A 144,179-nucleotide genomic window follows, 5' to 3' on the forward strand; every position below is an offset into this window, starting at 1 on the left:
TATTTTTAAAGTAAAGAACCTCAAGATATATGCTTGCATAAATTGGAAAACAAAAATTTCCCTTTCATTTTTACTAATTAAACATATTCAGAAACTGGACCAAGACACTGCCATTTAAAGTAAATTTAAAAAGAAACTACTTTCCCATTCTCCTTGTGCTAACCTTATGGACAGTCCCATTCATTCTTTAAAATATGTCTCTAAAGTTTGACCTTGGCCAAAAAGTTAAGGAACATAATCACAATCTGTTCCCTTTGAATAGGGTGGTTCTGCTGGACAACTCTCTTTTTGGCATTCACTGTCTCAAAATAGTCATGTCATTAATTAATAACCATTTTATTTCTTTTCTTGAAAAGCATAATAAAAAATAATATCCCAACATTTAAATGTCTATCCATATAATTACCTGCAGATGAGAATAATATCTGCCTGGCTTGATTTCATGGTATAGGAATATCTAGGTCTAGATAATTGAGAGTATTTGAAAGCTTAACTAAACTTTTATGTTTTCTTTCAAATTGTTTCTATTTTCTCTGGGCTTTAGCATTAGATAAGTCTAACTAGAGATAATTTGATAACCAACAATTTTAACACTGAGCAAACATATAGGGAACACTCACACTACTGAGTGTCCCATTTACCAATTTTATTTTCTAGAAGCCAAAGGAAATTTTTATAGCATTGGCTGCATGAACATTGAAAAATCAAGCTAATTCTTGAGGTTACTGTAAGTGTTTCTTTGTGTATTAACTCATTTAATCTTCATGATGCCACCATAAAGAAGATATTTTTGGGGAGGAAAAGGAGTCATCCCCAATTATAAATAGGGATTTTGACCCAGAGAAGTTCCCAAAGCCAGTAAATGGTAGAACTGGGATTTGAAGTCAGGCTGTTTAGCTTGCCTGGTCCTTATCCACTATGTTGCTCTTCCTTTCTAAATTAGATTTAGGAAGAAGCTATTTGTAAAGCTTTAATGGCCTTGAGATCAGACACAACAGAACCAACACATTCAAAATCACTTGGTGTGAGTTATGAGATAGATTTCAAACTTTCATGTCTATGAATTTTATTTATGCTGAACTCAATAGCTTAGACCATGTAGGAATACCTACCTAGTAGTAACCATTTTTGGTGATGGACACTCCTCTTCATTCATCACTTTCTATGTACAAATCTGATTATAATTTAGACAGAAATGTATATAGATATGTTATATATATATATTTAATATATAAAATACATATAATACATATATATTATGGGAAATATACTTATTTTTAGGCTTTTAAATCTAATTTTCCTTTAAAGTTTACCTTGTGCTGAGGAGTTTCTAGAAAGAAAAAATCAGCAAAGTTGATTTTGGAATTTGCCTTTTCTAAATTAATGTTCTACCCTCAGTTACATCATGAAAATACTCCAGAAAGTGAGAAGGGGTGTCCTTAAAAGGCATCTCATGTATTTTGATGTTCAACAACAAGAATTATAAAGTGGATAAAATATTACTAACAAAAGCAAAATTTTGTCAGTTTGTTCACAAAGGTTCATCAAGGAACAGGTATGAAGGACACATGAGCAATGCCAAAGGGGGTGGGTTTGAGGGTGGGAGGTGGGGATGGGTGAGGTGGGGGGCCATGGTGGGGTGAAATGGAGGCTACTGTACTTGAACAACAATAATTTAAAAAAAGCAAAATTCTGATGTCAAAACAATATTTACTTTACTTATATTTAAAACTACTCAGTATTTAAGTGAATTTTGACCTAACAGATATAACGAACACGTAATAGTAGATCCGCAGCTTAATTCACTTTAGGAAATTTCCAAGATGGTTTTAAAAATTACTTAAATGTGTAAGAAAAGTTTTACATTGGCAGTCATTGACCATGAAAATATTTCTTAAATACAGTAAGATAAAAATATAAAGACAAAATTTTTCAAAATGCCTATTTCGTATAACTTGTTAAACAGAATCTTTCTTGTGGATTAAAAACTTAACACATCAGCAATATATGTTTGTTAACTGCTAGTGTGTGTTAAATGACTAACATATTTTACTTAATTTGCCATTACACAGAGTGATTTTTCTTCTCTAGCTTTTCCAGAGATTCAATTTGAAAAACATTATAACTAGATATTTTAAAAGATTAGATGCTAGGTGTGGATGTAAAAGAGCAAGGATTTTAGAGGCATTATCTTGGCAGAACTTGCTTTGTGAGAACATTAAAAGTTTCCTGAGACTGGGACCATATGTTTTTCATCTTGAGTCTAGCATGATTTCTGACACATAGTAGGCAGTTAAAAAATATTTGTTGAGTGGAAAAATGAATGAATAGCTGAATGTGCTTAACTGTTCCTGTTTGGCATTTAGAGGTTATTTTTAAAACTGTTAAAGTAACAAATATATTCATTGAAAACAGAAGAAATATTTTCCTTTCACAAATCTCCAAGGATTTTTGATAGGTATGTTAGTTCCCCAGTGTGCCAAAAGATTAGTCACTATTTTTAATGCAAGCACCATGGAAGTCTTTGATTAAATTTTAAAGAATTTAAGTTTGCACTACCAGTTGTTCTTTTGGTGGAAGTGTTAATGTAAATGTTGAGTTTTCTATTTTTTAAATATCATTCATGATTTTCATGTGAAGCCTTATACTCATAAGCAGTGTTTCTTAAAACATCCCTATTAAGGACCATTTGACAATTATTTTACACAAACTTCACAACAACCTTAAGATATAAATAGTAGAACTATTGGTCTTATTAAACCAGGCCTAGATATGTTAAAGATCCTCCTCCAGTTTATTTGACTAAATACAGACTAAATCGTTGCCACTAGACTATAGTCTTTGGCAAAGTTTTTTGTTGTTGTTGTTGGCATTGTAGCATGTGTACCACATTCATTCATTTAATGTATTTTAATAATTCATGCTTAAGTTATATATAATCAATTTAGAGTTCTTTAGAAAATTAATTCCTTTAAGTCTAGAAGCAAAAGTACATGGATTTAAAATATCAATTTTTCAAAGTATTTTACACAAAAATATAATTTATTTTTAATGTTTTTTAAACTTATAGTATTTTCTTTTACTATATTCTTGAGAACATCTGTGCAGAGACACAGGAGTCTGAAAGATAAAGACAAGCTAATTTATTTTTAAGCACCAGATTTTTTTTCATATGGTAAATTCTTTGATTTGTTTTGTTTTCCTGCTTCCCCAAATGCTTACAGAGCCATGCCCAGATATGAGTCTAGTTGTTTATGCTATTCTAATCTTTTTCAGGCAAAGACAAGTTTCTTTTATTTTTATACTTTTTGTTTGGTTCATGTAAGCCATTATACCACTAATAATTCTATAAGAAAGACTGAATTAAGGAACAAATCTGAAACCATTATTGTCCAGAAAAGAGTAGAAAACACATGTATTTAAAGTACCAAAGGAAAAAAAGGAGCTCCTATTACTTCTTCAATCAGTACGATTCAAATATGACTGCTAATGGAACAGGCTCTCTGAGAGCGGTAATTGTATCCCTATTATGCCATTTGGATGCTCTTAGCTGCTTGTATATCAGTGAGCCACATTATAGCCAGAAAGCAGATTGTTTGTTGCTGAAAACAAGAATAGTTCTCCATAAAAAGAGAGGCAAAAGACTGCCATGTTCATATATTTTTTGTATTTTCATCATTTTTGTGATTGGTTTCTATTTCAAAAGTTGAACATTCATCAGGATGATTATTATAATCAAGGCAACAGAAATAACTATATAACTCAAAAGTTATTTTTGTAATTATGGAAATGTAACAACTGATTTAGAGAGTTAATATAAAACCCCAATTCTATTCTCATACTCTTAGTATCCATATTTTTACTTTGAACTGTGCAGATGAGCAAATAAACTGAGGACTTTAATCAATATGTAACTTATTTATAAGTTACATTATTTTATAAGTCAATAAAAGCCATAAATTTGGAAGAAAGGATTTCTCTAACTGTGTATAGAGACAATCAATCTGTATCTCCATCATTTACATATGTGTTGAATAAATTAGGGAATTAATGAATGAACTAAGACCACCTTAGCTGCTCATGAGGAAAGCCAAGCCACCAAGGCCGGCCATAGTGGGAGATCGAGGACGCCTGTTCGGACACTATGGACACAAAAGGAGAGACACCACTTCCCTAATTTTACTTATTGATGCTTGTTAAGTGTATAACTTAAAGACTGCTGATTTAAGAGTCAGAAGCCTGGATGCTTGTTGGTTCTTCCAGGTCATGTTGTGTGGCCTGTTGCCATTCATTTAACCACACAGAGTCACACTTTCCTTGTGGAGACTGTCACAACATTTCTTGACTTACAACTTTGTAGTGACTATCAAAAACTAGAAGATATTGTGCAAAACACAAATGAATGAACAAAACATTGGAAACTGTAAAGAACCTTACTAATAGATTTTTCTGATTAATAGAAAGGTAAATTGTCTTGAGTTTGACTTATTTATATGGAATCCTTGCCCCCAGTGACTTATTCCTTTTTAAATATTAGGATTTTTCCATGTTGAACCCAAGAATAGCAAATAGAATATTTCCTTGTTGAGTTTATGGTTTATAGAAACAAATAAGAAAAGTATGCATCAGTCACTAAATCAAATGATACACCAAAACCATCATTCTAGATTGCCTTATGGTCTCATGTAACCAAATCAACATCAAAGGTCTTATACATAGAAGTATGTGTGTATGTGTGTACACTCCCATGTGTTTGTATGTATATTTGTCTGTTTGTGTATTTATGATAGATATTTATTATCCCTTTAACAAATTATACAAATATCCAACTCCTAGATAATCCATTGCACCTCTGAACTAATCTAAGTCAATATTCTATGTCTTAGAGGAAATCCCTCATGCAAAGAAAATATATTTGTTATCCACAGGACAGCTGAGCAGGAGTGCATTATACAGGAGAAATAACCTGTGTCCAAATGTACAAGTCTTAAAAATATACATGTAATGTTATCTTATGGAAATTATGAATGGCACCCTTTGTAAATAGGATCAGAAGGTCGTAAGAGGACACATATCTGATAGCTACAATATTGGGACTTATTGGGACCAATTAAGCAAAAAGGGGCAGCGGCACTTAGTGAACAGCATATACTGTTGTTACCACATGAAGTACTACAGGGGACTTGAGGCTTACACAGAAAGAATGGAGGAATGTCGTACACCTTGACTTTGTCCCTTGTTGGCATTTCAGTTGCAGAGACCCCATAAACCTGTTTTCATAGTAGAGTATACAATAAAATCTAAATCTCACTAATGAAATTTGACATTCAAGAAAGAAAATGTGGTATTAAATAAATAACTTTATTTTCCAGTAATTAAATAAAAGAATAGATACTATTTCCCTTTTTGCAAAAGTTGAGTCAGTTTTTAAACAGAATAAATAAAACAGTGAAACAGATGGCAAGAAACTAATTATAGTTACCAGGTATATAGGTATTCTATTTTCTATGAAGAAACTGAGGAATGGCAATGTTTAAATAGTACTGGGCTTCAGTTGCTATAATGTGTTGCTGTTACTATAATCAACTATCTATTTATGTTGGAATGGTGTAAATTTTGTCTGCCTGTTTAAAAGCCATTGGTCAATATACCCAAAATTAACACATTAGAGTTTTGAAAGTGAAAGCAAGGTAATTGAAAATTCCTCAGAAAAAAATTTTTGTAAACTGATTCTAGTATTAATCTAATGTTCAGTATCAACTGAGCATTAGACAGGAAGTAGTATCAACTACTTACTTTCCTGTTCAAGAGTTTTGACTAAAGATAAGTTAATAATCCTTTCTTCTATCAGTAAAATATTACAGTGTCTAGTTTTAAAATAGACCACATGAAATGAATAAATATGATAACTGAGCATAGAACCTATTTCTAAAACCTCTAATATATAGTATTCTCTGATGCTAGAAAATAAAATAAAACTTAAATATAAGAAATATAACAAAAATTATGTAATAGCATTTTATTTTATAAACTTGTCAAGTAATGACATTTTCTATGACACCAACAAAAGCATTTGTTATGATCCCCATCATATAACTATTTTTTTCATTATGCCTTCAATTTTCTCTAACTTACACATGCTATTTGGAAAAAAGAAACATAGTCTTAGTGACACATGGCCTTGCTTTTGCCTTTGGACTAGTTGACAGCAGGATGGCAAAGTTGAGGATGAGGGTGCGGGGGGAGCTGCCTTTAGGCTAGTGACATTGGAAGAAGTTTTGGGGGAGAGGTCACTAAGGTAAATACATACATATTGATTTTTCAGTGCCACTCTGCTAGGCCGTAGGCTGTTAAAGACTTAGTTCCCTTAGAAATTTAAAATTTCAGAGGGCCTTGAAGAACAAAGGAAAAATTATCCAATGCTAAACTATTTAGAAGTATTAACTGATTTTTTTTTCTATGCAGCTCAAGTGATTTTATTCCTATCCCACTGTTGTTGTTTATATAATGTGGAGCTAAAATACACAAGAACTTTCATTGGTATAAGTAACAGATGCAGGAAAACTCAGATATGCCCCTGCTGCTGCTGCTGATGATGATAATATATCTAGCATATATGTAGTACTTATCATGTGCCAAGAATTATTCTAATATATGTGGAATGGTAGATGGATATATATATAGATAGACGGATAAATGAATGGATAGATAGATATGATACATGTAAATATATCAGTATACATACATATAGATATCTATGCACATAGATATAAGACGCATGTTGTCTGAGGGTAGAGAAGATGTACAGTGAACACTGAACCATACAGTTGTTTTAAGAGGGAAAAATGAAGCAGGCAAGGCCACTGGATATTAAATAATTTATTGTAGGGTAATTTATTTATAGGAAGGGAGATTGTGTCAGAGCAGAAAAAGATAACCCAGCAGTCTGTGTAGATTATCCTCCACTACTAGACAGTGGTTACAGTATATGTTTTATAACATAGCTGAACTACTAATGATTAACAAGACAAAGGAACAAAGAATACAGTATGAGCCAAGAACCATACCTCCTGGTGATCTTGTGATGGATAATTGCCTAAACTTCATGTCAACACCTAGTGTGATATTTGTTATGTTATTCTGGCTTTTTATTGACAGAGATTTTTATGGCTACATTGTGTAAACTTACAGGACATAGCTAATCATGTAACTATGAGGCTTTGGTGTCAGCTTAGACTAGTTAGGTTAGAGACTTCAGCATGGAAACCAGAAAGAAATTAGGGGCCAAATAGGAGGAGAGACAGAAGTAGGGAGTGAGGGAGAGATAGAAACACAGAGATGGAGACAGTGTGAGGTAAATACTATTATTATGTCAAGTTCACAAACAAGATACTGTCACCAAGAATCTAATTCACTTTTCCAAGACCAAACAGGAAATAAGTTGTGGAGGAGGGATGCCAAATAAAAAGCAGGGAGACCTTAGAGTCTACATGCTGAACCTCTACACCAAGGGGGCTTTCAATGCTCATTAAAACCCAAATATTTGATAAAGAAGGAAAAGGTTGAGTTGTGTTCTTAATCTGCCTGCAAACAAAAGATTTTGGTAAAGTTGTCATTTATGGCCCCCCATTTCAAAATGGTTCAAACACTCGACAGATTTCAAAATCCCTTGTACTTGAGTTTGAATTCTGACCAACACATCGCTTACTGGATATGTGATTTGGGATTAATCATTTACAATTTCTAATTGATCCTCAGTTTCCTCCTTCCTAAACAGAAAAGAGTAATAATTTTCTATTATTATTATATATAAAATGAAGCAGACATTAATCCTATTCTTTGGGAAAATAAAAAAGATAATAAATGGCATTATTATTAATAATGTCATCATCATAATCTTTAGTATAATATGTACTTTTCAGAGACAAGTGAACAATTTTTAATAAAAAAACAAATATATATAGAATAATGAATAGATTGTCATGCTATCTTGCAACATTTAAAGAATATCGACTCTATTTTATCAACACTCATTGTTTTAGAGAATATTATGCCTATACATTAAATTGAGAAAATATGCTTTTGACCTGACTTCTAAGCAGTAGAATTTTATGGCACTTGCAGAGGTAGCCTAGAAATCACTAGTAAGTAATTTCTTGAGATGCTTCATTTAAATTAATATATCCATTCTCATTGCACCCCACCAATTGGTGTTCCTTCACTGAGGCCAAAGCTGTATTTATGATATCTTTTTGGTTTCTATTTAATACCTGGTAAAATTTTGTGGTTCAGCCTACACCTCAGTTTGAACTTTTGGATCCATCTTGAGAGACCTGATAACTTCAGTAACTAACTGTGCTTAAATCTGTTTAAAGAAAAGTGACATCCAGCACAAGAAACACCTTATCTTTGAGGAGAGAAGGTAAGTCTTCGGAGATTTCAACTCTTCATTTAGATAGTCTCCACAATCTTGAACCCCTATAAAAAATATAATGTTTTATATACAAAAAAACCCATTCACCATGTCTGGTGATTTTATTTTAAAGAAATTAATATTAAGATTTCTTTATAAATGTGGTAACAAAGACTCATGTTTTCTCTTATAAGAGAAAAAGTTTCTCCACAGATTCCTTATGATTTTCTTCTTCTTCTTTCCCCATTTTTATTAGTAATAACAAGGATACTTAGAGCTATATACTTTATATGCAAATATAAAGGTCTTAAAATTTCATTAAGTTGAACATTTACATAGTTCCTACTATTAATATTATTAGCTATCACTCATCTGTTTCACTTTTATTATACATTTTGATTTTGGAAAAATCTCATAAGGTAGATATTATCTCTATTAAAAATAAAAGAAAACTAAGACCAAAGAGAAGTATACTACAAAGGGTACTGCGTTTGCAGTCAGTAAACCTTATACCCTACTAATCTGAGACAAACATGGACACAAATAACCTAATACAGGCATGCCATGAACTAGCTCTATAAACCCCCTATATAAGCAAAATACTTTGAATGTTCAGAGTGAAGAGCACATAATATTGATTGGAGAAAGTTAGAAGTAATTGGGCTTTGATAAAACTTTAAAAAATAAATGAACATCTTCAAATGAGGAAATGGACAATTGAGGTAGAAGAAACAATTTAGGCAAAAGTACAAAGCTATGAATGTGTAAAGCATGATTGGGAATGAGTGAGTCATCATGTATAGTTTTAGTATAGAATATTTGAGATCTGTTCTTAAACTTTAGCACACATCATAATCATTGAGTAAGGGACCCAAGAATTTTCATTTCTACTGAGTTATGTTAATGCTTCTGACTCAGGGATTACACTTTGAGAATCTCTAGTTTAGGGACATATAAGTTGTTCATTTTACTGCTGAGTTACAATTAATCTCAGAGTATAAAAAGTTTATAGTTATTAAAGCAAGATGACCAATGTTGGCATAGAAAGTTAAAATCCTATGAGTGAAAAGGTAATTGATAAGCCTGAAGAGACTACAGAGAAAGGATTTATCAAAATGGAGTCTGCAGTTCATAGTGGATGCCTGCCTGAGTTCTAAGGATGAAAGCACTGTTGATGTTGACATAAGAACCAGCCGCATCTAAAAGCAGTAATTAAAGCAACAATCAGTGCCCTACTTGTAGTAACATATCAACAACATACCCCAACAGAGACTAGAGCAGTAAAGCAACACCATGTGACATATGCGAAAGGAGAACCACATAAGAAGAGACCAAAGAAAGGTTTGAAGTTTCTCTATTAAGAGCTGCTGCAAATGGTTATAAATTGATACACCGTCCAAGGGTTTCCAGCTGAAGTGGACAAGTAGATTTAAAGTCCACCTCCAATCCTTGAACCCTGATACCTGACATTGAAGTGAGATTGTAGTTTTTTGGAATTAAATAATCATTTTTCCAGGTTGTGCATCCTTTTCTAACTCATATTTCTACTTCAGTCATTTATCTTTTCATTCAAGCCCAGTATGCCAAAGAATTTGCTAGTTCCTAAAATATGGAAAGATATTTGCACAACCACAACCATAGTGCTGGTAGGGTAGTAGTTGGTTAAGTGAGCTTAATTAAGTGGTCTAATTCCTTGCTACAACTCCCTAAAGCATAATAATCTCAAACACTCTTTCATCTCTGAAGTCTCATAATCTTGTGTTTTAGAATCAAGGAAGAAAGTACATGAGTAGAAAATAATCATAAGCATTGACACTGGGCAGAACTGGGTTAAAATCCACATCCAGTATTCTCCTTTGCCAAATGGTTTTGAATGAACTATTTAATCTCTCTGAGATTCAGCTGACTCATTTGCAAATAGGGACAATAATTCTTATATCATAAGAACAAGTGAAACTGAAAAACAATGAGTTCTAGTGTAAATATTTTCTTCAAGTCATTGAAGCAAAAATTATTTGCCATTATTTTTCTGTCCCTGATAAGATAAAGAATCATAACCACTTCCATATCAAATCTTCTCTCTCCCAGCCTTACAAATTAAAACCCATAGCTAAATTTCTTGTTCATGGGATTGCCAACTGGTACAACCGCTATGGAAAAGAGTATGGAATTTTCTCAGAAAACTAAGAATGGATCTTCCTTTTGACCCAGCAATTCCACTGCTAGGATTATATCCTAAGATCCCAGAAACACCAACCCAAAAGAGCCTATGCACCCCAATGTTCATAGCAGCACAATTTACAATAGCCAAGTGTTGGAAGCAACCTAGGTGCCCATCAGTAAATGAATGGATCAAAAAACTATGGCACATTTACACAATGGAATTCTATGCAGCAGAAAGAAAGAAGGAGCTCCTACCCTTTGCAACAGCATGGATGGAACTTTATGCTAAGCATTATGCTAAGTGAAATAAGCCAAGCGGTGGAAGATAAATACCATATGGTCTCACCTTTAACAGGAACCTAATCAACAAAACAAAGAAACAAACAAAATATAACCAAAGACACTGAAATGGAGAACAGGCTGACAGTGACCAGAGGGGAGAGGAGAGGGAATTTCAGGGGAAAAGGGGAAAAGGGGAAGAGTTTGCAGGAACAAGTATAAAGGGCACATGGACAAAAACAAGGGGGAGGGGGACAGGAGGGAGGTGAGGAGGGCTGGGGGCATGGCCTGAGATGGGGATAAAAGGCAGAAAACTGTACTTGAACAACAATTAAAATAAAATTTTAAAAAACTTAAAAAACTTAAAAAAAATAGGAAAGGAAGAAAGAAGAGATGGGGAGAGATAAAAGAAAGAAAGGAGGCAGGGATATAGGTAAGGAAGATGTCTTAACTTTAGCAAAAATTTGTTTCTTTTTAATCTAATATGACAATCAAATCTTAGCAGTACATGAATCTATAGAACATATTGAAAATTACTATAAAAATTAAATTGTCAACAGCTATATATAAAAAAGTATTACCACAAAATGAACAAACATAAGTACAAAACTACTTAAAAGGTATCTGTATAAAGATTACTCATTAAAATGTCAAATTCTCAAGAATATCCTTAAAGGATTAAAAAGTGTATAGTTTTTATCTAGGAATATTGGAAAAATTACAGGCATAGAGGCTCAAATTAAATTCTATATGATTCTTGAGTCCCACAATTGGACTCCAGTTATGTGACTTTGGACCTGTTATTTATACTCAGCCTAAATATCCCCATCAATCCAATGTAGATAATACTACCTACTTCTCTAATGAGTTTGTGGCTTACTAACTGGGCAACCACATAATAAAATCAATTTAAATATTCCCAGCTCAGTTTTTGAGCTCTCTCTAAGTATTGTCTCTTTTGAGGATTAAGACAATGTAATTAAATTACCTGCACACAGTAATCATTCAATAAATATAAAAGTTGTCAATATTAAAAGATTAGCATAAAAGTGCTCAGGTTACATGCAGTTAAGACATTTATGGGTAAATAACATTTCAAGTATTTTAACACACCAGGATTTTTAAGTCTGTCAATTTCTCTAATATATTTGTTTTATTCAAAAACAGGTGCTAAGTTAAATGAAGATAAAAATTAATTTTCTACAGATTTTGTAACTTTTGATGTGACAGAGGAGAAACATGGCTACCTCAAGACTCACTACCACTTCTAAATGTTGGTCAATTTATTAAAACAAGTGAACAAAATAACACAAGCAGTTACCACATAAAACACAATAAAAGTCAGCCATCTAAGTGTGGGCCCTGAACATTGTTTTTCAGAAATCCCCAAAAGATGGCAACGTCCAATAAATATCCCTTTATCTTCTCAGTACTTGAAATTCAAAATTTTAGTGTTTCTTTAAGTTAACAGCCATGACCCTTCCTACCATATACAAGTACTCCTGAAATACATACTTATTAGTAGAATCATTGGTTCTCTATACTTGTTCTCATTTACGATTATGATTTTGACCAACTGCCTCTCCTAACACAGCCAGCCCCATGATCCAGGTGATTTTTTGCTCCTTGTTGCCTGTGTACTTACAATCCAAATGTAAATAATTTGAAATTATTAAGAGAAGTAACACTTCTCAGACAACAAAATAAACATTTTATTATCATATTTTATAAGGAATTAGGTAAGTACATTGTACAGATTTTGAAAAATATAGTAAGTCAAAAAAGAAAACCAGCCTCACCTTCCTCTCAGATATCCTATATGACTAGCAACAGAGAATTCAGGCTCTGCTATTTTCATAAATAAGTATTTTCACTGGTGATAAAATATTTTTATAACTGTACTAATGAGTGTGCAATATGCATTTACACATCTGTACTATAATTCATTTCAATAACTCCTATCGTTGATGTCAATTTTTAGTATTGTAAATGGCATGGCAATAAATATATCTGTAAACAAATAGGTGAGAATTATGTATTACTTGAAAACAGCATCATGCGAGGAGAATTTTTGGTTCAAAGTTAGTGAAGCTTCTATTTTTGGTAAGTACTTTATTTTGCTTTCAAAGAAGATTGTACCAGTTAACATTAAATAAGATTGCTGTTTAAACTATTTCCAGTAACATTTACTTTTAGTTTAATGAAAATATAACTATAATAATTTCTATTCATTGCAAAAAATTTAGAAAATACAAGAGAAAACTTAATAATTCTATTGAAAAATTTTACCATCCACAATGAATAGTTGTTCCATCTTTTTACCAGAGATTTTGTGTGTATATTTATATAGGATAATTCAAAATATGAAGTTTTAAACTCTACATCCTTTTTTCTCTTCACATTGTGTCATGAACATTTGCTAATGTTTTATTTTCTTTTTTTCCCTATTTTATTTCTAGCACATTTATTTTAATTTACTATACATATTTAAATTTTAGAAAGTTATTAAGTTGATGCACTTTCTTCTGTAGTTTTAGTGTGATCTTCAGTTACCATTTTCTGAGATCTTTCCCATAGCTTAGATATTGTAACATGTGCTCTAAAGTGAACAGGTAAAGAAAACCCCAGAAATCTTTGGATAAGACTTAGCTGACTGTCTTGAGCATTGTGAATGGCTGACACTTCATACTGGAGACAAATACTTGTTCTTGGTATAAAAAAAGGGCCCTCACTCACATCACTGAAGTCACCACATCTGTGTAATTTGAATATTCTTTCAGGGTCTTCAGATACCTTCTTTTTCATGAAATGTATTTTATTTGTTGTGTTGAAATATTCCTAATGCCATTTTTACATCAACTTCCAGAGTTTCAAGTGGAAGATTTTTATAAATTAAAGAAAGAGCATCTTTTGTGAAAGAATGTAGGTTCTCTTTTGTTGGCATACACTTATCAAGTTTGTTACCCAAACCTACATCACAGCAGAAGGCTCCAGTGATTACAGGAACTTCTGGAACACTGACCAAACTGACCATATTCACCTTCAAATGCCCTCTGGCAGCCTGCCATCATGGCATGAGAACACCCATCCTTATTAACTTCCCCTGGATCACAATCTCTGAAAGTAAGAAATGTAGTTTCACAGGATTTGGTCAAAGGCTTATACATATCCCACAACTGTCTGTTTTCAAGAGCCAGAATGGACTTCCTGTAATACCCCTCACTTAAATGCATGGAAAAACTATAAGGAAATGAAATGTTTTTACTCATTGCAAACTTGGTGCCAAGGTCAGTTTCCCCAATGTGTTAGCAATCCTCTTAGTTTGGGCAGAATGCATTAACTACCTGTTTTTCTCCATTGTACATTTCCATCAGTTTGGTGGGTGGCAGTTGAGAAACTGGTCATGTGGTTATATATCCCAGCAAGCCTCTCCACTGGAGCAGCCTGCCAGAGCCCCAGTCCCCAGACCCTCAGAGTCATCGCCTCTATTGTGGCCATAGAAACCTGTGTTCACAGGTCCTCTACCATCTCCCCACCCACCAAACCTTCCATACTGCAATAGTCAGAACCATCTACCCTATTGTCCTAATCAAAAATATAGATGATTCACTCCAGACAAAACTTTCTCTCTGTTGTTCAACACCAACAGTTTACCCAGCTCTCAAATGTCCACTGTCAGAATAACTCACGAACTACAGCTCCTCTCCAGCCATATCCCCACCATGTTTCTCACTTGTGTTATTTCAGGTACCTCCTACCAGTGTTTTCTATGTCCAATCCAACCACCTTATATCTCATACTCCATGATGCTATAGTGTATTCTTTTTTAGCACTGAAATAAAACTCTGTCATTCCAACGATCACAGTAATTTAAGATAAAATTCTTTTTTTAAAAAATGTGACATTGTTCTGATTTACTTCTTTAGCTTCAACTTGCCCTTAGGCAATGCCAAACAAAGTGTTGTTCTGTGACTGTATGTTGCTCTTTCATGAGTATTTAAATTTGTTGGAAGCCTCCTGTAGGGACTAAGAACAGGGGCCCTGGAGGTACACTTCCTGGATTTAAATTCTGTCTGTGCCTGCTGTTGACCTTGGGCAATTCACTAAACTTTTTTGTGCTTTACTTGTAAAATCAGGATGGTCACAGTGCTTACTCATGGGATAGTTATAAGGATAGAAAAGGAATACTCGTAAGATGCCTGGAACAGTGACTGACACAAGTGCTTTGTAAGTGTCTGGTAAATAAAGGTTTTTCATTTTGGCTATTACATTGCTTAACTTGCACAACCTGCCTGACTTTAAGATCCCTCAGTCTGAACTAGACTGAGATGCCTGCCTCTACCCCTTTACCTTTGTCCTATTGCTTTTCACATTGTTGAATTGTCTACATTTGTGACTCCCCAAACAGTGTCTGAGAAGAGAGGTTGACTTTCCTTTCCCCATCATCAGCGTGTAGCACAAACTCTAAGCAATGCCCTACTACCTGTGGTCTGCCATTATCTGTTTTGCAGATGAACAACATTTTATGCCTAGAAGTTTTGATTAAAGTCTTTTTCACAATTCATTCTTCTTAAGTACACTATGTTTTCAAGATCCTAATTAAATTTAAAAAAATACTTGAAAGGCCAAACCTCACAGTAAATAAATTACAAAGATGTTAAAAAGATACTGAGTCAAAATCCACTTTTATCTGACACTTTACCTTGTTGTTTTCATGTAGAAAATAAGTAGTACATACCACATAATAAAGTAAAAATTTACAACCAAGCAGCCATATATACTGAGATCATTAAGTTGTAGGAATCAGAACTAAGCACAATGAAAAAACATAAAAGAAAAAAAGAACGATATAGACACTACTTTAAAAGATGGGTGGGGCTCTTTGGGTTGCAAAGCATGCATCCACAAGATTATTTCAGAGTACCTAAAGATCTGTAACAGGTTGTAATTCAGAAAATAAGCAAATTATTTTATTTATTTGTTATTTATTTATTTATTTAGTATATTTTATTGATTATGCTATTACAGAAAATAAGCAAATTAAAATGATGCAGTGTCCAGAGTCAATAAATGGAATCACTAGGAAAGAACATTTGAGTTCAACAATTAAATATTTTAGGAAAATATAAGTTTTAATGCATTTAATGAATACAAAGGCAATTATAAAGAGATTTGAATAGAGAAGGATAAAATAGCTAAGGGAGATGAATAGCACACTCAAAATCATGAAAGGGAAAATAGGACAAATGAATTGAAGAAGAAAAGTCTTATGAAGGATGTAAAGCAATTGGAAAAATAAGAAAAAGAAATAAGTGAATATACTACAAAATCTTTTACCATACAAGTATTTAAGTAAAGATAACTGAGGTAAAGTCATTTTGTAAATAAAGATGTTATAAAAATATAGGTATTTTATAATGATAGTAATGTTACTATAATGCATATAACAATAATAATAAATAATAATATAATAATGGTACTAAATAATAATATAGTAATGGTTGATGATAATGATGAAGATGTTGAAGACTACTATTATGTTAGTAGGCTAAGGAAGCAAGATATAAAGACAAATATAGATGTTATCTAGATAGTGTTATTTATATACTTGAAAAACTGAACACCTAGATATTTAACATTAACTATAACAATAAATATGCTATTTGCTTCCTGATAAAAAGAGCTTCAAAGGCAAATAAATAATTTCCCAAGCCTTTTATTCTCCAAATCACTCTTACACAAGAGAAATTTGATGAGTTAATTGTAAATGCATAAGACACATGTGGATTATATTTTCTTTTAAAATGCACAAGAGTTTAAAAATTAAGGAGAAAAAATGTTTGACACAATGCATTTTTGTGAAGGCAAAACAAAAAACAATAGAGACAGTTTCGGATTGTATTACAACCTTCAACATTGTTGTGTTTGTCTATTAAATTAACCTAAAAGTAAAAACTGCTTTTAGCTAGGAGAACTGAAGCAATAAAACCTGCACCAAAGTATGGATTTGTGTGAGTAATTTCCTAAAGGTTGTATTGAGTTTCTTTTTTAAAAAAGAATCTCCTGTTCAGGGATGTTCAAACACCCACTGTGTGTGCCATACTCTGTGCCTATTCCATTGTTTCTTTACAATATTATCTTCTCTACTACTATCTTCTCTTTACAAACATATTATCTTCTCCACTACTGGTTCATGTAGTAGAGAAGATAATATCTGAGTACGTGTAAGAAAAATGTCCATCCTTCCTTACTGGTAGGATTGACTTAATCAGAGCTTGTATTCTCTAATTAATTCAAAAGTGTTCCTGAGTCATTTTTTAACACTTTTGGCCCATAGTTTACTATAATCTCTGATTTACTATTATCTGCTGATATATTTGCTGGAAAGACACTTTCTAAGATGCCATTGTGTTCCTGCAAATAGACCTGAATTGTTATAAGACCTTCATAGCTGGGTTTTTTTGAGATCTCCTGGCTGTTAAGTCAAGCCGATGGAACTCACGCTATGACAGATGTCCATCCTGACATCTTGCAACAGCAAGTAAAAAGAATAAAGGAATGAGAACGTAAAAATGGGTGTTTTATTTTTGTTGTTTGCTTCTGGCTAACTTGGTGCCTCTGGTCAAGCAGGCCAGCTCAGTGATTTGGGGTTATTGCTTTGTTCTTCTTGAACCGAAACAATTGCAATGAGCATTTTGCTGTTCCTCAAAAGTTCCCAGTTACTGTGCATTACCATCCTCTTCTTTCCTTTTAGATCAACCAGGAAGTCCTATCAGTTATTTCTGTACCTCTTCTCAAAATCATCCTTTCTTTTCTCTTCCCAGTGCCAATTTTTAAAACAAGCCCTTATCTCTTGGCCCCTAAACTGCAGTTTTAAAAAGGAAAAAATCAGTCTCTTTTACTTCAAATCTGCCTCCATGGACTGGTGACAGCAGCTTAACATTTCTAAAGTGGATATTCTTTCTACCATTGTTTTACTTAATATTTTTACAGTGACAAGTGACACCCTATTCCCTATTGCTCAAAGGCTAAAATCTTAAACCAGAATACTAAAAAGCAGTATTTACTCAATAAATATTTGTTCAATGAATGAATTTATTTCTCTCATTTATAGCCCACTAAAACCTACCTCCCCCCAAACTACCTCCTCTATTTTTTGAAGCACACAAACTCTCTTTGGCAGGAAAAATGACTCTCCAAATATGTCTATCCTCTAATTGTTGAGAATTATTAGTATATTATACTGCATGGCAAGACTTTGCAGATGTAGTTAAGGTTACAGATTTTTACAAAGGGAGAGTAACCTCAATGAGTTTGGAAGTAGATTCTCTGCAAGGTGTCCTGATGAGAACCCAGCTAGCTAACATCTTTCACCAAATCAACAGCAATATATCTGTGCTGTTTTAAGCTAAGATTTTGGTAATTTGTCATAGCAGCAATAGAAAACTAATACAATCTCTAGTGTACTGTTGGTGGGAATTCAGAATGACACAACCACTCTAGAAAATGGTATGGAGTTTCCTTACAAAATTAAAAATGGAACTGCCTTTTGACCCACTTCTGGAAATATATACAAAGAATCCCCAAACACCAATTCCAAAAAATATATGCACCACTGTGTTTATAGCCGTGTTATGTACAATAGCCAAGATTTGGAAATAGCTTACGTTCTCATCAGTAGATGAGTGGATAAAAAAGCTGTGATGCATTTATATAATGGAATATTATGCAGTGGTAAAAAAAGAAGAAATTCTTACCTTTTGCGACAGCATAGATGAAACTGGAGACTATTAGATTAATTGAAATAAGCCAATCCATGAAAGACAAATACCACATGATCTCATTTATAACTATAACTAAAGAACAAAATAAACTAACAGGCAAAGTAGAACCAGAGGCATAGAAACAGGAACAGACTGACAGCTGTAAGATGGGAAGGAGGAGGGTGGAACTGGTTGAAAGAAGGTGAAGGGGTTAGACAAAGAACATGTATACATCACCCATGGACATGAACAACAGTGCAGGGATTGACTGTGGGAAGGGGGTTTGGGGGGAGGGCACAAAGGGAGGAAACTTGCAACAATTGTAATGACATAAACAATAAAAAATAAAAGAAAAACTAATACACTCTCTCATATGTTGTCCCTGAGCTGTGCCCAAGTGTGTCATTTCCTCTTTGTCTCTCACTGCCCACTGTTTAACTGTGACAGTAATACACTTTCTATATCACTTCCCCACCCAACTCTGATTCTCAGAAACATCTTTTGAAACATTGTAATGCATCACTAACAGCAAAATATTTCAATTAATTAACATTTGAAAAAGAACAAACTTAGGATAATCTCTTTGGTTTCACTGAAAAGAGTAATACACCTTTTAGATCACTTCCTATAATGTGTAAGATATTCTTGTTTGACTTATGACTACAGGCATTTATTTTAAAAATACAACATTTTAAACCAGTGCTTAGCAAACCTAAATATGCATGAATAGCACTTGGGAATTATGTTGAAATATAGATTCTGATTCAGTAGGTCTAAGGTGGGGACTGCAAATTCTACACTTTTAGTGAGCTTTCATTGCATTTTTTTCATTTACTTTCTGGGTGACTTTGGATAAATCATTTCAGGACATAAACCTAGATTTTTTAATCTATAAAATGGATATTGAGAGTATAAATAAGATCATGGGTAGAAGGGAAATGCTTCTTTTTGTATCCTATGCCACATCTCCTCGGCCTATTCTAATCCAAACTTCATTTGTCGTTAACACAGTTTCTCACACTCATCACATTCCACATGAAACACCAGCTATATTCCTCTGCTTTCCTGTTATAGCAACTTAAGTAGTACCAGCAAAGCAGCCTATAAATACAGAGTTAATGTCCACAGACCAGTCCATCATTTAGTGGAGCTCAGGACTTGTTAATGAAGGTCCTAGGTTCTGGATCTCCATTCAGAGGTGCACTCAACGCAGTTCTTTAGAGAGAGTGAGGCCTGCAGCTGGATTGAGTTCTGGTTGTTTTCAGTGGGAATAAGCATTTTCCCCATTCCCTGTTATCACTTTACCCTTCTCTTCACTTCTGTTTCCAGGGATAAATTTCCAAAGAAACTACTTTTTCATAAGTCCTGTCCAAAGCTCTGTTTTTGACATCACAGCCACTTATAATTTTGCCTGTTAGAATGGAGAGGGAAAACAATGGCTTATGGAGGAACACTTGAACTGGGTGGGGACAATGGCTATCTTAAAGATCATGCAATTACCTAACTTTTCATTTGCATTGGAAATCTTAGAGAAAAAGAATGACAGGCTGAAGTCAGCTCCCTATCAACACGGGGAATACTAGGAAAGTCAGAGGCTTCCATGGACATTTTTAAGGACCTTTATTTTCTGCAGTTTGGGGTAGATTTTGCTGAAATTCGAGCCCAGGATTTAAAAGGAATGGAAGCAAAATGAAAAAGGAGATGGAATGTTTGGCTTCATTGGATCTTCTATGTTAAAAATGTGGCAAAAATATAAAATAAGTAGGAGCCTGAGATCTGGGCTGGCAGTCCTTAGTACACCAAGAAGACATGCATTGATGAGGAGAAACTAGCATCTTTGAGAAGCTCAGTGTGTCTTTCCTCTCAGTAGCACAGAATTAACAGGAGGAGGTGATGCCATGAAAGAGAGGCTCCTGGTGTTAATAAAAATGATGTTGTCCTAGAATAGTAAAAACTGGGTGGTGGCACCTAGCCATCTGAAACAAAGTAAATATAACTACTATGAAGCACAGCAATACAAGCGTGGCACAAAAGGAGTCCTTCACCTACAACAGGGCTGTCAAACTCATTTTCACCAGGGGCCATATCAGCCTCACAGTTGCCTTCAAAGAGCCAAATGTAATTTTAGGACTGTGTAAATGTAACTACTCCTTAATTAGGGGCAAGGGGCTCTACATTTGGCCCTTTGAAGGCAATCACGAAGCTGATGTAGCCCCTGGTAAAAATGAGTTTGACACCTGACCTACAGGGTTCTGTGATAATGACCAGGAGGCTGTAGTATATCTAGAAGTAAAATAAATGAGTAGCCAACAAGAGTGTTGTTTGATATGTATAACCACAAAAAAATCCAGAGCTAGTAGGCTGAGGCTAAGGCCTTCATAAACCTCTGCACTGAAAATCACTATTCCTCAGTTTCCAGATCTGGGTTAGCTTCAGGCACAAGGGCCTATTGGCTGAAAGGGAGCTAGTTCTCTCAAGTAAAGACCTGCTGAGCCACTAGAAGTGTATACTAAATGTTATACCAATCTCTTTTTGAAAGGACCCTGTACCAGAATTATTGCATATTGAGGAACAGGAATACCCAAGATCTTACAAGAGATGTTGAAAACTGAGTCTTACTTGATAATAAATGAAAGTGGTCCTTATCTCTGCTATATTATTGCAATGCAATAAATAAATTTCTGCCCTAAAGATGTCTTGTAGTAAATCTAATCTCTCCATGGACTCATCTTGGTCGTTTTCCAAGACCCTTAGTTTTTATTCAGATCATAAATATTTAGCTGGTAGAAACCTTACATTCGATTTCTGAATAAGAGTTTTAAGGTGAAACATTAAGAGCAAACTTGAGGTTACCCCACCCTTACCCATTAGTGGGTATAAGTCAGAAATAATGCTACCTCCAAGGTGAATGTGTGCAATCACAAGATCAGAGATAATCAGAGTATCTAAAAATGGCTTCTTTAAGGCTTAGCCAAGGAGCTAGTATGGGAATGGCACCTTGTCTGGTTAGGGCATTACCTTCTACAATGCACTATTCATTTTTAATCAACAGCTGTTGTATAATATCTCATAACCAGTACTATATATAATATCCGGGTGTGGGAATCAAATATTGAAAGGATGGTTGACCACTCTCACTATCCTTCCCAATGACACATTAGGAAGTTTGTGCTGCTCACTCCTTCAAGATTCGAGGTCTTGAACCCCAGAAAGAAAATGTTTCTTCTAGGCAACATATTAAGGGTTTCTCCAAACCCAACACTTCAACTTTTTAGTTTCATCATGATTGTCCTGAGTTTCTATGGTCACTGTCATGTAATGGATGCATGGAGACATATATTGCCCACTAAAGGGGACCACAGAGGCATCTCCTGCTGTTTATATGCTCAGTAATAACAAGGAAAGTCCTTTGCAGCAATAAGTGCCTGATAAGGGCCAATTCAATCAAAGATTCAGACACCTAACGGACAAAGGTCTATGTTTCTCTTTCGAGCAAGCAGCTTATACATCATCTATCAAGTCAGCCAAGTGTGAGGGAACTCTAGAATGGATGTGAGAAAAAGGAGATGAATATCATTTATTGCCTTTGGAGCAGGAACTGCAGTGTGCTCTACCAAACCTGTTTTAAATTCTTGTTTTTTCAAGAGGTTGTGGCTAACCTCAACTTTGAAGAGTTGTGAAAAAGTTGAACTTAATGTGGGACAGTAACTTTTTTGAGCTTGAAAGGGAGACTGCAGTAGATGATATAGGACTCTGCATTAAGGTCCCTAACTGACCTACAATTCCAGCTGCACTTGTGGAGAGCTCCCTTGTGCTTTGACAGCATCCCATCTCAAGTACCTGCTTCTCTGTTTTTCTGCTTTAGAGCCTTTGTGGAAGTTACAGGAAGCTCACTCACTGCACACAAGGACAGCAGCTTGGAAGGGCGGGATATTTAATATCCTTAGGGTACAACCCTCAACAAGAAAGGACAAGAATTATAGTAAGTGCCTTGGCTTCAGAGAAATAATTCTGAGTGTCCCTAGCAGGACTGAGCCCCAGTTGCCCATAGTGGTAATCCACATCTCATTGACACCTCTTCCTTCCATTGAATGCCAGCTCACTCAGCTTACTCTACCACATACTCTGTCTACTCTCATCACATACAATAGTTGTATTAACAAACATGAAGTGTCCCTAGGTCTCCTCTTCTCAGGGATTCAGGAAGCTGGTTAAAACCTTAAGAGAAATGCCTGCCCCTTGCTATACAAGACCACCTTACCAGGAGCACACACCTGAATTTAGTGTGTTTTTAAATGTATAAATCTAGCATAGCCAGACATGGAGCAAAACTTTTGTGTGAGATTAAGGCAGTTAGAGTTTAAACTTTGAAAATTATAAAATTCCAGGTTTAAGGTGACTCCTAATAGATTCCATTAAAAATATAACCACTTATCACAGGAAAATGAACCTGAATAAAATTATAAGTAGGTGAGAGTATGAGTAGGCATGCTATGGTTAATTAATATGAAAGAGTTATTTTATCAGATAAGATATGCCTCGTGAATAAATATGAACAGTTAGAAATTTTGATGAAATTTCTGAAGAAATTATTTCTTTATGTATTATTTCTGCATATATTGGATTCAAAGACACCAAGAGAAATCCTGGATTCTTCACTCATTCCTTCTTCAATGTTCTTTCTTTCCCTATATAGATATGAATTCCTGACTTGTATTATTTTCCTTTTCTCAGTGGAAGTGTCTGTTTTTACTGCTTAACATTTCTTATTGAAGCAGGTCTCCTGGCAACAAATTTCATCAATTTTTGACTATGTGAGAAAGTATTTGTTTCTTTTCCACTTTTGAAAGCTAAATTCACAGGACATATAGTTGTAGCTTAGTGGAGGTTTTTTGTACTCTCTCAACATTTTAAATATTTCATTCCACTTCTTGCTTGCACTGAATACTTGCTCTGATACTTGCTGTCTCTTCAAATTCTGGTATTCCGCCCCCCCCTCCTTTTTTTTTTTTTTGTCTTTGGTATACCTTGTAATTTATCTTGAGAGTTGAGCATGACATACTGAAGTAAAAGAAATTGCTGTCAATAGGCCTTCAGTTTTGTGGCCATGAGAGAGGGAGGGGAAATCTTCTATACTCCTATGATTAGATCTCAGCGTTTTAGTAAACGTGTGCCTCTGGACTGTAAATTTCACAAGTGTTTCCCAGTACTTTTTTCTCCCCTTTGGTGGGACAGAATGGCTAGCTGTGCTGAAGTTGGTATTCCCTTTCCTTCTGTCACTTAGGCTCCATTAAAACCTCAGCACATTAGGTTCTTGTTAACTAGTTTCCTCTGAGGCTGGCCATGGGGTATTCCAAAATAGTTCCATTTCTCATCCCCCCATGGAAATGCTAAGGGAATTTTTCCAGATATTGACTGTGGGACTCTGGTCAAGCCCTCGGGGTAAATCTCACAATATTTGCCCCTCCTACCCCATGACAGTTCCCCTGGGGTTTTTACTCTCAGATTTGTCCTCACTGAGTCTCCAGAAACTTTTCAATTACAGTTCAGGTTTTCCTATCACAGTGTGGTTCCATTAGAGGTTTCCACTTGTGAGTTTCTGCTCATGTAAATCAAGACTCCCTACATTTGCCTGTTTCTCCAATCTTGGGGTGGGGGACAGCTTGCCCTGTGGTCTTCCCTTTTTTATAGATGCAAGAGGAGTGGCTGATTTTTCAGTCTGTTTGGCTTTTACTTGTTAGGATGAAAGAGGCAACATCTCGCCTCCTTACGTGCAAAACCAGAAACAGGAAAGAGTGGTAATTTCTGATTTCCAGATGTGCAGAGCCAGAAACCAAAATTCCATCCATGCTCTTTTTCACTGTGTGATCAGGACTTGGAGAGGGGTCACTATATTTGTGTATGCATGGTTGTGGATAAAAGGGGGGAAGTCACAACAGCAAAGCATTATTAAGGCTCTTAAGAATTAGGAAGTAATTTGAAAATATTTTTGAATGTAAGAGGGGGCCCTCTTGCTGGGAATTGTCAGGGAGGAACAGGAGAGGACACTCCCTCCCCTGCTGCAGTAGATGTCTGGCCATCCATCAGTGAGAAGAGGAAGGAACCCAGGGCATGACCCCCAAAGATCAGCAGTTGAGTTGATGCTGCCCTCACCACCTATTCCAAAGCTTTCGCAGGCTCAGTGCTAGATCGAAGTGCTGACTGTACAGGGAAAAAAAAACAACTGTGTTTTTCTGGGGAGAAATGTCTATTTGAAGTACATATAGCTCATAAATTCTAATATAAATAAAAAATTTCTTTAATATGGTTATAACTCAAAGGTATGTCATGTTAGATACACCTTCTATGGAAGAACCATCTTACAAAATCTACATTGGGCACTTCAGATGGAGAATGCGGCAAAAGAATGTGTTTATTTCTTAAGGGGTCAGATAATGGGAGGCTACAGATGGCTAAACAAGAGTAGGCTGCGGTTAGTGTAAATTCAGATTTCTTCCTTTTGTTCTGAAAAATATTTCCAGAAACTGCAAATAATGATGAAACTTCCAAAAGTCTCCACTGAGCCAAAAGTTCATAATAATGGCTGGACCATTTCAACTGCTACAGGTTTTGCAACTATGCTGTCAGGCGTCCTGGGATGTTCTTTCAAACTCCCAGGGCGGTAAGTGGTAGGAGTGGGTGTAAAAAGGAACAAGCTGTGAAAGAATTTAGGATTTTCCTTCCTGTTTCCTAAGCAAGCATTCAGTTAACTGCAAAAGGAAAAAATAATTTATTTGAAAATGTGAGGAATCTTCTCATCAGTGCCGGTTTTTAAAATTGAGACTTTGGCTATTAAGCAGAATCTTGCAAAAGGAGCTACTTCTCAAGACACTTTACAAAGAATCTTAACCCTGAACTGAAGTGAGTATGACCTTGTAAACTGTGAGACCCCAAGATCTTATTGAGGATAGTGAATAGTAAAAAGAGCTCAAATTGATACCTCCAAGGTTACGATAGGAAGACAAAAAGCACATAATAAATGTGTACATTATGATAGGGGCTTTTACATGATACCTCACTGAAAGTAATAATTCTTTAAGCTATGTGTAGGAACTGGAACCTATAATCCAGCTTAGAGAGCATAAAAAGAAAGCTCAGTAAGCACAGTACCAGATTCAATATTCACTAAAAATCAGAGCCTGGATTCAAACCCACTTCTGCCTTGCAGAAGAAAATCAGAATGAAACTCCATTTTCCAACTAATCTATGCTTCCTGATAAAACCAAACCTGTATTTTTTATGAACTCTTCAAATATATAAGAGGAGAAAAGATCAAATAACAAAGAAATATTAAAGACCAGTATAATTTTGAGGGGGTAGTATACTTTTTACAATATCTCTTGTTTTATTTTTTATTTACTTAGTATTTAGAGATAGGGGAAGGGAGAGAGAAAGAGGGAGAGAAACATCAAGGTGTGGTTGCCTCTTGTGTGCTCCCCACCAAGGACCTGGCCTGCAACCCAGGCATGTGCCCTGACTGGGAATCGAACTGGCGACCCTTTGGTTCACAGGCTGGCAGTCAGTCCACTGAGCCACACCAAGCAGGGCAAGATCTTTCATTTCAATATGCATTTATCTTATACCCAAGACCATTCAGATTTTTAGTATATTATTGGCCTCATGTTGTTCATTTCTTGAAAAAGTTTTTCTCAAAACTCATTGACTTCTTATTTTAATTTGACTTGTTTGGTTTCTACACTAATATTTATCTGTCACCCAGAAATTTCTATTCTTTAGTTTCCTGAATGTGATTCATGGATTCCTTATTTTTTTTTTCTCAGATTCATGCTTTATTTGTCAGAGTACACTTTTATGTACTTCTTCAAAGAAGGATTTACAGGGAGTAAACTACCTGAGTTCTTACATTTCAAAACTGTCTTTATTCCTCACCTTGATTAATAGTTTGCCTAAGATTTTAAAACCATTATCCTAGACAGGCATGTTCCATCACTTTCTAATATCCAATGATGGTTATGAGAAAAATGATGCACATCTTAAAATGGATCCTTTGTCAGTAGCTGTTCAGTTTAGCTTCAACTTTGGTTTTGAATCCTCCTCCTAACAACTTTTAAACTCTCTTTCTAAACTGTGATGTTTCTAGTTGTGTTGTTTTTTTCATTAAATATTGTTTTGTACTTAAGGAATTCATTTAATCTTAAAAGCACTGTTTTTGTTTTTCTTTTTTCTTTTCTTTTCTTTCTTTCCTTTTCCTTTAGGAAATTTTCCTCTATTTCCCCTTTGATTATTTCATTCTCTTTTTATTAATTTTCCCACTAATGCTATAACAAATTAACACTTACATAGTGGCTTAAACCAATGCAAAGTTACTATCTTATTATTTCTGGAAATTAGAAGTCTTAAAATCAAGGTGTACACAATGAAGTATTTGTTCTGTGTGTCATAAAGAAGAATCCATTTCCTTGTCGTTCCCAACTTCTGGAGGCTGCATGCCTTCTGAGGCTCATGACTCCTTCTTTGAATCTGTCAGACTTCGGCTTCTGTCATCACAGTCTCAGCCTCCGATATACCTTCCTCTATGAAGATCATTGTTGACTACATTGGGCCCATGTAGATAATTCATGGTAATGCCCCATCTTTAAAATCCTTAATTTAATTACATTTGTAAATTCTTTTTAACCATATAAAATTAAATATTCACAAATTCTGAAAATTAAGGCATAGACATCTGTGAGAGTCCCTGTTCTGTCTATCACACATTCCAGTTTTTTACATTCTGCCTTCCTGGAATCTCTGTTTCACAGATGTTGACCTTCCCAGAATGATCATCCATATCTCTAACACTATTTTCTTACACTTCTGTCTCTTTCTCTTTTTGTGTATGTTCTAATAATTTTCTAGAGTTTTTCTTCAAATCCTTTTTTAACATTTTATATTGGTCATTGAGTGTTTTAATACATAGCAGCTCATATTTATTTTATGATGTTTTCTTCTGTATTGGCTCTAAACTTGGGTAGCATTCATCTGATTTATCTTTTGAATAATTTTACCTGAATTTTATTATTCAGAAGTTAACTAAATATTTGTCCTGATGATAGCCTCCCTTCACGCAACACTTTCATTGTCATTTATATTTCTCTATTGACATCTCACTGAAGCTTTAGGAAGGAAGTGAAATAAATATATGTACTCTGTGTCATAGCTTGATTAACTGGAAGTTCTATAAGCCTAAATTTTATTTTAACATTGATTTACAAACAGTAAAAGATCTTCTGTGATGGATGAAGGAAATTATAAAAAAGCCTAAAGAAAAGCACCTTTAAGGAGAAAAATAGAGGCAATTAAATAGGCAGATGAGTATGCACAACAAAATTAAAAACTGTGAGTCATTCTAGGTGTAAGTGGACAAAAATCTGGAATATTTGAGAAAAATTGCATTTGAGATGAAAGCTAACCTAATCCAGGACATTAAGGAATAGAGACACTCTTAATCTAACTGCCAAGTGAGGAAATAAATTTAGAGCATGAGTGTAAATGGGAACTGTGATGGTCAATATTTAGGCTTTTACTTTTTTGAAGTGCTGAAAAATATTTAAGGATATAAATTTTAATCCAAAGAAATTGGTTTAAGTTATGTAATAGTTAACAATCTGTATTAAGCATTCAACAAATTACCAAGACGTGATGCATGAATATAATGACATTTTTGTCATTTAATAAGTATATGTAGTGTGGTGTTTCTACATTGTAGGCATAGAATTTGTTAGGCTGGGGGTGTGACTCGACCTTCACTCAGTGCTCTTTTCCACTCTGTAAGAGTCAGTCACTGGAGATAAAATCTAGGGCATCTTTATTGACAGCATGTGGAACTCCAGCTTGAAGAGGGAATCACTATAGAACAGGACCTCCTGTCAGCCATCAGAATAACAACTGTGCTAAAAACCAAAGGTGTGGAGGAACCTGTGACTTCCTGAATTGTTTTTGGGCAAGTGTGACTGCCAGCACCCAGCACACTGATGACCAAGAACATAACATAGTTCCAAGCAAAGGCTCCAGGGATGTATCAAAATTATTCTACACACAAGTGCCCTCATTCAGGACCAGAGAGTAAGCATTGGGTAATAAATGTACTGATTTCCTGTATTTTTCAACTGCTCTCAAAGTCCAGTCATTCCATTCAGGTTACCAACTATAAATTTAGAATCTGTCTCATCTTTTCCCAGTCCTTGCCACATAACTACATATTTGGAATATCTAATGGTGTGAGGTGGTTCAGCATGGTGGTTATGGGTGTGCCCCTTGGATCCAGACTGTCTGCCCTTGAGTTCCATTTCCTCCATTTACTAGCCCTGTGTGAGATTGTGTTGCTTAACCTCACTATGCCTCTGTTCTCCTGAACAACCAGGATAATAACAGCATATATCTCTTATGGGTATTTTGAGAATTAAGAGGGCTAATCCATGTTAAACCCTCAGAAAACTGGCAAGATAAGCCCCTATTAAAAGAATGTAAATATTGTTACCTGCAGTTTCTTGTCTCCTTTCTAGGAATAACAAAAGAACCAACAAATAATGTGTCCAATTTTTAATACAAATAGCTATACATTAATAATTACTTTGCTTTTTGTTTTAATATCATAAAGATGATTGACACGAAGTACTTCTATGATGTTCTTGGACAGCCAACATTGCCAACTCATTCCCAACTCCGGTGATCCAATGAAAAAAGTCAGGCCCTGTTCATCCCATTCTGCTATAGCTTCTTTAGTGTAGAAATAGATCTGGACCCCATACCCCAAAAGCATATATGAAGCCAACCACATGTTTTACTTACAATCTCTCTTTTATGTTCAGGTTTTCACCTTCTTTCTGCCTACACTTTCAGTGATGACCTTTGTTCTTACTCTCAACATTGTTAAGGGTTAAACCACTTTCTCATTCTTGCTCTGAGAAATGCATTGCATTCCATTCTCTTCTTGGAAAGGGGCTCTGCCCTTAACTGAGAGGTGAACATGAATACTATTGAGTCATGATAAATGTTGAAACTTAAGCCCACAGGATTTTATCTTTGAACATATTTTCACCCTAACATCTTGAAAATATTATATGATGCAATAATCTCCACAAGTATTTTTTTAAAACTGTTTTTCCATCCAAATGAGACTTTCAATTATTACCATCATCATCATCCTAGAAACTCTTACTCTGTGTAAAGTGCTTTAAAGATATTTTAAATACTGAGAAGTGGATCACAGGATCTTGCTCACAAAGGTGAAGAGTCTACTTGGGATACAGAAAGATTGTGTTCCCAGGCAAGATTAACCATGTGATTTATAATTGTAGCTGGTAATAAATGCTACATAAAGAGTAGAAAATGGCTTTAAAGGGCCTTACAAAATGAATAAGATTGAGACAAGGGACTTGAGTATGACAGAGAGTCCTCAATAGGTTTATAGTAAGCAAATATTATAGTCTGGAAGGCATGTGACATGTCTCAGATATAATATGAGAGGGGACCAAACCCCCCCCCCACCCCAGAATTATCATCTGGAGGGCAGGCTCCTTGCAGCACAAGTTTCCCACACTAGGTGAGTTTTCTAGGAACCCATCTGTATCAGTGTATCAGCGGATGTTATTGTGAGAAGCTGCCTTCAGCTTCAGTGAATATATATATTTTTGAAGACTCTTTCAACCCATTTGCCTATTTCATGATGGGTGATTTATGAGCACACCTGGCCAAACAGCACTGAGTATTCAGCAATTTTTTACCAAAAATGGGAAAAATTGACCCCCATCCTCCCTATTCACCTTATCTCAACTGAAGTGACTTTTTTTTTGTTACCCCAGATGACAAAAGTCCTCAAAAAGAAACATTTCGCTGGGGTGGAAGAGGTGAAACAAAAAACAGTAGAAGTACTAAAAGGCATCAAAATCAATGAGTTCAAAAACTGTTTTGAGCTGTGGGGAAAAAAAGTCTTGATAGGTATATTGCATCAAATGGAGAATGTTTTGCAGATGACTGAAGTTTAAACATGTAAACATGTCCCTAATTAGCTTACATGAAACAAAGACATGGAAAAAAAATCTAGAATGATTATCGCCTGAAGAGCCTCCAAACTGAAAAGAACCTGGTAATGTACCGAACATGAAATGGGTGCCAGTGTTTCCAGAAGTGCTTCTACTGGACAACTAGTTTTGTTGTATTTCATGAAACGGTCATGCCCGTGGTATACTGGACTCTGTTCTTTTTCTTCTTCTCTTCAATGGTTAAAACAAAGCAGGAAAAATTGAGTGATAATCAGAGACAATCAGGAAGATGTGTCAGTATTGGTACCTGCAGCCTTAGTTGGTTCTCCTTTGAATGACTGGAAGTTACAATATGGCCTGATGACCGAACAGGACACCAGAGATTTTGAATGGAATTCACAGCCCGGGCCCAGGGGAGCAGTGTTGGGCCACACCAGTCATCACTTACTTACGTTTGCCAAAACATCCGGCCGTGAGAAGCAGGCCCCTCTCTCCCAGGTCCTGTTTCTTTGTCCCAGGATGTAGTATTGCCTACTGCTAATGAACCGTTTGGACTTCCTCAAATGTACCCTGACAGCTGCAGAAGATTTGGGTAACAGCCCTCATTTCACTTTCCCTCCATCTGTCTGCAGATGGTTTAAATTTGACTCCTCAACAACAACAAAAAGTATCCTACCAAGAAGCAATTACTATGGTTCCCATTAAAAGAATGACAGGATTGTGATTTGCAGAAGTCTTGTAATTGTGGATTATGTTGGGAGTTTGACACTCATTTTGGATGTGGAGGTTTTGACATTATTTTGGGTTGGATTGCTAATATTTCATTTAGATTTATTCCAACTGTCAATCATAATGACATAGAAAATAGTCAGAAATGTCAGCCATAATGCTGATAATGCTGAAGGAACTTGGTTCTTTCAAAGCTATTAGTACTGCTTTTATTTTTCTTTTTCAAAATATCTTTCAACTACAACAGGATGATACAACACCAGAATGTTTCTGTTTATTATGTGCCATCTGGATTCCCTCTATTAATTATATAATTCTTCTTTCTACAAGGTTTTTCTTCTGAGAATTGCAAAATAATTTAAAGGTATTATTTCAATATTCATTACACTATTTTTAATTCCTTAAACAGCACCATTTATTATATGACAGTTTCTGAGTGTCAGAAATTGGGCTGCAGCTTAACTAATAGAGCATTAAATGGAGTTAAATGTTCATTATATTTAAAGAAGATTATCTCAGTATGAATAACATGGCCAAGATAATTTAGGAGAAATAAAAATGTAAACAGAGTCTTAGAGTATTTCAAAGAATTACAGAATCTTGGAAACTTTACAGCCTTAGTCTCTCCCTTTCTAGGTGGTAAGCTCAGGTGCCAGGAGGGACATGTCCTAAGTCATGCCTTTTCTTTGCCACTGAGCTAAAAGGAGATGCCAGTTCTCCTGATGCTGAATTCCGTACTCCTTCCACATAACTTTTCCTAAGATGTCATTTTGACACCTAGATCACACAGAAATCATTCTTAAGTCATTTTTTGTAAGGATTTTATTACTCTCTAGATAAAAATATGTGAAACAGAAAGGATTTCATTTTTAACACATCAAAGCAATATTTTTGAGCACTTACTCTGTGCACAGTGTCATAGAGCCTGCCAGTAAAAGACACAGTCCATTATGCTAAGAAGTATATCATTCTCTAGGGAAATTATTTTGGGGAATCAAGGCCTATGCACTATGTGAAAATATAAGTAAGAGTATAAGGAAGTATATATAATGAAAATTGAATGATGCAATAGATGTAAGAGAATACAAAGCTTTTTGTCATCTTTCTTCAGGTATCCAGGAATGCTTGTGAGGTGCATTGAACTGTTATCACCAGGAGAGCAGCTCCTCTCTGGAAAGAGGAGGGGAGTAAATTAATGTCACCTGCTCATCTTCAGTAAGAGTTCTGTTGACTTGAGCTTAATTGTGGATATTTCAGAAACCTATTTAAATGTAAAGTGACTCCAGAAACACATTTGGTGTCAGTGTATTTATTCTAATAAACTTTACATTAGAAGTACAAATTTTGATATGTGAGAAAAATAATTTTCTAAGTATTTTAAGAAAGATTATATTTACTATTTTTAGGCAGGAGAAGGGAGGGAGAAAGAGAGGGAGAGAAATATCAAAGTGCCTCTTGCACACCCCCTACTGGGGACCTGGCTCACAACCCAAGCATGTGCCCTGACTGGGAATCATACCTGTGACCCTTTGGTTCACAGGCCAGCACTCAATCCACTGAGCTACACCAGCTGGGCTATTTTTTTTCTAAGTATTTTTACCAGAACTTTCTGATCTGTGATTGTGAACTTTATGCATCTACTTAGCTAGACTACAGTATCCAGAATGTGGTCAAACCCTAGTCTAGATGTTGCTGTGAAAAAATTTCTTAGATGAGATTAACATTCAAATCAGTAGACTATAAACAAAGTAGATTACCTTCATGATGTGGGTAGGCCTCATACAATCAGTTGAAATAAATGTTTTTTGCATTCAGTTTCTGAGACTATCATCTCAGCCTAACTCTTCTATCCTATCTTAAAAAGGTCTTAAGAGAAAAAAGGCTTTCATTCCTCTAGAAAAAGGAAGTTCTACCTGCAGACTACCATCAAACCTGAGCTACAACATCAGCTCTTTCCTGGACCTCTACTTGCCAGTCTACACTACTGTTTTTGGACTTGAATGAATACATACATACATACACACATACATACATGAAACATATGCATGAATCCCATTGTCTCTGTTTCCCTGGTGAACACTAATACTCCATCAACCTACAAATCTAATAAAGTACCATAAACATGGGCTGCCAAAAAAACAGATCCATCTCAGTGCTTTGACAGGAAGCACATGAGTGACATGAAGGTCAACAGAGAATTATCACTGTGAGCATTTGACTGCTGCCTGCAACTGTGATGATTGGAATATTCTCTTGGAGGCAGAGAAGTGCTAACTACTATTGTAAGAGGCAGGGTAGTCTGTGCTCTAGACTCAGATAAATTTCAACTTTTCTCTATATTTATTGACTGTATGTTTGGAGTAAGGCACAGGCTCATCATGATTAAATTGTAAGTAATTTTAAAATTATAAATTATGTATACATATGATAATAATATTAAATAATACTAAAGTAATGTAATTACTCTATTGAACATATTCTCTTTCTTTTTTTTCATGAGGGTACACTCTTGCTTGCCAGAACTTGTTTGTTGATTTATTCATGATAGGCAGTTTGGCAGGTGTAAGGTGAGAGTTTACTATGGTTTTAACTTGCATCTCTCTGATGACTAGTGGTGCTGGCCATCTTTTCTTTTCTTTTTCTTTCAAATGTGAATAGATATTTGGTTTTGGAATTCTCTGAAAAAGTTATTATATCATTTCAATTGGATGACTATTATTGAAGAAATAAGTTTGTGGTTAGCTATAGGCCTTCGGGGGCAAAGAAGAGTTTATATCTTACTCTCTGTTAGCTTTTTGCTCAGTGATTTACATATGTAAAGGCACTCCATAAATATTTGTTATTGTGGGTTGCTAAGGCAGAGAAAATGTTTACCAAACATTTATTTTCCACTTTTCTTTATGTTCTTGCAGCTGGGTAGGACATGTGAATAGTTTGAACCAATTAAATATAAACAGAAGAAACACATTTGTCAAATTGAATGTGTAAAAAAAAGTAGAAAGTAAAAATACTAATTGTTCTACATGCTGTAACTTCAAGATGCAAAGCCTTCCTTGTTCTGAGCTGTAGAGTGGCTAAGAAGAGTAGATGGCCCAGTCAACCTCTGTAGTATGAGTGTGAAAAAAATGGGTCTTGTTTTAAGCCCCTGATGTTCAATTATTATAATCTCAACCTAACATTACATTTTATCTAAAACAGTGATACAATGTGATCATCAGTTATTTTTTTAAAGATTTTATTTAGGTTGGAAGATGGTGGCAGAGTAGGTGGGAGCTGAACCCACTTGCCAGTACACCCATCTGGAGCACCTAACCTATCTTCTGAAGAATAGAGTGAACAGCCAACATAATCCCAGCTTGTATGAAGTTTGGTAGCCAAAACTGTAGAGGACATTGAAAAACAGACAGTAAGGAGATTGAGTTGGGAGAGTAAGGTCCCAGGGACTGGCAGGGGGACCAAGGTTGCTATGGTCCCTGGACAGGCACCTGATGCCAGGGTCAGCTGCTGCCACAGGACTTTGGAGGAGAGCTGGATCAGCTGTTGTGACTACACAGTTCACTCCAGATCAGGGAAGGCAGCTTTCCCTGGTCTTTCCAGGTCTTTAAAGTCACTGGGGGGAATAAAGACTCAGGAGATGCACAGAGACAGTGTCCCCCTCCTGGGACTGAGGTTGCTCACTAGGACACTATCAGGAAAATTGGGGAGCCGGGTGACACCTGGTGAAGGGAGAAGATTTGGGCCATGACAGACCCTGACCCGGATAGTCTCCAAACTGTTCAGAGAGCTGGGTTGTGGGAAAAACCAAGACACTTATAAAGAATGGCAGGCACGAACAAGAGGAATTTACTCACACACACACACACACACACACACACACACACACACAAAGGCTCACAGGGCCAGCGAAGAGGGAGGAGGAGGGTAGCTATTTGCTCCAAATCAGGGTGACTCACAGACTGACTAAAGTGAGGCAGCAGGGGTTCAGAGGGGTAGCAGTCCCCAGAGAAACTTAATTTAATATGGGAACGAAACTACCCTGAAGGGACTTTGAGAGTGTGCAGCACCCAGCCAGCAAAGAGAGAAGAGGTGGGGTGAAAGATGCTCCTAATCAGGGCACCTGACCAGTGGCATAACATGGTGGATTAAAGGTGCTGGACTGGCACAGATGGACAGTGGGGGCCCAGCAGCACTCTGAAAGCCTGGCCTGGAGGCTGGACACGTGTGGTTATTGTAGCCCAGACCTGGCCCCCATCCTGGAAGATCCACAGGAAAGAAAAAATGTGAAGCCCAGCCCCCCTGTGCCTGCAGCATCCAGGAAGACCAGCAGAACTCGCTTATCACTTATCAAGTTTAAAGTCAGCAGGAGGCTTTTTTTTTATTTTCCCAAGTGTGAGACAATAAGACCTGGAGCTGTGAAAGAACCAAAGACAGATCCAGAGAGGGAACACAAGGTTAACAGCAACAACTGAGAAACTGAGATAAATTTCACTTTGCTATCCTATAGAACTTGCATTTTATTGTTTATTTTTATTATTTTTTTTCAATATTTTTAGGTCTTTTATTTTATTATAATTTTTGTTTCACCTCTGTTTAGTGTCCGTTGTTTGTTTAATTGCATTGTTTGACTGGTTTTCCTTGTTCTCTCTTTCATATTGCATTTTTAATTTTTCTTCTTTCACTTTGCTCATGTTCCAATAACACACTACTCTTGGTCTTTTACCTTCCATTCTTTTTATTCTGATCATACATTTTTTGTCGTAGTATTGTTGTAAATAATTGTTGTTCAATATTATTGTAAATACTACACAGCACCCCTCCCTGGTCTTGGCCCATTTCACTATCTTCCCAAGCATATTACTGTTGTGGTTAACTCTATTCTCTCACACACTATGCCTAGATTCTATCCTTTATTCCAACTATATCTCATGATCTAACCTCACACAAATGTTCTGTTTTCTGGATTCAGCTCACATTCCTTCTCCCCTTGAATAAAAGTCTTATCTCTTTCTCACCTTTATAAAAAGTGGCTAGTTGAGTGAAATATCATAGTTATCACTGTGCTTCTCCTATCTTTTCTCTACTTGTTAGTACTTTAAATCTCATAGAATACCTACTCTCTTAATCCATTTTGCCTTTGCCCTGCCACTGATCACATAGAAGATCAGGTGGGAGTTGTGAACACCAGTAAACCCACTGGAGGAAAGAACCCACCAGCAATGGAACCACCAACAGGTAAAATCCAAGTACAACAAGAGAACCCACACAAACAGAAGAAAGAATAACCCTAGAACATCCAGATAAGGAGATCAAAGAGACCACACCACTGAATTTCATAGAATTCCTATCATAGAAGTTCACCCTACAAAGACATCTAGAAAAGCAGAGCATCAGGAAGCTCAGAAACAAACAAAAAGAATCACCTAAAATGGAGAGACAAAGAAAAAACCCTCAATCAAAAGGAATGGAAGACTCCCTATTTAAAAAGCTAAATGAAATGGAGGCAAGCAAACTATCAGATATAGAATTCAAAAGAATGATAATAAGGATACACAAGGAACTCAGTGACAACTACAAGGAACTGAGTGGGAATTACAACAATATGAAAAAGGAAACAGAAACTATATACAAGAACCAGGAAGAAATGAAGAATACAATATCTGAAATAAAAACACACTAGAAGGAATTATAAACAGACTGGATAAAGCAGAGGACCAAACTAGTGAGCTGGAAGACAAGGTAGAAAGAAATACCCATGTAGAGGAGCAGCACTAAAAAAGACCAAAAAAATATGAAGATAGCTTAAGAGAACTGCAGGAAAACATGAAATGCAACAACCTTCAAGTCATAAGAATAAGAGAAAGAGAAGAAAAGAAGAAAGGGATAGAAAACCTGTTTTAAAAAATAATGACAGAAAACTTCCCTAACCTGGAAAAAGGAAAAGGCATGCAAGTTCAGGAAGCACAGAGAGTCAAGATGAACCTAAAGAGGCCTACTCCAAGACACATCACAGTTAAAATGACAAATTTTAAAGACAGCAAGGGAGAAACAGGAAGTAACATAAAAGGGAGCTCCAATAAGACTAGCAGCTGATTTTTTCAACAGAAACACTACAGGCCAGAAGGAATGGCAAGAAATATTCCAAGTAATGAAAACCAGAGGCCTGTAGGCAAGACTACTCTATTCAGCAAGACTCTCAATTAAAATGGAAAGTGAAATAAGGAGTTTCCCAGACAAAAGGAGGCTCAAAGAATACATCTCCACCAAACAAGAATTGCAAGAGATGCTAAAGGGACTGCTTTGAGAAGATGAAAAAAAGAGTGACAGAGAGAAGAACATAGGTATAAAGGTAAAAAATGAATAAGTACCTATTAATAATAACCTTAAATATAAATATATTAAATGCTCCAATCAGAAGACATAGGTTTGTGGAATGGATGGATAAGAAAATATTACCTGTACACATGCTACCTACAAGATACCTACCTCAGAACAAGAAAGTGAAGGTTTGGAAAAAAATATTCCAAGCAAATGGATAGGATAAAAAAGCTGGGGTAGCAATACCTCATATGAGACAAAATAGACTTCAAAACAAAGGCCATGAAAAGAGATACAGAAGGATACTTCATAATATTCAAGGGAAGAGTCCATCAAGAAGACATAAACATTGTAAACATATATGCACCCAATATAGAAGCACCTATCAGACCTTCCTAATTCTTATAAGAAAAATTTTGGAGAAATTCAAGGAAGATATAGACAGCAACACACTTATACTAGGGGGTTTTAACACTCCACTGTCAAAAATGGGTAGATCTTCCAAACAAAATATCAGCAAGGATATTGTGGCACTGAACAATGCTGTAGATCAAAATGACTTAACTGATATATAAAGAGTCTTTCATAACAAAGAAACAAAATACACACTCTTTGCAAATGCACATGAAACACTTTCAAAGATAGGTCACATGATAGGACACAAAACAAGCCTCAACAAATACAAGAAAATTAAAATTATATAAAGCATTTTCTCTGACTACAAGGGACTGAAACTAGAAACCAATCTCAAGGAAAAAAAAAAACCAAAACATTCAAACTCATGGAAACTAAATATCATGCTATTAAACAATAAATAGATCAATAATGAGATCAAGGAAGAAATCAGAAAGTTTCTGGAAGCAAATGAAAATGAACATACAACAGTCTGAAACCTCTGAGACACACAGAAGGCAGTCCTTAGAGGAAAGTTCAAAGCAATACAGGCCTACATAAAAAATATAAAAACATTTTGAGTAAACAACCTAACACTACATTTACAAGAACTAGAGGAACAACAACAAAGTCCAGAGTGAGTAGAAGAAAGGAAATAGCCAAGATCAGAGCAGAATTAAATGACATAGAGACTAAAAGAACAATTCAAAAGACCAGTAAATCTAGGAGCTGCTTTTTTTAAAGGTAAATAAAAATCAACAAGCCTTTCACCAGACTCAAGAAAAAAAAGAGAGGACCCAAATAAATAAAATCAGAAATGAAAGAGGAGAGATTACAACTGACATCACAGAAATACAAAGGATTGTAAGAAATTACTATGAACAACTATATGCCAAGAAATTTGAAAACCTGGGTGAAATGGAAACATTTCTAGAAAAATACAATCTTCCAAAACTGAATGAAGAAGAAGCAGAAAGCCTCAACAGACCCATAACAGCAGGTGAAACTGAAGCAGTAATCACAAAACTCCCAGCACACAAATGCTCTGGACAAGATGATTTCACAGGATAATTTTATAAAACATTTAAGGAAGAGCTAACCACTATCTTTCTCAGATTATTCAAAAAAATACAAGAAGAGGGGGGACTCCCAGACTCTTTTTATTAATCCAGCATCACCCTATTACCAAAACCAGATAAGGATACAACAAAGAAAGAAAACTGGAGGCCAATATTACTGATGAATAGAGACACTAAAATCCTCAACAAAATATTGGCAAACTGCATTCAGCAACACGTTAAAAAGATCAACAAAGTGGGATTCATCCCAGGGATGCAAAGATGGTACAATATTCACAAATCAATAAACATAATACATCACATAACAAAAGGAAAGACAAAAATCACATGATCACATCAATAGATGCAATAAAAGCATTTGATAAAGTACAGCACCTATTTATGACACAAACTCTCAGGAAAGTAGGAGGGAGCATGCCTCAACATAATAAAGGCCATATGTGAGAAACTTATTGCCAACATCATACTTAATAGGCAAAAACTAAAAGTTTTCCCTCTATGATCAGGAACAATACAAGTATGTCTGCTTTCACCACTTCCATCCAACATAGTATTGGAAGTCCTAGCCACAGTGATCAGACAAGAAGAAGAAATAAAAGGCATCCAAATTGGAAAGGAGGAACTAAAACTGTCATTGTTTGCAGAAGACATAATAGTGTTCATAGAAAACCCTATAAACTCCATTAAAAAACTACTCAACCTAATAAGTGAATTTGGCAAAGTATCAGGATACAAAGTCAATATTCAGAAATTGAAAGCATTTTTGTACACCAACAATGAAATATCAGAAACAGAAATCAAGGAAAAAATCTCATTTGCTATAGCAACAAGAAAAATATAGTACCTAGAAATAAACCTAACCAAGGAGGTAAAAGATTTTAATCAGAAAACTACACAACACTGAAGAAAGAAATTAAGGAAGACACAAACAAATGGAAGCATACACCATGTTCATAGATTGGAAGCATTAACATCATCAAAATATCCATATTACCCAAAGCAATTTATAGATTTAATGCAATCCCTATTGAAATACCAATGACATATTTCACAGATATAGAACAAACATTTCAAAAATTTATATGGAACCATAAATGACCCCAAATAGCCACAGCAATTTTGAGAAAGAACAAAGTAGGAGGGATCACAATACCTGATATCAAACTGTATTACAAGGCCACTGTAATCAAAACAGTCTGGTACTGGCATAAGAACAGACACATAGACCAATGGAACAGAATGGAGAGTCCTAAATTAAACCTGTGTCTCTATAGTCAATTAATATTCAACTAAGTGGGCAGGAGCATAAAATGGAGTAAAAATAGCTTTTTCAACAAATGATGTTGGGAGATCAGGACAACTACATGCACAAAAATGAAACTAGATCACCAACTTACACCATATACAAAAATAAACTTAAATATAAGTCACAACACCATAAAAGTCCTAGAGGAAAACATAGGCAGGAAAATCTCAGATATTCCATGCAGCAATAATTTTATCAATATGTCCTCTAGAGCAAGAGACAAAAAGGAAAAAATTAATAAGTGGGACTTAATCTAATTAAAAAGCTTCTGTATGGCTAAAGAAAACCTCAGCAAAAAGAACAAAAAAAAAATTAGTGAAAAGAGAACCAACCATATAGGAAAATATATTTTGCCAATGATATCTCAGACAAGAGTTTAATCTCCAAAACATATAAAGAACTCATATCACTCCACACCAGGAAGACAGACAATCCAATTAAAAAATTGGCAAAGGACCTGAACAGAGAGTACTCCAAGGAGGACATACAGAGGGCCCAGAGACATATGAAAGGATATTCAGCATCACTAGCCATCAGAGGGATGCAAATTAAAACCATAATGAGATAAAACCTCATAGTGGTCAGAGTGGCAATCATAAATGAATCAAACATTAAGTGCTGGTGAAGCTGTAGAGAAAGGGGAACTCAAGTACACTGCTGGTGGGAATGCAGACTGGTGCATCCACTGTGGAAAACATTATGGAATTTCCTCAAAAATGTAAAAATGGAACTGCTTTTTGACCTGGCAATTCCACTGCTGGGATTATGTGCTAAGAATCCTGAAACATCAATACAAAAGAACCTATGCACTCCAATGTTCATAGCAGTGCAATTTACAATAGCCATGTGCTGGAAGCAGCCTAGGTGCCCATTAGTAAATGAGTGGATCAAAAATCTGTGGTACATTTACACAATTGGATACTATGCAGCAGAAAGGAAGAAGGAGCTCCTACCAGTCAGGACAGCAAGGATGGAACTGGAGAGCATTATGCTAAGTAAAATTAACCAGGTGGTGAAAGACAAATACCATATGATCTCACCTATAAGTGGAACCTAATCAACAAAACAAATGAGCAGGCAAAATATAACCAGAGACATGGACATAAAGAACAAACTGACAGTAACCAAAGAGGAGGAGAGAGGGGGAATAATTGGGCATAGAAGGGGAAGGGTCATCAAGGAACATGTATAAGGAAACATGGACGAAAAAAAAAAACAGGGAGAGCAGAGGATTGAATGTGGAAGGTGGATGTGGGTAGGACAGGGCTGAGTAATGTGGGAGGAGGGTGGGGAAATGGGGACAACTGTAATTGAACAACAATTAAAATAAATAAATAATTAAATTCAAAAAAGAAAAATACATGAATTTTTTATGTTTTCTAGAAATTATAATTCTGATATATAGTTTTAATAATAGCCATTCTTGATACATTTTAAAAAGCATATACAATATAATGTATTAACTTTGGTTTGCAATAATTCAGCTGGTCACAGCCAGTTATTTTCAACAAAACATACCTATATTAATAATAAACTGGGAATGAGACTCTAAAACAAGATTTGTAATCAAGACATGTTCAATTAAATGCTGAAATGTTCCTTTCATAAAATGTTTTATACAAATACATTCTTAACAAATGTAATGGAGTTTCCAAACTAAATAGCAAATACAAGTGTGAAAAAATATCCTTTGAGACAAAGCAATATCAAAATTGTTTCCAATTAATACCTATAAAAAGATTTAATGAATAAAATATCTGTGACTCTAAGTTAGGTCCTATAAATTAGGAAAGAACAAGCAAAAGTCAGATTTCAAAGACAAAAATCAAAAAACAGTATGATTTGTGTAGGCAATGGATGTGGTTAGTTATAGGTAAAGTGCCCTCATTATTATTTGGGTGGCAATTTGAAGATTCTACCTGAAGAAATAATAACAGTTTACATTTGCATAGAACTTTAGAATCTCCAACATGAATTAACTGGGAGAAATATATTGAGCATGCACTACCAATAAGTCATGTAGGCATAGTGTTCAATGCAAAAAGAATTTTAAAAATTAATTAAATCTATGCTCTCCTTTAAAAAACTAACAGTAAAATGTTAAGATGAAAATATGAAAATGACAAAATTTATTTTAAAAGGGTACTTATATACTAAACAGCTATGATCTTATAATTTTTGATCCCAAATGGATGCTGCATTAAAATGTTAAATTATTTGAGGAAATAAAATGAGAATTTCATTTATGTTCTAGTCCTGCCCATGAAACAAGTGTTGATAAGGAGTCTTGTCCAGAGAGGAATGGATGTTTTGCTAAATGAGGAGGACAAATCTTAGTGTAACAGAACAAAACAAAACATCAAGTTAGTGTTGGGGAAAGTTTATGTGTGCTAAGTCAAAATCATAACATGAAGTCAGAATAAAAGCCTACATTATGATTAGTTTGGTGTTTAGAAAATCAAGAACAAAAGTATGCTTTTCATGAGGGGTCATTCATTTAGGATGGTCTTAATAAAAGTAGTGAGATCTTGAGGCCTCTTACATAGTACAGAGTAAAACAGGGATTATGCTGATTAAACCACACTGACCTTACAACAGAAAATTAGATATACTTTCCTATGTTATGGAGCCCCTGTGAAATAAACCCATGTCTGAATTATTTTCCTTTTCTGAGAACTGACTTTAAGATCGAGCAAACAGCAGGAGTAGCTGAAACTCCACACACTCAACATATAATATGTGTTGATGGTACCATGTCTTAGGTACTCAAGAGCTATGTTAATTATCCCTTATAAACTATGTTAGTCTTGCCCTCAGCATATAGCTCAGACGGTCAGGTTCATTACCTACTGGGTGATTAAACCTTCATTTTGGAAAAGTCTAAATTCCAAGGCCTTGACTTTATAGGTTTTATATTAGTTTCCATTTATCTTTACTATGAAATATGGAAGTAATAAGATGCCCACTAAGAATCCCTTAAATTCCACACATACTTCTTTTTGTCACATATTATTAGCAATCTATTTCCCCTTGATTTTGTAATCTCCCTCCATCCTTGATGGTTCAGGGACAGGAGGAGCTCAAAATAGCCAGGCATTAAATCTTACTCCTTTAATAAAATAATTGCATTCCCTGGTTAAACCATTTCTTCATTAGGAAGTAAAATCTCTCTCTAGAAAAAACAACAACAAAGCAATAATCAAATTTGCAGGAAGGTAAAGCAAAAACTTGCAAAGGGTTGTTTGTTGGAAGTGAGTCCCAAACACGCACCACGAGCAACACATGCTTATGAGGTATGTAGAGGGTCAGTTAAAGAAACATACACATGTAGCATTTATTGGTGAATACCTCACAATAGAGAAGTAGTACAGCACACACTGTCTCCTGAACTCTCATTATTCCACAGCTTAGGCAGGTTAGAGATGGTCTGAATGCACTCTGGCCACTGTTCCACCAAAACAACCATGCCAGGACTGAACACACGGAAGAGTGACTGAGGGCACGCCGAGACCCTGAATAAACCCAAGCCCACACTGCATTACAGATTTATTATTTAGCCTGAGAATGGATAGGAAACACCTACTTTTAGTAAAAGTTTAGAAATATATCAAGGTGTCTCTGAGCCCAGGTACCATTACAGAGGATGCATAGAACAGTCACCCAGGTCTGCGCATCCTTGGAATGTCTTCATGCCAGGAATGCAGACATTGAAGGCCTTTTTGTCTTTCCATAAGACCTTAGTACAACTGAGTCATCTGTCTGCTAAGACACCAAAAGAGGAGGAAAAAAAATTAATCTCCAGACTTGTCGTTACTAGGTTTGTAGATACAATAATGAGAAGGTTCGCTCCCACTTCCCTGACTTTGTTCCCAGAGTAGTGCATTCTGATGAGGAAAAAGAGCACCATACATTTGTCACTGTTTCAAAGCAAGTTGAGCAAAATTTGTAAACTGCAAAGCCAACTTTGGAGAGTGTTTTCTCCCAGGTGGCCTCAAAACTGAATTTTCACTCATTCCACTATTCCTCCAGCTCAGCTGTGCATGAGTTAAGTAAAGTTGATGGATTCGTTGCCCTCTTCTCTCGCCGTGAAATGAGTTTCTCAGCTAGATGGAATGAGATGTGGGATACCATAATGATGAGTAAGGCACACTATCATTGCAAGGGTGGTGATGCTAGAGAAAGAAACAAGGTGAACAGGTAAGGCAAATCCAATTCTGAAATGTGTATCAATTTCTATAAAGATAAATTTGGTTCTCCAAGAGTTGTTTCTCCTTCTGAGAGACAAGTTGCAGCAACTTAGCCTTCATACTAGAGAGACTATTCCAACATACCCTTAGAAATCTCACTGACAGAGCAGATGCTGGGAATTTTATTTGTTTTATCTCCTACTCCTAACACACAAATAACTTCCTAGGCATTTAGGACATTCTTGCTACCCCCTCCCCACAAGATTCAATCAGCATCAATGTCATGGACCAGTGGGATGTTCTTAGGAATATCTTGATCAAAGTTCTGTAGATTCTATTATGACAGAAAACAGGAAAGCTGAAATAGCCCTAAAATATGGCAGTGTTCATAATTTGTACAATATGCATACAATATACCAATGTCCCTGACAAGTGAAAATGACTGTTTTGTTTTTTATTCTCTCAAATTTACATAAAGTAAAAAAAAAAGCAATTTGACAGCAAGATCATTAACTGTGTGCTAAGTTCCAAAGGCTGCTTTGATTTCTTATACTCGGAATACATATGGAAGAGTAGTTACAATGGGAGTCATTACCTGATTAAATTTAAAATGGTCTAGTCATTCTCTAAGAGCCTTCCTGATTTTCACAGGTGAATTAAACGTGGAGGACCTAGAGAGAACTATTTGCATCCTTAAACCTTTTCAGGTAAGCTGCAATTATATTCAGTTCCTCCAGAGTTGAGGTTTTGCTTTTGGTTTACTATTTACCAATAGCTAACATAGGGCTCTTTTTTTATCATAATAGCCAATACTATTGGGGATTCTGTCAATTTCTTACCCCAACTATATAATCAGGAACTGGGAAAATAATATTTTATGAATGTTTATTTTGTTCCTAGGACCCTGTAACCAATTAGCCATGCCCCAGAGCCCTAGAGGCTAAAACACTCTGAATAGCAGTTCATCCTTACAGCCAGTTATGGTAAATGAGCCTCCTTACCACTGATGGTTAAGTGCTGACATCTGGCCTCTGTCTCTCTGGAATCCCACATGTTTCCATTACAATCATGTATACTGTCAGGGGTGGCAGCTCACACCATCATCCCCATTCTGTGATCACAGCCAACACCAAATTTTAAAGCATTCTGCTATTGCCCTCATGACGCATTTCCCAAGGCCCCAGGGATGGGAGAATTTTCTGAGACTTTCAGGCAACATTGTCATAGGAAGGGAAAACAAGTTGCACATAATAATTTTAGTCTAACATTACCAAATTAGTAGGTCTGTTGATTCCTTCCTCTAAACAATTACAGGAAAGTTCTGGCATCTTGACCTTATTAAACATGGACCTTTGTAGAATCCATGCTGTAGTCAGTCAACCAAGCACTGTTAGAGCCATTTCTAGCTGATTGACATAGCCCGTTAAACCCTATATCCAGCATACACCCAACCAAAATTATTTCATCTCCTTAGTCTAACATGTACATGCTTCTCAAGTTCCAAGTGATAAAGATGAGCAAGGTCTTGCAGCCTATGTAATGTGTAGGTTCTCTTCTCCCAAAATAACTAGTGATTCTCACATGAGTCTTAGTGGAATCTGACACTAGTTTTGTGTCTAGAGGCAATGAGATGTTAAATGGGTAGATCATGAAAGAAGACCAGTTTTCTCAGAAAGAAGAAGGGAGGTGTTTCAAATGAATTTTGGGATTTATTTAATTATGGGGATTCAGATTTTCCAGCATAATCAAAGAACACCCATATGTTTCTGCCCATGTCTAAGGAACCATTCCTTCTTCACTAAGAAACCTGGCAAAGTTTTCTGACTAATCTGCTTCATAATTCTCCAAACTGTACTATAAGATTTTAGTACTGATTTTCAACTGTATCAACTGTCTATAATGAATTTTTTCATTTAAATGTTTCATGAAGTTCTCTTTTTATGTACCTGTACTTTGAGCTAAGAATTCAAAACTTTGAGTTGAGTGTTTTTGTTTGTTTTGTTTTGTTTTGTTTTTGGTAAACCCTTCAGTGCTATCTCAAATACTTCCTAGCCTCTACAATACTTGTAACCATTGTCACTGCCATAGTGGCCAAGTTCAGCAAATTACCTAGTTCCTTAGAGCCCTGATACTTCAGGTGGCTGTTGATGCCACTGCATACCACAGATTACTAAAATTCTCCTTTTTGCCTGCAAGGGGGTCATTCCAATCCTCAAGCTCTAACATGTGAAGAACTCTATGCCACAATCCATTCTTGAGGATTTGTTTCCTTATAGGCAAAAAAAGCATATGTGCCACATTCCAATCAGGTAAAGGGAAACCACTCTGAATACCTATGATGGCAAGTTCTGCAACTGAAATTGGTTACACAGTGGTGGAAGAGCCAAGGAGATGGCAAAACAAACCTGAGATTAGCAACATCAGGGAGTCACTTCCATTCATAGAAGCAAAAGTGAGGAACTATATTAAGTGGACCAGAGGCTAAGAGTGCCTGGAAGAATCTGGGAGTGTGGCAGGAGCTGAGGCCACAGAGGGACCATGGTCATTGCTATTACCAGAAATGTTGTCCAAAATAGAGAGTAGGAGAAATATCTTGCTACCTCCTGGTCTTACATACCAATCTCCTGCCAGTGGCAGGGGTCACTCTTCCTATGACACAGACTTTAACATTGGAAGGTTCAGGAAGAGATCTGATAGCCAATAGTCCCCAGAGTTGCCAAGAAACAAATGTGGTTAGCCTTTTCAGTACAGGTAGGTTTACTCAGGAGGAGAAACTATTCCTCCCTCCACCTTGGGGTAGACTGCTCTAGTTTCATTAAGCAACTTCCACTGGCCAGTGAGAAAGGCATCAGACTCCATGTGGCAATTGACCTATAATAAAGCTATTAGGAGAGTGAAAACTGACAAAGAATACATTAGGATATTTACTAGGAGGAAGAAATTGAGGTAAAACAGATAATGATTTATGAGAAATGAAGGAAATCAGATTAATTTGGCAAAAATTTTGACAGAAGACAACATGACAGAAGTCCAAACATATGATACTGCCAGACCAAGGAGGTTGAGGATGCTTTTTAGAGCATAGAGACTCTATTTAACTAATTTTATTTATCATGTGAGATGGCATTATGAATAGGTGGCAAATATTCTCAGATTACCATGATAAATTGTTATTCCCAATGAAAGTGTGAAGGACTATAGGTAATTACATGAAATTTAGCCACACAGAAATTAAATATCAACAACTGTTCACTGATGTTGAAATTTATTCAGTTTTCCAGTAGAAGCCATAGAAGCCAACATGGATTGTTAAAGTTAAAAAAGATACCCCTGGCTGGGGTGGCTCAGTGGATTGGGTACTGGCCTGTGAACCAAAGGGCCACTGGTTCGATTCCCAGTCAGGGCACATGCCTGGGTTGCAGGCCAGGTCTCCAGTTAGGGATGCGTGAGAGCCAACCACACGTTGATGTTTCTCTCCTCCTCAGTCTCCCTCTCTTCTGCTTTCTCTAAAAATAAATAAAATATTTATTAATAAGAAAAATCACAAGGATTTTGATTTTAAAACCATGTACAGTCAAGTGAGTAGGGTACAAGGCTGTTATGTCTTTAATGATACATGTCTGTTACTTTGTCTACAGTGTTGGACATAATTAGTAATAGGAATGCTGTGTATTTTTTTTCTACATTTCTATTTTCTACCAGTGAGTAATTCAAACCAGCACATGGAAAACATGGGATGAGCAAAAAGTCTAAATTATATACAGGTTTGAATATTGGCTCTTTGAGGGATAAACTGTGTTAAAAATACAATTCCAGGGATTCAAATTCCTAAGGGAATCGTGTGACTCTTTTTTCCCCCCTTAAGATTACATAAATGCCATGGCATTTGTTGCAAAGAGATTATTTGTAATTTTTCTTTGTTCCACTCTGCACATTACATTACATTACCAAATTTTTATAGCTAGGACTTCTATTGACATCAGAAGATATCAAATAATCCTTACCAATTCTGTTAGTCTTTCCGAAGTATTTTAACTCCAGGAAAATATTAATTTTGATATCTAAATAACTTACAGTATTATATTTAAAGAGAATATATGTAGAATCACAAAACATTTAAAACTCTAAGGAGACTTCTGGTCAAGATGGCAGCATAAGCAGACATGGCATACCTCTTCACACAACCACGTCAAAATTACAACTAAAATATAGAACCACCATCACTCATAATGGTCAGAAATCAGGTTGAATGGAAATCTGACAAGTATGGAATTAGAGAAACCACATCCATCCAGACTGGTAGGAGGGCCACAGATGCAGAACAGGCTGCTACCTCACTCATGTTTGGTGGATAAAAATTTGGGAGGGATATCCTGTAAACGAGGAGTCCAAGCCCTACACCAGGCCCCACAACATAGGATTCCAGTGCCACAAAGATAATTCCCCACAACTTCTGGTTGAAAAACCCAGCTGGGACTGAGACAGTGGAAGAAACTTCTGGAATCCTAAACAGTTCCTCTTACAGACCCACACATGGACTCACTTATTCCGATTCACTCCCACTGAGCTCCAGCTGCAAGGTAGCAGCTTGAAAAGCACCAGTGGTATACAAGGAGAAACTGAAGTGTCTGGCATCAAGGTGAGCAGAGGCCATTGTCTCTTTTTGAAAGCCTCCCCCAACAAATCTGGCAGGCTGGTGCTATATCTGAGACTCCATCAACCTGGCTAACACTTTTCGTCTCACCTTGAAGATCCCCAGAGACTCCACCCCACCCAATTTATGGGCCCACCTAAGATGCTTTTCCATACAAATGGTTGGTCTTGGCTCATGCTTCACTACTTCCAAAATCCCTCAAAGAAGCAAGAGCTTGCCTCAGTGAGCCCCAGGCTCAGTACTAACAGTAGCTAGCCTAGATTCACAGCTTGGCTTCACCTGGGAATCTCCAAACATAAGTAGCAGCCATCTCAGATTGATTTATAGCTCAGGCAGGGTGGCCCTGGGTAAAACACAGCTGGGGGCTGACCTTGGCCTGCACCACCCAGGAAACCCCACCTCCAGCACACTCAATGGACAGCTACAGACCATGCTGGAGCACCATCGCCCTGCCCCTGCACAGTTAATCCTCCACGGAGGGCAGGAGTTGGTGGTCAGTGGTCACAGCCAGTACTTGAAGCTGTTTGGCCTGGGTAAATCTCTCCCACTGATCTGCAAACAGCAAACAAGGCTCAACTACAAGAAGAGGGTGTATTCAGCCCACACAAAGGGTGTACCTCAAGTACCCAGTTTGGGTGATGGGGGAAGCTATCTGTTCCACTGGACCCTACAGGACACCTACTATATTAGGCTACACTAGCAAGATGGGGAGTCATAGCAGCTCTACCTAGTACATAGAAACAAACACAGGGAGGCTGCCAAAATGAGGAGACAAAGAGACATGGCCCAAATGAAAGAACAGATCAAAACTCCAGAAAAAGAACTAAACCAAATGGAGATAAGCAATCTATCAGACACAGAGTTCAAAACACTGATTACAACGATGCTCAAGGAATTTAGGGAGGACTTCAACAGCATAAAAATATCCAGTCAGAAATGAAGGATACACTAATTGAAATAAAGAACAATTTACAGGGAAACAATAGTAGAGTGGATAAAGCTGAGAATCAAATTAATTATATAGAACACAAGGAAGGCAAAAACAACCAATCAGAACAAAAAGAAGAAAAGAATCCAAAAAAAAAAAATGAGGATGGCATAAGCATCCTCTGGGACAACTTCAAGAAATCCAATATTCATATCATAAGGGTGCCAGAAGGAGAAGAGAAAGGGCAAGAAATTGGAAATCTATCTGAAAAAATTATGAAAGAAAACTTCCCTAATTTGGTGAAGGAAATAGACATGCAAGTCTAGGAAGTACAGAGAGTCCCAGACAAGATGTATGCAAAGAGGCCCACTCCAAAACACACCATAATTAAAATGCCAAAGGTTAAAAATAAAGAGAGAATATTATAAGCAGCAAGAGAAAAGCAGTTAGTTATATACAGGGAGTTCCCATAAGACTGACAGCTAGTTTCTCAAAAAAAAAAACTTTGCAGGCTAGAAGATATTGGGAAGAAATATTCAAAGTCATGAAAAGCAGAGGACCTACAGCCAAGATTTCTCTAACCAGCAAAGCTATCACTTAAAATTGAAAAGTAGATAAAGAGCTTCCCAGGCAAGAATAAAACTAAAGGAATTCTTCATCACCAACCATTACGATATGAAAGGTTAAAGGGACTTATTTAAGAAAAAGAAGATTAAAACTATGAACAGTAAAATGGCAAAGAATAAAAGTCTATTAAGAATTGAATCTAAAAAACCAACTAAGCAAACAAGAAGAACAGAGACAAAATCAATGATAGAGTGTTCTGATGGTTACCAGATGAGAGGGGGTATGGGGGAATGGGTGAAGATGTGAGGGGATTAAGAAGTACGAATAGGTAGTTACAGAATAACTATGGGGATATAAAGTACAGTATACAGAGTGGAATAGCTGAAGAACTTATATGCATGATCCATGTATGAACAACAGTGTGGGGATTGCCTGAGGGAGTAGGGAGTTGCTGCATGGAGGGGTGTCAAGAGGCAAAATCAGGACAATTCTAATAGCATAATCAAGAACATATAAAAATAATTAAAATAGTTAATAAACAGTTAAAAAATAAATAAAACTAGAAGAAGCCTTGGTGATTGTCTAGTTTTATTTTCCCAAGTTTATAGATGAGGAAACACACCAAGGAAATTTAGTAATTTTTTTTCCCAGAAGCACATAGGTCATTAGTGACAGACTAGGACAGGAATCCATTTTTTTTTCAGGTAATCTACAAAAGCATTCTTTCAGAAATGCTTCAGTTATAAGTAAAACTTCATTCGTGTGAGATATATATATATATATATAGAGAGAGAGAGAGAGAGAGAGAGAGTTCTGGTACATGGTCATAAACAGTTGCAAATATCATATAGTCTTTTTTATTCCTAAAAGAAATGACTGCCTTGTTTCTTGGCTCTGTAGCATTCTTCACTGTTCTCAGTTTCAGGTTATTTGCATATAAATTCTTCTGTTCAGAGTCATTTTACAAACTGGTTTTTCCTTGTTTGTCTATTAAGAATTCTTTCCAACTTTTTTCAGGCTTCCGTTCTGTCTTCCTCTCTCAACCTGAAGACTTTTTAAATCTTGGCTATTGAATGTGGAACTCTCTTATCTTTTAATTTGTAGTTTTATGGACTGCAACAGATAGGAACCAGAAAACCAAAAATGCAAGTCCCACCCTGGCCAGTGTGACTCAGTTGGCTGAAGCATCATCCTGTAAGCTGAAAGGTTGTGGGTTAGATTCCCAGTCAGGGCACATGCCTTGGTTGCAAGTTTGGTCCACAGGGGTTGCATGAGAGGCAACCAATTGGAGTTTCTCTCTCACACTGATGTTTCTCTCCCTCGCTCTCTCCCTCCCTTCCTCTCACTCTAAAATCAATGAGCATGTCCTCCAGTGAGGATTTAAAAAAAATTGCTGCACACCAATGGTAGGTAGGCCTTCCATGGGGGACATATTTATGTGCCATGCACATAGGCAGGCCTGCACTGAGCTAAGGAGACTAAAGCTTCAGGGTCCCTTATTTGCACAGGCTCCTACTAAAGCCTTCAGACGAACCCTAGCATTCATACGTTTCAGAAGATTTTTCAAAAATAACCTATTTTAACTCTAATCATGCAAGAACATTCTCTATTTCACTCAGATGCCCTCTCCATCATGCTTGCCTTTTGTGCAGTGGTGGGGATCAAGCTAAGGGAACCTGAGTTGGTAGATACATCTAGTTTGATACAACATTCTCAAAGACTTCCAGGTATAATTAAATAATCATATCCTAGTGCATGACTAGCATCTAGTAATGTTTCAACCCTTCACTGCATGAATTCAAAAGGGGCTGAGAACATTTTACTCTCTGAACAGGTCCTATGAGCAGTCTACCATCACATGTAAGAGGATAGTGAAAAAGAAACAGTTATTTTATTTTGTTTTATTTTATTTTATTTTATTTTATTTTATTTATTTTATTTTATTTTATTTTATTTTATTTTATTTTATTTTATTTTAATTGTTGTTCAAGTACAGTTTTCTGTCTTTTACTCCCATCCCAGCACACACCTCCATCTGCCCCACATCCCTCCTTAATATTTGTATAAAAGATAGTTGTTGAAAGAGTAATATGTTATATATGTCTTAAGCAGGTAGTCAATACAAATTAACATGACTTTTTGAATTTCGTGTTTATAGTACCCACCAGCTTTTCCAAATTGTTATTTCTGATTTCTCATTCTAAATAAAGATTTGGTGTCATACATAATTGAGGATTTATTTTTGTATTCTTTTTTTCTTAAAAGCTCCCCTCCCCAAAACTTTTGTAAGTTTTAGTCCCAAACAAATCCTAGATCATTCCTTGGGTGACTAACTTTCCAAAGTTAATCCTTTCATGCTTCAGGACAGCCTGATCCTGGTTCATTCTGGGAGACTGAATTCAGCAGGATTTGTGCAGAAAGACCTATTATGAGCAACCAAGAAGTCAAAACAGGCAAAAACAAACAAAATAAACAAACAAAAAAAAACACCTCTTCTGGAAAGTTCAATAAAAAGATCAACATGGGAGAACTTGAATTTGTTGACAAGTTTAAATGGATCATCATGGGTCCAGAAAAAAGACAAGTTCAGAAGCCTCACAGGCTCAAATATACAGCAGAGCAAGTGGTTGCACCTAAGAATGTTCCTATGAAAAAGTTGGCATTTCTAGGACTTGTTTTTATGAACGCCCACTGCCTAATAGGGAGATAGTTTGGCTTATTTCAACTAGTCAGCATGGGCACTATAACCGCTGTCAATTGTCAAGGGATAGGTTTTAACATTCATATGACTTCAAGACTACAGCCTCTAGGGATCAAAATCACTACTTAATTTTATTTACATTAGTACTGTTAGGATATATAATTGACCCTTTAGGGAAACTAAATGGAGCAGGAAAAAAAATAGATTTTATCAACACACACATTAAGTTCTGGGGTCCCAGAAGAAGGGGGATTTTTTCCTGCTTTGTTTTCATGGAATTTGAGGGGAGACAATAATGGGGTTTCTCTCTTCCACAAATTTATGATAATCTGATTTCTGATGCAGAAATTGACTGAATTTTCCTACTCATCATGATATCTCAGTCATAAAATTAGCTGACCAGTAATTTAGTTCAGAGGCACAACTCATTTGTGATATAAGAAGTTTAGATGCCAGGTGTCCAATCACCCAGAGTAGTGTCTTTATACTCTCACTTACTTACATTTTATATAGTAATGTGAGAAAACAGTTGGTACTCAATATTAATTGCTTAGTAGATTGAGATGCAACTTGGTGCTATAGAAGAAAACAAGAGCTTTAAAGTTACACAGACCAAGTATTCATTCCTGATTCTGATTTGGGCAAATTATGTAAAATCTCTATAACTCAGTTTTGTCATCTGTAATGTGTGAATAAGAAAACCCATCTTGATAAGGCAGTCAGAGAAAGACAAATACCATAAGATCTCACTTATATGGGGAATCTAATGAACAAACTGAACAAACAAAAGAGAAATAGACTCATAGATACAGAGAACAGACTTACAGCTGTCAGAGGAGAAGGAGGTGGGGGGGTGAAAAAGTTGAAGGGAATAACAATTAAGCAAAAAAAGCATATTCTTTGTTTTTCAAAATGTTTATCAATATAATATAATCAGTGATTTCAAATTAAAGGGTTAGTGAAGAAAAAAGAAAACTCACTTTGGAAAGCTGTGCTGAAGATTCAATGAAGTGATTTTTGAAAATTTCTTTTCATGGGTGCCTAATAAACTGGGACCATTGGTAATCGATACATAAAATCCTCAACTTCCTAAGAAGTCCAGCATTTAACAGACTTTTGCACATAATATCATCTGACCCACATATCTATACTATAATATACGTATTACCGTATATTTTTACCAGTAGGGAACAGTAATTTTATCCACATTAAACAGCTGACAAGTAGGGGGTGAAAAGACTACAACCAAATCTTCTAGCACCATCTTAGCTTTCCAATAGAGAAGCTGTGTAAGATATTGTGTGTTTCTAAATGATTAATTCTATTGCCCTCAATCCTGCCTCAATTCACAGTCAAGGTGTATGAAGTAAGCATGCTTTAGAAACATTACTTTGATTATAAAAATATATCAGAATTAAAATGTAATTTTGATGTTTTTTAGCAGACAAAGCAAGAACCCATCACTTAAAGATATTAGGGAGTCGACATTTTTAGATAAAAACATAAGATGTCAAAACAAAAAAGTTATAATACTTCCAAGCCATAATTCATTATTTTAATGAGACTTGAAATTGACTCAAGTAGAAAAATAAGCATGATCCTTCTGACCAGAAGAATATGTTGAATGAATTGATTTTGTATCCACAAGTTACAAAGAATGTCTGCAATTTCAAATCTGTCATAGCTCTATCTGGAACACTACTCGTGCTCAGTCTTCTAAATTACCTCCCCTTTCTGGCCATTGTCAGTTTCTCCTACTGTTTCTTTTATTCCAGTTGGCTAAGAGTATGAAAATATGTTTACAGAAAATACATTCAGATGGACAGTAGCAAGAACCCTGTGGGGGGCAGTATGGTGTTCTAAGATTCTTTTTTTCTTTAAATCTGAGTGTGAATCTTCACTGTGACTTGTAGACTAATGCCATTGGCAAGTGTTTAACTGATGATCTCCCCAATTCCCTAAATTACTAAAAAAAAGATTAATAAAAATGACAATATTTACTTAGTGGTAAATGTTTTATATATTTTAATTCCCATAACAACTATGTGAAGTAATTACTTTTAATATCTTCATTTTACAGGTGAACACACTGAGATATTAAAAGACTAAGGAACTTGTCCAAGGTTGTACAGCTTTTAAGAAGCATCACTGAAACTCAAATCTTTTTATTTTTATTTTGCTAACAGCTCCCAAATAATACTATCTATATATTGCTATTTGTAAGAATTCTTTAAGTTCCTTTAATGTTCATGGTACATAGGAGACTTTGAATAAATGCCAGCTCCTATCTTTTTGTATCTATGTAGTACTTTTAGTATTCTTGAAATAGTTTACATTTATTATTTTATTTATTTTTCTGACAGATATGGAAACTGAGGAAATATGGGACTGAATGATATCAACAAGTTATGAGAGGAACTGGTCCATGGGACCAGGGTTTCTCGCTTCACATTTGCTACCTTCTCCTCTACAAACCTGTCAACATCCCACAAGAAGAGATTTATTTTTCTCTTGGGTCTTCTTCTCATTTTTGGCTCCAGGCAGAAAGGCATATGCTTATTTTCATAAATGGATAAGCATCTTGATGTTACAGAACCTGATAACACACACTTAAAATGATTATTGCGTGATCTTTGGGTTCATTGTGGCAGAAGGCCACTCAGCTAGACTTTTTGCTTCCTTGCAATGACAAACCTCAGTGGAATCTGGGCTGCAGAGAGCTGAGGCTGTGTGCTGGCTGCCATCAGAGCAAGTGCAAGCAAGTCCCCCAAAGCTCAGCTCTTACAACATTGTGTAACTCAAACATTCCTGCAAGGCACCGCCCACTTTTTCCAGTGGGAATCTACTAAAATGATCTTCTTGGAGGCAGCGTGTAAGCAGGGGGGAAGGGTATGAAATATGTACTTTTGAAGGATATTGTGGATGGGAGAGTGGGTGGAGATGGGAGGGGGGATGACAAGCAAAGATGGAAAAAATAGCCAGCACTGTCACCAAAATATTCTGCTCAAGGATGAGAGAGTACACCCTACAGCTGTTAGCACTGTTCAGCATATTTTGCATATTTACATATACCAAGTATTTCCAAATAGCCTTGTGTTTGTTTTAAAATCCCACACAGACATGTCTGGTAAAGCTGTTACAGTGGAAAGCTTATTTTCTTGGTGATGTGTGCAAAACTGCTTTAAAATTTTGTATATATACTGTAGGTAGAGCAGAAGAATCAGTTATTACCCACATTTTAGAGAAATCTGGATTAGTTCATCAACCCATCAGACAAAATTCAGAGCAAAATAAATGTCTTTTAAGGCAAAGAAGGTACTGGTTGTAGGAACCGATTTTTAAAATTATTTTGGGGGGGTTCAACACAAAGTGAAACAGATAATCACCCAGTGATCATTGGTTGGTCCCGACACCATCAAAGTGTTGCTGTTGGCTCTTTTCTTTGATTTGTGAGGTTTTTGATTTTTTTTAACTTTTTGGGGTAAGAAAAATCATAGCACTGGATAGATTTCTCATATAGCCGTTTTCTTTTGGAAACATAAAACACCACAAAACCATACATAGACCATTTGTAAAAGATTAGGAAACTTCCAGCAGGAGGAATGGGGCTGCTTAAAGCTATATTTTTATTTTAGCAAGATCCACAAGAAAAGGATAGAGTATCGTGCTTAAAGGGGAACAGATTTTGTATTTTTTGGCAGGATATTAAATCCTCTGTTGCTATATTTGGCTCCCTGCAAATAGCCTCTTGCACAAGTGCAAAACAAAGATCAATGCTGGTGTTCTTCATTCAGCCACAGCCAAACTTGGTATGGAAAGTAAAACAGTTGTGCTTGAGTGTTGTTTTTAAGAGAGTGTCTAGCTCATTTATTGATCAACTGCATTTTCGAGTAGAGGTACCTACTTTACACATTAAATGTATCAAAACATGTTTGCTTTCCATAACAGTTTTTCCACTGCTTAACTGATAGCAGATGCCATGATTCAATCTAGACAGAAATGTAAAAAGCTTTACCACGTCAATGTGGTCATATACATAGACATTTAGTCAAATGTGTATAAGCAAGTCAAATGAGATGCCTGGAGACTTAGAACATCACAGCATGGGCATATGTTCCCAAAAAAGGAAGCAAAACAATTAAATGGTAGTGATTGTCCCCAAAGAAAACACACTTCAGCTAGGAAGAATCTGCACCAGATGTCCCGCTTTCCACCCCCCTGAGCGCCTGTCTGAAATAAATACCACATAACCCTTTGGATCCCAAGGCACTATAATAATCCCATGAAATGTTTAATAGAGCAACAGGACTTTCCTTCATATGCAGTTATTTAAGTGAATATGAATCTTACACAAATGACCATTGCAAATATAGAACATGCCCTGCTACTTTCGATGTAAATTCCTCCAGATTATAAGGCTGGTAAAAAATGATTGAAATCTAATAGTAATGGTGGTATGTAGAATGGCTCCCCCAAAATGTTCACATCTCAATCCCCAGAACCTGTGAATATGTTGCCTAACAGTTAAGAGACTTTGTGGATGTAATTAAATTAAGGACTTTGAGACTGGGAGATTATCATGGATTATCCAGGTCAAGCCAATAAAATCACAAAAGGCCTTAAACATGTAAGAGGGAAACAAAAGAGGGTCAGAGTGATGCCTTATGAGAAGGATTTGACCAGAGTTGCCAGTTTTGGAGATGGAGGAAGGCGGGCATTAGCCAAAGACTCCAGATCCTGAAAAGAGAAAGGAAACAGATTCTCCCTTGGAGTAAAGAGAAGGAAGGCAGCTGACACTTTGATTTTAATGCACTGAGACCAAGGCCAAATGTCTGACCTACAGAGCCATAATATAATATATTTATATTGTTTTAAGCCATTGAATTTGTGCTAATTTTGACAGCATCCATGGAAAACTTGTAATACTAGTCTAGTCTAAATATATGGCAGACTGTTCAAAAGCCAGTGCCAAATTATTTCATCTGTAATGCTGGAGGGTCTGCTGATTTAAATACTGATTTTCAGACTATTTTGCTTTCACATTAAAGACACATTTAGTAAGAAAATAGAAGACCCATGTCAGGAAACTCTTGCTTCCTTTAAAAATATAAGGTCTTGGACTTCTTCATAAGGTACATTTCTTCAATTGTCAATGTATTGTTAGGAAAGTTTCCTTTCTTTTTTCCATACTACTTATAGCAAATTCTGTACCAATAAATGTAAAAACTATGTGTGTGTATATATGTGTGTGTGTGTGCGGGCACACACACACACCTCCCAAAGAGTCAATTGATAAATTTAGAAACATTGTTTTAAAAGATTCATAAGCTTCCTGATGTTATGTAATACAGCCCATTTCACTTGTTCTCCAGTTAATACTTGTTTTATAACCCATTCTTCACTGTAACATATATTGGAGAACCCAACATAACCAGTATTTACAAAACATTGTGCATTCATTCTTATGTGTTTAAACTTCAGTCACCTCAAAGTACTGTCAATTTGATGCAATACATACACCTATCTAGATATTTTTTCCAGTGCTCAAAACAGTTTTTGAATTTGTCAGTTGCGATGTCTTTTAGTGCTTCTGCTGTTTTTTGTTTGTTTGTTTGTTTCACCTCTTCCATATGGGCAAAACGTTTACCTTTCAGGACTTTTTTCATCCAGAGAAACAAACAAAAAAAGTCACTTGGGGTGAGACCGAGTGTATAGGGTGGGTGGTGCATGGGGGTCATGCCATTTTTGATCAAAAACTGCTGAACACTTATCGTGACATGGGCAGGTGTGCTTGTAAATCACGCTCATGAAATGGTCAAATGAGATGAAAGAGTCTTCAATAAAAATTTACTGAAGCCAATGCAGCTCTTCTTAATAATGCCAGCAGGTACACTGATACAGATGGGTTCCTAGAACACTCACCTAGTGCAGGTGGCCTGTGCTACAAGGGGCCTGCCTTCCCAAAGATAATTCTGGTTCTTCTGGGATCCCTCCTTTGTACATTCCCTGACTCTATAAATTAACTTAAACTCATATAAAAAGTATGATGTTTTAATTTCCAAAGGCATTTATAAGTTGCTTAATTAAATAAATAGAAAAAGAGATCTTTAGTTACTGTCAAGAAATGCATTAAACCAATGCTACATTAAATATAAACATTAAGTTCACATTAAGTTATTTATTGGACAAATTGAAGATGACATCTGTTTTTATTACAAAGTCCTCCATTATCTTATATCATCAACCCACAGTCACACCACCTGCATTTGAAGAGTGAATAGAAATACAAACATGTCTCTCTCCCCAAAACCAAGAAAAACAGAAAAACAAAATATGATTCTATAAGTCGTTTTAAAGCCAAGAGTTTTATGAATTTCATATCCTTTTGTAAATCAAGAATGACAACATGGCTAAGATTAGTTGATTTGTCTTTCTGGAAATGTAAAATTAAGTTAGCATAAAATTGCTCATGATTCAAACAAATCTGTAATTTCACTGTATTTCAAGGTTGTAAGATATTTCTATCATTACCTTTCAGTTCACTTAATCAAGTGACAAATATAAGTTTACCATACTACATAATTTTTTATAAAAAGCATATTATCTTACTTAGATTTAAATGATGAAAACAAATTGAACCTGTGTTTTCCTTTCAATATATGCACTTTAAAATGATACAAAGAATTCACATGAAAACCCTTCCCTATATTGTATATCCAGAAAAATGCATGGAATAATATTTTTTAATCAGATATAATATCCAAAATTGTAAATATCCTAAGAAATTAAATCAAGTTAATCATTATTAATTTTTGTGCTAGACACTACATAAGAAAATATGTACACCTAATTAGTATAAAGGGATATCATTTAAAAGGTTCACATCTTATGCATATACCAAAACAGCTAATTAAAGAATCTTGTATACTAAAAGAATTATTCTTAGGTCAAAATTTAGTAGTCCAAAAGCTGTTCAAAAGGAAGCTAATTGATGGTTACCTGCCCTTTTCTAGAGAGTCATTGTTTACTTACACGATGGAATTGGCAAGTTACATTTATTATTCCTTTGAATTTTAAAAGAGGGTTCAGATAAATTTGTTGGATTAAATTCATTTGCAATTTCAAGAGAACTGGTTTGGATCAATTATTTAAAACTATGAAAATATTTTTCACAAAAGAACACAATGGACAATACAAATTTAAAAAATTAAGATATTTTAAATGATAATGACTATTTCTATACTTTGGGAAAGAATATAGGGTAATATTTCCAGAAAGCACTAAAGGGAAAAAACCTACAAAGTTTGCTCTGTGACCAATATCCATGACCAAGTTACTAAGGTAATTAATATTTCGAAGCTACTGAGACTGAGGTTTTCTTGCAGGCTCCACCAATACCCCAATCTCCAGACTCATCGACTTCCGTGAAGTTTATATACTCAGTATTCTCAACATACATTGCTGAATTAAAACTTTAATCTAATTTTCCCAAAACAACTTTAATAATAGTTTTAATGTTTTAATACTAGATTTAAAGGACTCTTGGGCCATGATTTTAGGAAATAAATTGTAATATTTTTCTCAAAAGCCTTAAATTTTCTAAAAGATGTGCCTTTTATACTGGATGAAAGAATAAAACAAAACTGCAACCATAGGGTCCTGCATATTAAAATTGGCAGGCTGATCGCAGCCTTGGTCTCAAGCAGTTCCTGCTTTCTGCCATCCTGCCTGTTGTGAAGGTGATCAATCACAGGAATTCTAACTGCCATCAATACCCCTTTGTAACCGCAATGGTTCAACTGAACACTTTCCATCTTCAATAACTGACACAGTGTCAACATCTGCTTCCAATAAAGTTGTTAAAGTTGTTTCTCTTTCTCAAGCAGAGTAAATCTGCTGACTGAGATCGTAAATGGTTCTGTTTTTTTTTTTCTCCTTTACATGTGGACGATTTTTTTCCACCATATTTTGCAATTTTTCCTCCAAGGCAAGTAGAAAAAAAATTGAATAACTTCAAAAAAGATGTTTTTATTCCAGGTGCTAAGAAGCCCAAAATATAACTGAAAAATATAAACTTAGGTGATTTATTGAACCTGTTGCTTGGATTTTGGAGAAAATAATTCATAGGGTCCTAGATAAATAAAATTTTAGAATATGTAATAAAACTCAGAGTTGAACCTCCATACCACTTAAAACTTATTTACCTTCATAAATGGCATGATCAAATATTAGAGATAATTAAGAAATTTACATTTTATCTTCAACACCTAGCAGAAGGCAAAAATTCTCTTGCATTAATTTGTTACAGAAAAGCATAGTCATAGTTCTACTTCTGCAGAAATGGATATGGCAAGTAAAGAGGAGGGACATTGGTAGGCTCAGATTTATGATCTATTTACTCAACTGACAGACATTTGTGGTAGCTGTCATTTATTGAACATCTACTATGAATGGATGATTGATTACATATATACATATAATTTCCAACCGTCACAGCCCACCAGTATTGCTATCCCACTTTATTCATGAGATAAATAAATGAAACCCCAGATTACACCTATCTAATTGTGGCTAAGCCAAAATTCAAAGAATGACCTAACATTCAACCAAATGCTTTTTTCCATTAATTCATTCTACTTCTCCATTCATCCCGTGTCAGACCTCTAACACAAATACTTTCTTTTTCCACCACTTAATGCCACTGCCCCATTGACTCCATTCAGCAAATATTACCTAACAAAGGGACACTCAGTAAGAAATAGAATTCAGCTTCTTGAAATACGGTTTCTGATGGCTCCTTTAAATTACAAATACAACATTAAAACAGTCAGTAAATGTTAAAGTCAGTAGAGTCTGTTATATATTCTACAGGTCTTAGAGTAAGAATGGACAAATGCTACTTGCATCAGGCATATGAGTTCTCAATGGCAGGTTTTATGTCAGTGTCTAGAATTTGTTTTTTTTAAGTTTCTTATAAAGTTAAAAAATTAATTCCTCAATTATTTGTCATCCACTAGTTCTCATTTGCAAAATTCAAAGCAATCCTGGACATTTTTGCTTAAAATAATATTGTAAATAATTTTAATAGGAATGAGAAGAAAAAAATAGAGGAGGAAGTTAGGATTGAATGGTTATCCTTCTTAAGAAGGAACATTGATTTTTAAAAAGTTTAGAACCCTTTTCAAATAAACAGTGAGGGAACAATAACCCTTTAGGATTGAACTTGTCACTATTACGTTGTTCTTTAACTCATGATAGTTTAGGTCAAAGCATAGATTAGATGTCAAATAAATCAGATAATTTTCTAAGGTCTAGCTCACAGGTCTTCAGAAAGCTTGAATAATTTATAAAATTGTCAAAGTTAGAGTGGTTCTATAGGAAATTGAGGAAGGAAGTGGTAGCCCTCATTAAGGCAGTTTGGAAAACTCTTAAGTTCAATGGCATAATTTTGATGTGAGGAAACAAGACCCAGAGCATGATAGCATTTTAAACTTAAAACAAACTCAGAATATCATGCTAAATTACAACTCATCATCTTGCACACCTTCTGGTGGTAACAGTAATATGATCATATCAAGGGGATGCCAGACTATTATAGACAAGCACTCATTCTTTTTACTTAGATTTGGCCCACACCTTGTATATGCAAGGATCTAATCCAACACCTAGGTGGTGTTCTATGCCAACACCACCTAGGTGTGTTCTCACAAATCTTTCCTGTGTACAGCAGAATTTAGGTCCCCAGCTTTTCTTGGGCCTCAGAGCCAAGGAATATTTTATTCTAAGTTTGCCAGGAGTAACACAAAACCTAGTCTCAATTAAGGATGAGGTTACCTCGTTGTGTGCTCTCTCTCCTTCCATTCAGTTCAATGGAGAATAAGGAAAAGAGCAGAGAGTTCATACTTTTCTTCTCTTAATTGGAAAAATCCAATTGAATTATCTAAATGAGTGGGAATACAACACTGTTCTCAGAGAAGCTGCACAGAAAGTTAGTAAGTTCCAAGGGAAGAAGAGAAAAATAAATAATTCCTGTTGAGTTAACCCATGGGAACTACCAAATACTTGTCTCTGAGAACTCAGGAGGACACAAGATCAAACCAATTTTACAGATTCATTCAATTCTGTGCTCCACTAATTTAGGCAAATCACAAACAACTGCAATAATATCAAATTTTAAATCAAAACATAGATCATTTAACCAAGCCAGGCTCTAGAAATCTACATTCATGTCATTAATGAGTGGAAGATACCCTAAATGTGGACCTCACATTAGGTAAAAATGTGCAGTGTGCTAAGCAGAGTCTGATGAAGAAGACACAATGAATGGAGTGATAAGAATACAAGAAGACCTTGTATCAATTTATAACTCATGAGATGCACCAGGGAAGAAAACTAGTCCATAAAATACTGCTAAGAGAAATCTTTGAAAATTATCTGAGGGAACTCTGTCTAGTTAAGCGGGGGTTGTATTGTTCTTATACCTAAAATGTTCACATACACGACACACACATTTAAGATGAAAAGTGGTATTTCACTAAACATTGTATTTCATATGGGTCAGGACAGGGATGGGGGAGATCTGGAAAACATTTTTTTTACCAAAAAATATCTTTAAAACATTAACTTTTTAATATGACCCATCTTTGAAAAGAGCTGAAAAAAATAAGGGACTTTGCATTAAAAGTCCTTAAAATATTAACTGCTACTGTCATAATCTTCTCCTGGCAGAGTCTTAATGACAACTCCTGCTTCACTTTATTTAGATTCTGAAGGCATATCAACTTGAATCTGGGGTTTTCAATAATAAATTTAAAAAAACAAATTGTCAAGTTACTAACCTAATTTTAGTAATTGTGGTATAAATCCAAATTTCATTTGGGCCTAAATTATTTTGTTATAAAGAATTAAATAATCTAAAATCAGATTTGAAGCAAGAAAAAAACTTTGCAAAAACATATGTTTAAAATATTACATATGTAATTATGTTAGTTTTCAATTCACAATGATAGGTAATATTTTCAGAAATAGTCATTGAATTAAAGGCTTTGTAATGTGCTAGTACCTTCCTAAATATTATCCCTTCAAACTATCTCCAGGAAAAAAAATACTACTTAAAATATGACCTTAAAAATTACCATGAATTAATAATTAGGAACAAGAAAAATAAGTCACTGGCACTCAAAGGTAGCATGGTTAAATGCATTTTTTCCAATAGTTGGGTATAAAGCCTGGTTCCATTTATCAAGCTCAAATGGACTAAAAAGAGAATTACCTACTCTATGCAAACTCTTCATCTGATTGCAAGTTTATGCAAAACTTTTAAAATCAACCTACAAGTACTCTTTGGGAGAAATAAAAATAATGTAAAGAAATAATTTTCTTCAGTGTGGTCATTTAAAAAGTTCCTTTTCAAGCTATACAGATAATTCAAAGCTAAGTAAGCTAGTAAGGAATTAAATCTTCACTGAGATTTAATGTAATACAATACTATGTTGGTTTGGCTATGGTGCTACTTTTGTTAAAAGGGATAAACTATTAAACACTTGAGGTAACCTAGAAAGCACAGAGCGTATCACAGACATCTTAAAGACAAGCATTTTATACATTGTTGCCAGTGCTTCTCTGAGAGCAAGTTCTTTAAACAGAACTTAACAATTTTTACAATATTAAAAAAAATACATCCCTCAAAAATAGCCCATCAATGCTAAATCAAACTTTCTGTATTTCTACAAAAATAGATGCACATAGAGCTATAAAATTGTATTCCTGAAAGAATGAGCATCTTCATTTGCGGTTCATCTTTTCCTGACAAGGTGGTAGGTTCAAAAAATCAAAATGAAACAAAAATTAAACCATGTACTGATAAAAGCAAGACAAAAAGAAAGAGAGAAAGTGAGAGAGTTGCACAGTTGGCAAAGGCTCAGATGAGGGGAAAAACAAAAACAAAAATGCTTTTCTTCAATGTCTATGACCCACTCTGTTTTCTCAAGAAAAGGCTCTAAACCAAAGTCAGCTGGCTGACACTTCCTCTTCTTCTTCCATGTCCATTGTGTCCCACTGCGGAAGGGAACAACATCCTGGCAGCATCTTTTCCCAGTGGGCTCCAATCTGACTTACTAAAATTGTGTGTTTCAGTACCATGGTGATTCCTTGCTCTTGTCTTGGTGCTGTAGACCTAAAAAAAAGTGACAATGAGGAAAATGAAAGCATTAATATATATAACATTCAAAAATTGGACACAATCTCAATGCATTGAGTGCAGAAACCAAAAAAGAATCTAGGCAACTATGAGGTATGACCTAAGGAACACCTGATCTCCAAGGAACTTCTGTGCTTGAGCTCAAAATTTGCAAAATGTCAATCAACAGGTGAAAAAACTCTAGACTAGAATAATGCTATTTGTACAACACAAATTCTTTACTGTGGTTTTTACTTCATTGGAATATTAGTGAATAAAAATAAAATAAAATAAACCATTTTATTTATAATCTCAAAAGGAGCTGATATTGGAGAAAAATTGTGTAAACAATCTTTGGGGCATTTAGGCAACACTTCAGTTAATATATTTCAAAACAAAAAGTATATGTTTTGGTCTAAAGTAGTGAAAAAATTCTTATGTTATTTTGAAATGTATTCCACTATAGGATTGTTATAAATCATGATGAACAATTAGATATGGTTAAAAACTGACTCTAGTATTGTCAGCAAAATAGATATAGTTGGCTTGCAGCTAATAGCACAAACTTACATTCTATTTATAAATTTAATATTTTTATCACATCTTCCTCCAGAAAATATTTAAGATGGCTAACCAAAATCCAAACTTCATAACAAGAAAATAAAATTTATAGGTAAATTTGAAATAATATTGACAAAAGGAAAATATATGCACAAGTAGGAATTCCAACTCATAGCTAAATCAATTAGGAAGAAGTTTATCGAAGAGGGAACCAAACAAAAAATGTGACTCTGATGGGGCAATCATGAGTGAACTGACCATTTCCATTATGAGCAATTAGCATAGCTCCGCATCCCCTTGAAGGTCACTTTCTTCAGTTTCCTTTATTTTTGTCCTGGGGCATAATTGTTTCAAAGAGTAAAGATTCAGAATAATGGTTGCTCTTATTTTTTTTTATTTTTTAAGAGATTTTATTTATTTATTTTTAGAGAGAAAGGGTGAAAAGAGAGGGAAAGAAACATTTGTTGGTTGCCTCTCTCACACCCCCAGCTGGAGACTGGCTTGCAACCCAGGCATGTGCCATGACTAGGAATCAAACTGGTGACTTTTCCCTTTGCAGGAAGATGCCCAACTCACTGAGCCACACCAGTCAAGGTGCTCTTAATTTGTTTCAAACCAAATACCAAAATGTGAAGGTTAGGCTATTAAATAAGTGACCAAAATGCTGCCTGATTGCTGTTGTGTGGGTGTTAGTGTCACAGTCTGTCTTCTTGATCCTTGATCTAAAACTGTTTAAATCTGGGCTGGATGTCAGAAATAGAATTGTTAAATGAGCCAGTATGGTTTTCAACTGCAATTGTTACTAAAACAGCTGCAGTGATTTAATTTCCTGTCTCTCCAACTTGTCAAAGAATTTTATAAAACAATGGATATTATTACAAAACAGACACGATTAGTTAGTCATTGATGAGAGACATTAAGACAATCTACAAAACAGACTCTGCAAAGGGAGAGAAAACAAATCGAAGACGAAGCAACTCATAGAACTACATCACTGTCTTCATTCTGTGGCTCTTGTATATTAGGAAAAAGCAACACTTCTGAAGAAAGATTAGTCCCATCTTCATTTTTTTCTCATGTGTACTAGTATCACGTTTAGACACAGAATCCATAGTTTCTCCCCCTCCCCCCATTTCAAAAGAAAGGATAAGGAGAAAATGGAGAAAGAGGGGAAGAAAGAATAAATTAAAGTATTTGGGGTATACTAATTCTCTCTAAGCTTGCTTTACGCATTTTCAAATGATTGAGTGGTTAGAAAAATTTACAACCTATCATAGTCTCTGTTGGGTGACTTATAATCTAAACCACCTTAACTGACAATCTGCTGACTGCATAAATATTTTTTTCATTATTAAAATGTCTCATCTTCTCTATGACTCAGTATTTCCACACTGGAAGACTCCATCAATCTATAGAATGTCAGCACTGCAAGTCATGAATAGTGTTGGAATCATCAAGCGGTTTCAGTGTCTTCCCCCCAGCCCTTAAATAAAGGCAGTCCCTAGTTTCCTTTGCAAAGACATACGACTCTCAAAACTGTGTTAGCCTTTTCTCTGTGGACAAGAATTGAATTGCTTAACATAGCCCTAAGTTTTCCAACCAGAATAAAATAAGGCACAAAAAGATCAATCCAATTAATCTATGACCTGAAATGCCTTACTTATCTAATGTGGTCTTGTGTTTTAGCTCCTTCCTGGTGAAGACACATTAATAAAACCTTTACTTAATTACTAGGTATTCACAACTGTAAATTTCAAATTAGGTATAAGCACAAGAAAATGAACCAGAAGCAACACACTCTACTACTACTAGGTCACAACATAGAAGCGGGACTATAATTTTTTTGTTAGTTGATGAGTGTAGATCAGGATATTAAAAAGCTACCCAGTACATTTAGTGTTTCCAGTAAGGGTTAAAGAGGACAGAAATCATTAGTCCATGAATTTTATGTGGTCTGCATATATCATTAACCCATGATCTTTATGTGATCTACATATATTTAGGATTTCCCTAGATTTTTGTACCAGAACAAAATCCACTGCCATGCTTTTCTTCCTATTCAGGCTTTTTTGCTTTCTTATTTTCCTAATTTAAACCTATATAAAATAAGTTCATAACATATCCTGAAATCTCCCCACTGGCTGTCTGAAATCATTTATATTTATCTTCTTGATATTTGTAACCCAGAATGGCTTTATCATTTAGTCAATGAGATTTTCAGTAGAAAGGAAAATAAACATCATAAAAATTATATTAATGAACATTTTCTTTAGGCTGAACATACCAGGCACTGTGCTAAGTGATTTATGTGATATATATCATTTAATGACACTCACCATGCCATAATAATATCCATTTTACAAGTGAGAAAACTGAAACTATGGAAAGTTATACAACTATCAGGCAATAGAGCTAGCATTGAAAATCAAGTGATCTGATGTCAGAGTCTATAGTCTTAACCTCGGCATATGTGGCGCCTTCCATCTGGACTATATAGGTTGTGGGCTGTGACATTAGTCTATACTTCCCTAAGTCCCCAAGTCAAAATTCTCTCATAAAATCAATTCAAGGAAATGTGAATGCATTTTTATATTCCTTTTGCACTGTTTTGAAACACTTCTTATTTAAGAGAACTGGTATCAGGATTAACAAAATAGCTGTCTTGGTGATTTTTTAAACTGTATATCTGCAATGATTTTCCTAAGACTTAGTAAATGTTTACACAGTCGTTTGTTATACTTCAGATGGAGACTACATACTTTAATCATGCAACAGAGTATGTCATATTAACTGAAATGTTTTTTTGATATCCACCCCCCCAAACTTCCCCCATGTGAACACTGAAGACGTGAGCTGGCCATGTGGCCTGTTAGGTAGGTGGCTGTGAGAAATGGACCTGAAAACAAAGACATCACACTGCTGGCTTCAGAGGTCCAGATGCTCGCACTCGGTTAGGAGAAAAACCTACAAGGAAATGTCAGCCCACAGATCCAGTTCCTCACTTCATTTCCATCACCGCTACCACCTGACCAAAACAAAAAAAATCTGGACCCAGAAAGAGTGTAAAGGAAGTAAGAACATGAAAAAGAAATTAAGGATAATTAGAAGTAGAAGAGAAATCTTGGTCAAGGAAGATCATAATATGATCTCCCTTTAAAATGTGAAGAACCTGCCTGTTTAACAAGGCACTGTAACCCATTTCCTCGTTCTCTCACAGATTTTAGGGAGGCAATAGCCTCACAGATTCAACTTTTGCAAATGACTAGGAACAGGAAGGAGAGAGAGCAACACGGTGTATCTAAGCATGAAAAGCCTGGAGAATTCCCCCTAGCTGGATCCTAAATTTTCCATGGGCTGTCCCAGAAGGGTACAAACATTAGCTTGGAAACAGTTCTGGTGAGCTTGTTAGTATGTTCCATGCTATGATGTGGATACCCCCATGTTAGAAGAAATGGTCTGGGTATCTTAGAGGATCGCAAACACGAAGAAGCTGAACTCAAGTTAAATAGGGGGAACTTGGTACAGTGAATGCATAGAGAGGCAGAGTAGCAGGAGGGAATATGCTTATAAACAAAGGCCAGAATAGTATTGAAATGACAAGACCAAAATCACACAGCAGCCTCTTACTTGACAACTTTTGTTATGTGACTAACTCTAGGAATAGAAAGACAATTCCCAGGGAGAAAGTGAGGGAAGAATCTGAGAAGAAGTTTTATCACTCAATGGGAAATTGTTTTAAACTAAACTCAATAAAGATATCATTGGGTTAAGGTAAGAATAATCTGGATTGATGAGGTTCGGTTTTCTGCTGTTAAGTAAAAATAAACTGAGTTGCTGAAAAAGCTACACTCTGGCACATCTGAGTTTTCGAGATTGTTTAATTGTCAGTCATATCCACTAGAAAATCACATCCAAATTCTAAGGAAGCATAATCACTCCACAACACCCTTGACTATAGCTCTTATGTAAGTTGAATGTGTTTCCAATTAATTTTATTGCTGGTGATAAAAAAGGTAATGTGGTAAACATACATTGAGGAACATGCTGTTGATATAAAGAGAAGAAAAATAGAAACAAAACCAGAAAGTGTGAGTAGACTATTTTATGATCTAAAAGTACAGAAAGTACTTAAATGAATAAATATAACTTTTAATTTCATAATTAATAAGACTCTAGAAACCCCTTTGAATCAGTATGCTTACTATTAGATAATGAGCTGGTAGATGATTTCTACACTTAAAAAATGAATCTCTGCTTCATTTCTGCTTTAGTAAAGACATGTCATATTCATTAGAAATATAAATCTATACAACATTGTATTGGATGCTATATCAAAGTATCTGACCCTCACCAATAAATAACTCAACCTCTAACACTGACACAATGAGAAATGTTCACAAATGAAGTGATGCTAGAGACAGTCATATCATCTTCTCTTACTTTATAAAATTATCACTGGTAATGATCATACAACTATGTTTGTTTGTCTGAGCCCTGGGACAATCCATTTAAAGGCTAGTTAAGAATTTCTAAATAAGATCTAGGTGGGGGTAGTACTTTAACACTAACATAGAGGGAAAAAATAAGAGTAAGAGTGACCCAGTTGAAGAGCGATGATTTCATTTCAAATGCATATCAACATAGATCATGTTTAATGACCGTGGAGACCCTAATCTATTCTTTTCTAAAACATCTTTTTAAGTAAGCATTTCAAAATATCGTAAATTTCCTGTTTAAAAAACAAGTTATGGAGTAGTTAGAAAGTAAATGTTCTATACAATATTCTGTCATCAAACAACTTGCTCAGTACTCTTTGGATATGCATACACACTCACATCACTATTTATACTGTGCTTACGACATGCTTACTTCACCATAAATATTATCTTGGAAAACCATTTCACACTAGGATATGTAGATAAACCCTTTGGAAGAGCTTCACAATATCCATCACACTCCATACCGTAAATTATATTATTATAAATCTACATCACTTGAATACACATACATGTACAAATGTGTGAATATGTTACTTATGTGAATATTGTAGTAGATGAGATAAATTCCTGAAAATATGCTTGCTGAACACAAACACTTATGTATATTTGTATTTACATATTTCATCATGGATCCTAGTTGTTTCAGGAAGTCTATAACAATAATCATAATTTCTTTATTATTTATTATTATTACAGAATAAAGGTACCTAATTGTTTCAATTTGTATTTCTTCCAGCATTACTGAAGATGAACATTATGTGATTATGGCACTTCTTTCTATTTTATCTTTGGCCAGTTTTCTATACTTCCTAGAAATTAATTTCCTCCTTGATTTCTAAGTGTTTTTGTATATTAGATATATTAACTTTTTTTCTCATATATTACAAATACTTTGTGCCAGTTTGATGAGTACTAAGTACCTCCATACTTAATATTTAAATGGTGAACAATAATTCCTTTTTAAAGTCGTTACAAATAAGATGCATTCTTGAACAGAAAAAAGATTAAATTTATTATGACAGTTGAATTACAGCTACTCTCTTATCGTTACAGTGCTTACACACTAAACAATAATAAAAGCTCCTAACTCTGACAGTCTAATAATTTATTAGCAGAGGGTGGTTTCTTTGTGTATGAAGATGTTTCCTCGAGGCACATTTAGATGGACTTACAATCTTCATGTAGTAGTACTGTCAGAAACAATGAGGTGAAAACTGTCTGAACTTGTCAAAGTATCTTTGAGTTCACATTCAGAAGTGGAGTAGAAACATAAAACCCACTGAACCTGATGTTACTAGTAGACCATAAATTACTAAGTTATTGTAAGAAGCACAGCACCTGCACACCTGAGGCGAACAGCACAGGTGACAAGCAGGGCAGTGCCCAGGTGTTTCCCACTGCTCCTGTTTTTCCAGACTAGACAGCAAGCCACCAAAGTCTGTCTGCCCTACAGAACTTCACTCCCTGCACAACCACGACACTCTCGTACACATCATCTGCAGCCTGTGCCTTTAGCAACATCCATTTCCTCACACTTGTGCATGCTCAAATGCCCTGCTGGAAGGGAAATTGGCAAGTACTTTAAGCATCAGGATATGGAGTTACAAATCTGAATGTCATTTTAATATTGACTTCTTAGACCATATAAAATGCAAATCACAGAGTTAGGTTGTTTTTGATCATGGTGGCAATTTGCCATGCTCAAAATTTGAATGTCAGTGTGATAGCCTCTTGGGTAAAAGAAGGCTGGGATCACAGGGCGTGCCATGTGGAGTGTAGACACTGCTCACCAACTCAGTGACCTCAATCTCAAAAAGCAGATACAAAGAAACTTTGAAGACAGAGACAAAGAACAAAGAAAAAAAGGAGAGTGTAGAAGAGTGAAATGGAAAACCCTCTGTAATTTCTTCTACAGATTTTCTCCCAGAACTGGAAAGGAGAAAATCCAAAAAATGCTTGGATCACTTATTGTAACTGAAACCACAAGTTATAGTACTCTCAAGAGATTCTAACTATCCAGACATCTGTTGGAAAACAAATGCAGCCAAACATGCATCTTTAAAGAGGTTTCTAGGTTATGCAGTGACAGCTTTATGATCCAGAAAACAGATAATCCAACCAGAGGAAGAGCTAATCTGGATCCATTGCTATCCACAAAAGCATAATTAGGGACACAATACTAGCACAGGAAACACTTTATCTGGGAGTACAAATGGTTTAAAGATAGGAAATTTTTAAAAATTACTTTAGAACTACAGAAATACAAATCTACTTTATGCCTGCTTGGTTTAAGTAATCAAGCTCTCCATTAAATCAAAACACATTGGAAAATATTTAGTAAGAATGAGATATGTTGCATATACATCAATTCTACATTGACATCAGTAATTTTTCATGAGCTTCCTCTCTGACATTATCCAGAAAAGCCTGCCTAATCCAAGAAAACATAAATAGAACTTTCATGATTGTGAGGATGCTAAGCATCATCTGATACTGTTCAAACAAAGCAGCCATGAAAATAAGTATTATAACACATGCTTGTGGTTGACACAAATTACGAAGTTAAATCTCCAGTATATCAGGCTGCATTCAAATGAAAATCAGTGTATTTTGCCTCTCAATGATCTCCTGCAAGACTTTTTTTGGTTATCTTTTTGCCAAGGAATTCAGAACATGTTGGTCACAGACAACTGTTTGTGAAACCTTATATTATTGATAAACAGAACAATAAGAGAAGAGCTAGGCAGCCTGAAAGAGAATAAAGAGAATCTATAAATTCCACAGGGCATGTAGAATTTTTATATATAATCTTTGCAGCCTGTTGAAAGCTAATGTAAAATTATCTGGGGACAAGTTCTAAAACAGATTTCTTCTTTTGAGTTGTTTCTTTTAGATGTACCCTTATATATGATATGAGAAATAGTAAAGCATTCCTGAAAAGATAATTCAGTGATACAAAAGGCACTGACCCCTAAAACAGGCCTTTTAACACTTTGAATGATTCCCCATTTGGAGTCATGCTAGAATTACCCAGGAGGTTTTTTGTTGTTGTTGTTTGTTTGTTTGTTTGTTTGTTTTAACCTCTATAACTCCTCTCTCAGGTGAGCATATAAGTTTCTCTTGGAAAGACATGATAGTTTGAAAAAGTCCCCAGTCTCAAACATCAAACACACCTAGCTGATGACAACTCTGTTAAAAAACAATCAAGGCATTGCCTAATTTGTTTATAATTAATAAAGAAAATCAGAGAGCTATCCATAAAAACTGGTTTATAGAACACTCAAATGGAGAATGAGTCCATTTGTAGTTCACAGTTTTTAAAAATTAGCAAATATCAATAGAGTTTGGGTGAATAGTTATCTACTTAGTCTAACTCCCTTGATCCGCACATAAAATTTTAGTTGGATCTTCAGGAATGACAAGAACAAACATCTTGGCAAAGCATAAGCTCATGGGAGAAGTTTTAGTAGCCCCTCATTCCACGCCGGGCAGTGTTTGTTCTAGATGGAGAAAACCATGTTTTAAAATGTCTTGAAGATGTGCATCCTGATAACTCTTCAAAGCCTTATGTTATGCTTTATCCCACCTCTGCCCAACCAAGAAAAAGCACCCAGTTTTCAATGTATGGCCTATACCAGCAAACACCACTACCAGGAAATTTAACTACAACAAATATCACAGCTATTCCTCAAGGACAGATATGAATTAAGTTACATACAATCAGGAAGTAGCAGAAGCATTTAAAGCAAGCATCTCAAAATGATGGCATGATGATCTACAGTGCAAATTTCTTTTTCTGTGTGAAATGCACCATATTTACTAAGAATAATGAGAGCTTTAGTTCTGCATCATGTGTCACCATCTAGAAAACACAAACATGAGCGTTAGTTCATGAAATCTCCCAGTTGTGTCAAAGTAGGGCATATTATTTTCATTCTGCATCTAAGGAAGAGGTTATGAGACTTATTCAACATAATACAACTAAGTGGCAATATGGGTCCTAGATCTATTTTTTTGTCCCTCTACTTTGCCCATTAACATCTCTGCACATGCATGTCTACATCTCTGTAAAGTTGTCTATATTGGCTATCATTTGTATGAGTCCCTAAGTGATTTGAGGATAAAAATAAATTAATAAAATTAACTCTTTCCTCCTTTTCCCCACTTATTTCTGTTTCACACACATACATATGGATATACATACATACATATATAAAAACATACATATATTAGGTCTGTCCAGGAAATGTCCAACCATTGTTTCTATAATGAGAAGGGTTTGGACACCAATTTAACCTGGCACCCAAGGAGGGTGGACTGGAATGCGCATGCATGAACAATGAGGATTTCATACTATTAGTCAGTGGAGGCAGCAGGTGACATTGAGTGAGCATGTGTACTGTGTAGCCATCAGATTCAAAATGACTAAATTAGTAGACCAATGAATCTGCATCAAATTTTGTGTAAAGCTTGAACATTCCTCCACAGAAACTTTTTGGATGATTCAGAAGGCCACAGCTATGGGCAACTGGTGATTAGCAGTTCATCACAACAACCCATTCATGCATCACATCTCGTGCAGTTTTTCAGTGAAACATTAAATCACTCAGGTGACTCAGCCCCCCATAGCCTACATTTGGCACCCTGTGATTTCTGGCTTTTCACAAAACTAAAAATGCCTTTGAAAAGGAAGAGATTTCAGGCCATAGATGAGATTCAGGAAAATACAGCAGGACAACTGATGGCAACTGGGAGAACTGTGTGAGGTCCCAAGGTGCCTACTTTAAGGGGATTGAGGCATCATTGTCCTATGTACGATGTTTCTTGTATCTTGTATCTTCCTCAGTAAATGTCTCTGTTTTTCATATTACATGGCTGGATACCTTCTGGACAGACCTTGTACATGATTTTTTGTTCTAAACTCTTCTCTTCTCTTTAAACTCAAATCAGTGACCCCAGTATCTGCAGCCTTAAAAGGAAACACATGTTGACAAACTAGTTTTCTCTGCTTTTATTAAACTATGTGTACACACACACACACCACACAAACACACATACATAAAGAATATCTTGTCATCCATTTTTGACAAGAGGTGCATACACATGCTTCTGTATTTTTTAGTTTTTTTTTAGTTAGCAATACCACAAAGAACATAATTCACTCATAAATCTGCTTCTTCATGGCAGTCACTTAATTCCAGCCTCTTGCTACTGTGGACATTGTCACAATAAACAATTTTATGCATATATCTTCATATGCAGCTGCACATATTTATGTGACACAAACTCACGGGGCCAAAGTTTATGAGTATTTTAAATTGCAGTACACTTCTGGTTTACTTACTTAAAAACCTTATAACTTATTTTTCTATCAGCAATGTATGAGAAACTGCATTTTCCCTAAAGCAAGATGTACTTTACAGGGATTCAAACTGATACACACACGTACACATGTAGTTATTTATATTACTAAGCAAATGCATCCCAAAACATGAAGATTCCTCTCAGAGAGCTCCTGCAGTTGTCCTGTTAGGTAGGAAGAAGACCTGTGAGAGAAAATCCCATGCTTTGGGCATTGTGACATATGGCACCATTCTGTGGATGAAGGCCCAGAAGAGAGCCTGGATAAGATCCGCAGGGCTCCGGGACAGCCGTGGAATTTCATTAAGGTCCTGCAGAATCCAGCCACGGATACTCAACACTGACAGCAGCGCTCTGGAATGCATCTCTCGCTCTGATTCACCATCCAGGTCCTTTTCATGCAGATCTCACTCTCTGGCTGGGATCTCCTGGCCTTTCACATGCATCTCAAAGATGGTTCCCATTACCCTTCTGATCACGAAATTGTCATTCTGAACATGTGCCCTGTACAACTAATGCCATTCAAGAGTGCATAAATATTTTAACACATCTTTGGTGATTATTTTCTCTCAGTAAAAAATAGATTTATGACATTAAGGCAATGAAAAAGAAAAAGTTTTGCAGAAAGTGAAAAAATTGGCTGTTAATTACTAGAGTCTTTACTGCTACTGAATCATAAGCTTTTTAGAAGTCCAGAGAAAGTGTTAGTTCATAAACCTTCTGCCTAGTATTTTTTAATCAGCAACTACTGCCTTGTAACATTTTAACTATCAAAAGTCAGATAATGCCCTCCAGGTAAGTATCCAGAAATCCATAAACCTTTACTGAACAGCAAAACTGCCATGGAGAAACCTGTCTTAGGGCCGACTTCTAACCAGTGCTATTTAATGTGTCTACCTGCTAAAAATCAGATGATTAGAAGTAAACTTTTATGCCTCGTCTATCTTATAACACCACTAAAGAAAACTTCCTCACTTCCTCATTTATAAAAATCACTACTAATGTCAGGATAGACTTCAATGAACCCCAGAACCTTCAGAATTGCAACAATAAATATATCTGCTCAATGGAAAGAGGTGGTATGGAAAGGAGGGAAACTTTGTACTTGGCCACCTCCAGCGTGCTACTTTGATGTCTTCTCTTCTCCAGGGTGAAAAATACTTTAGTACTTTACATTCTGTATAAACCGTACTATCCTGTTAATTATTACTGTGACTCTCCAATGACTTCTCTTCAAATTTACCACATCTCTCTCCCTCCTCTCCTCCCACATTTTAAAGTCTGGAATGGGAGTGCTATGATATGAAGTAAATATTCAAATATATTAAGTTGGTAACTCTTGGTTTCTTTTAGGTTTTTTTTTTTTGCCAATGTATATGTTCAGAGAGGGAATTAATTTCCAAGAGGTTATTAGATCTAAAACTCCATGATTTTAATTCCCTTACTATCCTCAATGACATTTAAAACTAGTGACATTTTAAAAAGGGGGTGTTAAACTAGTTCAGCATGGTTATTCTGAGAACTTAAAAACAATCACAATCTTTTTTTGCCTGGGCTTGTCAGCATCAGACCACCTACCAGAAGGCATGGGTCTTGAGATGTGATCTAGGGAGACGGCAAATGTAGCGGTTGGATGGAAAAGCAAGTTGTAACTTGATGTCCAACCCTCCTTCCTGGAAGGAAACTTTCTCTCCATTTGCTGCTGTAATGCATAGCTAATTTCTCCCTGCTTTTTTATTTCTTGTATTTGATAAAACAAAGTTATATATGTTTCTATGAACGAAGAGCAATGTAAAGCATCTGTATAGTATTGAGCAAAACTCATCATAATATCTTAAATATTGAGATAGCTTAATTCATCTGTTTTAAAGTGAATACTATATAACAATTTGGGGCAATAATAATTATGACTTCAGGTTCATTAAAATACAATTTTATTATTTGTAAATGATGGCCTTTTAACAAAACATCAGATTACAAGATTCAGAATAAGCCAGAATTTTTTAATGTATTTTACTGGCCTTATATCATAAAGAATTCAGAAAACCATGCAAGGCAACTAGACCTGTATGCTGTTAGCAGACACAACGTGTCTACAAAAGGCACCGATAAGGACACAGGTGCTTCACACCTCTCCGCTGGTGTCTAGAGCTTCCTGCTATAGTCAGACTTTAGTCCACAAAAACTTTTCCAGTTTCTTATTAGAAAAATCCTATTCATTGGTTTATCAAGCACATTGGTATGGAAGTCTCTTCAGAAATAATTCAATTTATGGCTCAACACCTGAGAGAATACTAAAAACATAGCTTCCTGTACTTAACTGAAATTTTCATGGCCTGCACTTAGTAATTTGCAGATCCAGTAGCTACTGTAGTTTTGTTTTTCTCTATTTAGCAAGAATAAATGTCCCATTCTATGATACATAATCTTGATTTCACTCCATAGCTGAAATTATGGTTGTTTGTGAGAAATGAACCAGACAATGTTTAATATCTGGCTCTAATAATCTCGTGGGGCAGAATCATTCAGTCATCAAATCTACTATTTCTGCAAATCTATAGCCAATGTTTAATGATAAATATTTTGAAAAGCCAGAGGTACATTATCATCACGTTAATTCCCTTTTACCTCCATATTTCCTGAACCTGGGTTATAACACAGAATGTTATTTGGGTGGGGGTGGGGAACAGTGCTAATTTTAGCCTATCTAAATGCATGTTAACAAAAAGAATATGTGTATCTCAACTCCTGTTTATGTGCATTTCATATGGAGGAATTGTGGCATTCATCAAAATTTAAAAAATTATAACAAAACTGTAGCTAAAATAACATGAGGGATCCTAAGAAAAATAAATCTGTGGATCTAGAGATGAAAACAATCTCAAGCTATGAGCAGCTTGTGTTTACAAAGAAGAAGTCGTACCACAAAGCATGACTGCTTTTCCTTTTGGTAAATTTAAATTCAGTGTATGAAGTAGAAGTTATAAACAAAGCAACTTTTTATTTCAGTAAAAAAAACCCTCATTAACAAATCTTTACTTGAAAAAAAATAATTCAAACTGGCTGGGAGATGGACATTTTATGTCTTATTTTAGGTAAATTATTGGCAATAACAGGGAATAGGAATGTCAGCATGTCAATAAAATAGTTATGGCCACTGAAAGATGAGTAGTAGGTCAGAATGTACTTAATGTCATCACAAAAACAAAATCTGAGCATGATAGGAAGAGACATATTCTTGTGTTCACACATGCATATTAATAATATGTTGTATTCCAATCACAAGTCTGTCCACCTTTAATTCTCTTCTTCCTGACACACAGAGGGGCCTTGTACAATACTCTGAGCTGACTCAAGTTAGCACTCCATATCCTGGACCCTCTCTTTCTTTACCTTACCCTTCTCGGTATTCATCTTTGGCCCCACCTACCCTTCTTCACCTACTTTTCTACAGCAGCTTAAGATGAAAGTATCTGATACAAGTTGAAAACTCTGGCTTTTATTATGGGGAAAAACAAGCTAAACAGCATTTCCCAAAGACCATTCCATGAGAAGTTAGTATGTCAAAAACAAAATGTGCACATGAAAACATCAGGGTGAAAATATCTCCTATGAAAATTTAATATATTTCTTTGCTAAAGAATGGATAATAACCTTTTCCATACTAAAGTGATCTGTGACCTCAAAGAGAGGTATGTAGCAGGCAATGTTAACTAGTTAATTTCAGCATGGACCTTTTCTTTTTTTTTTTAAAATTAAGCTCTTATTTTTGCATGCTGAACCTACCGTTCTCAGGAAATCCAGCTTTAAGATTTTTAAAAGGAATGGGAAAAGCCTAATGTGGGATTTGGGATAGCAGTGTTTTAGCAAAGATAGAGATTTTCATGAGGAGGGCAGATGCAGATGCCCTGCAATCCAATCAACAGAAATGTAACATCCATTCAAAAAAGGGAGCAATATGTGAAAGCAAATCAGGCCTGACCCAAAATAGAGCCAGGACATGGGTGAGGCAAGTGAGGCACCCTGGTGCAAAATTGAAGGAGGCATGTAGAGGCAGGACTCTGAGAATGAATATTTCTTCAGTTTATGTCTAAGCCACCACACTCTTCTTGCCCCACCTCGGGACCTTCAGAAAAGATAGACCGTTTCACTTAATTGTCGTGGAATAATTTTACCTGCAAAACCTCAGAGCTCTATTATTATATATTGTGTGATATTTTTATATTAATTACAGATATAATAAACATCCTTTAAAAATATCAAGAAACATAGAAATATATAAAATAAAAGTGAAGTTCTCTCAACCCCACAATTCTACTCTTAGCTATGTACCTAAGAGAATTGAAAACAAAATTTGTACATGAGGGTTTATTGTAGTACTATTATTATTGGCCAAAAAACAGAAACAAAGCAATTAATTATTAAACAAAATGTGGTATGTATATTCATACAATGGAATAGTATCCACCCTAAAAAGGAGTCAAGTTCTGACACATGCTACATGGATGAATCCTAAAAAGATAGGCTAAGTGAAAGAAAGAAGATGCAAAAGCCACATATTGTAAGACTATTTATATGAACTGTCCAAAGAAAGAAAAGGCATACAGACAGAAAGCAGATTAATGGCTGCCGGGGCATATGGGGTGGATGGAGGGAAACTGGGAGTGACTCCTGAGAGATATGACATCTCTTGTTGAGGTGATAGAAATGTTCTGGAATGAGAGAGTGTGGATATTTATACAACATTGTGCACATACTAAAATCCACTGGATTGTACATTTTAAAACAATGTAGTATATGACATAAGATATATATCTCAGTAAGAATGATTTAAAAGCTAAAAGGGATAAGGGTTTGTCCACCTTTCCTTTTTTGTAGCTAGCATTTGTAGATTGCATTTACAGAATGTCTATTAAGTGTGGAGCACATTTCTAATAGTTTCACTTCTTTAACTCATTTAATCCTCAAAACAACCCAGAGGCATCTTTTAAAGGTAAGTTGAGGCATCCAGGGGGTTAAGTACTTTGCCTAAATCCTGTAGCTAGTCAGTGACAGAGGTGGGCTTGTAAAATCAGTCTTTCTTTAAAGCTTGATGCCCACTAATTACTAATGAGCAATAATCATTAAAAGAGGAGGTACGTACTTCCAGATAATTTTCATTGAGGGAGTTCAGGTGCACATGCGTGTGTGCTTGTACAGATGGATAAAAATTACATACATGGGACTAGACAGGGGTCAGAAAACTGCAGTCCATAGGCCATACTGGGCCCCTTGTCTGTTTATAGATACAGCTCATTAGCTCAGTATGAAAAAATGGGTTATAATTATATTTTTAAATGATGGAGAAAATGGAATAAAAAAATAGCCTTCCATGACACATGAAAAGTATGTAGAACCCAAATTTCAGTGTCAATCAATAAAATTTTATTGGGACACAGCCATCCTCATTTATTTAAGTTTGCACTGTGGCTGCTTCTACACTACAAAAGCAAAGCTGGGTCATGGTGACAGAAAGTATGACCCTGCAAAGTATTAAACATTTCTATCAGGGCCTTTACAGAAAAATTTTTTGACCCTTAGATTTCATCATACATGATACTCTAAAACTGTCTTTGGTCAAATTTCCTACAGATAGCTGAAAAATAAAAATGCACCCAAAATTATTAAACCTTTCCTCTGCTGATGAAAATGTCATATCTTTTATCAAATTGCTCTCAAAATTGTTGCATTAGTTTATCTCCTAATGGAATGTGCCTGGATTTTGAGAAGTTTTATGTCTGTCTCACTGGAATGCAGGCTCTTCCCTCTGCTGCCCAGCAACCACTCGACATTGATGCTGAGTCCTGATGCTGAGTCCTAAGCTGAGCCACTGATTTTGGCTGCATAGTCAGGTCAAGGTTTCATAGATCGAGTAGAGGAACCCATCTCTCATTCATCTGAACTATCCTACCTTCCTAGCTTTGCCTGTTTTACAAAAACTTCTGTTATGTAATAAGTAGATAAGTGGAAGAGGATCTGCTACTCTTTTTTGTCCCACTAGAGTGGATACTGTCATGCACCACTGTTACCTCTCCACTGTGCTAACACATTCATTTCCCTCCTGTTGGCAGCTCGTGACTTTCAGTTGTTTCTCTCTTCAGGAATTGCCTTCATCTGAGTAAAGCCATCCTGCTTATTGTAATGCCCCTTTTCCACAGGCAAATATATCCAGTAACCAGTCAATGCAGGAATCCACTTTGACTTAAGGCCCAATAATTATAAGGAGCCATTTGAGCTCCAGAGCTCCCTGTCACATCAACTAAGGCTTGGCTAAACATAATCATAGTGAAACATCTCCTACCCAGTTCTCTCATCCCAAAGTTGTTATCCTGATAACATTACCCCACGAATTGTGTACAATCAAATCTGCAACTTAGAGTCTATTTCTTCAGAAAACTGACCTAAAACACTCCTAACTTCTCAAAGAAGAGAGAGGTGATATTTGATATGATGCCTGAGTTGGGAGAGGAAAAGGAGCTTTCATGGCTCAGCCCCTTCCTCTCTCTTTCTAGGCCAGCCCTCATATGAAGGAGTGCACACTCTACCTGTTACTGCCAACTGCATGGTAAGCACACCAGGGTCATACTTCACATTATGTTTCTCAGATTCCTTTTTCACAGCAATGGTGCTCCAGATTGTATGTCTATACAAAGCAGGTAGATAGAAGATGTCTATAGGAATCTTCTCTGAACTCCAAGATTTTCCCTAGACATGGATCTCCCAGAATCTAAATTTAGCCCAAGATACTACAATGTCAAGTTGTAACAGTAAACCTAATCTAGGATCTCCAATTTAACCTGATCAATGATCATATTAATGATTTGATCTTTATCTCATTGATTCCCTTGCTTTTGTTTTCTTATTTGGGTCAAAACTATGGGACAAGGATGAATTACGATCATCCTCCTAAACCCACACTAACAAAGAGTAGCATTGCATACATCCAACAGGTAAATCTTCATTTGTCATTATTAACCATTAATAGTCTAACAGTCTAAACTAATAGTAGTCTAGTATACATGCATATACAGGGAGATGCTGCTGTAGCAATTCCTTGGAGAGGAATTGGGTATTTACAATTTAGAAAATTTTCAAACAGGAAAACTAATCTGTTTCTTTATTTGTAAATGAATCAAAGAAGACCTATTTCAGAATTAGTTTAAGAATTAGGAGTGATAATATGTATAAACTATCTCTGGCAATACCTTATGTAGTGGGTACTCAATAATGTTAATTCATAATTCAAAGGGAACAAAGCCACTCTTTCCTCTACTTCCAAAAGGTAACAGGGTGACTTTCATCCCCCCAAAAACTATTTAAAGCTAAAATTCTGAACAATGAGTTAGTGAATAAGGCTTACACCAAAGTTGACAACTACAAGTGAACAGAGAATTAGAAACAGAGCAACAAGCAATCACATCCATTTTCCATCTTTATGTTATAGAATGCACATAGGAAATACTTTGGATTTAATATTTTTGTCCTCTTAAAATTCATAGGTTAAATCCTAATGCCCAGGGTGATAGTATTAGGAGGTGGAGACTTTGATAAGTAATTAGGTCCTAAGGGTAGAACCCTCATGAATGGAATTAATGCCTTTATAAGAGATGCCAGAGAGCTCCCTTGTCCCTTACGCCATGCAGGGAAACACTGAGAAGACAGTGTCTAGGAACCAGAAAATGGATCCTCACCAGACAAGAAAGTCCCAGAGCCTTGATCTTGGACTTCCCACCTTCCAAATCTGTGAAAATTAAATGGAGTTTAAGCCACCCAGTGTATGGTATTCCGTTATAGCAGCCCAAAGTGACTAGGAAAGGAGAGAACATCCCCTTTGCTTACTAAGGACACTGTTACTTCTGATCACATAGGTACCATGGGAAGGAGATAGGAAAGAGCCTCCAGAAATTGGCTACCGGTGATGGCAGCTACCAAATTGGGTCTCTAGTTAGATCTGACCCCAGGCATCCAACAACTCAAGATTTGCCATCATTCTGCTAGTATGTGGCTAAGAAAGAATGCAAGCCTGTGGCGGTTTGTCCCATCACATTCTCTTCTCCCAGACAGAGAGAACCAAGTCCTCTGATACTTTGTTTATAAAAGAAGTCTGAACCCAGAGACCCAAGAGGAAGCTGAAATGGGTGAGGCCAGGCAATGACCAAAGTTGGAAAGCTCAGTGCAGAACCAGTAGCCTGAGTAAAGCTGTTCCAGTCATGTCAGAATGAGTGCCACTTGATGCTGGGCATTTATTAATTCAAGGCATTCTCTACTGTGAACCAGCACTCACTTTAAAGATCCTGCATACTACAGTTAAATTAAGAAAAGAGTGGGTTTCTTTAAACTTCTGGAGAGAAAGTTCTAATATGTCACAAAGTTTTCCAAGAAGAAGAACCTGGGACTGGAGGTGAAGGTGGGTGACTTTGGAATGTAGACTCTGCCCAGATTGGTCTTGTTAGGCAGAACTATTGATACTATTAATAATGACAAGTCTGCTCCAAAACCCAAGTTCAAACATTTAACACCATGACATTCCGAACTAGTGAATTCCAGAGAGGAGCTAAATGCTCTGTAAATAAATATTTCCCTTATCACCTTTTATAAATCTGTTGAATATAAACTTAATAGTAGTTTTATAAAGTCAAAGAGAGGGAGAGAAAAGAGGAGGGAAAGAAGGAAGGAGGAGAAGAGAGGGAGGGAAAAAAGAGAAGAAGAAGGAAAGGAGAGGGAAATTCTGTTTTTTTTAAATACATTCTCTAATCTTTTTTAAACAGTAGGCCATGGACCACAATCCGAAAAGCAGTTTGTTTAAAAATAACAAATAAGACCTAAAAAGATAGAAGAGAAGGGGAAATTACTGAAACACACTATTTATGAATGCTATTCGGCATTACATGCAGTATAGAGCACATAGACAGGGGAGATTTAAAGAATATGCTCAATATTTTACAAACCAGGGATTCCAGTCCAAAGGAACAGATTACTAGATTAAGAAATGGAGACAAATTCTGAGATCTTTCTCAGGCTGTACTCCATGAACAAGTCATACCAGTTTCCTCAGGAATGCAAGAATTATTGCAAAAATGGTTAGGTTCTATAAACATATTGGCAAAACTTAACTTTACATATAAAAGAAAAAATATTTCAAGGTACTTAGAATATCCTCCATTTAAAAATATTTATTTCTTAACTTTTTCTTCTCTTAATGGAAAGGAGGAATTCCCCCAGCTCACCTGTATCAAACCCCACACTTGGCACTATGTCCACAGTTCCATGGAAGGCTCCGGCCCACGCTGAGGTAGCAGTGGTGACTGTCGTCAGGTCTGTCTTTGTGACGTCACACTGAGGAGCAGGAATCCTGGCTGCACGCACTGATGGCATCAACAGGGGCCCGTAGGACGAATCCAGGGCAGATGCAGCAGAAGGGTGAGGGGGGTGGTGGTGGTGGTGGTGTCGGTGGTGCATGTGAGCGTGGGGATGGTGGTGTCGCAGGTACACATCATGCATGTGGCTGTAGGATGGGCTCACCTGAGATGCCAATGGGTAGTGCCAGGACTCAGATACGGGAGGGGGAGGGGCTGGGCCAGTCTGGTGCAGGCCATGTCCTGGCCAGGAACTGGGGTCAGCTGCTGTAAAGGTGCCAGGGGGCGCAGTGACCTGAAAGTCAGGATGAACTCCCCCCAAACAGGGTGCAGGTGGGGGCTGGTAAGAGCTGGTCCAAAAGGAAGTCGGGAAACTATTCCTCTGACTTGAGAGAGCTGTGCTGTCTGAGAAGACAGAAAAATAAATTATTTACATAAGATTCAGTTCTGGGACAGACTTGCCTCTACATGTTCAATATTTTACAGCAGGCTAATCAGTATGCACTTCTCCACACACAGAGGTGAGCTGAGACTAGTGAAGCCTCTGAGCTCCCATGCCAAGTCAACACGCAGGGTTCAAGGTGCTGACTGAGTCCCCCCCTCCCCAACCCGAGTTTGTTTGGCTTAAGCAGTTACAATCCATACTGAGTTGTGCAAGTCAGAATGAAAAGCTCCATTTCTTCCTGAGCATCTTGCTGTCATCAAGTCTGAGCAAATGTGATAGGTCCCTACCTCGCAGATAAAGAAAGCTTATACCATAGACATGATCCAGGTAGGTTCAAAATGATAATGTTTACTAACTTCTTTTAGATGCAAATATTTTTATTCAAACTAAACATTTTAATGCTGAAAGGAACAAAGGGAAGTAAGGTTGCATTTAATTATGCTCACCAACACTAATATTCTATCAGAAAGAGTGTATTCTAAGCTGATTTTTTCTTTAGGGATCTGGGAGTCTCTGCACTAAGAATAATAATAGTTAATGTTTAATTATAGTGACCAAATACCCAACACTAGGCCAGGAGTTTTTCATGGATGATCTTAATGTATCCTCACTTCAATTCTATGAGGTAGTTGTTGCTTTTTTATTGCTATTCTTATTCCCATTTTAGCTGCGTGGAAATCTAGGCAGGAAGAAGCACAAGACTTCACAGCTGGCAAGTAGGAGAGATTCAAAGATAGGTGGTAGTCTGCCACCCTGATGGCCAACATTCTTCGAAGCTGTGCCACAAGAGGGCACAATTGTACTCTAACCTGGACCTTGGACTTTGGTGAAGGTTCTGCGGAAATCAAGAGATCCAAATAGAAGTAAAGAGTTTGAGAAGGTGTTTGGGAAGGGGAAATAATATCAAAGAATAGCACTTAGAGATAAATCAGAAAGAGGAATAGCCCTCCCCACCTCTGCTTAAATTCAATTTCTCCACTCAATCCTTATATTTATAGATGACCTACTCTGCACCAAACATAGGGAGGTCACATATGATCAGATAGATGTCACTTTTAATCACAGTCTGATGGGGGACAGATACATAAATCAACATGTGCAATGTGACCTGGTAGGTGCTCTCCTAAGGGGAAGCGCACAGAGAAGATTCAGAAATAGCCTAAGGGAGTTATAGCTAAATTGAAAGGGAGAGTAAGGTTAGCCTTGTTTAGAAGTAGTGAAGAGTGTTCTAGGCAAATGAAAAATTATGTGAAAAAAGGCCAAAATTCACACACACACATACACTTACACACAAAGTAGCATTTGAAGGAATAAAAAAGAGTTCAGTTGACAAAAGGTGGCAAAATTCAGAGTAGGGTCCTAGAAGGACACAGGTAGATGTGGCCTTGCCAATCACGTACTGAATATGGGGGCTGCCCTGAGAAGGTCTCAGGGAGCTTTGAAGGGCTGTCATCTAGAGAGTGATGAGGCAGATCTGTTCAGGAAGATCAATACTGCCAGCAACAGCCTGTGACTGTGGCATGGTGTGATTGAGTGAGCACTTGAGCGAGCCTAGAGGACTCAGCCAGAGAGCTGGTGCCCAGCTCTTGCCCTGTATCATTTTATGGCCCCAAGTAGATCTGTTGACTTCTCTGTGGCTCAGTTTATTCCACTAAAATACGAACCACTGGAATGCAAATTCCAAGTATCTTGTCTCCACACTCCTATCACTCTATAAAGTGGCCTATAAATTATTTCTATCTATAGATAAAGATAAGGTTGCTTTAGCACATTAGTCACACTTGTAAAGTAAGATGGGATTCTTATACTGAGTTACACACACACACACACACACACACACACAACCTTGCTAGACCTTTCAACTGAATAAAGGGTATTCTAAGAAGTACTCTGAAATAAAAGTATTCAGAAGTTTGATGTATCATATTCTCATTTCATAAATTTCCAAGACTGTTTGTTTGTTTGTTTGTTTGTTTGTTTGTTTTATCTCCAGGGAAAGCTTGTATAATGTGAATCAAGCACCACACATGTAACTTGACTAACATAACTAGGATATCGCTGTGGTGTTCAAACATTCCTTTCTCAAGCTTCCCCAGCAGCTGCGGCGCCAGCACTGCAAGCCTTCCCATTCTCTCCTGGAAAACCCAGAGTTGCCATTCATTCTATGGACAGACAGCTCTTCAAGTCTCACATTCCAGTCTCTCCCCGAAAGAACCTCCCTGGATCTCAAGAACCTTTGGGGAAATCTAAGAAATGATCACCTTTGAAAGGCAAAGGATGGAAGTGGAAATCATTATTCAAGTCTTCAAACAGTCCTGGAAAACTTTTCATTGAATGAATTTGTTTTGTTACAATCCCAATCCATCAGAAAATAGTGCTTCAAATCAAACTTACTGGTACTGGAGCAAATATGTTTTATTTAAGAAAGGTCTTTCTGTGACACATGAAAAATGGCTGCTAATGACAAGAAAGAAAATTATGTGAGCTGTGAGAAGAAAATTTAATTTGTCTTAAATGATGGCTATTATAGAATACTTCTGTCATACCCACAGTGGAAGCTGTCAAAGTGCAAAGTTCAAAGCCCATACAAGGAGTTTACAGAGGCTCCTTGCATCATGTGGTGCAGCGTTGCCACCACTGATCTGCCACTTTGCTCTCACAGATCCAGTCTTTGGTACCGAGTCCTTCATTTTGCTCATAACTTTCATTTCCTGGTAGGACCAGAATCCCACCATAAAAACTGCTGAACCCTACCCACAGGTGTGTGCCAGAAATACAGAGCTCCCCTCATTGAAACTCGCCATTAAAATATAGAAAGTACACAGACTGTATATCATTTTTCTGGGTGCTTTCCTTTTACTTCTTTTCATTTAAATGTACTTGGGCCCAATTTTATTTTCTAGATGCTTTAGCATTTTGGATATGTGTGTACAAATGTGAATAATGACCAAATTCTTTACCAAAAATCATGTCCTATTTATGAAGTATTGTATTGTGATTAGTGAACCCATTATCATTGAAAGTGGAGCTCTATTTTTTTAAATGCACTTCATAAAGTCTGAACAAAGCTTTAAAATGCCCCAGGGAAAAGTAAAATTAGAAGCAATTTAGTATTTTCCCAGTTGGTATATCTCCTGAGGTTAATGTAGATTTCGCAGAGATCTATACAGCCCTTTCAAAAACCATATTGCATTTTACAAGTAAATGAAATGGTATTGAATAGACAATATATTTATGGAAAAGTCTAAACTTCAAAACCACTATTTGGTAACTTCATTATTAAGAAAAAACACTGATACAAAGAAACAGATGATATGTTTTTTTTTTCATGCCTGGGAATCAGTGTACTTATTTCATATGTATGTAAATTTTTTTCATTACATGACTCTTTGCTTAAGAGAACTTAATCACAGCCACATTTGTTGGATGAAAAAGCATATGAGAAACTGTGCACGAACTATTTCCATGCAATATTACTTTTCAGGTTAGTGGGGGCAATTCAGAACTGGATGGCGTTAACACCCTGTGGTGACTGAAGGGTCGGTGTTGCGGGATCATAGTGGGATGTGAACACTGACGGTCTGGCACGTACAGACAAACTGACATGTACTGGGCCTACTTTGGCCCAGTTTGCATTTGGGATTAAAAATGTCATACACACACAACCTATTCCTAACCAACAACAAAATAATGACATTGATACATGTCTAATACAACCCACCCAAAGCATATCCAGCAATTTCACTGTGATTATACCAGAAATACCTTAGAGATACAGAAGAGTGGTTCTTTCAATTCACAGTAGCTGGGATACTTTTTACATGAACTCTAAATGTCTCTGAAAAGGGCAAACAATATAAGCAAGAGAAAATTCAACGTTTATTTAAAAAAACACTATATTAATTAATTTGGAAAAAAACTATATTAAAAGGGAAAATGGGTTGATAAAATAATATAGAATCACTATCTTATTTTTAAAAATCTGTAGAAAACAGTCTTTGAATAACTATTGATTTAAAACATCAGTGTCAAAAGATAACATTTACCTTTTTATTAATTGCAGTGGAAAAAATTGCTACTGCATTTATAGCCTAAAGGATCCACACTATAATTTAATTCCCACTCTCTTGTTCTGCTTCCCATGAAAATAAATTTTGGGGTCAGAGCTGAAAGGATATGTGTTCCAATATGTTCTGTCACTTAGGAATTCGGCACTACCATTATGTCCAAAGATTGCCTTCTAGTAATTGTGTTCTGGAGTCACTCAAATGGGCCTTGTGACTTTAGAATGAGAGACTCAAGGCACACTCCTTGGAGGCAAGATGATGCGATACTTCAGACCTCACTTTCCTTCTGCATGCCTGTTCTAAGCTTCCCAGCAGCGATGGTCTCAGCAGTGCCCCCTGGAGCAAGTAGCTCAGCTATCTCCTTCCCAGTCTCTGCCAGCTCTAAAAGGTAGACCTTCCCTTTCTGCCTTCTGCTGTTTTAGGTTAGTACTCATTTTGAGAGGTCTTTCCTACCAGAACTAGTTTTTCCAAGCACACACTGCTAGGTCAATGAAGTGACAATAACTTTGCCACTACAATAAGAATAAAAATAGTAAGTTTACTATTCAGCATGGTTTTTAAGTTGGTGATATACACACACACTACTTTCTGTAAGAGTACTGGGACACTGAGATCAAGGCATGGACGTATTTGGAGCCAATGTTTCTGTTTGGATGGGGATAAGATGACATTCAGATTCACTAGGTTTTGGGCACTGAGATCAATGCATAGACATATTTGGAGCTGATGTTTCTATTTGGATGGAGATAAGGGAACAATCAGATTCATTAGGTTCTCTTAACTGAGAATCCCTATCTAATCTCTGCTAAAATGTACAGTGAAATAAGAGGGAATTGACATTGATATTGTGCCAAAGTACAAATATTTCTTGTCAACTGTTTGTCTAACAGCTGCAAAATGCCTAAAGAGGACTTTACTCACACCATCAAGATACACACTCAAAGTATGACCATTATTCCATTATTAGCTGACGCTCTATTCTTGTCTAAAGATTTACTGTGTAAATATATTCTGCATTCAACCATAATTCAGTTTTAAATTCCTCTGTAGCACTGTAGCACTTGTGTAGTGCTGTAAAAATTTCATGCCATAAATTAGACCTTTTAATTTAATGCAGCTGGTCAGCAACTCCTGCATAAAGTCTTACCGCCATGGCCATTAACACTGTCAATAGCCTGAAGTACCTACTAGGTCCAAGACACTGTGTTTTTGCCAGAAATGCAAACTCCCAAAAAAGCCATGTTTCTGTACAAAGACCCCAGGTTGGCGCTCTGTGTGCAAAATGAGTGGAGACTTACTTAAGAAAAAAACAAAAGGCATCTGACCATCATTTAGCAACTTGCATCAATCCCTATGCCAAATTCTTCATATACTTTATTTAAAAATCTTTATTATATCCCTAGGAAGTGGGTCTCAATAAACATATTATATACTTGAAGTTATGCCCAGAGAGATTTTTAAGTAATTAACTCCAAATCTCATTGCAATCAGATAGTAATAAGGCCCAAACCTGAACCCAAAACAATCCAAAGACTGCATTCTCCAAACCTGTGTTGCTTTGGCAATTAATATAAAATTCCCAAAAACTCTCTTTGCTAGACATGGGAATCTCAGTCATATCCAACTTATATATAATTATCTAAAATTGACTGATTCACAACTAGAAACAACTACAGCAAAGTTCTATTCACAAATGGAAAGTATATAACACATTTGAATTCACAGAACTTTACTTTTTTTACAAATTAAATAAAAACTGTACTCAATGATTTCATACAACTTATTGCTAATAAATTCTCCAATGAAGACTTTTTTGTTTTCTAACCTGGGGTACATAGAATGAACTTGGTTTATCTAAGTCAGTCACTTAACTATTCAATTCATACTTATTCCAGATTTTCCATATAGAAATGCATTATCCCGAGTATTAAAAAAAATAATTAGTGGGAGATAGAAAGATGGACATTGAAGAGCATACTGTGTTTGTCAGGGCTACTCTAATAAATTGAACTGACATTAAAAATTCTAAAAATTCTTGTTCCTACTTATCAATCTTCATGTCACTCCATACATGCCAGCATTTTTACTTCGCATGAAATGTTCTAAACTCAGTCTCCACTCAGGGTCTTTGCACTGGCTATTCCCTCTGCCTCAAATAATCTTCCCCTATATACTCACAGAGGAGCACTCTTTCTTCAGGTCTGTGCTCAAATGTAATGGCCTTAGAGAGACTTTATTATTACCCTAAAAATGTTGAGTATGTCAGTTTACCTTGTGTTTCACTATCTATTTATTACCTGTCTCTTTCACTAAAAAGGTTCATGAGGGTAGAGCCTTAGATTCTCTTGTCCACTGATTCATTCCTACTACCTAGAACATAGTAAGACCTTAATATGTGCTGTGCAAGTCAATGAGTAAGAGAGGAGACAGATTTGAAGGCCAATTTTAGGATAATGCCAAGAAAATTGTAATAATAATTACTAAAACATTACCATTATCTACCCTTTCTATATCAAAATTTGACATCTGTCCAAAGGTCTTCTCTGTTCAGTCATCCATATTGTAGGGAAAACAGTGAACTATAGAATTTTTGCACATATACAACACCTCACTTAAAACTTTTCTGGTTATGATGCTACCGACAAATCACTCTCACACTTCATTATAATTTTGGGCTCTCATTCCTATGTTCCAGGTTAAATGATTACTAGTGTTACCTAGGCCAGCATTCTAAAAGAAGTAGGTATTGTATTTATTACCCTCTTGGCATGAATTATCCTGATAGGATTTATTATTTTATATACCAAAATATTAAAGTCAGCTAACTCATTGAAATTTTCTTATTTTTACCCTCTACAAATTATGAAATGTATTCACAATGTGCTATCAAATAGGATATTGGTTGATTACATAATATCTTAGGTTTCCAAGGATTAAATTCTCAGTGCTATGAGAAGTCTATAATATGCACTAATCAAATAAGCAGCTATGATTCCCAGTTCACCACTGTCAAGGTCCCAGTCACGTGAGTTTGTATTCTACCCTCCCTTTACAGTCACTGCTTATCTTGGTGTTCTTCATATTTACTAAAAAGATGGAAGGGAGGAAGGGAGGAAGAGAAGGAGGGAGGGAGGGAGTGGAGGAGGGAGGGAGGGAGTGGAGGAGGGAGGGAAGGAGGGAAAGAAGGAATGAAGGAAGGAAGGAAGGAAGGAAGGAAGGAAGGAAGGAAGGAAGGAAGGAAGGAAAAGCATCATATCTACAGATAAGGCCCAGCAATTCCATATGGCCAGGACCTCTCCCATGATGGAGCAGAACCATTCCTCTGATGCTGAGAGGCAACTGACCACCCATCACCTCTCACCTGCGCCCAATCACAGGTAGTCTACCACAGGTGACCAGTCTTTCCTCATCATAAGATCACCTGGAACACTTGTAAAAGTGTAATTCCCAGAACCTTCCCTTAGAGATGCTGATTCAGTAGGTCTGAGTTAGGTGGCCTGCAATCTGTTTTTCTAACAGAACAAAATAAATGATTATCAAAGTTAAACCTGCACCTGAATCACTGGGAGGGCTGGTTAGAATACAGATGACTCTACCCCAAGTTTCTGGTTCAGTAGGCCTAAAATGTGGTCCAAGAACCTGCATTTCTAATAAGCACCTATGTGATGCCAATGTTCCTAGTCCTGCAAACCACACTTTGAGATCCATTTTACTACATGCTTTGAATAACCTGGTAAATTCAGGGGAAAAAAGTCCATAACACATTTCTCTAAAACTACCATTGGAATAATGTATTTTTTTTCTCTCTAACCTTATAAATACCCTATTGAAGATGTCAACCAATAATCTTCAGTGAGCTAGTGATCAGATTCAAATACATCTGTTACCTCTATACAGAGGGAAATAAAGAAGAGAATGCCCCATCTGCTGTTTTACTTTATCGAGGTTAAAACAGTAGTCGAAACCATGTAGATAGACTCAGTAATATCTGGAGTGTACACAACAAAGAGTTAATACCACAACAAAGCAGGATAGAGAAAGTTATTAAGAAAACACAGAAGGCTTTCAAAGTTTGTATTCTTGGGTCAGACTCAGATCTCTGCTATGTCACCACGTAACACCTAGTGGAATGAGCAAGAGCTAATTTTCAAAAGCTGATCCAGACACGCCTCTTATTTAACATCCAAATTGGGCCATTGGGGCTTAAGGAATGGTGCCTCGCAGCTAGATCCTGCCACTATAAACCCCGGTCAGTTGCATCACTACTTTCCATGAGGAATTTAAGGGGTGTGACTACATCTTTTCCAACCCTGCATTCCACATGTGACAAAACTGATCCAGCTGTTTGTCTGAAAGAAATTCCTTGCTGTCCTTAAAAATTAAAAAGCAAGTGGATATCCGTCTTCAGGGGCAAGTCTCCAGCTGGAACCTGGTACAGGCGGTTGCAAAACAGAGACAGAGCCCTGGAGAGCATCTGCTTTTAAATTCTTACCTCTCCATAGGGGGGTTAGCCCCATCTTGCTTTTTGAAATGGCAGATTCTGGATGGAGGGTGCTGACTTGGCCCAAAGCTCTTGAGAAGTGTTCATCCACTACTGACCCAATGTCTCCCTGGAAATAAGTGAAAAGGACACAGCGAGAGTTAAGGTACTCCATCTCGGCAGGCTGGTCTTTCTCCTCCTCCTCCTCCTCATCCTCCTCCTCCTCCTCCTCTTGTTTGCTGGGAAGGGTGACTTCCAGAGAGTCCTGCATCTTGCTGTATACCGCTAACTTCTTCTGGGATGGAATAAACAAAACACAGTATCACAGACAGTTTGTAAAAAAGCATTAACTGTTAACATTTCAATTTTTAAAAAATCTAAATATTAGCATATGTTCTCAAATTGATTCTTCTTCATCTGTTTTACTCGGCCTTTCCCCTCCCCAACCAGCTTTTTCTTTCCCACCCTTAAAAAAAGATCTATCTCAAATTTAGAAAAAAAATTAAACTCCTTTATCACATTGTGTTTTCAGAGTATGAAAGATTTTTGTTACTCTAGATATACCAAAACAAGGATGACTTTAACAAAAATGTGACAGAGTCCTTTTCATTTTCCATCTTCCATTTATTTATTTCAAACATTTAATGCACAACATTATAGTACGGAACAGAGAGAAAGTGGGGAAAGAAGGACTGATTGTCCCGGGGTGGGGTGGAGAAGAAGAGAGCTTTTCATAAATAAACTAAACTAAAATAAAAACAAAAATGTAACAACATCTTCTAAAAGGATCTGGCAGATGTGCCCAACTCATTTCTCAAAAATCAAACAATAGCGACAAAGTAAGTCTGTGTGAAGATTCATTTTGCATGGAACATACTTTTCAGATGTTTCACATACCACCATTATCATAGAAGGGAAAAAAGGTATTGTTGTGGCTTAAAGAAAATAATACAAGATTTTAGCAATGGCTGGTATGGCTTTCAATTAAAATGAGAAAGGTTAATGATTTTAAAATATTTTAAAATGTGTATATCATTATAGCAATAATAACAGTTCATATATTATGCCAGGTGCTTATAAAACTTTGTATTTATTAATTATTCAACTTAATGCTCACAATTCTATGATATAACTTGGTTATTGTTACTACCCACATTTTAGAGATGAAGAAACTAAGGCATAGAAAAGTAAAATAACGTGTCTGAACTCACAGAGCATGTAAGTGGCACAGCCGGAATGTGTAATAAAAATATGCTGGTGTGCCTATGTATGTGCATGTATGTGATGGAGGGGAGCAGAGGGGGTATCTAATGTGGGAATAAAAATTGCCAAAATGTTACATTTTATACTGTTTTTCTGGCTGGTAAGTTTTTAGTTCCTATATTTTTGTTTTCCCTTTTCAATATTTTCCAAACATTTTTTATTTAACACATATTACTTTTATTGTCAACAATTTCAATGTGAAATAGACATAAGAAGGTAATGCTAAAGATTATAAAATTCATTATCCTAATGACAAAATAATTTTTGTATTGTCTGTAATGCTGATCCTTTACCGTGTCATGTTTTTAATTTCAGAAAAAAATGCACACTGGAAAGTGAATGTGAGTTGAAAAAATCATTCTAGAATACACACACAGTAAACACATAATTTGCCTATCAAAATGCTATCAAAACACAATCCAGACTCTTCTGTTTCTAGGTAATTACTAGGTATGAAATCTATAGCAGAAATTACGAAAGCATCATTCAATAAGTTAAACCCTTCCCTCTAGCAATGAGTATGTTCTTTCTGTGTGAGATAAGTCCTGAAATGTTTAGGTATATTGTGAGCTGTGGTTATTATTTATGGGCTGCTATTTATAAATATGTGCCTTGATTTTTTTATTTGAAGTATATGCCAATTATCACTTATTGATAAATATTTAATCCATTCCTTGTAAGTGTACATGTCTTGCTGATGAATAGGTGATTGTAATGACTGAGTAGTTACATTTCTTACAGTCTTTTTTGCACAGATTTGAACATGTTCATATTTAACTTCAATAGTCAAAACACCACAGTACAGAAGTTATGTATAAAATGAGGGGATTAATCTAAATGACCTCTAAAGTTACTCCTCGATTTAAATTCCCTTATAAAATTAAATGAATGTTATGATTTATTAGTCAAATCACAATACTGTTTCTCTGGGCACACGCATATTCACTGGAAGTCACACGGTGTTTACCTTATATTCACACTCTCCACCGAATACTCTGGCATTTGAAAAAGACACACTGTTTTCATTTGGGAAGGAAATTAAAAGCAATCTACGGAGTAGCTTCACTGTCCACACCAGTTCATTTTTGCCTATGAAATTGATTTAATTTTTTCTGTTAATGTTCAGCTAAAATCAGTTTATGAGAAGCGAGTTTTGCGGCTATTGTTTCATTTGTTTAATATTAACATTTATTCTTTAGATTAAGTCCTTGCCGTGTTAATTGTCCAAAGAAAGACATTTTGTTTTACCACAATTAGCAATCAACTTTTAGATTAAATAAAATTAATTGAAGTTTTATATATGAAAAATGTGTACACTGCAAATCCTAATATAAAGGTAGCATAATATTATGACCTATACTTTAAATATTTTAATTTTTAATTAATGGTGGTTGAATTTAATCTACAGATTTTCTATCTATTTAAGATTATAGAATTTTCTAAATGTGAAATAATTTTTGCTAATCTTTTTAAACCATTGTTGAATGGCTAGGTACAAGTAAATTAATCTAAAAATGACATATTTTTCAATATAAAATGGGGGGAAATTGAGCAAAATCTGCTATTGTATCATAATACCCTCTTTATTTTTAAAAAATCTTTCTTTTGTTGATGGATGCATTGATTGATTCCCTGTACTCTTTATATTTCATATGTATGTTTTATGTTTGTATATGCACATATGCATTTATGTAAATACATAATAATATATCATTTCTTTTGATATGCAAACACTTGTGATTCTATAAAAATATCTGTATTGTCTCCTTTAAGTAAAAATTTTTGGAAATATTATAAAATATACTTTCTCTTGCAACTCTTTAAAGCAGGTCTACCAATTAAATAAATTTTCTTAGAGACTATCAAGCAAATAAAATGAATAGGGAGCCTGTGATATATTTACCAATAGGCAGGAAAAAAGGCATACCTATCATCCATTCTTTCTTGTAATTTTTTCAGATAAAATTGAGTCAATTTTCACAAATTACAGTGGGCCAATTTAAATATTTATATTTACAACACATATGCACACCACGCACACACATTTATAGCCTCACCATCAACATCAGTGTTTAAAGAGAGAATTCCGAAGTATCCAAATGGCCTGATACCTAAGTAAAATTTAATTTGTACAATTTTTCAAAAATTGAATGTGAGCATGAAGAAAACAGACCACAGGATTTAAACAGCCATCAATTCATTGATGCTGACATTGACAACATCCTAATATTCTTCTCCATAGACTCAAGCCTCAGCTACTTTCCATGACCTGTGGTTTGATGACTGTAAATCAATTCTTTGCCTTCTTAAAACTATGTTACTCATCTGCGCTTTTCTGGATTGCCTTGGTGTTTGCTCCCCAGAATAAAACTTCCCTAGTGTTACTCACTTTCTTCAGAAAAATACAGAAAATCTCAAATGCCGAGAATAAATCTCAGATCATCAAAACCTAGATACCCCAAATCAACACTGACAGAAAGTCTAGTTCACATTTTCTCAAAATGTACAACCACTTACTAAAAAATTTACATGTCTGAGAAATGTATGTGCTTTTCTTATGAGACCCTGAAGATTTGTTAACAAAAATAAAGAAGCCATTCAAAGAGACTTCAAAAACTACAAGTTGGTTTACTTAAGGCACATTAAGTGGCCCATCTCTATCTTAGAGTAATGATTATTATCCAGGTAAAATGACACTCCAGTTAAGAGAAACAATGAGTGAGTTAATAGCCACTAAGTTAAAAAACTGACTCAGGAAGAGGTTAAAGGAGCGGTGTGAAGTAGGTGGCCTAGACAGTGCAAACCGTACCCACCACCCCGCAGCCTGCCATCAAGCGCAACAGAAACAAACTTGCACAGGAATGTGCAGGGGAAAGGGTTTGTCTGACAAGAGAAAGACTTCCATGTCAGGAGCCAAATACCACTAACTCCCTAAGGCTTAAGCCTACAAAATGCCAAATGATTACTGTGCATATGTGGAAACTTTTTTCCTAAGGAAACAAAAGTATTTTAATGAATCATTGGATATTTGAAAACAGCTCTTTGCTTTTTTTTCTCTCTCTCTACTGGCTGTCTTCTCTAAATGCAATTTTATTTTTAATTTTCAAAACATGCTTGAAGTCTATAAGAGTAGCCTATAATACTAGCTAGGAGTAACTGTCTCAAAATTGTAAAGTCCACAAAAGCAGCACATTGCTCTTTGATCATATTTTTCTGAATTCTCTTGAATAATAGATTTTTAAAAATGTCTCAGAGACACTTGAAATTTTCACCCTTAGCCTATTTGGAAGAGAAAGAATCAGGTTATGGGAGGGTGGGTCAAGAGAAGGAGAATATGCCAAAAATTTTTCATATATTTTTATTAACTCTCTCTCATACACACATTTTGTCCGAATAATTATTCATAACTGACATATGCAAAAACTGACTTAATTTACTAGGTTTAAATAACTAACTAGGTTAGTTATTTAGTTATTTAGTTAGTTATTTAAATAACTAACTAGGTTTAAATAAATAACTAACTAGTAAGTGGCAGAGATGGAATTAGAACCTATTTCTGACTGACTACAAAGCATATACCAAGAAAACAGACTGAAGGAAATGACTCTGTATGATATTTACTCTAACTGAATAGATAAACAGAGACATCACAAGCTCACTAAAGAAAGTCTGAAGTCATCAATAGCATTTAAAAAATTAGTAAACATATATCAGAAGTATGATTATTAAGAAAGGCAAAACATCTGTATATCTCGATGAAACTGAACTCCTGTATCTAAAAATGTATTGTCCCCCTGACAAATCAGATACATAGGGGAACTGCTGACCATTTTTCTGGAAATCTTATTTTGGGAGAGTGAGCAGAGCCATTTTGTGAGGCATAGTCACATTGTTTTGTTCTTAACATTGGCAGGAGCAAATCAAAAATAATATTAACACGATCAGCTACTTTTTCCCACACTTGCTTCTCAATGATTCTGGTCATTATCAAAAATCAAACCCATCTCCTCCAAGGATGAAAATTTTCCAATTTTGAGGATGTTCAAGAAAACTATGCCAGATACTTAGAATTTCAAAATTTTCATTCCCACAATGTTTTAAGCAATGATCATAAAATAAGGGTATATGTTCTCTCTCAAACTGGAGACTATAGAATAAAAACACAGTTCCAATGTATAAATTTCTTATATAAGCCTATTACAAGACTTAGGATATGACTGCATTTTTTAAAAAATTATGCATTATTCATTGAACTGTCAATTAATTCCTATTTCATGTCAATAATTGTACAAGGACTTGGAGACACAAAGAAGGAAGTCATAGCCTGTTTTTAAACTCGTAGTTGGGAAAACATTATAAGGGCAATAGAAAATGAAGGGAATCTTGTGGTTTATCCATGTAGTAATTGTGTTATTTCTCCAAGTAGCTAATATTCAAAAATTTAAAAATAAGAAGAGTAAGAAGGTAACATGAAGTAAGTTACTCTTTCCTTGTTTCAAAGGAAACGTATATGGAACGGGACCACAATAGGAAGGACTTCTCATCCTTGGAGGAGAAGAGAGAGAAAGTAACCAAAACTGGTCCATGGGTTTGAGTAACCTTCTGGCCCCCAGCTTCCTCTTCTGAAAATGAGAAATTTTGACTTAATTATATTAGAAGTCTGGCCCAATTCTATATCCTAATAAGCAGCATGCTGGAGCTCTAGAAAAATTCACACTTAATTTTGTTTCTTCCATTGGCTGCTTCATCTGATTTTGCTGGACACTAGCCAAAAAAACCCTACAGACCATTGAAGACTAATTCATTTTCAGACACGGTCATCTAGCCCAATTCCTACGAATTAGTCTCGGTACTTCTTTTATCTGCCTTCACAGTAACAAGAAAGAATGCATCCTTTGAGTCCCCCTACTAAATCCCACATGGACAAATGTTTTGGCATATGAAAATAATACACTTTTAAGAGCAAAAGACACCTGTTTACTTAATGACTTTAAGTCATTCTTTTTTTCCATATACTAAAGTACAAGATAAGTGAAAAATAGTTCAGTTACCCCCGTTGAGACCACACGTATAAATTGCTGGCATAAATCTGGTATCCACCAAAATATCTATAAATATCTATAAATATGGCATTTATGACTTGTTTCTAGCAGCAGATGTTTGGGTCTAATGATTCAAGGCCTTCTTAGGGTCTTCCTAAATGAATAGTTAAAACAGAAAACCAGCTGCTTCACGATATGCTTTTTGAAAGATTCAGGGCACAGTTTTGCCCCAAATTATTTCCTTCACTTGTCTCTGCCAGAGACTAATATTCAAATATTAGAGAACTTTTGTTTCTGTCTTTTTTTTCTTTAAGGTAATTTTTTACTATTATTTTTCAGCCATAGCTTCCATATATCATTCTGCACCAATTTCAGATGTACAGTAAAGTGTCCAGGAAACCGGGCACTCTACAGAGTGGTGCCCCTGCTGCCCCAAGCACCCCCTGGCCCCAACAGTGTTGACTGTATTTTCCATGCTGTTATCCCAACAGTGTTGACTGTATTTTTCATGCTGTTATCCACATCTCTGTGGCTGTTCTGCACCTACTAATTTGTACTGCCAAATCCCTTCTGCTCTTTCACTCAGCCCCCAGGCCCTTCTCCTCTGATAACTCTCTGTATCTTTGAATCTGTTTTTATTTTATTTCTTTTGTTCATCAGATTCCACACATAAGTGAAATCACATAGTATTTGTCTTTCTTCACTTAGCAGGGTATCCTCTAAGTCCATCCATGTTGTTGCAAAAAGTAAGATTCCCTTACTTTTTTACAGTTGAGTAGTATTCCATTGTGTAAATGTACCACAGCTTTTTTACCCACTCATCTCCTGATGACCACTTGGGTGCCTCCCAACCTTGGCTATTGTAAATAACTCTGCAATGAAAATAGGGGTGTTTATATTCCTTCAAATTAGTGTTTTGCATTTCTTCAGATATATTCCCAGAAATGGAATCACTGAATCATAAGACAATGTTTTTCTGGAAATAATACTTTTAAGTTATTACCTATTACTAGATGTACTACTTTGGAATTTTTTCAAAGCTAACTGGAAACAGGGCTTGTGGACATAATGGGATCCAAATTAAGCACCAAAATTTTAGAACAACATTTATCTAACTCACAAATTTGCTTTAGGATCGTCCCTAAGCATTCTGAACTTAATATTTTCAGTCTCACTGAAAATTCCCTTTGCAGAGAAAGATATAAGACATATATATATATCTCCTAACAAAGTCAGCTCAATATATCTTCCACAACAGCCCAAAGAGTCAATGCATGGTATGATTCTACCTTCTAAACACCCTCACTCATTTCCTTTGATATGGGACATGTCCCTGCCACCCCCAACTTTATATTTGAGACTTAATAAGTGCTAGGTGAAGTAGGAGTTCCTTGAGTTTCTCCAAAATACCCTTCACTTAAATTTCCAAGTAGTGTTACCTTGTGCTGGCATTTGGTTTCCTGGTGAATATATCCTCACTATGTATGATTTTATAGATCTTAAGCCTGTCTTTACTATCATTATTGTAATCTCCACTCTAGTTGACTGCCAGACACAACAGCTCAGTTAAGTTATTTAAAGTTCAAATTTCTTCCCTAGCTTTGAATTTTCTGGCTGGAAAGTTATTGGGAGCATAAAACTGTGGGGCACTGGAAGCTTCTAAGTCTCTGCAGTCAAGTTAATTTGTGTACTGTGGAATTATAGGGGCTGGTCTTTCTCAAAGAAGTCGTGTATGAATTCTTATAAACCCACTTAAGTCCTTGTTTATGGTTGCAAGAAACTTAGATACTCCACCTTAAATAAGTTGACTGTGCATTGAAACTACCTAAGATATAATTGTATTCCTTCCTCCTAATGAATCTAAACTTATTTTGAAATAGCAATGATATATGAGGCATTTAAGGCTGACTGTTAATACCACTTCCTGCATACTATTTTAAATAAATAAATGTTCATTTGCTAAGTGGATATTCTACCTCATCAACAAAGGATGCAACATGGATAGCAAAAGTCATTAGCATAATACAAATGCTTGCAAAAGGACTTTGGAATGCCTAAACTAAAAAAGTACACTACCAAGGACTTGGAAAGAATTTCAAGCTCCAAGGCCAAAAAAATCTACTGCATATTAATCTTCTTTATCAGAGAGTTGATTTGGAGCACAAAAGACAAGAATAAGCTTATTGTGCAAGAGCAAAAAAAATAAAAATCTTGAGAGACTGCATGGTATGGCAGAAAGATGCTACATTGGAGAACAGGGAATTTTGATGATTCTAATTTTGTCGCCAATTAGCTTTGAGAAATTTAGTCAGGCATCTCAGTCTTATGAATATCCATATTCCCATTTATAAAAGGAGGGCTTGAAGCACGTTTTTACAGTTTTTTCCCCTGACAAAATCCAAGAGAGATTTTATGACTAAATCAAGGTGGCAAAGTCCAGAGAAAGAGTTTGAAAAAAAACTCCTTACAAAAGTATAACCGGGAGTTTGCCTCCCAAGGGTGTTTAATTCTTTTAAGTGAAAGCATGCACACAGCAAATGTCACTCTTGAAGAGAAGATAGTCAATGTGTTCTGACTTATATAAAGCCCAAAGTATGGTTGTTCGACATCCCTATCCCCAATTAGAAAACTAGCGATTGTTCTCTACTTCCACTACCCCATCTATAAATTATACAATCCTCAAGGCTTTGCTTTAAGTGTATTCCTGATGTTAACATTATACATATAGGGAGCAGGGAAGGGTTAGAGAACAACAGGCTGTCTGCATTTAAGATGAAAAAAATCCAGTGGGTATGAAGAGAATCTATGATTTCATATCATCTCCCTCAATTTTTCCTGACATATATTTTGAAGTTTTGTTCTTCATTCCTATTGTCACTGTTAGAACACAAGTTTATTCCTTTCCATACATGTTCTGCAGTGTCATCATTCCTTCAGAGCATGTGCTGAGAGTCAAGAGTTCTCCTGAGATGCCAGGGAGGTATTACAGCTGTAAAAGGATGGTAGGTACAGGGACCAGGGAGCTTAGCATCCCTAAGCAAATCCTGACTTTGTAGAGCACACTGTAAGATTTATGTACATCCATGCAATTTCTAGGAATTTTAGGACACTAGGTCCTAAAAATTTACCTCTCAGACATACTTAAATGGCACTTTGATTCATTTCCCCTACCCTCTGCCTAACACATTGCAGTGTAGCCTGATTTCTATACAAGTAGCCATGGCTTGATGATACTAACCTATTACCCACCTACAATGTATATGTTCAATTAAAAAAGTAGCTTATATGTGTGCTGCTAGGAAAAAGCTGAAAGGACACATGCCTAGAGTATGAAATTCTATTGTTTCAAAAAGAATTTTCAGCTATATGATCATACATTAAGAGGAAATACATATCTATGTTTAAAATCCATTATAATGAAGCATTTTAAAATATATATCAACTAAGCCTGGCTGGCGTAGCTCAGTGGATTGAGTGAGGGCTGCGAACCAAAGTATCGCAGGTTCAATTCCCAACCAGGGCACATGCCTGGGTTGCAGGCCACGGCCCCCAGCAACCACACATTGATGTTTCTCTCCCTTTCTTTCTCCCTCCCTTCCCTCTCTAAAAATAAATAAATAAAATCTTTTAACATATTTTTAAAAATTAAAAAAATAAATAAAATATATACCAATTTATAAAGACTTCAAAGCTACACAGATTTGAAGAAAAAATAAGTTCAAAGATACACTACTACAATTGAATACAGAAATAACATAAAACTTGAATGCTCTATTTCCTAACATTTTATAAATGACCATTAAACTTTCTTTATAACTATCATTTTTTCTGCTTCTTTTCCTTTTTACTCCTCAACAAATTAATTTGCAAATGTAGTAGAAGTTGTAGCCCTTATTTTTGTCTCCCAGGCAAGATGCTATTAGAGGTCACTTCCCATGTACAGAGAAAATAATCTTCATGGATAATAATGATAAAACTTTATGGAATGTAAAAACAACCAAAATATGTATTCTCAGATGACTACTTTAGGGCCAAGTCAATATTAGTCCCACTTCACCCACGCACCACACAGTCTAAAAATGCTGTCAGCCTGATAAGAATTTCCTGATTCATTTTTTTCCAATAGAAAATATAGGTCATCAAAATAAACTCCTGACAGTAAAAGAACAGTAATTATAATACCAAGCCTCTTTTCAATCTGTTAGCCAGTTAGAGGCAAATAGTTTTTTTAGTTGATTAAAAAATTAATCTCAAACAAGCCATTTTGATAAAATGCACATAAAAAGTTCCAAGCATATGTCTCTATTAAGTTACTTAGGTCACTCAGCCTCACATCTATTCATACAAGGTCTCCAGAATTTGAAAGTATAGTGGAAGTTGATCACCATTTATGAATTGGTCAATGCTGATAAATCAGGTAACAAAGACAGTTGCTTCTTCAGTTTGTGGATGGGCTCAGCAAAAGAAGGAAATTTGGGGACTGAGTCTCAGGGCTATTAAAAAGGTTAACTAGAGGACTGGAGTTGTTTCTTACTGAAAGCTAAATGTTATGACTTGTAATTTATAATTTTTCTGATACTTTTATTTTCTACCTCAAAAAAATATTACAAAACTAGCCTCATCACATCATTCATATTTTAAATAGAAGTTTGTTTTTTTTTACAACTCTACAAGATAAAGCCTTATTCACAATGCCTACTAGTTCAAGTTACTTTTATGAAAAAAAAAAAAACCTTCCTGAATGTCTAGTAAAGTTTGAGTCTGTTGCAGGTCCACATTCCAGCTGATAATTGAAGGCCTTTACAGTCTCTGAGATGGAAGGAAGGAGGAAAGGGTGGTTCATCGGGGACAGTGTGTTTATAAAACACGTAAACTGATTCCCATCACCTGCTTGCCTCACTTGCCTAAATTGTACTAAATGATTTTCTCCATTATTTATATCTTTTATAATTAAAGCCAATGAAAAACAAACAGTATAACCAAAATGTTTGAGTCTGTCACCCTTGACCACAAATTACAAAATGTCTTCCCATTCTCCTCCCCAAAAGTAATCTCTGAAAGGCTGAACCTGCTAAGTATTAAATAATAATAATGATAGCAAGAAAGTGGGGTTCCTTCCTCATTTGCCTAATTGGTCCTTGTTAACCTCATATTATGTGGCAGATAAATCTGTGGCATGTACCCTTTTTGAATCAGATAAACTTCACAGCCCCTAAATTCTAAACAGAAGTTATGATTTCTTTCCAAAGAATAGCATTACAAATCTAGCAAAGAGACAGAAGGAAAGAAAATATAGAAGTTAAAAGGCCAGATTAATTAAAGAGCCACACCCTTAAGATCAACATAAAATACATGGTTCCTAAGAAACTTAAAAAAATCCATAAATTCAATGAATTGTAGTTTACTAACCATATCTAGTTTCCTGATAAGTGTCTTTATAACTGTAATTTTTGTAAGTCTCACAGAACGAACCCAGTCTAATTCTTGGGGCCTGAAGACCCAATTTTGGTATAACCTAGTGCCACACACTCACATGTGTTTTAGTAAGCCTTGATACACATTCTGTTGGTATCCAGAGAAGAAAGCCCAGGGGTACCTAGTGACAAATTCCCCAGAACCTTACTCTCTCTTCTGAAAGAACTATATTATATCATCTCCCTGGTTCCCAAACCTCTTTTAATAACAGCATTCCCAGTCACTCTTGACATGGTGGAGAACCAGTGATCCAAGGTTACCTCTTGGCCAGAAGGGGACACACAACACACTTCCAACAAACTGAACCATAACACCTTTCTGCTTTGGTGGAACTAAAGGTGAATGAGGGTGGGGAGAGGGTGAAGAGGGTAAAGGGGTTCAAATATATAGTGACCGAAGGAGACTAGGCTTCGGGTGGTGAACACACAATGCAATACACAGATGATGTTTTACAGAATTGTACACCTGAAACATTTAATGTTATTAACCAATATTACTCGCCCCCAAATTTAATTTTGAGAAGTGAATGTGGAACTTGGGGATCAATCCCTGTCCCCTAAGTCACAATCATAAAAAGACACTAAGAGCAAAGAAGTTCTAGTACCGTTCGCTAGACGTTACACGAAACCCATGATTCACCATAAAAATCCCCCAAAGGCCATTTCCTGACCTCCTTATTCAGGTAGCCCCCCCCCCACCTTCCCCAGTGTCATATTTTCATCCCTAGAGTCAAGAAAACCCTGACACACTCTACCTTTCCAAAGGAAACAAAACATTTGGCATAAGGGAAGTTTACTCACATACTCCTAAGACAGATGCCCTTGGTGAGCTTCAGAGAACTGAGCCCTAAGAGCTAGGGTGGCTGCTATGAGGGTAGTCTCTGGGCTCCGGTAACAACACTGAAAGAAGCCCCCAGTCGGTGATGCCTCACTTCGAATCCCCACCCGTCCCCCCAGGGGGCTCGTCCCTTCCTGAAGCCTCTCCTCCTCTCTCCCGAGGGCTCTCCGCTCCGGGGCGCTCCCGCAGCTCCCAGAGCATCCTCCGCGCCACAGGTCCCGGCCCGACGTCGCCCGAGCCCCAGAGCGATACTCTCCGCGCCCCTCGCCCCCGCCCCCGCCCCCGGCAGGCTGCCCGGTCGGTGACTCACCTGCTGGCCAGGTTGGGGCGCCGGGTGGTAGTAGGCTGTAGGGCAGGTTGCAGCTGCCACAGGGTTGGGCAGATACTGGGGCGCTCCATACGGCTGGGGGTGATACATCACCTCCGCACAACTCATGGCAGCCGGGGCAGCAGCGGCCCCCGAGCTGCCGCCGCCGGTCTACGCGCTCGCGCGACCGGAGCCGCCGCAGCCGCCTCTGTCGCTGCTCCAGCTGCTGCTGCGGGGAAGGCGGGTCCTCGGAGGCCGCGGGCTCTTTGCGGGGCGAGGGCTTGAGAGAGGTTGGCAATCAGCGGGAGCCCATGCGCGGGCACCTTCATCTTCAGCCCCTCCGGAGGTCCCCTGGTCCGCGCTCATCGAGCGGCTTGGGAACGCAGCGGCCCGCCGCGCAGCGGGGGCATGACAGTGCCCGGTCTGGCGAGGGCAGCCGCCGCCGCTGCCCTGGCTAGGGTCGGGCAGCTCTGCTCTGCATCCACACAACGCACGCCCGGGGCCCGTCCTATCATCAGCGCTCCCGGCTGGGCGAGGACCGGGACGCAGGGGTAGAGGGAGGGGTCCGAGGGGGAGGCGGGAGCGCTTCGCCGCCTTAAGCTCTGACGCGGAGAGCCGCGGAGTTCTTCCAACTCTGTCCGCGGCGGGCGGGTCACCCAGCAGGGGGACCGGCTGCGGATTGGAGCGAAGTTTGAAGCCCTCTCCGCCTCCCGGCCGTGGGATGGTGGTGGGAGGGGAATGGTATGCGAGAGGCTCCGCGCCCTCAGAGCTCCCAGGGTTTCCACCCTGTCTCTGTCACCTGCCCGCCAGGGCGACGGCTTTCCAACCCCAAGGAGATTTCTTTCACAGGGAACAACACGCAGAGTCCAAAGAGGTGAAACAGAGCAGGCTCAAAATAAACTGGGACATCCTCTACATTAACTATAACCACAAGCGAAAGTTAACTTTATTACAAGTGCGTGCATGCCAGGAATGCAACATAGTTTTCAACAAGTAATCTTTGCTTGAAGTCAACGCCTTTGTGGTATGACATTCTAGTGGGACGTCAACCTTGTCTGGCTTTTCCAGCCTGGTTTCCATACAGCAATAAACAGTAACAATCCATGAAATCCATTCAGCTACTATTTACGGATTTATCTATTTGCAGTGGTTTATAACCTCCAAAAGGTAAAAGAAAATCTGTTGTAGGAATTGCTGTACCATCAGGTAAAACAGAAAAGAATTATGCTTATTTTATAAGTAAACTCTAGCTCTGACACTTAACCAATATATTTTCCCCCTTTTATATAAGTATATTCTCTTAAGACAGGCTCTTTTCTTTTCAGAGTCTATCTTTTGTCAGAGGAAAACTCAATCTGGACATCAAAGGAACTGACGTGGTTGTGAACTGAATTGTGTTTCCCCGCCATGCCGCCCCCAAGTCATCAACATGTTGAAGTCCTAACTGCCCATGTGACTAGAGACAAGATGGGTAGGGAGAAAATTAAGGTTAAATGAGATCAAAGGATTGGGTCCTCATACAGGACTGGTGTCCTTGTGACAAAAAGACACCAGTGGCCTCTCTCAGTGCTGGCACAGAGGAAGGGTCTTGTGAGGACCCAGAGAGAAGGCAGGATTGCCATCCAGGAATGTAGGTGTCACCAGAAAGAAATCCTGAGAACACCTTGACCTTGGACTTTCAGCCTCCAAAACTGTGGGAATATAAGTTTCTGTTATTTAAACCACCCCATCTTGGTATTTGTTATAACAGTCCTGTCAGACTATCACTTGTACACAGAACCCATACATAGCATTAATTTTATATAAATGTGTATATATAACAACACAGACACATACAGACATAAATGCATATACACTTACATACATACAAACTCATACTTAAACACACAAACTAATAATTGTATAGAAAATCTTTGCTACTCGTAACAGCTCTTATTCACTCACCATTCTTTCACCCATTGAATATTTAAAAAATATTTATGAGGGATTAAACAGGTTAGACTTTAATGTGTACTTTGTAGTGGAGCAGTATTCCTACCAATAAGATATATAAGAATTTCTTAAAATGTTCATTACTTACATTTCCCAAATTGACATCCCCTGATTACACCCCTTTCCTGTGTTCCAGATTCAGCTTCTGTTCAGCTTCTGTCTGAATGGCTCCACAGAAATAGTCCATAGGCAACCCAGTGGTAAGAGCACTAATATGTCCCCTACATCCCCCAAACTGATCCTCTTCTTCCAACCTGCATCTCACGTACTAAATCCCCCACTCACCAGTTGCTGAGCTAGAATCCTGGGAATTACCCAACACTCTTTCCTTCTCACATTCCCTACATGAAATTTTAGAGTCCACTTGATTCCACCTTTTCCATTTCTGCTGATTCTCTCCCCTCATTTCTTTATCTCTGCAGCCATAATCCTTAGTTGACTCAGCATCTCTCACCAGAGCCCTGCAAGAGGCTTCTCCCCAATTTCCAGATCACACTTTAAACCCTCCTCTGATCCATCCTTCACAGTTCATCTCCCCACTTTCTTCTTTCCTAGCCACTGCAAATCCAACAAAATAATCATGTTTCATCACTCTTTAAAATTTTTTCTCAGTAGCTCCTCACTCTCTGCAGTCCCAACCTTCAGATTCTGGCCCTGATTATGTCACCATCTCCCGCAGTTGTCCATGCCACCACCTGAATTGAGACCTCCCTTCCTAGTCAGGAGCATGGTCTCTGCTACCACCACGTCTCTATACACATGCCCAGAACATCTGCACCAATACTCTGCACCCTACCATTTTCACTTGCTAACTTCTAGTTCTTCAAGAAGTTGTCTTCCAAAAACATCCTCTGAAGACCAGCTTCGATGCCCTAACTCTCAGCAACTCCAGCACTCCATGAATACTGCTCCCACCATGCTAACAACCATCTATTGGATTTGAAATTGTTTTTGCTTGTTTCCTCAACGTGACCATGACTGCTTGAGAGCAGGGACTGTGATTTTTATCTCTGAATCTCAGTCATATAATACCTGGCTTAGTAAACATTCATTGAATAAATAAAGCATAAAGAGGAGAGAAAAAAACCTTAGGGAAACTTACAACTTTGTGGAGGATCCAAACATATATGAAATCAGTGAAGGCTAACACCTGGAACATGGTTTCGAACTCTCTTCCAGGCTTTGTACTGTATGTGAGAATGAGAGGAACCTTGTGATATGAGAGAAGTTAGGACCTAAACTTTAATGTGATTGAATTAGGCCACAAAGCTAGTTTTTAAGATAGTCCTTCCTCAAATACCAGACCTCCTGTTTTAAGTACTTAATACTTTCTTATCTTTAAATAAGTTAATATATTTGTAGTTGATTATTTTTGGTATAATGTGTTCAATGTCTCTCTCCTCCACTAGACTATTGCAGAGACCATTTCTATCTGTATAGCTAACATATAGAAGATATTGCACATGTATTTGTTGACTTAGAAAATAAGCCAGAACTGGATCCAACATGCCCATACCCCCAATTTCTGCATCTTCCTTGCAACCTACATGGCCTCCAGCATGCTACCAATTTTTATACTGTATGACCAAGATGTAGTTCTTGGATACTGTAACTCGTGGACTCAGAAGTCTGGAGGTATTTGGCAAAATCTTCCTATAATGCAATATCATTGTTTTGATACCTCTCTCATTTCTACATGGTGCTGATGGAAGAAAATGAGGAAATAATGATAAATTCTACCCAGAATTAAAATCTACAAGAAGAATATACAAACTAGAGAGAGAAAATAATATGTCAAAGTTAGAGTCTTTGTTTGCTCATTAATAAAATATAGGATAATTCATGTTAAGGAGAGCAAAGTTGGACTTCTGGTAGGAGAGCAGATTTTTAGAATGGATTTTAGAATGGAAAAGAGTCAAAATGATTATCTAGTTTTAAACAACTTCTTTTAAAAATAAGCAAATGTATAGTCTGATTAAATTCTGGAGAACAAGAGGCAGAATTAAAACCAAAGCCCCAGGTCTCTTGACTCTTGCTTGGTTCAGTTCTTTTTCTATTGCCCCATGATAAGGTCATACCAATAAACACACATGTATACTTACACGAATGCATACATTATATGCATGTACATGTGCACATATGTGCATAGTCATACATATTCATTTCAGCATGTACATATAGATGTACATAAAAGAAGAGGTTTTTAGATTATATCATCTTTTAGTCAATTTGAAGTTGCAGAAAAAGGAGTGGAGTGATGGGGAGAAATGTAGGCCAATTGTATTGAACAACAGTGAGTCACCCAGATCAGGGAATGCAATCTGACCACTGCTGTACTCATTGTCATGTCTATTATGTAGAGTTGTCGCAATTACTTAGAATAAAATGGTAATGCAATGAAACTTGATTATTTGTGCTTTTGAGCTTAAGTTTCTCAAAATACACTCCTTTATCTTTTCTCCTCCTCTCGCACTTTCTGCCTCTTCTGGCTCAGCCCTGGTGTGGAACCTGATCCTACCCATCTGTCGTTATCCTCCTACTTGTGTCCATCCAAACCACTGCAATTTTAACAGACTACCAAAATGTCCTTAAATGTTTCCAACTCTTCTGAGTCAGAGGTTTACAGTCACTGCATTTTTGGCCCCACTCACCAAGTTTCCCAGAATGCTCCTAAGTTTTTTAGCTGGAATTTAATGACGTGAACCCCTCAAACCAGTTTTATTTACAGGGGTAACTTGAAGTGGATTTTCCAATATCTCTTGGAATAAGATGGGGGGAAAGAGGGAGCTTATTTGTTTGTTTGTCTGTTTTGAGAATTTTTTTGACCAACCAATCTTCTTTTTAATGTGCATATCAGTGCAAGAGATCACATGGGACCTGCAGTGCACATGGATGGATGCCTTCACCTGTGTACGCAAACCCTCCTTCCCAGCCACCAATCAGCTGATTCTTGGCCAGCCCTCTGGCCTAAGCTAAACCTACTGATAACTCAGCCTGCTCGAGACAGAAATCATGGCTCTAAGAAAGTGGGCTGGGGTCATCTGAGCAGGAAATGTTCAGGTCTTAAGTACAAAGGCATGGTTGCTCTAGGCAGAAAATTGCCACCACCATGCCTGCCCCTAAAAAAGATGCTGCACTCCAATCTCTGGAACCTATGAATATGTTTATATTCTTTTTTGAAATTTAATTTTTTGCTATTAGATAGATAGATAGATAGATAGATAGATAGATAGATAGATAGATAGATAGATGATAGAGAAACACCAGTTTGTTTTTTCATTTATTTATGCATTCATTGGTTAGTTCTTATATGTTCTCTGACCAGGGATCAAGCCCACAACCTTAGTGTATTGGGACGATGCTCTAACCAACTGAACCACCTGGCCAAGGCCTATGAATATGTTTATTTTACATAGCAAAAGAGAGTTCAGATTGCAGGTGGAATTAAAGCTACTAATGTGTGGATTTTAAGATAAAATTAACTTCAATTTTCTGGGTGGGCCCAGTGTAACCACAAGGGTCCTTTTAAGAGAGAGGTAGAAAGCAGAAGAGTCAGTGTCATACTGATATAAAACAAAAGCAACTCTCTAGTCCATGGATGACTGAAGATAGAAAGCAGCCACGAGCCAAGAAATATGGCAGCCTCAAGTAGCTGGAAAGGGCAAGAAAGTGGGAGCTCCCTTAGAGTGACACAGCACTACCAATGCCACTTTGGACTTCTGACTTCCAGAATTTTCAGGTCATAAATTAGCATTATTTAAGACACTGAGTTTTGGTTCTTCATTGTAGCAGCAATAGGAAACTAACACAATAGTTTAATGGGGGCAGGTGCTACAACGGAGGGATTTGGGTGAGGGTGTCCCCTTGCCCTACAGATTCGCATGAGGAGAGGCACGATAGGACAAGGACCAGTGAAGAGTACTCCAGTGCTTAGAGGCCAGTGATGGACTATGGTTGCCTGAATCTAAGGATGGTGCCAATAATACTAATTGAATAGATATGAAAATAGGAGGTCAAAATTGATATGTAAATCAGTAAAACCTGCTTATTCACTTATCTTTCCTAATTACTTGCTTTAAATTGTGTCTCTCTAGTGCACTTGCTCATGTCCTGTTGCAGCTATTGCCTCATGTCTTCTTCGCCATTTCCAAACCCCTCAAATTCACTTTCACCACATTTGTCTTTCCTCCCATTTACCATTTACCACTTTCCTCCCATTTACCACTTGCGATCAGATTTCTGCCCCATCACCCACCAACATTTATTAAGGTCACCAGTAAAGAAAATACTAACACATTTGAAGCTTATTTTTTAAACTTCATCTTAATTGATTCTTCATATGTTCTGACAATATGGATTAGTCCCTCCTTAAAATTCCCTCTTCTCTTCCATTCATGACATCCCCCTGTCTTAATCAGTTTCTTTATACTTTGGCTATTCTTCCTCAGTTTCCTTTGCCAAATCCTTCTCTACTTAAGCTCTACATACTGAGTTATTTAGTTGCTTAGTACTGGGCTCTTTTCTCATCTTACTCTATTCTCTCAACCTAAGAAAGAAATCTCATCTCCCCAAACTCTCTCCCAGCTGGCAACCATCAAAACTTTATCTGTATCTGTGAGTCTGCTTCTCTTCTACTTGTTCATTTATTTTGTTTTTTAGATTCAGTTGTTGATAGATATTTATTTAATGCCATTTTATCATTCGTATTTTTTTATTCTTTGGGGGATTGGGGAAATGGGTGAAAAATATGAGGGAATTAAGAAGTAAAAATTAGTTGTTACAGAATAGTCATGAGGATACAAGGTACAGCACAGGGAGTATAGTCAATAATATTCTAATAACTATGTATGGTGTCAGATGGGTGTGAGATTTATAAGGATGATCATTTAGCAAGTTATGTAATGTCTAGTCACTGGGGTGTATACCTGAAACTAATATAATAATGTATGTCAGCTGTAATTGAATATGAAAAATGATTAAAAAAGGAAATCCCATCTATCCTCAAATCATCTCTACATGCAAATAACTTACAAAAACTGGTCCATGATTTCTATACAAGAATGGAGATTTATCTTGTATGGAATTCTGAAATTAATAAATAAAGCAAATGAAACCATATAAAGTCCCAATTACTGTTGAACATTTTTAAAATGTCTTGCAATAAATTGGAGGTTCTATATCATCTATATCTATATCTATCTATATCTATCTACCTATCTCTGGAATTATCTTCTGGATGATGGGCCCCTCGTAGTACAAGGTTTCCCTGCTAGGTAAATGTTCCAGGAACCCATCTGTATCCATGTACCAGTTGGTATTGTTGTGAGAGGCTGCCTGTGGCCTCAGTGAATTTTTTTGAAGATTCTTTTAACACATTTGCCCATTTTATGATGGGTTATTTATGAGTGCACCTGCCCACACCACACTGAGTGTTCAGCAGTTCTTGGCCCAAATGGGCAGGACCCCTGTGCCCCACCCTCCTTATTTACCCAATCTTTTCCTGAACAACTTTTTTTTGTTTCCACAGATGAAAAAAGTCCTCAAAGGGAAACATTTTGCCAAGGAAGAAGTGAAACAAAAACAGCAGAGGCACAAAAAGTTATCAGAATCAACAAGTTCAAAAACTGTTCTGAGCAGTGAACAAAATATGTCTCAATAGGTGCATTGCACCAAATGGAGAGTACTCTGAAGGTGACTGAAGTTTAAGTATGTAAGAATAAACACACATTTTTCTATAAATAAATTCTGAGTTTTGGAGTGCCCCCTCAGTAAGTTTGACACAATTTGGTCTCCAGCATTGAAAAGTCTTCCTTCTGTTAGGTTGCCCACCAGATGAAATATTGGTTCATGTTTAGGAGCCATGTCTTTTAAAAAAACATTAATCTTTAAACGCTAATATCATACTCAAATTAGCAAGCTGTACACATAATGCGAGAGAGGCATACAGGAATTTAGACCAACTCAAGGAATAATAAATCCATGTCTTTGATCTCACACTTACTCTGAGCTAGCTCAGTGTCCACTGACTTGAGGGAGTAGAATGGTGAATGTAGGAATATAGTGCTTGTTTATCATAAATTCTGTCTCTCTGACAGCTTACCTTCACAAACTTTCCCTTTCCCCTTGTCCACTGTGCAAGTTTTTTTTCTAGAATAAGTCATCCATTTTTTCCTTCAGTATGAAAAAAGTGGGAGATTGGCTTCTATGGTCATAAATTTCTAACTGGGCAGGTCCTGTGGGTAGTCACACTCCAGGCCCATAACTTCTTAAGTGAAAGGTTTTAAGCTATCTCTGTCCATTGTTCACATGCATCTAAGTTAACACACCTTTGGAATATCAGAAATATCCCCCTTTAAGGGGGTATAACTCCTCAAGAGAGCACATATTCTTGTTAACTACCCTGTAATCCAATCCCTATTTTGCTCTCTCCAGTCTTTACATCTCTTCTTTAATTTCAAATGCGTAAAAGAAGCTGCAAAACTGTTATTCTCTGGAGCATTTGAGATCTTGCTCCTGGCAAATGTCATCAGTTTTGCTCAAATTAACTCTTATAAAAATTCCCCACAAGTTTGGACATTTTTTGTGTTGACAAGTACAATGACCTTTCTCCCTCAGTCTTTGCATGCATTATTTACTTGGATAATTCCCCTTCTCCACTCCCTAAGACCATTAGGTCTTAGCTTCAACAGGCTTCCTCAAATACATTTCCCAACTTAAAGTATACCCTGCCCCACAACCACGGTTCTCTCGAATAACAACCTGTTCACCCCTGCCCTTCTAGTGTGTACCATATTTAGAAATGCAGACTGTTTCTCAACCATTTTTTGTCTCTCCATTATATCCATAAAGTCATAAAACATATATGTTTTATTTTCTACACTATCATAGCACCTAATTGGTATTCATTAAATATTTATTGAATGAGGTAATGATTTTTTGCTTTATTAAGGAATAATTTCCTTTGGAATTCAACATAGTCACAGTTGTAAGGATAGGGTGTGTTTAAAAGTAGATTTTTACTATCCAAAATGTAGGTTATTGACTTGTTAGATAATTTAAAGCATGTGCTTTTATGAGAGGATGAAGAATAATAAAGGGGGTTTATAAAGATCAGGTGTTTATGATTTTTTGTGCTTTCATGGGGAAGATGATGATAAAGAGAACTCACATTTTATAAGGCTCTGTAATGGACCGGGCATTTATGTTAAAATTGCTTTCTCCCATTTAGTTAATTCTTGCAACAATCCTATGAAATAGTTATTACCACCATTTTACATATGAACAAGCTGAAGGTCAAAACAATTAAAATTTGGGATTAGGTGAGTGGCTCAGCCAGGATTTGACTCCAGATCTGATTCCAAAACATGTTTGTTTTTTAAAAATTTCATAATTATACTAGTTATCTAATAGTAAAATTGTCACTAATTCTAATAAAATGGTCTATGTATGTATTTACCTTCACATATTTGTGCGAAGGAGGTTAAGAAAATAGATTCATCAAAGAATTGACAGGCCTCAGAGAAAACTTCCTAGGTCAATGATTAGTCTAATTGGTCAATTTACCTAAATTCCTGTGGAGCCTGAGTTTCTAGCTCTAAGAACTGGTTTGGTGAGAGTAAATAGGGGCCTCTTGAAAATCCCAAATTCAATGGAAAAGTTCATTGCAAGGGATTATAAGAGCAGCTTCAAAATTGTCTCTAGGTAGAATTGAATACTTTAATCTTAAAGGAACTTTCCATTTATTTTTTCTCTTCTTTTTTAGTTTCTTTCATAATCTGTTAAAATAGAAAAACATTTTATATTACCAAGAACAGGCCCTTAGCTTCAGGAAACAGAGACTTTGAGTGGAATAGGGAAGAGTGTCCAGACCAGGCAGCGGGACAGGACAGCCCGCTGTGTAGATGAGGGCAGACCTCCTCACCAGGGGGGCACAGGCTGGCCACGCTGTGGGGTGACTAGTAAAATCAGGGTCACAGCTGGGCCCTCAGGTACTCGCATAAAGAATGAAAAGAGCACAAACATTGGCCTCAGACAAAACTCTGATCTTCATACTCAAGGGAGATAGTTATATTCATAGGACTTCCATGAGGATTAATAAATCATATACATTAAGTTCATAGGGAAGAACCTGACCCATGCTGAACTTTAAAATATTGGTGTTTGCCTATCACAAACCTCCCTAGGTAAATTGTGGAATAGACAACAATCTGGAATAAGATTTATCATTGAATAACCAAAAACTTTCTTAAAAATACAGTTTGGGGGATCTTTCTAAATGCACAAGCCAACCATCAGTCCTGTGAATTCAAGGACAGTCTGGGGTATAGGCCATGTGAGAGTTGTGCATGGCACATGCCTATTATGGTTTGCATTGTTCTATTATCATCAGCCTAGTAAGATTTAAAGGTTAAGCTTGTACCCATCAGCATGTTCTCTTTGTAGAATATTTTAAAAATATTTATGTAAGAATTTCTTGAGCAGTGCTTCTTAAGGAGATAGTACTTGTACTTTTATCATTTGTATTATTTTTTCTGATAATTTTCAACATCTGACATATTCATCCCTCTTGCAATGATTTTAAATTAGAGCACACAGTGCTAGCTAGAAGTTGAAAACCTCATTTAAAGACTTTGAGGAGGAGATTTCATTTATTTATAATTAATAATGAGGCTATTTTGAATCCTCATAGTTTGGTTTGTTCAATAAAAAAAAAATGAGACTTTCAATATCCCTGTTGAACCAGCAGAGATGTACAGCAAATGGCAGCGCCTTCTCCACTAGTTTCTCACACAGGTGGTGTTTGCCACGGCCCTCTCTCAGTACCTCTGCTTACCACTAGAATGTATTTCTGAAAGAGTCAGCATGCTCACTGTAGCTTATTTTGTCTTCTTGTTTCCTTTAGTAATTTTGGCTGGAATAATAAGGTTTCATAGTACTCCTCACCTAATATACTTTACAGAGATTTCATAACAGAAGGAGCCAAGTGGGAAAAATGAGATGGAGATGTCAAGACACTTCTCAGCCTGTATTTTAAAAAAAAACCCACAGAGCATGTACTTACCCATGAAATAAGTTCATTTGTCCCTATGGAAGATAATGACAGACCATTAATTAAATGTGTACCTTGAGTTTGTTTGTTTCTTTGCTAGTTTTCCTGGTAGTAATGGCAGATCTGGGCTAATTTAACTGCATTCTCTCTGACAGTTCTGGCAAGTGGAATGCATTCACATAGTATGGCCTAAGTATGGGTACAGTTCTCTCCATGGAATGGAACAAAGTGAAGTAGGCCAGGGGGGATTAAGCCCTTGATCTTGGCATCATTAGCACTGTGTTCTAACCCACCTGGCTAACTAGCCACAGACAAAGACCAATTGGACTAATAAATCACAGCAGCCAGAACAGTCTGGTTTGAATTTATTTCTCATTTTTAATACATATTAGTTTTATAATTTGATTTAAATATTTTAGGATAAATGAAGCCAAAGGCTCATGTTGCTGTCATTCAGAAGAAGGAAAGCAGAGCAGAAGAGTTCTCTCACACAACTTCTCACTGTGACCAGAGCACAGAGTGACTCGAAGGGCCATGCACTCACTCTCTGCAAAAGGTGTCAGCTAGGGTGGGGGGAGGATTAGTGCAAATCACGATAGTTACAAGTGATTTATATTTAATAAGCACAAAAGAAGCTTTGCATTTAAGAAAAATGTGTTGGACCACTTTAAAGACCACTAACTTTCATAAAACAGAAAAAAATTACTACTGTTTTGTTGTGTGTGTTTGCCAGGTTTCCATGCATTGTGTTTTTTCCAAAAATGAGGTATGCATGTATCTTTAAATTCTGAAAGTAATTTAGTTGCATCCCAGCTGCCACTTTATTTCTATTGTGTAAATAGGTCACTGGAGAGAATGTTTTAACATTATCGTCCCTGTGGCTTTAGATGCCTGGAATATATTCAAAATGCCACCTACATCCAAGGCCCATTACAAGTAGCACCTCTGCTAGGAGGCATACCTTAACATTGGAAAATTGACCTCCTTCACACCATTATCATTTGTATTGCCTACACCTTATATAATAGTGGATGGCTTGCTTCTACACAATTACAGATGCTCTCCTTGACTTACAGTTGGGTTATACCCAGATAAACCCATCATAAATTGAAACTACTGTAAGTAAAAAAAATGTGTTCAATACACCTAGGCTCCTAACCATCACACTTTAGCCTGGCCTACCTTACACCTGCTCAGACCACTTATAAATAACCCACAGTTGGGCAGAATCATTCAGCTGCTTCTGCCCAGCATCAGGAGAAAGTATTGTACAGGATATTACTAGCCCCCCAAAAGTTCAAAATTTCAAATTTGAAGTTCAGTCTCTACTGCATGCATATTGTCTTCACACCATCATAAACTCAAAATACCATCAAGTCAAAACTTCACAAATCAGGGACTGTCTGGATTATGATTATTGGTTTCTATGTTGCTCTGATTATTTTTAATTGCCATAATTGCCTCTCTTATGAGAAAGTAAAATTATAAATTCCATGAGGAGAAAGGCAGAGTTAGAGATTTTTTCAGTGACTCAGCAGCAATGGGAGATACAGTGTAAACCTGTGGAAGTTAATTTGAATTGAATTGCCTCTGTGATCAGTGAATGTTGTAAGATTGTTAATCTATAAATGTTCTTGCTTTGGTTTCTTTCAACACAGAATAAGAAGAACAGGGATGCCAAAAAATTTTTTGTAAACTTTACACAAAATATATACCTTCATAATTTTTAGCATAAATTTCAGTCCCTTCTTTGATGAGTAAATTATGTCTTCTGATACAGATCTCCTTTCATGTGATCTCTAACATAATGCCAAAATGTTGGATGTGAATAATATTTATGAAAATACTTTTTATTTTCTAAAGGTTTTAATATGAGCAGGCAGTCTGTTTAGTACAACTGTAGTGCAATTGAAAAATATAAAGTCCATTAAAATTTCAAAAGATACATATCATCTTCGGTAACTATAAATTATAGCAGCTCATCCTTCATATGCTAATGTCTAAAGAGATAGTAAAATCAAATCCATGGTGATATAGTTAGGGACAGACTTCCTGAAAATTATTTAACCATAAGAGAAACTTGATTAGAATAAGGAAACAAAGTAACAATAATAATAAGAAGAAGAATCATAACAATCATTGTTAACCTTTACAAAGGATAGTGCCTGCTATGTTCCAGGCAGGTCTTAAGCTCTTTACATATACTAGCTCATTGAATTCTTATAAAAGCCACATAAGGTATGTGTAATAATTACTTCTACTACATAGATTAGGAAATCAAGTCATCAGGTGGTGAAGTGATCTGCTCAACATTTTTTGCCCAGGCAATCTGTTTCCACAGACCAACCTTTAACCAGCATACATACTGTGTCTCAAGGGGGTGTTAAAGAAAGGGGATGGGTCTGAGGGAATGGGGAGAGGGGTGCAGGGCAGGGGAGAACAACAGGGGAAAAACTGGGCCACTGTAATTGAACAATATAAAATTAAAAGTTAAAAAAGGAAGTAGATCAGTAATCTTGACAGTTCTGGATAATTTTACCTATTGAATCATAGGAAGCCCTGTCTTTTGTCTACAACATTTTCTTAGCAGCTAACAGACAGTGTCATCTCTAATGTCTGCCATGATGTTCCCTACTCCAGATGACAGTGGTCTTCACCTGAGGGACAAAAGCATGAGAGATAACTACCTGTCCTCGACGTGCACCACCCTCCTGGAATCTCAAGGAGATAGAGACAACAAAAAGCAAACAAACCAGCTAAAATAAAACAGTACCTCCACTGCCTTAATACTTGTCCAGTTTCCCTTCTTATAATATCGAAATGTAATTGTTGTTCTTTTTAAAAGGTGAATCACAGTAATGATGGCAGGTCTGCTGCCAACTTTGTGGGGTTAAGACTCATAAATTCTCAAGGACTGAACTGTTTATACTTTCACTGAAAGCACACCATGATTTTTATGGATAGTAACAAACATTAAAAAAAAACCTAAAAGTAATGAGAACACTTGATAATCAGGACATGACATTATCACTTTCAGGTATGCTGAGGAACTTTATATCGACAGATAGGAGAGATAAAGAAATATGGGAGCTGTTCTGGGCATTGTGAAATGGAATGTATATTAATTGTTATTTTAAGATCATAAAATGTGCAGAAACTAGTCATTAACAACAGCATTGTCCTCCAAGTATGGTCTATGGTTCAGCAGGATTATCACCTGGGGGCTTAGTGGAAGTGGGAAATCTCAGTCCACAGCCCATACCTGCTGACCCTGAATCTCAATTTTGATAAGATTTTCCAGGTGATTCCTATGCACAGTAAAATTTGAGAAGCAATGAACTAGGACCTGTCTAGACACATCCTCAAAATGTAATATCAAATGACTTACCTTAAATTGACCCTAATTCTAAGACCACAGACACCTACCTGGTAGAAATAGACTAATATATTTAGTCTGATACATTTACGGCAATTTAAACATCACAAAATGTTCTTTTAATATTTGTAAATATTACAAAACTGTTACCTCATAATATCTTCATTCTGCCTATGAAAAAGTGAAAACATGTGCATGTTTCTCATGATAAAACTGTTGCTGAAAAAGAAACCATCCTGGGGCTATGGGGAGGTAATTTAAAACTTGATCTTCTGAATCCATGTCTAGTACCTTTTCCATTCACAGGCAAACCATCTGCAATTGTGAGAATTTTTAAGCTGTGTCCTTGGAAATGCAAAAAGAGTTGACATATTTTTCTATGACAAAATGTATTCCCTATTATAGCATTCAGTCCTCTTGGAAGAAGAGACTATTATCTTGGTCAAATACAAGTAAACTTAGTTACTTCAAGATTGTTTCAACTTTTTCTGGGTATATGCAATGATTTTATATCAAACTGGACGTTTCAGAATTGTCCCTTATTCTCCTGCCTGAAATAATATTAGGCTATTGGGCAGTGCATGCATGTCTCTATGCTGCTGTGGCCTCATGTTCTCAGTCCTGATAGCTCACATAGTCATTTCTACTCGTCTCCTATTCTACGGTGACATTCTTGTGAGGTGGCTGCCTTCACACGCCAGAGGCACAAGTACTGCACCCTTTGGAATTCTACTCATGCCTGACTGATGTTGTTTATCTTGCTTTCCCAGGCCCTGATTTCAGAGGTGAGGGTGGGGAGAGCTGGACAGGACACAGACACATGATCTCAGATGCCCTCATGAGTGTCTAACTCTAGATTCCACAAGTCTTCCCTATTTCTTCTAGTCCACAGAGTTCTTAGCTCTTCAAAGGCAAGAAACCTTGCCCTTCAAGTATTCTTGTGTGGCTTTTTTTAAAGCTTTAAGTCAAGGATTTGGCATTTTTATTCTCCAGTTTCCATAGTTGCCACTCCTCCTTGTGGCCATGCCTGCTTGAGTCTAGTGGCCCAAATGGAGGAGAGGCCACAGGGTGAAAAGGAATGAGATACGACAAGTACCATTTAATACCTAAAAATACTGTCCTTCCTGGTGTCCTAGAATTCTCATAAGGTGACAGTGCAGACTAGAGGCCTTGGGCTCTCTAGAGTTTAAATCATGGGAACTTAGGCTCACTCTAATTTGTTTTGCTGACAATATCTGAAGTGCTACATCCACTTCTCAATGATACTCTTTAAATGTTATTGACAACCTAAGGGATGGCCATAGGAAAACAATCAAAATGGTAAGGTATCTGAGAATGACTGCAAGTGAGGCCTGATTAAAGGGATTGTGTTTAGTTAGCCTAGGCAAATAGAGATAATAGAGAAAAAAAAAAGGTGTCCTGTACAAAGTGACATTGCAGGGTAATCTGATCATAAATTTCTAATTTGAAAGGTTAGGGTGGGTAGTGGCATCCCAGGTACGTAACTTCCTTTTAAAAAGGCTTGTCTTTACCTTCAGCAAGCCCTGGCCACTGCTTCTCTGCATCCAGATAAACACATCTTTGAAATGCCCTTTTCTTTTTCTTTTTTTATTTTTTTAAATTTTAATCATTGTTCAAGTACAGTTTTCTCCCTTTTACTCCCAATCCAGCCCACCCACCCAACCCTCCCCACTTCCTTCCCATTACCGCCCTCCCCAGTTTTTGTCCATGTGTCCTTTAAATTTGTTCCTATAAACCCTTCCCATTCTCCCCTGAAATTCCTTCTTCTCTCTCCTCTGGTCACCTAAACAACAAAACAAAACAAAACAAAACAAAAAAAACAAGCAAAATATAACCAAAGACCTTGAAATAGAGAACAGGCTGACAGTGACCAGAGGGGAAAAGCCTTTTTCAAAGTAACCACTCTTAAGAGAGCACATAATCTTAACTACCGGTAATCTGATCCTGGCCTTGTTTCTTCCCACCTTCCTGGAATCTTCCTAAATTCCAAATGAATAAAAGAAGCTGCAATCAGTTATTTCTCAGAAGCATTTGTTTCAGTCTGTTGCAATCTTACTTCCAGGTATATCTTCTGATGGCTCAAATACATTGTTATAAAAATTCTCTACATGCTTGGACATTCTTACATTGACAAGACTAAGAGGAAATAAATATTGGAATGTCTATCACATCATGTGGAAAAGAGTAAACTTTAGTTGCTGTTTTTGTTGTGTTTGGATCAAAGAAAGAATTAGAATGACTTAAGTTTAAAAATCAAATTTTAATTCAAATTCAGTATGGTAGAAACAAAAATGCCATTTTTATTTTACTCCTGGAAAGAGCAACATTACAGAAGCACTTGAAATGAAAAGCCATTAAGAAGATGAGCTTCCTAACCCCTATTTAATGCTAATGTGAGAGAGAAATAAACCTTTTGTTATGTAAGGTCATTCACTAATATTTTGTGATTTTTGTATTAACAGAGCATATTTCCTCCTAGCATAATTAATACTTATACAGAGAGATATGATCAGATCACTGGGAAGGATTAGGGAGGGGCTGTAGGAGGAGGTCCCCTAGGCAGTGGTAAATGGCCTATGACAGGACTGGCTGAGAAGCTGAATGCTTCTCAAGTACACAGAATTATCGGCTAGACAATTTAAATAAAAGGAGGGCAGGAAGGGGCTCTCTGGCTCTCTGGCTCTCTTCTTCCTCAAGGCTGCCTGGATGGCCGTGCTGCAGCTGCCTGCATTTCCCAAAGGACCGTGTTTTGGATGGGAGAAGAAACTCCAGATGCAGCCTAGGACTAGGCTGGCCTGGCAAAGGGTGACAGGGTTATTCTTCTTTGGGTGTTCTAGAGGGGATGGGCTCTGAGACAGAAGCCTTCCATTCTTCCAAAATTGTGTAGCTTTTGTATCTTAAGTTGTTTAGTGTATAAACTAATTTTATAGAAATAAGAAAATTAAAACCTAACAAAGAATGATAAGGGAATTCAGGAGTTAAAGATTTTAGCCTTAATTGATAGGCTTAAGTGACTCATGCAAGTTGGAAAGCTGTTGTTCCAAAATTCTGTAGCTTTTGAATAGACTCCTTGCCTCCAGAATTTTGACTAGATGGTGGTGGCAGGCTTTAGGACCCTACTTGCTATTTGGTAACAATACAGTGAGGAAGAACTCCCAATGAAAGCAGTTTAGCAGTGGGCCAGATTTTCCACGAAGTCCCTACTGTCAGTGTAAGAGATGTCCAAGTGTGTAGATAATTTTTATAAGATTTTATTTGACCCAAGCTGATGACATATCTAAGAAAGCAAGATTTAAATGCTCCAAAAAATAATAGTTTTGCAGCTTCTTTTATGAATGTGAATTTAAGGATGTAGAAAGATTAGGAAAAGCAAGGTAGGGATTGCAGTGGTGTCAAACTCATTTTCACCAGAGGCTACATCAGCCTCATGGTTGCTTTCAGAGGGCTGAATGTAATTTTAAGACTGTGTAAATGTAACTACTCCTTAACCAGGGGCACAGAGCTCAGCACTGCCACTGGATAGAAACAAGGTGCTGGGCAGATTTGGCCCCGTGGGTCTTGTGTTTGCCACATGTGGATTACAGGATAGTTAACAAGATTACATGCCCTCTTGAGTGTTAATGCCCCCTAGAGGAGTATTACTTCTGGTATTTCAAAGGTCTATTAACCTAGATGCACAAGAATGATGGGCAGGGGTGGCTTAATACCTTTCACTCAAAGAGTTATAGGCCTGAAGCATGACTACCCACCAGGACTTGCCTAGTTAGAAATTTATGATCAGATCACCTGGTGAGGTTACAGTCCATAGAATCCCATTTTGGGTTTTTTTTTTCCCATCCACATTTCTGTTATGGAAATTGTCAAACAGTAAAGAGAATACATTTAATATATTATAATGTATTCATAAATTATTTATACATTTGTTAAACCGTGTATTAAATGAGTACAAAGTATTTTCCAGTTTTCTATTATGCATTGGAGAAAAAGTGGTATGTAAGGTCAGCAGGACCTCTCAGCACTAACCAGTGGTTTTGATTAGGTAATTGTCATGTTTTCTTCCAATTCTAAGGTTTTTAGTGTTAATTCAATAAATTAATAGAAGATTGCTACTATCATGTCCCACTGGACAATGGTCCTATAACATTTAGCAATACTCATTTGTTATATATATAAGAACATGTGTGTATGTGTATATACACATTTTTGTATTTATACAGACATGTTTTATATTTCTGATAATTCACATAATGATTGCCAGAAATTGTGAAGAATCTGAGATTTTTTTTGAACTTGGAAGTTAACAAGTTTGCTTGGATGCTAGCAGAAGGCAAAAGACTCCTGGATCAGAAACAAAGCACAGTTTATTATTCACAGCAATATCTGTAGCCAAAATATTAACATTTGCAATGATTGCCTGAGACCCATTGTCTACAAGGAGGAATGACGAAGTCCAAGTGAGACAAATGCATGCAATGGGTTGTACTGCAAAAAAGGAATCTCCAGTTCAGGAGATGTCTTTCTTTCAGGACTGACTGCAAGCAAGCCTACCCACACTTTGCCATGGAGAGGAGCATTATTTTTATTATAGTGGACAATAAACTTTCTCTCTGCTCTGGAGGGCAACACTATAGCTGCCTCTGTCTTCAAACGTTGTTCTCTGTTAAACATCCCTGAGAAGAGAATCAGAACTAAGGCTGTCAGTGCTTCTGCTCAGGAGATACACTGAAATATTAGAGATCCATAGAGAATGGTCTTAACAATAATGTCACCCCCTAGATCACAAGCTACCTTGAACCAGAACTAAGCCTATCTTTTACATTACCATACCTTCAATTCCTAGCATGTGCCTGGGGCACAGTAAAAAAGATTTCACACTTACTGAGGTCTTATCATATGCCAAGACTTTTCAAACACTGCATGTGTTAACTTACTGAATCCCAGCAATACCATAAGATAGTCACAAATAGTATCTGCACTTTATGTATGAGGAAACTGAAGCCAAAAGAATTCAGCAACTCAGCCAAGATCATATAACAAATAAGTGGTGGAACTTGAGTATACATTTCTTGAAGTGAATTGAGTGAATGGATGAATGAAGAACTTCGAAACAGAAAAGAAGTATCTGCAATTATATGCATCAAGCTGTGTAGTGGGTTGCATTTTTGGGTTTGAACACAGGGCAGTTCTGTCCCAGACCTCACATACTACTAAAACCAGACAACAGTCAGAGGCTAATGCAGGTTTTTATATTGCCCATTTATTTCCATAACTGCAACCTGCTCAGGGACTCTGCATGGAAGTCTGTGTTGTAACATGTCTAATCAAAGCCTTACTGCCCATGTTTATGTTGCTCAGCTTCATGGTAAAGTTGGTCAAACTTCATGGTAAAAAAACGAATTCTCTCTGAAAAAAAAATAAGAGAATTTATTTCATACTTATTGCTCTTAGCAGTATGTTCATTGGCAGCACATTAAAAACAAGAATTGTTCTGTTTTATTAGCTGTGGAATACATGTACAATGGAAAAATTGGCTCATGACTGAAACAGAAAGAAGTCATTTCTGTGCTATGTAACTGTCCCTACATGTAGACAGGACTGGAGCTGCACAAAGTACATACCACACTCTGTCTTTGTTTAAAAAAAATGCCATCTGTTTATTTGTGTACAGTCACCCTCCTCATTTGCCCAGGTTATAAAAAAAATAAATATGCACAGGAATAGAAGGAGACTGACAAATATGCATTCTTACATTATCTATAGAACATATAGGAAGGTGGAAAAGGGGAAAGAAATTTCAGAAATCCAGAAAAAATAACATAGACCCATCATTACATTAATTTGTATGTTTCATTCCAACATTTATTTTAAATGATTCATCAATAAACTCACACAACACAAATTTATTGAGCACCTATTATGTGCCCCAGTTTAAGATGCTGGGGCTACATGAGTGTAGAAAGTGAAACAAATATCCCTGCTGTGCATTCTAGAAATGGCTTTTTATGTAGCATATGTCAAATTTTGAAAACTGCATTAGAAACATATTATGAACATTTTTCCATGCAACTTTTTAGTTTTTATATCCATCATTTTAAGGTCTGAATTAAATTATCTTACCTGAATAGCTAATGATTTAAATAGATTTTCTGTGGTTGCTGTATTTTATTTTTTAACAAATAACTTTAATGAACATCTTGACAAATCAGTTTTTCCTTCGTATGTTATGAGTATAATCTTTCAGTTTGTTTTTACCCTGCACTTGTGCATGTAGCCTTTGGACACTCTTCTTCTCTTGTTTTGTGCAAGAGTCACATTTAAGACATTGAATTTTCTGCCAGCAGAACGATGGGATTATTTCAGAGAGACTTAAGAGAGATACTCCTCAAATCTCAGCTACCATAGTTGATACAAGGTTAGAGTTCTATCTCTCTTCTCTTCCAAAATGGATGCACCACCACAATACTAGTATCTTGCATGCCTACAATTTTCCATATTTTTATAAGAACAGATAAGAAAGTGGGCTTCATTGGGTATAAGAAAAAAGCAGAAGGCCAGTGGCATCCATTGTACACTAGAAAGTACAGGCAAGTATATTTCATGAGGGTTTTTTTTGTTGTTGTTGTTTTATCATGACTATGAAATACCTAGTATAGGATTATATGACATGAAAGGATTCTGTCCTGTGTAAGCATCTGTATAGTTGGCTCAGTAAAGAGAGCAGGTGTGAATCTCATTACATTTTAGTTGCCTGGAGTCAATACATAGGAGTGATTTTTATATATTGTCAGACTGTTATAATGCTTAAGTGGAAGAAAAATCTGGGAATGGGATAGGTTCATAGATTGAAAGATCTCATATAGTTATTGCATGTTCAGATAAAGGAGCTGAGTACATTTAACTATATCTCACTATTCATATTTTGTTAATCTTTTCTTGCTATTGATTTTCCTAGAGTATAGATGAATCCTTAGATGAAAGTTGATTTTCAATGATTCTACACATTTTATCAACTCTGCTAGTCTTCAAAAGCCTTGTGATTTAGGAAGCAAAAAAAAAAGAGAAATAAAAGGCCATCATCCCCTTGCAATGCACACACTATTAAGCAAGAAGTGGCTGGCAATGCTCCTTATTAAAGTTGCCTGGAGAATGTTTAATGGCTAGACAGGAAGGGTTACAACACTACATCAATAGGAAATTAATTTTACATTCACATTCCAAACTCTTCTCACCAAAATCCTACATAAAATTATAGAATCAAGACAAGGAAACCAGAGCATAAAATGCAATCTCTCTGACTTTGTACAGTCCTTAAAAATCAAGAGACCCACAGCTGCAGTGGCATTCTACTCTCAGCATTCACAAAGAAAGACTAAGAATTGTGATGAGCAATAATCCCTTTATGTAAAAAGATTCTGATTATATCAGACCATATCTTGAGAGTTCTAATACATCATAGCACAAGTTCCTAATTCATAATAGTTCTTGATAAATTCAGTCCTCCCTTGCCCTCCCCAAAATACCAAAAGAAGCAATCAATGTGATTTATTTTTGTTCTGAATTAAAATGCTTAGTTAAAACTAACCTGGATATTTATTTTAATTCATCAGTTCTTCAGTAGAATTACTCACATATTAAGATACGTGGGACAGAAACAAATATTTGATCCATATTTTCCCTATACTAATATAGTTTATATTTTACTATTTAATGGAATATTAGTAGATAACAAAGTAATCAGTTTCTTTTTTTTCTGTATTAACTATGTTATCTTGAAGTGAGAGAGAGAGAAGAGAAAAAAGAGATTATACTTCATTGTCTTTTTCTCCACTAATCTTTCTGGGCAATTATTTATTCTTGAATAATGTATGTCAGCTGAATTTGTAAATGTTCATATAATTTACAAATTTCCAGTACAGTTTTGTGCAACTACCAGATTAAAATATTATGCTCATTAAATGTAGTGTTCCTTATTTATATTGTGCAATATTTGTTAGGGAATATGAGTGACTCAAAAGCATTTTCTGATTATTTACTGAGGCCTACTTTTCTTGTAAAACACACAGGCCATAAAATCCATGAGAGGTATTACATGCATAGAGTTGTTTCCTTAAATGGAAAAAAATATTAAATTTCTCAGTTGTAAAGTTTAATATTTAAGTTGGAGTTAATAAAAGGCTAGAGCTAAACTGATAAATATTCATCCCCTCAATAAAAACCCAAAGCTATACACAAATAAATACTTTGCTTTGTCTGTATTTGTTTGGTTACAAATTTTTAGGTATCTATCAGTTTTTAAAGTGTGTATTATTAAGTAATTCAAGTATGAGGTAATAATTTATGGAAATAACTATGATTTACTATTTAATCATGTGGAGGCATAATTGGCCTACAATAAAATTTCTCCTTTTAGGGTTATAGTTTTATGAGTTTTGATAAATGTATACAGTTGTGTAACCCCCATCACAGTTAAGGTATAGATTACTCTCATCATCCCTCCAAAATTCCCTTGTTCCCCCTTGTAGTTGCCCCCCGGTCCCCTGCCATCCTCAACCTCTGCCAACCACTGGTCTGTTTTCTTTTTCTACAGTCTTATCCTCTCCACAATGTCATAAAAATAAAATAGAAGCCATTTAAATCTGGCTTCTTTCAGTTAGTGTCATGCCTTTGATATTCATCCATGTTTATCACATGTCTCATTGGTAGTCTACTGCTTTTTTATTATTGAGTATTATTTCATTGTATGGATGTACCACAATTTGTTTTTCTAAAACTAGTTGATACACGTTCTGATTGCTTCCATTCTTGGTGATTTTGAATAAAGCTGCTATAAACATTAGCATAAAGATTTTGTATAGCTCTGTATCTTCATTTCTTTTGGGTAAATACTTAGAAATGACACTGTTGAGTCAAAATGCTAATCAATGTTTAATCTTATTTAAACATAAATTTACTGCCCAGTCCTATAAGAAGATTACACTCTTCTCCCTTTGATATCAGGGCTCTCCTTGTATCTTGCTTTAGCCAATAATAGTGCATGACTTTTGCTCATGCTTTCCCCCAACCACAAAAACTGCATGTCCCCAATGTGGCTGTTGCTTCAGCCTGGATGTCAGAAAGAAGACATAGGGAGCAGAGGCTCTCCCAGCCCACAGTCTGCATGTGCCCTCAATGAAAAACGAGTATTTGCTGTTGTATGTGGAATGGGGATTTTGAGTTTGTTACCTCAGCATAACCTAGCAAAAGCTGGTTGATAAACCTTAGAAACTGCTTCTTTCTACCCTAATTAATTTCATGTAACATTTGAGATTTACTTCCTTGAACTTCTTTCTCTATTCCCACAAACTTGATATAAGACTGCTTTCTCTTCCAACTTCTTTGTTTCCTCATTACTATTTTCATTGGTTCATTCTTCTGCTGCCATTCTTTCTAAACCTAAGTCCTTAAATCATACCTTTACCTCTTCACACTAATTAAGCTACAGTAGATGTTTAACTGGTCTCACAGTTTTGAACCTTAAATCCCCTAGCCTAATAATGTATTCCTGATACTGTATAAAACTTCAAAAAAAAAAAACCTCTTCTTATATGGTTTCTTCTAAAAGCCTTCAGTAACTCTTCATTGTTTATAGGGTTAGTCTCCCTCTTGTTCACAAGTTACTTTCAGTTGGCTCCTGAATTCTCCCTGTTCCTGTTACCACTAGTAACATCTTGTTATTCATTTGAATGAATCTCTCCTTAGTCACACAGGCATACTCTTTGCTTCAGGATCACCACAGATATTTCAATTTCCCTCACACTCCGTTTTTTTCCCATTGTTTTCAACCCTCTAAGGCATATCTTAAAGTCCATTCTTTTTAGGAAAACCTTCCTATTGCTTCCATTCAGTTACCATTGATACCTCTAAGCCATTGTCGATAAAGGAGCCAAAATGACCTTTACAAACACTTGTCCATCATCCCTTCTCTGTACTCTACTTAAATTTTGTCACTGGGCAATTAAGATTAATAGTAGAATCTTGAGGCCTAGATGAGTTGTCCTCTCTGTAGCTTTGCAGCCTCTTCCATTCTATCCAACATTCTGGCTGTAGAAGTCCTCTTTTTGTTCCATTACACATCATGCTCCTTCCCACTGGGACCTTTGTGCTTGCTATTCTCTCTGCCTAGAATGGGATTCCTTCAGTTCTCTTTTTCCTAGTTAACTCTTGCTTATCCTTAAGATCTTATCTCTCATTATTGCCTCAGAGAACAAACCCTTCCCTTGAAGTGAGCAGGTTCAAACTTCTTAACATATGTTTTTATAACACCATTTATCTACCCCTCTTTCAGTGTTCTTACTGCAAGTGTAATGTTACACTTATTTGTATGATAATTACATTATCCACATTGGGCTTCAGCATTGTAGACCTATTTCATCAATGAAACTATGTCTGGCACATTATAGGCTGGACATTTCAAAGACCTACAGCCGATTGTACCAGGACCCTTCTCTGTGTATTTGTACTGTACTGATTTGTAGTCTTGTATTTATTTATAATTTAGATCTCTCTCACTCTATATTGGCATTTCTTCCTATTGTCTGTCTCATTACTATACTAACAAACACAGACACCTAAGTATGTTCTATTACTTGGATAAATGAGTGATTTCTAGTTATTCTCAATTGTGAATACTCACAGATTGAAGGTTAGTGGAAATAGCAAAATGAACATATTTAAAGATATCAATATGCAGCCATTCAAAAATTTTAAATCTGTAGTTTCATTTGCATATTCAAACAAAACTGATTAAATGAAATAATTGCATGCCTACTATTATCAGCACTAGGATTAAGATCACCAGATAAAATTTCAGCCATGAGTAATTTTTTAGTATATGTTCCCAACATTGTATTTGGCAGACTTATATTAAAATTTATTTGTGGTTTATCTGAAATGTAAGTTTAACTGGGGATCCCTTATTTTCATTTCCTTAGTCTGGCCATGCTAACTATGACACGTTTTGCAATGACAATGGCTGCTCTCCACTGAGTGCTGACTGCTAGCCAAACACAGCACCAAGTTCTGTCTATAGATTATTATATTTCATTCTTACAACCAAATGAGTAGGTCTTAGAAACATTCTCTTTGAACACATGGGGAAACTAAGACACAGAATAAAAGAATTTGGTAAGAGTCACACGACTAAGATGTGGCAAGTCTGACAGGTCTCAAGGTATATAAGACAGCATTTCTGACCATTATAGCATGCCACCTCATCTAACAGTATCTAAGCTGTGACGGTACATCAAGCAACTGAGGACTTTTATCCTCAAGTGCTCTGAGGAACTTTTAACTGTGGCAATCCAGTTATTGCCAGTTGTGGCATCCAGAGATGCCAATGTAAAACCCAGCATTGCATTTTTGAAATAGCAAATGAATTTCTGGTACTCCCTAAGACAATTCAGAGGTTCTAGCCACTTCATGGATTCTGAATATACATGAATGTGCTACAGTATCACCATCATTGTAAATTATAACATTGGGCCTGTTATAACCTATGAGTTAACTATTTATTTAAAAACTTTCTGTAGCATAGAAAAAAACTAGATATAGTTTTGATGTCCTTCGTTCAATGTAATGGATAACTCCCCTGGCGAAAGAAACATCTCCAAGATCAAGTTTTCTTTGAGGATTTACAAAGATTTGCACTATATTCATCATTTTATTTCAGTGGTAACTCTCAATATTAACAGACCACCCAATGCTTTCCACTGTAACCATGAAAATATTATGTGAATTGGGTACATTTTTTCATGAAATTTATTACTTTTGAATCTCTTTGTAAGTATTAATTCTAATTTCCCTCTCTTTAAATTGAATTGTTAGGTGAATTAAAATAGTTCCTGAGTGCTATCCAGAAGGCAGTTTGAGCACAGTGATGGATTAAGTGATTATTGTGGGGGAGATTAAATATCAGCTTCAAAGATGCTAAGAAATAAATTTTAAGGTATATCAGATGTCAAGAATGTCAGGCCTTCGAGGTGTTTTGTATTCAATCATTCTCCAACTACTTATTTCAAGGAAAATAAGACTCCAAAATTTTCATGCAAAGAAAGCTTCTGTTCCTTCATCCTGAGATAACTTTCACCAAGCAGTGGGTCTTAGACACAGCTTTAAAATGTTTATAGCCCAGACTTAACCCATACATTTCTCTCCCTGGATCACTGAACTTAGCTCCCTCACACTTATTCATCCTCCTCACACCACTCTCCTGAGAGCTCCTCGCTGAACACACCACAGATAAGCTGCCCCCATTCACTGATGAGGTGGCAAAAATACAGTCAGCAGTTCAGGCTCTTGAGTCAGAGAGACTTGAATTCAAATCCCAGATCTATTTATAGTTGTGTGACCTAGGACTGAGTATTCTCTCTCTCAATTTATTAACTTGACAACTTACAATAATAACAGCATCAAATCCTTAGGGTTGTGATGAATATTATATGGATAATGCATGAGGATCATAGAGAGAAAGTTAAGCGGCCAAAATGTTAACCAATCATTATTACCATTTCAGATAAAAAAAAAGTCAGGAAAACTATTAAATGTGATAGTTTCAGTGAAAAGCACAGTGCAGCATATATTGCTAACTCTGCTCACTTCCAGAGTCCCGAAGTGTTACTGCCCCACTAGACTGGGTTTGCACTTGAGCACAATTTTCAAATGTATTTATTTCCATAAAATTATCAAAGAGTACACACTAGTCTAGAATAAAACTCTTCCCTGATTTAGAAGACAGAATTGGAGCAAATATTTCTTATTCTGTTAAAAGCTTTGACATAAGGTATTGTCAAGCATGTAGAAGCCCAGTCCTCTCTGATAAGAAATGATCTTTATTTCCCCTCTCTAATAAGATCTTTAATGATTTTCCTTTCACACTGAATGTCACTCTGCCACTCCTGCTATATATTTCTTCAACCTGATGGAAATAAATTCATCCATACCTCAACAGAAACTCCATCAGGTCTGGGATATAATTACTTAGATCAGAACAGTCCCCCCCCCACCCCCATCTTGCTTTCTTTCTCTGGCTTCACACAAAAACTTAATATTCTCTTCTTAACATTGTATGTGTAAGGGTTATTTATTTATTTATTTTTATATACTTACACATTTGTATATTCCCAAAACAAGGACAATGTAAAGATCCATATTTGCATACTTATCAGGTAAGATTTCATGTGTTTGTCTCTTAAAAATTGTGCCAGTGCTTTTTGTAGCAGATATTTTGCAACAAAATAATCTTTGGGAATCTTCGTGGTCTGCAAGAACTGATTGTAGATCCACAGGCAGCTGCTTATGCTTATTGCAACCATATCTCCACATTGGTCCAGGATTTTCTGTAACTGTTCTTAATAAATAGTAAGTATTTGAAGCCATTTTTTGTGGGAATATAGTATTTGGGAGAGTAGCACACCTACTGTTAACTTTTATAGTTTTTATTAAAATAAGCATCCTTGAGGCCTTTTAGGCTAAAAATAAAACTAAATTTTTGTAAAATTAGAAAAAATAATATGTATATTAAGCACTCAATTCTTAACTTAAGTGTTTCCATAAATGCCCCTTTAGACATTACCATTTCAAACTTTTAGCAAACCACCAAGGCTGGAGTGCTGAGTGAGAAACCATATCCAAGTACCTATTTCTATGTAGTTTTCATTCCATATAAGACACATATCAAGTAAGTACCTAATCTTTTCATTTATTTAACTCTGAAAAGTAGTCTTGATTGGTTCTATAAGACTGTCTAAGGAAACTGTTGGGAAATGGGGGTGAAGACTGAGAATTCTCACTTCACATAAAATAAGTTACCAAAGAATCATACAGTCTATTATTCTTTTTAAATAAAAATTAAATATCTCATGTGTGCTTATTAAGCTAATATATGTAATATATATATTAAGCATATATATATATATATATATATATATATATATATATATATATATATATATTACATATTATTTGTATGAAGTCTGTCTGGAAAAAGTCCAGCCATTGTTGATATTCCAAGAACAGTTTGCATGACATCAATGTAACCTGGCAGCCAAGGAGAGTGAACTGGAGTGCGCATGTATAAACAATGTTGACTTCACGGTACTAGTCAGTGGGGCAGGTAGATGCCGTTGAAAGAGCATGTGCACTGTGTGGCCGTCGCATTCAAAATGACTGTGCCAGTAGAGCAAAGAATCTGCATCAAATTTTATGTTAAGCTTTAACATTTCTCTGTGGAAACTGTTTAAATGATTCAGAAGGCCACAGTTATGGGCAACTGGTGACTGGTAGCTTCCTTGTGTCTTGTGCAAAGATTTTTTGCAAAACGTCAAGTTACCCAGGTCTCAGCCACCCTACAGTCCTGATTTGGTGCCCTGCAACTTCTGGCTTTTCCCAAAACTAAAATCACCTTTGAAAAGGAAGAGGTCTCAGGGCATTGATGAGATTCATGAAAATACAATAGGGCAGCTGATGGTGACTGGGAGAACTGTGTGAGGTCCCAAGGTGCCTACTTTGAAGGGGACTGAGGCATCATTGTCCTATGTACAATGTTTCTTTTATCTTATATCTTCTTTAATAAATGTCTCTATTTTTCATATTACATGGATGGATACTTTCTTGAAAGGCCATGTATATCATTGGAGTTATCTATTCAGGAGTCCCCCAACTTCCAGACCATGGACTGGTACCAATCTGGGCCTGTTAGGAACCAGGCCACATAGCAGGAAGTGAGCTTGAATGTAATGTGCTTGAATCACCCCAAAAGCTTCCTTCCTCCACCGCCTCAGTCTTTGGAAAAATCATCTTCTATGAAACCAGTCCCGGGTGCCAAACAGGTTGAGGACCACTGATTAAACATGGGTTAAGTTAGGATGCCCCTTGAGGGGAAAAGTTGTATTCTAAAGTCTGTTGTTTTCATCAGTTTGGGATAAGACTGTTTTAGGGAAATCATAGCTCTAAAACTTAAATATAAGTTAATGAACAGATACAATTTTATATAGTGATACTATGTTAAGTTTTTTGACTACAGCTGGTTTAGAACTATAACTCACATGTAACAAAGTTACAACTGTGCCTGGAAAATTAGTAAGCCAAATGTATAATGGAAAACAACTTTAGATCATAAGTTAACTTTTATTAAGCTTCTCCTTTGTGCCAGATTCAGACTTCGAGTGTTTAGTAATAATAACCACCTCTTTTTGTGGGAAATCAGAAAGGCTTTCAGTATTATCAGTAACCTCTAAACATGTGACACCGAAAAGAATGATATTTTTACTGTTTTTTTTTTTTTTAATGTGAGTAGATGTGCTTCAGTTAGGAGGGAGGAGGTGAACACTGCAGGCCTATGGAAAGGCTTGGACTAACCCTTGAAGGTTTGAAAGGATGTTGCATGTTCAGAGGATGCTGAAAATAGAAGAGATACCTGGGAAGAAATAATGGCATTTTGTACGCCATACTGAAGAGTTCAGATTTTACTATGTTTCCAACGGTGAACCAACAGCAATTTCCAATTAGCACAATAGCAAGATCAGATTTGCTTTCTAGAAAGATTTTTTTTCTCTACTGTTAGCGTTAACTATGTGTAATCTGAGGATATGGCACAACAATAATCAGGCTAAGAAATGACTTCACCCTATAAAATCCATAGTCTGAAATTGCTACATCTGTGATACAGTTATTCCTAGTGCGAAACCATAGGGAAGTTTTGCACATATAGGAGTGTGAGATTATCTTTCAGACCAATGAAACATATTTAAGCATAGCATCAATTTGACTACAGAAATTTAACATCATGGGTTAACAGTGTCTAATCAGAGAGGCAGAAAACCATAGCATATGGGGAATAGCCCTCCTAAGCAGCAGGAGTGCTATCTTACACACAAACAATGAAAGTCAGGGCTTCAGATTTTACATAGTTTCCTGAACATAAAACAAAAGCAAAAATCTTTTGATCTGTATATATCCCCTTTCTTATCCTTTACAGATGACTTGTATTACATTTTGTAACGCTGTGGTCAGCGATGCCAGCTTACTCACAGCGGCCGGTGAGATCCGAAGTTGCTGGGCAAACTCTCTGCTTCGGGTTTCTAGGCAACTGCTCTGCATGTGGTCAGAGTTACAGTTTGTTGTAGTCTAGGGCATCTGGGCTGTGGCAAAGAGCTGTCTTTTTTATTTTTTTAAAAATTTCTATCATGCTTATTAGTAGTGTATCATAAGATGTGTGAAAGTGCCCACCATATGGAAGGTTACAGGTAGAAAGAAAATAAAGCCATAAGCAATGCTTTTCTGAATGTTGATTTGTACAGAGTCAGATTCCCAAGACTACACTTTGAACCAAGTTCCCTGCTTCTCTGACTTCAACAATTTTCTGTGTACTTATTTTCCCTGTTGGTCAAGAAAATCAGTGATACCTTCCCAGGCACAGGCGTTGGGTGGAGTACAAGGTGAAATGAAAGCGTCCTCTTGCCCTGTGCATCTAAATTCTCTAATACAGCTGGGTTCAGACTCAGCTGAGGAAAATCGAGCCCTCTCCCTGTTAGTCACCCAGCACTGACTGCACCTGGATGCTGCACCTGGGTGCAGAAGTCCCTAAGCACATGTGAAGTGCATGCCTGGCTTTCATCAGGAATGCAGTCATGCCTGCGAAGTGTGTAGAATAACCTCAGGGGTGTCCATCCTCATTCTGTTGAATCCTGTTTGAAAACTAAGTAATTCTTCCAGGCTTTGCAACACTAGAAAATCTAATCATGGAAGATAGGATTCAGGACCCAACTCTTTTGTCTCAAAGACACACAAATAAACACAGAACACAGACCCTCAAACAGCCTTCTTCTCCCTTCAGAAGAACTGGGTCATAAACTTACATGCTGTATTTGGTATTAAAATGGAGTTTTAAACTAATGTTGGACTTGAAGTCAGAAGACCTCCTCTCCTCCAGCAGATCACCCCATACATTCACATTCCTTAGTGTTTCTCTCATTCCTAGCTCCTTCTCATTTTCTGGTGGACCAGACCCTCATTTTTACCCATCCACACTAACCTCTTTTGTGGGTCAGTGGAAACACACTGCCATTTCGTGCCTCTCTTCTGATTCTCTTCTGTTCACGGGAAGGTTCTTTCTTTCTCTTGTTTTTCTTCTTTCACTTTTCTTCCTAGATGTTATTCTGAGGTCACTTTGAAAATTGTTTTAATAATTCATCTTTATTATCTTAGTTCCAAGGTCCTAGATCACAGCTGACACATAGAAGTCACTTAATGTATAACTTTAGAAAGATTAAAAAAATCCTTGGTTATAACCATTGTTTTTAATTAAGTTCTGATTTTGAGTAAACTTCTTCCTTTTGCTAGTTTCCACATTTGTAAAGTGGGTATAGAATAGATGATCTGGAAGATTCTTTCTATGGTAGTCGTTATATTCATTAGGGCTGTTCATAAATATTCTCTTTCTTCATTTGTCATGTTAGGCTGACCTGTGGCAGGGTCAGGAGTCCTCAGTGGAAACGACACATGGGCGTTGTCAGTGTAAGGCCCTGCAGTGTCCACTCCCCCTACTCCCTTCCTCCCTTGTAATGACTAGAAGCAGAGGCTGATGTAGAACCATGGCAGCCTGTTCAGATAAGTAGCATGAGTGAAAAACTTTGGTTGTTTCACAGATTTGGGATTTGTTGCTATAGTTTAGCATAGATTTTGCTAAGTCCAACCCTTACATTTTTTAATTATTTTTTATTGGAGAAGATACACACTTTGATTACAAGTCTAATGTCAGGCCATAAAATTTATAGTTTCCAAAAATCTTTTACATTAATATGTACTATATAAGAGTTATTTTAAAACTGTCAGTGACACTTGAAGCATTAGAACCTGCTTCTATTTAATGTCAGTAAGCAACTACAATAAAATCAAAATACTTCAAAATTAGTTTTACATAAACCATAAAGAGAAATGGGGTAGAATATGAACTATTTTCCTGTTCTGCATTTAATTTATATTCAGAAAAGATGGTTTAGTTTCTATATTTTGGAAAACAGCATTGCACATGGACTCAATTTTACTAAAAATGCACTGTTTTGTATATTATTTTCCAAGTCATTCTTTTTTCCATGAAATATGGTTAATTTTTCCTTTTTATGCCATGATACATTTTCACAATTTTATAAGCTATGTGGTAATGTTTTTCAATATTAGAGAAATTTTTTAAAATATATTTTCTCCAACTTTAAAGCTATTACCAGAAAGTTATACCAATGTTAAAACACTCCAAATAAATATTTTTTAAAATTAAGCATTGTATGTTTTTAATTTTTGAGATTGGTCATTGAACAATCAAAAGATGACTAATATTTTTTTATTTTATTCAGAAAATTTTTAATACTGAATCGATTTGCAATTTATTTTAAATTTAATTTTAAAAGTAAACTTTCCTAAGGGAAAATAGTTTAGTGACTTATCAATAAATCACATCCTCACTTGCCATTAATTATAAAATTTGCTTTTTCTGACTAGACACTGTTTAGCCAGAGAATGAAGTTACCATTAGTTCAATCTTCACTCAGAACACTTCAGCTGTCCACTTTTATTCATGCTAACTAGTAGTAAAGTAGTACTCATCTCATAATGAATATGAATCATACTGCTTCACACACTAAAATTTAAGGAGCCTGAGACCATAAGAACCAATTTGTGATTTGACAAACTGAGTTCAAACTCCTGGCAGTCAGACAGCCAGTTGGGTATACTTGGAGAATGACTTAGCTTCTTGAAGCCTCTAGTTCCATGTTTACAAATGTAGGTGATGATAGGTATCTGCCTCTTATATTTGTTATGGGAGATAAATGAGATATGACATTGAATCCCAGAGCTAAAGGTGCATATAGACATTTTGTGTTGCTCATTCTGTAGTCCCAGTGCTCACCATGCCTTACACAGAGGAGACCTGTATAATGCATGTTGAGTCAATACTTGAACAAATGTTTCATAAACAAAATGGATCAATAGTTGGATAAAGACCTTTACAAAATATGCAACATATTGCATGAGTTCTACAAATGAGAGTTATCATTATTGCTATTAGTACTATTTTGTAGTACATTATTTACTTTTATCCCAAAAACCACCCAAGATTTTATGGTCTGACTCTTTTAAAATATTTTGATCATTTTTTATAAATTTTGTAAATCAAACTGCTATAGTATAAGATCTTTGACTAATATAAAGCAAGTCCTTATATGGCTTTCTTGAAAATCCATTTATTCTTTTTGGTTTTCTATATCAGTCCATAAAGATTGCAATCATTTTTGCTTTTAAGATTTAATTTATATGAGATGTGTTTATTCATTGATTTTAATGAAAATGTAAAGATTATTTATTAGCATTTATTTTGTGTATGATGTTTTTAGACACATATTCTTCAGATTTTTTTTTCAGTCACACTTTACTAAATGTTCCCCACTCATTCAGTCCAGGAGCACAGAGACAGCCTCTCTCTTTGTCACCTTTTTAAAGCATCTTTCTAGAGACCAGTGGAGAGTTTGACAAGATCACTCCATGAAAGGCATCAGCAGGCATAGAACTGCACTGCTTTGCCTCACAGCATCGGCAATGTCATGTGGACCATAAAGACTGAAACACTGAACAAACACCCCTCCAGGAGCTGACCTTTTCTGTAGGCTGGACTTCATGGTGAAGGAATTGAAGTTCTGCAATGAGCCAGAAGGTAATGAGCAGAACTTTGAAATTCCTCCTGGGTCATGCTAAATGCGGAGAGCTCAGTGAAGGAAACTTTTTGAGATGCAAGACAAATCTGGAAACCTGAGGCTAGAGTAAAATTCTTCCTAACCCCAAAATGATTAGTAAAACTATGTTTACAAATCTTGAAAGAAGGGACAAAAGAACCAGATAGCGTGGGCATTTGTTGTCACCACACATATCTCATCAAATAATTCACGTTTGTGGGCTATTTATAATTTTATGCTATTCTAGGAGTATTTGCTGGTGTGGCAGTACCTGGGTATCTTTGTTTCACTGCTGAACAGAATAAACTCTTGTTTCCTTTTAAAATAGAGCTAAGTGGCAACTAGGATGCCTCAGCTACTTTGTAACTAATTCTATGAAAATTTTCCCAAGGCATGAAAAGAAACACATTTTCTTTTCCTGTAAATAAACTAGCAAAAATCTGCAGCAACATACTGGAGAAAGCCAGGTAAGGAGAATGAAGGATCCGAATGCATTCTAGTCCAGAATTTCTTTAGGGAAAAAGTATATAAATTGTTTTAACAGGTCTATACTTCTAAATTATTACAAATTTTATTGTTCTTGGTTACCTATCCCAGAAGCAATAAAGTAGCTCTTCAGATTAGGAACAGTGTCTGGAGTCTGACTGCATGAATGGGGAGAGCAGGGATGTTACACACATATGTTTGCTCAAGGTCTTTTCCCAGGAGTCCCACAAAACAGGTCAGTATAAGATTTTGATCTTTATAATAGATGAGCCAAGCTCTTTGTTTTTGTCTCATCAGTATTTCTCCACTCCCCACTGAAAGGTTTGGTGCATAATAGTTGCTTAATGAGTATTTGTGGAGTGAATGACACATTCTCTGATATATTGATAAACAGGATTTTAGGATTCATGAAATTTATTCATTTCCCCAACAGTTTGTGAAAACTCTTGATCATTTTGGCTCCAACCTTTTCATATTAATGATAGAGAAATTGATGCCCAGAAATTTGCCGTGACAACCCCTTATTCTCAAAGAGGCAGGCATCCACACGGTCCCGAGAGCTTGGGAACAATCTTCTGGAGAAACTGACCTACGTGCAGACTTTTAAAAAGAAGAGCCAGACACAGCACTGGTGAAGAATTTTACTCCAGGTTACATCACAGCAAGTCTCAGATTTGTTAAAATCCAGTTCTCTTGATGCTCAAGTCCAGTGCTTTGCTTTTAGTGCCATTGTGGTCCAGTTTTGCAATGAGAAATTCTTCCTCTTCTAAGAAAAAATGTATATGTATCTCACAACTCTCTCCTGCTCTTCCTCCCACTCCATAAATCCAGAATCGGTCTGAGGTTTCCTTCTGCTCCTAGCCGCATAGGAGCCGCATACTTTCCAATAGCTCCCTGTGTTTTCTCCCTAACCACCCTCCCCCAGTCCTTTCCCAGACCACATTTTCACTGCAGTTCTTCCTCCAGCTAGCAACCCAGTCAACAAGCCTTTAATGAGAATCTGGTCACATGGGCACTAATTTGCAGTGCTCACAATCCTTCCTGTCCACACATCTGAGTTTGGGCAAGTTGGGTGAGGAACTTTATAAAAGGCCAGTGGCCCTTAGGCCACCCTTTGAGCTAAAACAAACATGCTGTATTCCTAGAATCGGTTTTGTAACCTCTTAGAAGAAAAGCCAGAATTTGAGAGTCATTTCTCCCAATATTAGTAGTTAACTCACCTTTTTCTCTAAATCCAGAATTTAAAGAGTTAATATTGTTCAAAAGAAAGTTACATAAAAGATTTTTTAAAGCTGGATTTAAGATGTAGCTTTAAATCTAAGCAGTTTGGGAAAAAAAGGAGAAAAGATGTTTTGCCTATTTCCCAAGTGTTTTACATCAAGTGGCAATTTAAAAATTTAGTCTTTTTTTAGTTAATAGTCACTACCTGTTTTACTCAGGAGGATGGAAAACTGGCTGTGCCACAACAATACAAAAGTTCTAAGTTTGACATTTTTCTAAGTTTGTTTTTTCTAGTATTTAGGAAATGAATATGTACAAGAATCATATTGCATTGAAAAGAATAATTTTCTAAATATTTCAAAATAGACAAGTAGATTCTAGGGAAAGAATTTAAAAATAACATGGAATTTATACCAATTTGCCTGTTTAATAGATAGGAACAAAATAAAGTTCACATACAAAAACTCCCTATTTTTATTCTAACAACAGAAAGGGCAAAAAAGGAAAAGGGGACTGTTTTTACTTGTTTCTGGAGATGACAGGTAATATGTCTGTGGGAGGAATGAAAACCCTACAGATTCACAAATGGAAGGCTCAGGACTGAACACCATTCAAAGCCAGCGATAACTCAGGGCTATCTCTAACCAGAACAATGGCTCAAATGTAGATTCACCATCTCTAGGTAAAAAAGATAAAAATAATTAGCACTTAAGTCTTCTATAAATATTCCCAAACTAGAGGCAAAATGTTTTTTAAAACATCTGAGTTTCACATCATGTTATTTAAATGTATAATCCTATTTTGTGGTACCTCTGGGACGGTAGCAAGACTGTGAAGAACTTATTAAAGCAAATGGTAGTTAAG

General features: G+C 36.4%; 1 protein-coding gene and 1 pseudogene across 4 annotated transcripts; both read right to left on the minus strand.

Annotated features, from left to right (window-relative positions):
* Positions 1–13,360: 13,360 nt before the first annotated feature.
* LOC123827395 lies at positions 13,361–14,157 on the minus strand (annotated as a pseudogene).
* A 33,939-nt stretch (positions 14,158–48,096) lies between these two features.
* VGLL3 (vestigial like family member 3) lies at positions 48,097–107,546 on the minus strand. Of its 4 annotated transcripts, XM_045851725.1 has the most exons (5): positions 107,414–107,546; positions 94,499–94,781; positions 85,366–85,899; positions 65,618–65,675; positions 48,097–48,156 (listed from the first exon to the last, which is right to left on the minus strand). In XM_045851725.1, the coding sequence occupies exons 1-4, from the start codon at positions 107,537–107,539 to the stop codon at positions 65,632–65,634; spliced, it is 987 nt and encodes a 328-aa protein (XP_045707681.1). In that variant the 5' UTR covers positions 107,540–107,546; the 3' UTR covers positions 48,097–48,156; positions 65,618–65,631. The 4 variants fall into 4 exon arrangements, with proteins under 4 accessions (XP_045707681.1, XP_045707680.1, XP_045707683.1 ...); XM_045851724.1 differs by lacking the exon at positions 48,097–48,156 and having other exon boundaries at positions 59,659–65,675; XM_045851727.1 differs by lacking the exon at positions 48,097–48,156 and having other exon boundaries at positions 59,659–65,675; positions 94,499–94,616; positions 107,414–107,539.
* Between the last annotated feature and the right edge of the window lie 36,633 nt (positions 107,547–144,179).

Source organism: Phyllostomus hastatus, unplaced genomic scaffold, assembly GCF_019186645.2.
Source record: "Phyllostomus hastatus isolate PE091 unplaced genomic scaffold, TTU_PhHast_1.1 phas_contig_86, whole genome shotgun sequence".
Classification (NCBI taxonomy): Eukaryota; Metazoa; Chordata; class Mammalia; order Chiroptera; family Phyllostomidae; genus Phyllostomus; species Phyllostomus hastatus.

What these genes read in the sequence shown, in the direction of transcription:
- VGLL3 (XM_045851725.1), bottom strand. Translation starts at nt 107,539, where the DNA reads ATGAGTTGTGCGGAGGTGATGTATCACCCCCAGCCGTATGGAGCGCCC. An exon ending in GCTAACCCCCCTATGGAGAG is followed by an intron (nt 85,900 to 94,498) that starts GTAAGAATTTAA and finishes CTGTCTTCTCAG; the next exon opens with ACAGCACAGCTCTCTCAAGT. An exon ending in AAGTGTGGGGTTTGATACAG is followed by an intron (nt 65,676 to 85,365) that starts GTGAGCTGGGGG and finishes ACTTTTTTTTAG; the next exon opens with GTCTACAGCACCAAGACAAG.